Genomic DNA, 115,931 nt, shown 5'->3' on the forward strand with positions numbered 1-115,931 from the left:
AAGGTTGAGGTTGCGGGTGGACAACCATACACGGTCTCCGACCTGGTAGGAAGGAGCAGGCGCTCGTCTGCGATCAGCCTGGAATCTCTGGCGCTGCGCAGAGACCTCAAGGGACTTCTGGATCTGTACCCAAGAAGCACGTAGGACGGAAAGGTGATCCTCCACAGCCGGAATATCCTGGGGAGAGAATACCTCCGGTAACACGGCAGGTTGGAACCCATAATTGGCCATGAAGGGAGACGTCCCAGAGGAAGAGTTCACCGCCGTGTTCCTGGCAAACTCAGCCCAAGGCAGGAGGTCAACCCAATTGTCTTGGTGATCGGAGACATAGCAACGAAGGAATTGCTCCAAGGCCTGATTGGATCGTTCTGCGGCCCCATTGGACTGAGGGTGGTAGGCCGAGGAGAAGGAGAGATGAATCCCCAATTGGGAGCAAAAGGCGCGCCAGAACCTGGACACAAACTGACTCCCCCGATCCGACACAATCTCCTTAGGCAAACCGTGCAACCGGAAGACCTCCCTGGCAAAAATCGTGGCCAACTCTTGTGCAGAGGGTAACTTCTTGAGAGGAACACAGTGGCACATTTTGGAAAACCGATCCACAATCATGAGAATGACCGTATGGCCTCGGGATGCAGGGAGGTCCACAATGAAATCCATCCCCAGGTGTGACCATGGGCGCTCCCCGGTGGCTATGGGTTGCAGAAGGCCCAACGGAAGGTGCCGAGGGGACTTACTCTGGGCACAAACGGAGCATGCCGCTACATATGCGGCGATGTCGGAACGTAGGGAAGGCCACCAGAACAGACGTGAAACAGCCCAGGACAGCTGATTCTTTCCAGGATGCCCCGCGGTCTTGGAGTTATGGTAGGTTCGCAACAACCGAGTGCGCAACTCCTCAGGCACAAAACATCTGCCGTTGGGTCTCCCAGAGGGAGCACCAGATTGAGCCGCCAAAATCTGCTCACCCAGGGGAGAGGTCAGGCTGGTGCGAATGGCGGCCAGGATCTGATTCGGAGGTATGACCGAAGTCGGAATCGACTCCTCCCTGGACAGCTCGGAGTACTGCCGTGATAAGGCATCCGCCCTGATGTTCTTGGAACCGGGTAGGTAGGAGACCACGTAATTAAAACGTGACAAGAACAGAGCCCATCTGGCCTGACGTGGTGTCAATCTCTTGGCCTCAGAAAGGTAGGTCAGATTCTTGTGGTCCGTCAGGATGAGAACCGGAACCACCGAACCCTCGAGCAAGTGCCTCCATTCTTTAAGGGCCTGCACGATGGCCAATAACTCCCTGTCACCAATCTGATAGTTGCACTCCGCGGAAGACAGTTTCCGGGAGTAAAACCCACAAGGAAGCAGAGGACCCTCTGGTGTTCTACGCTGAGACAGAAGGGCGCCTACTCCCGTCTCAGACGCGTCCACCTCGAGGACAAAGGGCAACCCAGGGTTGGGATGCGACAGAATCGGAGCCGACACAAAGGCGGACTTTAGGGCCTCAAAAGCTCGGATGGCCTCGAGCGGCCAGACCTGGGAATTACTGCCCTTCCTGGTCAGATCCGTGAGAGGCTTGGCCAGCATGGAAAAGTCCCTGATGAACTTCCGATAATAATTGGCGAAGCCCAAAAAGCGCTGCAGGGAACGAAGACCACTGGGCTGGGGCCACTGTAAGACAGCCGAAACCTTCTCAGGATCCATGGAGAACCCCTCAGCGGAAATGATGTAACCTAAGAAGGTTACCTGGGATCGGTGAAATTCGCATTTCTCAAGCTTACCGAACAGCTTGTTCTCTCGTAACCGTTGCAACACTCGTCTGACATCCAGAATGTGGGCCTCCATGGATTCAGAATATACCAAGATGTCATCCAAATAGACTACCACACACTGCTGCAACAGGTCACGGAAAACATCGTTGATGAATTCCTGAAAGACTGCGGGCGCATTGCACAACCCAAAGGGCATAACCAAGGATTCGTAATGACCGGTCCTGGTGTTAAACGCGGTCTTCCACTCATCGCCCGCCTTGATCCTTACCAGGTTATATGCCGCCCTCAGGTCGAGTTTGGTAAAGACCGTGGCCCCTTTAAGGCGATCGAACAGCTCGGAAATCAAGGGTATCGGGTAAGCGTTCTTGATCGTGATGCGATTGAGACCCCTGTAATCGATGCAAGGCCTCAACTCACCGCCCTTCTTTTTCACAAAGAAAAATCCAGCCCCTGCCGGGGACGAAGATTTGCGAATGTGTCCGCGTGAAAGCGCCTCCCTCACGTACTCCTCCATGGCCTCATTCTCCGCTACCGACAGTGGATAGACTTTGCCACGAGGAGGAACGGCACCAGATTGTAACTCTATGGCACAATCGTATGGGCGGTGCGGAGGTAGGGCAACCGCGCGCACCTTATCGAATACATCCCGGTACTCCTCGTATTCAGGAGGCAACAGAGAGTCCGAGGAAGTACACAGCAACTTGACAGACCCATGGATGCAACTAGCCCCACACTGCGGTGACCACGAGAGGATCTCGACCGATCTCCAATCGAAAGTCGGATTATGCTTCTGGAGCCAGGGGTACCCCAAGACCACCGAGTAGTGTGGAGACGAAATAACCTGGAGGCAGACCGACTCTCTGTGAACGGCACCAATGGCTATCCCCACTGGAAGGGTCTCATGAGTCACGTGTGGCGGCAGAAGGGGTCTGCCGTCTATCGCCTCAAGAGCCAGTGGGGAACCTCGAGCCTGCAGAGGAATGGAATTGGCGGCAGCGAACACACTATCAATGAACAAACCACCAGCACCAGAGTCCACCAACGCCTGGGTCGTCACCGAGCCCCCGACCCAGGAGAGGACAACAGTGATCAGTGGTTTGTCAACACGGGAAACCGGGGACGAGGAGACTCCACCCAAGATCTGCCCCCGACAGGATCTCAGGGTACGAGCGTTTCCCGGACGGTTCGGACATGCCAACCGAAAATGCCCACCGAGACCACAGTACATGCATCGGCCCTCGCGTCTCCGGAGTGCCCTCTCCCCCTCGGACAGGCGAGCAAACCCCAGCTGCATGGGTTCACCCCCAGACAAGTCATCCCCAGGAGGCGTGGGAGGAGAGGGAGGCACGGGTGGGACAGCAAACGTAGGCACCAATCTGTTAGAAGACCTCCGCAGGTTCTCCTTAAAGGAAGGTCTCTCCCTGAGTCTGGTGTCAATCAAAATCAGGAAAGAAATAAGAGACTCGAGCTCAACTGGTAGGTCCTTAGCTGCAACCTCATCCTTCAAGGCATCCGAGAGACCATGAGAGAAAGCAGCGACCAGAGCCTCATTATTCCAGCCCACCTCTGCTGCCAGGGTACGAAACTCAATGGCGTATTCAGCTACGGATCGTGAACCCTGTCTGATGGACATAAGGAGCTTCGCAGCAGAGGCAGCACGAGCCGGCACATCGAATACCTTCCGAAGAGAAGCAACAAAACCGGAAAACTCGGCAACCACCGGATTGTTGTTCTCCCATAAAGGGCTGGCCCAGGCCAAGGCCTTGTCCGAGAGCAGCGAGATCAAGAAGCCCACCTTTGATCTCTCAGTAGGAAAGGCATGTGGCAGCAACTCGAAATAAATGCCCACCTGGTTAAGGAAACCTCGGCACTGAGTTGGCTCTCCCCCAAAGCGCTGTGGAAGAGGGGCAGAACCGGTCATACCCCGAAACACCGCAGGCGCAACAACAGGTGTCGGGGTAGACTCTGGCGCAACAAACGGAGCGGCAGTAGGAGCGAGCCCAGGAGCGACAACCGACCCATCGGCAACGGGAGCGAAATGAGCCGTGCGTTCAAGCAGGGTTTGCAACGCCACAGCGAACCGACCCAACAGGTGATCCTGCTGATCAAGTCTGGCAACCAGCGTGGGTAGCGAGGATGGCCCTGTACCGTCAGAATTCATGGCTTGGTCCTAATGTCACGGAACCATGAACCAGACGTACAACAAGAGATAAGTGAAAATAAGAAGGCTTTATTGAAAATAAAGCTGTAAAGCAAAAGTCCAAACGGATGGTGAAACCGAGCAGAGTCTTTGCGAAGCCAGAGGTCAGGAACCAGAAGGGTAGTCAGACGAAGCCAGGATCAGGAACCAGCAGGGTAGTCAGACGAAGCCAGGATCAGGAACCAGCAGGGTAGTCAGACGAAGCCAGGATCAGGAACCAGCAGGGTAGTCAGACGAAGCCAGGATCAGGAACCAGAAGCAGCAGCAGTCTTAGAAGCATGTGAACACAAGAGGACCAAGCAAGGAACTGAAGCCACAGACCTCCTATATATATGAGCTAGGCATCCAGCTCCTCCCAGGGGAAGGAGGAGCCGCAGGGTGGAAGGCTACAAGAAACCCAGGACCCAAGATGGCCGCCAGCACATGTCAAACGAAGGAGAGCAGCAAGCAGGTAAGACCATGACAGATCCAGACATCAGGTCATTGATACCAGATCGCCCCTCCATAACTTGTCGCCGTAGTTCCAACTTACGCGATCAGGTTACCACGGACCACTCTCGGTCGCGAAGCACGGCCGTGTGCATTCGGCCTAAGGGAACTTTTCCTTGTGGCTCCTGTATAATATGCAGTAACATCATGAAAGGGGCCTCTTTCACTAGCTACACTACTAGAGAGAGATATAAAATTTGTTCCTTTATCAGGTGCACATCAATGGGCGTTGTGTACCTTATTACCTGCCAGTGCGGCCTACAATACGTAGGTAAAACCAAACGTGAGTTGAGGAGGAGAATTGCATCTTTCGGATATTCGAAATCAACATGACACGTCCGTAGCACGCCACGTGTGTGATGTTCATGAAGGCAATCCTGATGTACTGAAGGTGCAGAGGATTGAACATATTAGAAGATCCATCCGAGGCAGGGACGTTGATATACCGCTGCTCCGGAAGAAAGCAATGTGGATCTTTAAGTTGCAGACTGTTCACCCGAAAGGGTTAAATGAGGCAATCTGATATGCCTGTTTCATATAGTGACACAATAGGATGGTTGATATTGTGGTCCAACAGATATATGATGGGTGTACTTATTTGTGACATGACCATGTATTTATCATGTCAGTACAATGTTCCATCCGTCACCTTCCTCCATATGCCCCCATATAAGCAGCAATGCCATCTTGTTCTGTAAGGGAGTGTTTATTACATCTTGGAACATCACTTGAGGATATTGCTCACTTATTGTCATTTCACCACATTGTATATACACACATTCATCTGGTTTATCATACAATGCAATTCCCCCTTGTGGTTGCTCTTTGATTCACAGGGGGTTTGAATTGGCAATGCACTCACCAATTGAATGGTAGGATCGGTTGACTGCATATTTTATTTGATTGAATATAATAAGTATGCAGATATCTGTCCGCCATCATAGGCGTGCGCAGCCTATTGCATTAGGGTGTGCACCCTAAAGCACACACACAGACGCAGCGAGCGCACGTGTGTATGTATGTGTGTGTGTGTATATATATATATATATATATATATATATATATACACACACAAATACACTCTGTATACAGACCTGCACTATCAATATAATGAAGTGAGAAGAAATCATTTTTAAACTTACCGTATTTTTGCCCTATAAGACGCTCTGGCCCATAAGACGCACCTAGGTTTTAGAGAGGGACAATAAGATTTTTTTTTTTTATTACACCTCAGGTCAGACCACCAATCAGATCCCCAATGTCAATAAAACTCCAATAAGACCTCAGATCAGACCCCAATGTGATCAGACCCCAATGTGAATGACCCCCAATGACGCCCAATCAGACCTCAGATAAGAGCCCCAGTGCCTCATATCAGCCCCCAGTGCCTCATATCAACCCCCCGTGCTTCATATCAACCCCCCGTGCCCCCATATAAAATAAAAAAAACACTTACCTTTCCTGCTCCGGACGCTGCCGCTCCTCAACACCCACGCTCGGTAATCCTCTTGTACAGTCTGTGTGTGGGCACGCACAGTGTGAGGTCACAGCGCGGCCTCACACTGTGCGCAGCCTTCACAATGGAGCGCTTGAGGACCAGGAAGAGGTGAGTATAGCGCTTGCAGCGCTTCCTGGCCCTCTGGAACTAATCAGCGCTTCCATAATGGAAGCGTTTGATTAGTATTCGCCCCATAAGACGCAGAGGCATTTCCCCCCCACTTTTGGGGGAAAAAATGCATCTTAAGTGGCGAAAAAGTGCAGCACGGGGTTGACAGAACCAGTGTTCCCTCTAAGCCTTGGCAGCTGCTGAGCGGGATCGGCTCAGAGCTGGGCACAGCACCATCAAAGGTGGGGGATAGGAAAACCTAAGATAATTGTCACATCAAAGAGCATACAAACCTCTGCGCCATCCCATGCAATACAGTATAACCCCTGCACCATCCCATACAATATACAGTATAGTCCTCTCTGTTATCACTGGACATTGCTCTCCATATATAAACCATATGGGGAAAAAATCTCATTGATCCAGAGAACTTACATAGAAAAACTAATAATCAAGAGGCTAAACAAAACCCTGTTTCTGACCCTTATGTTAAAACATAACTTTCATTTGATTGCTCTAATACCTAAACCTAAAGGAAAAAAATAATTTTAAAAAGCTGCTGTTTCTCTAGATGACCTTATGTTGATAGTAGTGGTAATAGAGTCTCCAGGGTCTATAAAAGCAGCTACACTATTTTTACAAACCTTTGAGACTCTATTAACACTATCAACATAAGGTCATCTAGAGAAACAGTAGGTTTAAAAAAAATATTTTCCTTTAGGTGTTAAAACATAGCTTTCATTAAATTGCTCTAACACCTAAACACCTAAACGAAAAAAATGAATTTTAAAAACCTGCTTTTTCTCTTGATGACCTTATGTTAATAGTAGTGTTAATAGAGTCTCAAAGGTCTGTAAAAATAGTGTAGCTGCTTTTATAGACCCTTGAGACTCTATTACCACTACTATAAGGTCATCTAGAGAAACAGCAGTTTTTTTTTATTATTTTTTTCCTTTTGATGTTAACCACTTAAGGACCACAGGTTTATACCCCCCTAAAGACCAGGCCCTTTTTTACAAATCGGCACTACACTACTTTCACCGTTTATTGCTCGGTCATGCAACTTACCACCCAAATGAATTTTACCTCCTTTTCTTCTCACTAATAGAGCTTTCATTTGGTGGTATTTCATTGCTGCTGACATTTTTACTTTTTTTGTTATTAATCGAAATTTAACGATTTTTTTGCAAAAAAATGACATTTTTCACTTTCAGTTGTAAAATTTTGCAAAAAAAACGAGATCCATATAGAAATTTTGCTCTAAATTTATAGTTCTACATGTCTTTGATAAAAAAAAAATGTTTGGGTAAAAAAAAAATGGTTTGGGTAAAAGTTATAGCGTTTACAAACTATGGTACAAAAATGTGAATTTCCGCTTTTTGAAGCAGCTCTGACTTTCTGAGCACCTGTCATGTTTCCTGAGGTTCTACAATGCCCAGACAGTACAAACACCCCACAAATGACCCCATTTCGGAAAGTACACACCCTAAGGTATTCGCTGATGGGCATAGTGAGTTCATAGAACTTTTTATTTTTTGTCACAAGTTAGCGGAAAATGATGATTTTTTTTTATTTTATTTTTTTTCCTACAAAGTCTCATATTCCACTAACTTGTGACAAAAAATAAAAACTTCTATGAACTCACTATGCCCATCACGAAATACCTTGGGGTCTCTTCTTTCCAAAATGGGGTCACTTGTGGGGTAGTTATACTGCCCTGGCATTCTAGGGGCCCAAATGTGTGGTAAGGAGTTTGAAATCAAATTCTGTAAAAAATGACCAGTGAAATCCGAAAGGTGCTCTTTGGAATATGGGCCCCTTTGCCCACCTAGGCTGCAAAAAAGTGTCACACATCTGGTATCTCTGTATTCAGGAGAAGTTGAGGAATGTGTTTTGGGGTGTCTTTTTACATATACCCATGCTGGGTGAGATAAATATCTTGGTCAAATGCCAACTTTGTATAAAAAAATGGGAAAAGTTGTCTTTTGCCAAGATATTTCTCTCACCCAGCAGGGGTATATGTAAAATGACACCCCAAAACACATTCCCCACCTTCTCCTGAGTACGGGGATACCAGATGTGTGACACTTTTTTGCAGCCTAGGTGGGCAAAGGGGCCCATATTCCAAAGAGCACCTTTCGGATTTCACAGGTCATTTTTTACAGAATTTGATTTCAAACTCCTTACCACACATTTGGGCCCCTAGAATGCCAGGGCAGTATAACTACCCCACAAGTGACCCCATTTTGGAAAGAAGAGACCCCAAGGTATTCGCTGATGGGCATAGTGAGTTCATGGAAGTTTTTATTTTTTGTCACAAGTTAGTGGAATATGAGACTTTGTATGAAAAAAAAAAAAAAAAAAAAAAAATCAGCATTTTCCACTAACTTGTGACAAAAAATAAAAAATTCTAGGAACTTGCCATGCCCCTCACGGAATACCTTGGGGTGTCTTCTTTCCAAAATGGGGTCACTTGTGGGGTAGTTATACTGCCCTGGCATTTTCCAGGGGCCCTAATGTGTGGTAAGTAGGTAAATGACCTGTGAAATCCTAAAGGTGCTCTTTGGAATATGGGCCCCTTTGCCCACCTAGGCTGCAAAAAAGTGTCACACATGTGGTATCGCCGTATTCAGGAGAAGTTGGGGAATGTGTTTTGGGGTGTCATTTTACATATACCCTTGCTGGGTGAGAGAAATATCTTGGCAAAAGACAACTTTTACCATTTTTTTATACAAAGTTGGCATTTGACCAAGATATTTCTCTCACCCAGCATGGGTATATGTAAAATGACACCCCAAAACACATTCCCCAACTTCTCCTGAGTACGGCGATACCAGATGTGTGACACTTTATTGCAGCCTAGATGCGCAAAGGTGCCCAAATTCCTTTTAGGAGGGCATTTTTAGACATTTGGATACCAGACTTCTTCTCACGCTTTGGGGCCCCTAGAATGCCAGGGCAGTATAAATACCCCACATGTGACCCCATTTTGGAAAGAAGACACCCCAAGGTATTCAATGAGGGGCATGGCGAGTTCATAGAAATTTTTTTTTTTTGGCACAAGTTAGCGGAAATTGATATTTTTAATTTTTTTCTCACAAAGTCTCCCGTTCCGCTAACTTGGGACAAAAATTTCAATCTTTCATGGACTCAATATGCCCCTCACGGAATACCTGGGGGTGTCTTCTTTCCGAAATGGGGTCACATGTGGGGTATTTATACTGCCCTGGCATTCTAGGGGCCCTAAAGCGTGAGAAGAAGTCTGGAATATAAATGTCTAAAAAAATTTACGCATTTGGTTTCCGTGAGGGGTATGGTGAGTTCATGTGAGATTTTATTTTTTGACACAAGTTAGTGGAATATGAGACTTTGTAAGAAAAAAAAAATAATAATTCCGCTAACTTGGGCCAAAAAAATGTCTGAATGGAGCCTTACAGAGGGGTGATCAATGACAGGGGGGGTGATCAATGACAGGGGGGGTGATCAATGACAGGGGGGTGATCAGGGAGTCTATATGGGGTGATAACCACAGTCATTGATCACGCCCGTGTAAGGCTTCATTCAGACGTCCGTATGCGTTTTGCGGATCCGATCCATCTATCAGTGCATCCGTAAAAATCATGCGGACATCTGAATGGAGCTTTACAGGGGGGTAATCAATGACAGGGGGGTGATCAGGGAGTCTATATGGGGTGATCACCACAGTCATTGATCATGCCCCTGTAAGGCTTCATTCAGACGTCCGGATGCGTTTTGCGGATCCGATCCATCTATCAGTGGATCCGTAAAAATCATGCGGACGTCTGAATGGAGCTTTACAGGGGGGTAATCAATGACAGGGGGGTAATCAATGACAGGGGGGTGATCAGGGAGTCTATATGGGGTGATCACCACAGTCATTGATCACGCCCCTGTAAGGCTTCATTCAGACGTCCGGATGCGTTTTGCGGATCCGATCCATCTATCAGTGCATCCGTAAAAATCATGCGGACATCTGAATGGAGCTTTACAGGGGGGTAATCAATGACAGGGGGGTGATCACCACAGTCATTGATCATGCCCCTGTAAGGCTTCATTCAGACGTCCGGATGCGTTTTGCGGATCCGATCCATCTATCAGTGCATCCGTAAAAATCATGCGGACATCTGAATGGAGCTTTACAGGGGGGTAATCAATGACAGGGGGGTGATCACCACAGTCATTGATCATGCCCCTGTAAGGCTTCATTCAGACGTCCGGATGCGTTTTGCGGATCCGATCCATCTATCAGTGCATCCGTAAAAATCATGCGGACATCTGAATGGAGCTTTACAGGGGGGTAATCAATGACAGGGGGGTGATCACCACAGTCATTGATCATGCCCCTGTAAGGCTTCATTCAGACGTCCGTATGCGTTTTGCGGATCCGATCCATCTATCAGTGCATCCGTAAAAATCATGCGGACATCTGAATGGAGCTTTACAGGGGGGTGATCAATGACAGGGGGGTGATCAGGGAGTCTATATGGGGTGATCACCACAATCATTGATCATGCCCCTGTAAGGCTTCATTCAGACGTCCGGATGCGTTTTGCGGATCCGATCCATCTATCAGTGCATCCGTAAAAATCATGCGGACATCTGAATGGAGCTTTACAGGGGGGTGATCAGGGAGTCTATATGGGGTGATCACCACAGTCATTGATCACGCCCCTGTAAGGCTTCATTCAGACGTCCGGATGCGTTTTGCGGATCCGATCCATCTATCAGTGGATCCGTAAAAATCATGCGGACGTCTGAATGGAGCTTTACAGGGGGGTGATCAATGACAGGGGGGTGATCAATGACAGGGGGGTGATCAGGGAGTCTATATGGGGTGATCAGGGGTGATCAGGGGCTAATAAGGGGTTAATAAGTGACGGGGGGGGGTGTAGTGTAGTGTAGTGGTGCTTGGTGCTACTTTACTGAGCTACCTGTGTCCTCTGGTGGTCGATCCAAACAAAGGGGACCACCAGAGGACCAGGTAGCAGGTATATTAGACGCTGTTATCAAAACAGCGTCTAATATACCTGTTAGGGGTTAAAAAAAACACATCTCCAGCCTGCCAGCGAACGATCGCCGCTGGCAGGCTGGAGATCAACTCTCTTACCTTCCGTTCCTGTGAGCGCGCGCGCCTGTGTGCGCGCGTTCACAGGAAATCTCGGCTCACGCGAGATGACGCCTATTGGCGTTAGCGTAGCCTGGGGGAGCCGCCGCAATGACGCCTTTCGGCGTTACAGTTGCGGGAAGTGGTTAAAGCAATCAAATAAAAGTTATGTTTTAACATAAGGGTCAGAAGCAGGTTTTTTTTTAGCCTCTGTCTTGGCTATTACTTTTTCCATTCAAAAAGCTCCACATGGAGCTCCCACCCAGCAGTAGATAGAAGCCTGCAGGACACTTCACCTTGTCACATCACCTGGGCACATGGTGATGGCTCCATTCCTATGCTGTCCCTGGCACTTCCTCAGCAGCAGGGGTGGCGCGCTTCCTGTTTTCATAATAACTGATAAGGAAGGCTTTTGAATATCGCCGCGGTTAGGGTTCCCCCCTACATAAGTGCGCATGCGCTGCCTCCCGGGAGTGTTACTGCTAATCTGTGCGCTCGCCGAGTCAGAGGGCGTGAGCCTCCGACTTGTCCTTAATTCTGATTGGGTGCTTGCACTGGCACACACCCCCGGGGCGGAGCTTTTGTGATATCTACCCGGCGTGTGTTTGGCCTCGTGCGGCCATCACAGCGCCGGAGCCTGTGCACACAACAGTACAGGGCATTTTTCCTCACAGGCTATTATAATTGTAACAAGCTCCTGATGACACGTGGCGAATTGTGTCATGTAGAAACGCGCTGAGCCAGTGTTTAATCCTGTAGGACATGGTTCTTTAGGCAGGGTGTGAGAGTGAATGGGCCGCTTACCTCAAAAAATATATCTTCCTGGCAAATAGTGTAGATGTGGTCTGAGCCATACAGTCCCACAGCGCTAATGCAGGAGTGTGAATGGTGATAAGATGCTCGTTATTGTCAGGTTACAGTGACAGACAGAGGATCGCTGCTGTCATACCCTAGCCAACTAAAAAGTCAGGACCGTATCCTCATCCCTGATCTTGCACATAAATAGCAGCACATTGCTACCAAGCACAGGGTTTTTTCCAGGTCTCATCAGGTGTAGCTGGCTATAGGGTTATCCCTCTCTACACTGGATGAGTCTGGTTGCCTGATATTCATAGTAAATTATATACAATACCCCCTCCATGTATTTCTACCCACAGTGACTCCACATGTTCATGTCCCTCATATCTTACCAGAGTGAGGGCTTTAGACAGGACTTTACATAAAGGCAGACCCCTCCCCCTCTCCGGTTTTGGTGATCCTTTATAAACAGACTGTAACCTTGTACATTAACTGCCCAGTCATAGCCATCATCCAGCCATGTCTCAGTTATTCCCACTATGTCATAGTCCTTCTCACACATCACTAATTCCAGTTCCCCAGTTTTATTAGTCAGGCTTCTGGCATTAGTATACATACAATTAAGAGGTTTTGTATATTTTTTACCCTACACCTTTCCTTCTGAACTGTTCTGGTCCCTCCTTCCATTCCTCCCTTAGTTCCATTACCTTACCCCCGGTCTCTATCTGCACTATCTTCCCCTTCTATAGTGTAATTACCCTTCCCAGTCCCTAGTTTAAACACTCCTCCAACCTTCTAGCCATCTTCTCCCCCAACACAGCTGCCCCTTCCCCATTGAGGTGCAGCCCGTCCCTACGATAGAGCCTGTAGCTGACAGAGAAGTTGGCCCAGTTCTCCGGGAACCCAAACCCCTCCTTCCTACACCAGTTCTTGAGCCACTTGTTTACCTCCCTAATCTCCCGCTGCCTTTCTTGTGTTGCTTGTGGTATAGGTAGTACATCATCGCTAAGCTAATCGCTGTCCTTAGCGTTAGACTGTTGAGGGCAGCGATTGCCTGCAGCAGTCACATGCTATATGCTGGCATGTCACCACTGCTACTTGAAAACAAGCAATGGCAGGAGGACCAACTCTGCCAAGAACAGCACTGCATATATTTTATTGTATGCTATTGCAAGACTTGTAATTAGCCTCTCTTTGTTCCTAAAGTCTTCTTCACCCTTGGGTGCTGCCACAAAATTTTCATTCGCAGGTATTTGTGCAGCCAACATTTTGCATTTGAATCATGTCACAACCCACTGGAGGAAATTACTTCTTTATGTGAAACTTTGCCAATTCTGAGCAGTGTTTTTTCCCTACATTTACCTGCTAGATCTTCATGCCCTCTGTGACCATATAACATATAATTACTTGAGCTTTACAATGTTTTGTCTGCTATGAGCTACAAACTGTGTCTGCAGTTCAGTACTTCCTTTGCTGATATCAGCATAAAACTACACATCCCATCATGCCCTAGGAGCTGGAGCATGCCCAGTTTCTTTCCTGTTGGTTTCTACACAGGTCAGCTGATAGGAGCGTGACTACAACTCTGCTGAAACAAGACTTTAGTGCATTTCATCTGTTACAGGCAAAGCACCATGGCTTCTAGTGGACCAGAACCAAGCCTACGCTATCACAACAAAGTTGTCATTGTCACTGGAGGTACAAAAGGCATTGGAGAGGCAACTGTCAGGGTGTTTGGTAAGAATTTACTGGTTGTTTATGCAAAAAAGCTAAAACTGGGGCAGATTTACTGATCCTGTCTAATTTTTAGAAGGTTTTATCACACTGGCTGATGCTGGATGATATACGCTCCTTTAGACTGTCTAGTTTAAGTTTATACTATTAGGCCCCTTTCACATGGGCGAGTTTTCCGCGCGGGTGCAATGCGTGAGTTGAACGCATTGCACCCGCACTGAATCAGGACCCATTCATTTCTATGGGGCTGTTCACATGAGCGGTGATTTTCACGCATCACCTATGCGTTGCGTGAAAATCGCAGTAAGCTCGATTTTGTGCGTTTTTCATGCAACGCAGGTCCCATAAAAGTGAATGGGGCTGCGTGAAAATCGCAAGCATGTGCGGATGCGGTGCGATTTTCACGTGCGGTTGCTAGGAGACGATCGGGATGGAGACCCGATCATTATTATTTTCCCTTATAACATGGTTATAAGGGAAAATAATAGCATTCTGAATACAGAATGATTAGTAAAATAGCGCTGGAGGGGTTAAAAAAATTAAATAAAAATGTAACTCACCTTAATCCACTTGATCGCGCAGCCTGGCTTCTCTTCTGACTTTTCTTATCAGGAGTAGTGAGAATATGAAGTTTCCAGATTCTGCTCTTGCACGTGTCTGATTAGTATAGCTCCATAAAAGGTATGCCTGTTTATGCAGTTCATGCAGTTTAACACGGTCAAAGGTTCTGACAGAATCCCTTTAAAGTATGTATTTTTTCTGACATATTTCAAGCCCTATAGGGAAACCTTCCGAATTCATAATAATAAGCGGCCACCAAACTAGTACTGCTTATCTCAGGGAAACAGGATAGAAGTGTTGAAATTGTACTTTTCCTCACACACCAATTGAAGCTGTGACAGATTATTATCTGATGTACAGGTGAAACTCTAAAAATTTTAATATCGTGCAAAAGTTCATTTATTTCAGTAATACAAATTAAAAGGAATTGCATTAATGCAGCTTAAAATTAGTATATTGTGAAAAGGTTCAATATTCTGGACTCAAAGTGTCACACTCTAGTCAGCTAATTAATCCATACCCCCTGAGCAAAGGGTATCTCAAAATTGTGACTTTGGGGTTTCATAAGCTATAAGACATAATCATCCAAATTATAACTAAGGCTACTTTCACACTAGCGTTCGGAGCGGATCCGTCTGATGTTTCATCAGACGGATCCGCTCCGATAATGCAGACGTTCGCATCCGTTCAGAACGGATGCGTCTGCATTAAAACTTAGAAAATTTTCTAAGTGTGAAAGTTGTCTGAGCGGATCCGTTCAGACTTTACATTGAAAGTCAATGGGGAACGGATCCGCTTGAAGATTGAGCCATATGGTGTCATCTTCAAGCGGATCCGTCCCCATTGACTTACATTGTAAGTGTGGACGGATCCGCTCGCCTCCGCACGGCCAGGCGGACACCCGAACGCTGCAAGCAGCGTTCAGGTGTCCGCTCACTGAGCGGAGCGGAGGCTGAACGCTGGCAGGCGGATGCATTCTCAGTGGATCCGCCTCCATTGAGAATGCATCAGGGCCAGACGGATGCGTTCGGGGCCGCTCGTGAGCCCCTTCAAACGGAGAGCACGAGCGGAGCCCCGAACGCTAGTGTGAAAGTAGCCTAATAAAGGCTTGAAATATCTCATATGTTTCACCTTTTAACCACCTCTGGACCGCCTAACGCAGGATCGCGTTCCGGAGGTGGCAGCGCTGCGCACAGTCACGCATATACGCGTCATCTCGCGAGACGCGAGATTTCCTGTGAACGCGCGCACACAGGCGCGCGCGCTCACAGGAACGGAAGGTAAGAGAGTTGATCTCCAGCCTGCCAGCGGCGATCGTTCGCTGGCAGGCTGGAGATGTGTTTTTTTTAACCCCTAACAGGTATATTAGACGCTGTTTTGATAACAGCGTCTAATATACCTGCTACCTGGTCCTCTGGTGGTCCCCTTTGTTTGGATCGACCACCAGAGGACACAGGTAGCTCAGTAAAGTAGCACCAAGCACCACTACACTACACTACACCCCCCCCCCCATCACTTATTAACCCCTTATTAGCCCCTGATCACCCCTAATCACCCCTGATCACCCCATATAGACTCCCTGATCACCCCCCTGTCATTGATTACCCCCCTGTCATTGATCAACCCCCTGTAAAGCTCCATTCAGACGTCCGCATGATTTTTACGGATCCACTGATAGATGGATCGGATCCGCAAAACGCATCCGGACGTCTGAATGAAGCCTTACAGGGGCATGATCAATGACTGTGGTGATCACCCCATATAGACTCCCTGATCACCCCCCTGTCATTGATTACCCCCCTGTCATTGATTACCCCCCTGTAAAGCTCCATTCAGATGTCCGCATGATTTTTACGGATGCACTGATACATGGATCGGATCCGCAAAACGCATCCGGTCGTCTGAATGAAGCCTTACAGGGGCATGATCAATGACTGTGGTGATCACCCCCCTGTCATTGATTACCCCCCTGTAAAGCTCCATTCAGATGTCCGCATGATTTTTACGGATGCACTGATAGATGGATCGGATCCGCAAAACGCATCCGGACGTCTGAATGAAGCCTTACAGGGGCATGATCAATGACTGTGGTGATCACCCCATATAGACTCCCTGATCACCCCCCTGTCATTGATTACCCCCCTGTCATTGATTACCCCCCTGTAAAGCTCCATTCAGATGTCCGCATGATTTTTACGGATGCACTGATAGATGGATCGGATCCGCAAAACGCATCCGGACGTCTGAATGAAGCCTTACAGGGGCATGATCAATGACTGTGGTTATCACCCCATATAGACTCCCTGATCACCCCCCTGTAAAGCTCCATTCAGATGTCCGCATGATTTTTACGGATGCACTGATACATGGATCGGATCCGCAAAACGCATCCGGTCGTCTGAATGAAGCCTTACAGGGGCATGATCAATGACTGTGGTGATCACCCCCCTGTCATTGATTACCCCCCTGTAAAGCTCCATTCAGATGTCCGCATGATTTTTACGGATGCACTGATAGATGGATCCGATCCGCAAAACGCATCCGGACGTCTGAATGAAGCCTTACAGGGGCATGATCAATGACTGTGGTGATCACCCCATATAGACTCCCTGATCACCCCCCTGTCATTGATCACCCCCCTGTCATTGATTACCCCCCTGTAAAGCTCCATTCAGATGTCCGCATGATTTTTACGGATGCACTGATAGATGGATCCGATCCGCAAAACGCATCCGGACGTCTGAATGAAGCCTTACAGGGGCATGATCAATGACTGTGGTGATCACCCCATATAGACTCCCTGATCACCCCCCTGTCATTGATTACCCCCCTGTAAAGCTCCATTCAGATGTCCGCATGATTTTTACGGATGCACTGATAGATGGATCGGATCCGCAAAACGCATCCGGACGTCTGAATGAAGCCTTACACGGGCGTGATCAATGACTGTGGTTATCACCCCATATAGACTCCCTGATCACCCCCCTGTCATTGATCACCCCCCTGTCATTGATCACCCCCCTGTCATTGATCACCCCCCTGTCATTGATCACCCCCCTGTCATTGATCACCCCCCTGTCATTTATCACCCCCCTGTCATTTAGCACCCCTCTGTAAGGCTCCATTCAGATATTTTTTTGGCCCAAGTTAGCAGAATTTTATTTTTTTTTTCTTACAAAGTCTCATATTCCACTAACTTGTGTCAAAAAATAAAATCTCACATGAACTCACCATACCCCTCACGGAATCCAAATGCGTAAAATTTTTTAGACATTTATATTCCAGACTTCTTCTCACGCTTTAGGGCCCCTAGAATGCCAGGGCAGTATAAATACCCCACATGTGACCCCATTTCGGAAAGAAGACACCCCCAGGTATTCCGTGAGGGGCATATTGAGTCCATGAAAGATTGAAATTTTTGTCCCAAGTTAGCGGAACGGGAGACTTTGTGAGAAAAAAATTAAAAATATCAATTTCCGCTAACTTGTGCCAAAAAAAAAAAATTTCTATGAACTCGCCATGCCCCTCATTGAATACCTTGGGGTGTCTTCTTTCCAAAATGGGGTCACATGTGGGGTATTTATACTGCCCTGGCATTCTAGGGGCCCCAAAGCGTGAGAAGAAGTCTGGTATCCAAATGTCTAAAAATGCCCTCCTAAAAGGAATTTGGGCACCTTTGCGCATCTAGGCTGCAAAAAAGTGTCACACATCTGGTATCGCCGTACTCAGGAGAAGTTGGGGAATGTGTTTTGGGGTGTCATTTTACATATACCCATGCTGGGTGAGAGAAATATCTTGGTCAAATGCCAACTTTGTATAAAAAAATGGGAAAAGTTGTCTTTTGCCAAGATATTTCTCTCACCCAGCATGGGTATATGTAAAATGACACCCCAAAACACATTCCCCAACTTCTCCTGAATACGGCGATACCACATGTGTGACACTTTTTTGCAGCCTAGGTGGGCAAAGGGGCCCATATTCCAAAGAGCACCTTTAGGATTTCACAGGTCATTTACCTACTTACCACACATTAGGGCCCCTGGAAAATGCCAGGGCAGTATAACTACCCCACAAGTGACCCCATTTTGGAAAGAAGACACCCCAAGGTATTCTGTGAGGGGCATGGCGAGTTCCTAGAATTTTTTATTTTTTGTCACAAGTTAGTGGAAAATGCTTATTTTTTTTTTTTTTTTTCATACAAAGTCTCATATTCCACTAACTTGTGACAAAAAATAAAAACTTCCATGAACTCACTTTGCCCATCAGCGAATACCTTGGGGTCTCTTCTTTCCAAAATGGGGTCACTTGTGGGGTAGTTATACTGCCCTGGCATTCTAGGGGCCCAAATGTGTGGTAAGGAGTTTGAAATCAAATTCTGTAAAAAATGACCTGTGAAATCCGAAAGGTGCTCTTTTGAATATGGGCCCCTTTGCCCACCTCGGCTGCAAAAAAGTGTCACACATCTGGTATCTCCGTAATCGGGAGAAGTTGGGGAATGTGTTTTGGGGTGTCATTTTACATATACCCATGCTGGGTGAGAGAAATATCTTGGCAAAAGACAACTTTTCCCATTTTTTTATACAAAGTTGGCATTTGACCAAGATATTTATCTCACCCAGCATGGGTATATGTAAAAAGACACCCCAAAACACATTCCTCAACTTCTCCTGAATACGGGGATACCAGATGTGTGACACTTTTTTGCAGCCTAGGTGGGCAAAGGGGCCCACATTCCAAAGAGCACCTTTCGGATTTCACAGGTCATTTACCTACTTACCACACATTTGGGCCCCTAGAATGCCAGGGCAGTATAACTACCACACAAGTGACCCCATTTTGGAAAGAAGAGACCCCAAGGTATTCGCTGATGGGCATAGTGAGTTCATGGAAGTTTTTATTTTTTGTCACAAGTTTGTGGAATATGAGACTTTGTATGAAAAAAAAAAAAAAAAAAAAAAATCATCATTTTCCACTAACTTGTGACAAAAAATAAAAAATTCTAGGAACTCGCCATGCCCCTCACGGAATACCTTGGGGTGTCTTCTTTCCAAAATGGGGTCACTTGTGGGGTAGTTATACTGCCCTGGTATTCTAGGGGCCCAAATGTGTGGTAAGGAGTTTGAAATCAAATTCAGGAAAAAATGACCAGTGAAATCCGAAAGGTGCTCTTTGGAATGTGGGCCCCTTTGCCCACCTAGGCTGCAAAAAAGTGTCACACATCTGGTATCCCCGTATTCAGGAGAAGTTGAGGAATGTGTTTTGGGGTGTCTTTTTACATATACCCATGCTGGGTGAGATAAATATCTTGGTCAAATGCCAACTTTGTATAAAAAAATGGGAAAAGTTGTCTTTTGCCAAGATATTTCTCTCACCCAGCATGGGTATATATAAAATGACACCCCAAAACACATTCCCCACCTTCTCCTGAGTACGGAGATACCAGATGTGTGACACTTTTTTGCAGCCTAGGTGGGCAAAGGGGCCCATATTCCAAAGAGCACCTTTCGGATTTCACAGGTCATTTTTTACAGAATTTGATTTCAAACTCCTTACCACACATTTGGGCCCCTAGAATGCCAGGGCAGTATAACTACCCCACAAGTGACCCCATTTTGGAAAGAAGAGACCCCAAGGTATTCGCTGATGGGCATAGTGAGTTCATAGAAGTTTTTATTTTTTGTCACAAGTTAGTGGAATATGAGACTTTGTAAGGAAAAAAAAAAAAAAAAAAAAAAATCATCATTTTCCGCTAACTTGTGACAAAAAATAAAAAGTTCTATGAACTCACTATGCCCATCAGCGAATACCTTAGGGTGTGTACTTTCAGAAATGGGGTCATTTGTGGGGTGTTTGTACTGTCTGGGCATTGTAGAACCTCAGGAAACATGACAGGTGCTCAGAAAGTCAGAGCTGCTTCAAAAAGCGGAAATTCACATTTTTGTACCATAGTTTGTAAACGCTATAACTTTTACCCAAACCATTTTTTTTTTACCCAAACATTTTTTTTTTATCAAAGACATGTAGAACTATAAATTTAGAGCAAAATTTCTATATGGATGTCGTTTTTTTTTGCAAAATTTTACAACTGAAAGTGAAAAATGTCATTTTTTTGCAAAAAAATCGTTAAATTTCGATTAATAACAAAAAAAGTAAAAATGTCAGCAGCAATGAAATACCACCAAATGAAAGCTCTATTAGTGAGAAGAAAAGGAGGTAAAATTCATTTGGGTGGTAAGTTGCATGACCGAGCAATAAACGGTGAAAGTAGTGTAGGTCAGAAGTGTAAAAAGTGGCCTGGTCTTTCAGGGTGTTTAAGCACTGGGGGCTGAGGTGGTTAAGTTGGATTATTGAAATAAATGAACTTTTCACGATATTCTAATTTTTCAAGTTTCACCTGTAGAAGGAAGCATTCTGCATTGTCTTTCATTTTATTTTATACCACACCCACCAAACTACTACTACAAAAAAAATTAAAAAAATTTGCTCTATTAAAGGGAACCTGTCACCATAAAAAAGCTGTGTAATCTGCAGTCAGCATAGAACAGGATGAGCTGAGCAGACCGGTATACACTTTTATCGGAAAATACTCAGAATAAGTTTTATTTCATTCCTTTAAATTCCTGCTCATTCTGGGCTTTGAAGTCCGAGAGATCATCCTATCAGTGATTGACAGCTATATGTGTATACACAGTCATACAGGGAAGGCTGTCACTCACTGATAGGACCGCCGCCTTGACCTCAAAGCAGCTCAGACAACATGTTCAATGTGACAGGTTCACTTTAAGAGTCCAAAACACTATAGTTATGTCCATTCTTCCGTTTGGCAATAAGGACCTACGGGTGAATAATGCTGTCAGTAAGGTACCATGTAATATTCTAACCCAATAGTCTCATTGGTACAACGTGCGCTAAACTAATCCTAAACTCAGGATTATAGTAAATTCTCAGTTATAGTAAATCCATAGTCAAGTTCATATTTTTACTAGTTAATTCAATTAATATTATTTAAGTTCATGTCAACTAGCAATCAATTCCCATCAGACACATATGATCATGGAGATATGTAATTCTTTATTTGGAGGAAGTGAAAGTTTTGTACAGTTCCATTTTTAGTAGACCTCAATAGGTTATGATAAGCTGTACTACTGCCTCCTATTGTGCAGAGGCCAGACTGTAAGAATATATTCACACACAGCAGATTTGTTGCAGAAATGTTTGCGTCTGTCTCATTCATGTAAATGGGGTGGTTGCTGCCTAATAGTATTGATTTTCACACACAGAATAAAAATACAAGTGTAATTGATAGTGTATATACACAGGATTATTGTGACATACTGTAAAAAACTCAGCTATAATAAAATTGTGCAGTTATGTAGCATAAAACATGGTAAATATGTACAAATTATCAAATTAGGGGACGGAGAAATGCAGGTGATCCATTCACCATCTAACAGAAATCTGTCATGGTCTTACCTTCTTGCTGTTCTCCTTCGTTTGACATGTGCTGGCGGCCATCTTGGTTTCTGGGTTTCTTGTAGCCTTCCACCCTGCGGCTCCTCCTTCCCACTGGGAGGAGCTGGATGCCTAGCTCATATATATAGGAGGTCTGTGGCTTCAGTTCCTTGCTTGGTCCTCTTGTGTTCACATGCTTCTAAGACTGCTGCTGCTTCTGGTTCCTGATCCTGGCTTCGTCTGACTACCCTGCTGGTTCCTGATCCTGGCTTCGTCTGACTACCCTGCTGGTTCCTGATCCTGGCTTCGTCTGACTACCCTGCTGGTTCCTGATCCTGGCTTCGTCTGACTACCCTTCTGGTTCCTGACCTCTGGCTTTGCAAAGACTCTGCTCGGTTTCACCATCCGTTTGGACTTTTGCTTTTCAGCTTTATTTTCAATAAAGCCTTCTTATTTTCTCTTATCTCTTGTTGTACGTCTGCTTCATGGTTCCGTGACATTAGGACCAAGCCATGAATTCTGACGGTACAGGGCCATCCTCGCTACCCACGCTGGTTGCCAGACTTGATCAGCAGGATCACCTGTTGGGTCGGTTCGCTGTGGCGTTGCAAACCCTGCTTGAACGCACGGCTCATTTCGCTCCCGTTGCCGATGGGTCGGTTGTCGCTCCTGGGCTCGCTCCTACTGCCGCTCCGGTTGTTGCGCCAGAGTCTACCCCGACACCTGTTGTTGCGTCTGCGGTGTTTCGGGGTATGACCGGTTCTGCCCCTCTTCCACAGCGCTTTGGGGGAGAGCCAACTCAGTGCCGAGGTTTCCTTAACCAGGTGGGCATTTATTTCGAGTTGCTGCCACATGCCTTTCCTACTGAGAGATCAAAGGTGGGCTTCTTGATCTCGCTGCTCTCGGACAAGGCCTTGGCCTGGGCCAGCCCTTTATGGGAGAACAACAATCCGGTGGTTGCCGAGTTTTCCGGTTTTGTTGCTTCTCTTCGGAAGGTATTCGATGTGCCGGCTCGTGCTGCCTCTGCTGCGAAGCTCCTTATGTCCATCAGACAGGGTTCACGATCCGTAGCTGAATACGCCATTGAGTTTCGTACCCTGGCAGCAGAGGTGGGCTGGAATAATGAGGCTCTGGTCGCTGCTTTCTCTCATGGTCTCTCGGATGCCTTGAAGGATGAGGTTGCAGCTAAGGACCTACCAGTTGAGCTCGAGTCTCTTATTTCTTTCCTGATTTTGATTGACACCAGACTCAGGGAGAGACCTTCCTTTAAGGAGAACCTGCGGAGGTCTTCTAACAGATTGGTGCCTACGTTTGCTGTCCCACCCGTGCCTCCCTCGCCTCCTGGGGATGACTTGTCTGGGGGTGAACCCATGCAGCTGGGGTTTGCTCGCCTGTCCGAGGGGGAGAGGGCACTCCGGAGACGCGAGGGCCGATGCATGTACTGTGGTCTCGGTGGGCATTTTCGGTTGGCATGTCCGAACCGTCCAGGGAAACGCTCGTACCTGAGATCCTGTCGGGGGCAGATCTTGGGTGGAGTCTCCTCGTCCCCGGTTTCCCGTGTTGACAAACCACTGATCACTGTTGTCCTCTCCTGGGTCGGGGGCTCGGTGACGACCCAGGCGTTGGTGGACTCTGGTGCTGGTGGTTTGTTCATTGATAGTGTGTTCGCTGCCGCCAATTCCATTCCTCTGCAGGCTCGAGGTTCCCCACTGGCTCTTGAGGCGATAGACGGCAGACCCCTTCTGCCGCCACACGTGACTCATGAGACCCTTCCAGTGGGGATAGCCATTGGTGCCGTTCACAGAGAGTCGGTCTGCCTCCAGGTTATTTCGTCTCCACACTACTCGGTGGTCTTGGGGTACCCCTGGCTCCAGAAGCATAATCCGACTTTCGATTGGAGATCGGTCGAGATCCTCTCGTGGTCACCGCAGTGTGGGGCTAGTTGCATCCATGGGTCTGTCAAGTTGCTGTGTACTTCCTCGGACTCTCTGTTGCCTCCTGAATACGAGGAATACCGGGATGTATTCGATAAGATGCGCGCGGTTGCCCTACCTCCGCACCGCCCATACGATTGTGCCATAGAGTTACAATCTGGTGCCGTTCCTCCTCGTGGCAAAGTCTATCCACTGTCGGTAGCGGAGAATGAGGCCATGGAGGAGTACGTGAGGGAGGCGCTTTCACGCGGACACATTCGCAAATCTTCGTCCCCGGCAGGGGCTGGATTTTTCTTTGTGAAAAAGAAGGGCGGTGAGTTGAGGCCTTGCATCGATTACAGGGGTCTCAATCGCATCACGATCAAGAACGCTTACCCGATACCCTTGATTTCCGAGCTGTTCGATCGCCTTAAAGGGGCCACGGTCTTTACCAAACTCGACCTGAGGGCGGCATATAACCTGGTAAGGATCAAGGCGGGCGATGAGTGGAAGACCGCGTTTAACACCAGGACCGGTCATTATGAATCCTTGGTTATGCCCTTTGGGTTGTGCAATGCGCCCGCAGTCTTTCAGGAATTCATCAACGATGTTTTCCGTGACCTGTTGCAGCAGTGTGTGGTGGTCTATTTGGATGACATCTTGGTATATTCTGAATCCATGGAGGCCCACATTCTGGATGTCAGACGAGTGTTGCAACGGTTACGAGAGAACAAGCTGTTCGGTAAGCTTGAGAAATGCGAATTTCACCGATCCCAGGTAACCTTCTTAGGTTACATCATTTCCGCTGAGGGGTTCTCCATGGATCCTGAGAAGGTTTCGGCTGTCTTACAGTGGCCCCAGCCCAGTGGTCTTCGTTCCCTGCAGCGCTTTTTGGGCTTCGCCAATTATTATCGGAAGTTCATCAGGGACTTTTCCATGCTGGCCAAGCCTCCCACGGATCTGACCAGGAAGGGCAGTAATTCCCAGGTCTGGCCGCTCGAGGCCATCCGAGCTTTTGAGGCCCTAAAGTCCGCCTTTGTGTCGGCTCCGATTCTGTCGCATCCCAACCCTGGGTTGCCCTTTGTCCTCGAGGTGGACGCGTCTGAGACGGGAGTAGGCGCCCTTCTGTCTCAGCGTAGAACACCAGAGGGTCCTCTGCTTCCTTGTGGGTTTTACTCCCGGAAACTGTCTTCCGCGGAGTGCAACTATCAGATTGGTGACAGGGAGTTATTGGCCATCGTGCAGGCCCTTAAAGAATGGAGGCACTTGCTCGAGGGTTCGGTGGTTCCAGTTCTCATCCTGACGGACCACAAGAATCTGACCTACCTTTCTGAGGCCAAGAGATTGACACCACGTCAGGCCAGATGGGCTCTGTTCTTGTCACGTTTTAATTACGTGGTCTCCTACCTACCCGGTTCCAAGAACATCAGGGCGGATGCCTTATCACGGCAGTACTCCGAGCTGTCCAGGGAGGAGTCGATTCCGACTTCGGTCATACCTCCGAATCAGATCTTGGCCGCCATTCGCACCAGCCTGACCTCTCCCCTGGGTGAGCAGATTTTGGCAGCTCAATCTGGTGCTCCCTCTGGGAGACCCAACGGCAGATGTTTTGTGCCTGAGGAGTTGCGCACTCGGTTGTTGCGAACCTACCATAACTCCAAGACCGCGGGGCATCCTGGAAAGAATCAGCTGTCCTGGGCTGTTTCACGTCTGTTCTGGTGGCCTTCCCTACGTTCCGACATCGCCGCATATGTAGCGGCATGCTCCGTTTGTGCCCAGAGTAAGTCCCCTCGGCACCTTCCGTTGGGCCTTCTGCAACCCATAGCCACCGGGGAGCGCCCATGGTCACACCTGGGGATGGATTTCATTGTGGACCTCCCTGCATCCCGAGGCCATACGGTCATTCTCATGATTGTGGATCGGTTTTCCAAAATGTGCCACTGTGTTCCTCTCAAGAAGTTACCCTCTGCACAAGAGTTGGCCACGATTTTTGCCAGGGAGGTCTTCCGGTTGCACGGTTTGCCCAAGGAGATTGTGTCGGATCGGGGGAGTCAGTTTGTGTCCAGGTTCTGGCGCGCCTTTTGCTCCCAGTTGGGGATTCATCTCTCCTTCTCCTCGGCCTACCACCCTCAGTCCAATGGGGCCGCTGAACGATCCAATCAGGCCTTGGAGCAATTCCTTCGTTGCTATGTCTCCGATCACCAAGACAATTGGGTTGACCTCCTGCCTTGGGCTGAGTTTGCCAGGAACACGGCGGTGAACTCTTCCTCTGGGACGTCTCCCTTCATGGCCAATTATGGGTTCCAACCTGCCGTGTTACCGGAGGTATTCTCTCCCCAGGTTATTCCGGCTGTGGAGGATCACCTTTCCGTCCTACGTGCTTCTTGGGTACAGATCCAGAAGTCCCTTGGGGTCTCTGCGCAGCGCCAGAGACTCCAGGCTGATCGCAGACGAGCGCCTGCTCCTTCCTACCAGGTCGGAGACCGTGTATGGTTGTCCACCCGCAACCTCAACCTTCGAGTGCCCACTCCCAAGCTGGCGCCTCGCTTTGTTGGTCCCTTCCGAGTGCTTCGCAGGGTAAACCCGGTAGCCTATGCCCTTGCGCTTCCTCCTGGCATGCGGATCTCCAACGTGTTTCATGTCTCCCTGTTGAAGCCACTGGTGTGTAATCGTTTCACTTCCTCGGTTCCTCGGCCTCGTCCGGTCCAAGTGGGCAATCGTGAGGAATATGAGGTGAGCAATATCCTGGACCCGGTTGCAGTTTTTGGTCCATTGGCGTGGTTATGGTCCAGAGGAGCGTTCCTGGGTTCCCTCCGCAGATGTCCATGCTCCTGCCTTGCTCCGAGCCTTCCACGCACGCTTCCCTCAGAAACCGTTTTGTGCTCCGCGGAGGAGGGGCCCTTGAGGGGGAGGTACTGTCATGGTCTTACCTTCTTGCTGTTCTCCTTCGTTTGACATGTGCTGGCGGCCATCTTGGTTTCTGGGTTTCTTGTAGCCTTCCACCCTGCGGCTCCTCCTTCCCACTGGGAGGAGCTGGATGCCTAGCTCATATATATAGGAGGTCTGTGGCTTCAGTTCCTTGCTTGGTCCTCTTGTGTTCACATGCTTCTAAGACTGCTGCTGCTTCTGGTTCCTGATCCTGGCTTCGTCTGACTACCCTGCTGGTTCCTGATCCTGGCTTCGTCTGACTACCCTGCTGGTTCCTGATCCTGGCTTCGTCTGACTACCCTTCTGGTTCCTGACCTCTGGCTTTGCAAAGACTCTGCTCGGTTTCACCATCCGTTTGGACTTTTGCTTTTCAGCTTTATATTCAATAAAGCCTTCTTATTTTCTCTTATCTCTTGTTGTACGTCTGCTTCATGGTTCCGTGACAAAATCATAAAATGGACAACATGGATTTCAACATGGAAACACTATGTGAAATCCGTGTTTGGAAGGCGCATGTCCCACAGTTGAGTAGGTGTAATAGAGGAGACAAAAGGAGTGCGGAGCAGGGCCCACATGAATCACAGGCGTATGCACACGTACACTGACACCACCATATTTGGCAAGGGTAAAACCATATATCCTACATAGCGGCATCCATGTTAATTATGTTCGCATACACTCTAGTGCTAATATAGCCATGATGAAAAAGGGCAAGGCAACATACTAAGTATATAGTAGATATAAGTGCCAAGGCCTCATTCTAACCCGTATAAAACCAATCCCAAACTGGGATCTAGAGCAGTCCGGTCTGGATGAATGACTTACCATCCAGGAGTGTGAACAAGCAGGCAAACGTCCTGTGGGAAATGAAGAGGCAGTAAGGGCATATTTATTAGTAGATAGATAGATAAAAAGCAATATTTATGTGGTCTCAAGCCCCTTCAATACAAAAACAGTCTTTTAACATTACCAAACCATGGGTATACATTTGAAAAAATTAATAAGCAATAAAATAAAAAGATAATTACATAGAAAAAAATGATATTTTATTAAACAAAAATAATGCAATCAATTCATTTTGGCCAGATGTGTTTAACCGCTGTCCAAAAAGAAGAAAAAAGAGAGAAATTAGAGGGGAAAAAAAAAAATTGTCAACATTACACAAATGACATGAATAAGGACAGAAAAAGGATAGGGCAAATCAATTTCTGAAAATCCCTTGGAGAATCTTGAATTCTACATACAAACATGTGGGGCGTAGAGTATTAAGTTTGCGGATCCAGAGAAGTCTGCGTTTTTTTTTTTAAAGGGGTTGCCTGTAAAACGGCTAGGGCAGCGCTAAGCCCGCCCATCAGTGCCGTTGACGTCACCGGGCTCACTGCTGGGTGGAAGCCTCCGTCTGGCAGCCCTAAGGAGAGCCCGATACGTCACCGGATCTCCTGAATATGCCTTTGCCCTGCGCGATTCAGTGCAGGCCAAAGGAGACCATCGGAGCATGAAATGCTCCTATGCTCTTGTCAAGGGGCTGCCTGGGTGAAAATATGGGTATGTCCGGGTTCAGCTCTGAACCCGGACAACCCCTTTAAGGTGCTGACAAAGGGAATCTTACATGCCTCATTATTTTTATTTCTAGGAGAGAGATCAACCCCTTACATATTAGATAAAGAGTCTTTGGGGGTCATTTATTAAGACCGCCGTTTTAGACTGGGTGAAAAAGTGGATATGTCTGAGTTCACCTCTGAACCCGGAAGACCCCTTTAAGCTGACAATACATCTCAGTAAAGTTGTCTAGATTCTTCTGCAATATAGTCAACTGTGTGCATAACCATGACAGCCCCACCAATGTCAGGGGGCTTGATGGTAACGTCGTGGTTATGGACCAGCTGATCCATAGCTCGGACCTCATCATTAGTTAAATTAGGATTAATTAGCTGGTAACGCTGTAAGCTACTCAATATCCCTCTTAATTAATTTGAGTAATATTATAGAGAGCAAAATCAGTCAGTCGAAATACTCTTTTATCAACTCTATGCATATCTTTAGCAGACTTTGTGAATTAAGTCAGACTTTTAATGTTAAATTACAAAAAAACTGAAAAAGGTCTAGTTCTAACTGGAACCAATCATTGTGTTGGCTAGGGCAAAATGATACTCCTTTACTCAGCAAATAATCTGCTCATTGGTGAGTGAACAAGATGAAATATTTACCAGTCTGTTCAGCTATTTTTTCTTCTGTGGTTTCTGCACTAGAGTCTTGTGAGACTTCTGGTTTCTGGTTCTTGCTGATTCTTTTGTCTCCTGCGGCCTTCTCTTCTGGTGGATTTCCATCTATCTGTGAAAGAGGATCTAAAAAAGTAGTGGGTAAATCACGAGTTGTTTTAACATTATCCTTAGTTTTCCTATGACGTCTATGAGGCATAGAAGTAAGAGTTTGATTCCAAGCATACACTTGGCCAGAAGAATAGTCTTGAGCATCCCCGAGCCCTTTATGGCGCTTAGGAGGTCATTTATTAAGACCGGCATTTTAGACGCCGGTCTTAATATCCCCTATAGCTGGCAGTGGATCCTCGAGAGTTATGAAGAGGAGCCGGCCTCTACATAACTTCGGAGGATCCACCGCCGCTTCTAAATGTAAGGCAGCTTCATAGCTGTCTTACATTTAGACAATTTTCTACGCCTAAACCAGGAAGAGAAAATGGTAAATGAAACGGGCCTGCCAGTTCGTCCCCTTCCCCGCCCATGCCACGCCCACTTTTTTAGTGTTGTTTTGATGTGAGCAGTGAAAAGTTGTAGATTGGAACTTTGTGCCACAATCTGCGGCAGAAATACGCCTATTATAGGCATATTTCTGGTTAGTAAATGACCCACTTACTTTCCTCGGTCAATACCCTCTAGAATCCTTTCTATATCTCATTTACAGCACCATTATAGCTTTTTACCATGCTGCATATGTGTTACATTTAATAGTAAACTTAAAGGGAGTCTGTTTTTATTTTCATGCAAATAAGGTTTTTAGTGCACCACGGGCGGGGCGGCTCCGTTCAATGCACCTGGTTTCACTGCATGATCGCTACTGGTTCATGAAGGGGGTGTACTAGGGTGCAATACTGGAGAAGTGATGGTGCCCCAAACGGAACAACCCCACCCATGGGGTGCTGAAAACCTTATGAGCAAACAAATATACACTGATTGACAGCTTTCTCCCTATTACTGTGCATAAGAAAGCTGTCAATCAAAGGCTGGGGTTGGGGAAGCCAGCATATCCTGAATATTTTAGGCTCCTGCCTCACAGCACTACAGAATATAGCCACTTAAAGGCCGCCTTAAAAAAGGATAGAGGGTCATTAAGGGGTTAATATATACATAGCTAATAAGGTAAAACAAAGTGAGAAAATCTGGTAGTTGCTGATCCTCCAGTATGGCACAAGCTTACAGAGTGATGTAGTACATGGATACTACTACAGCTACTGATTATCTAATATATCCCTGAAGGCACTGACACAGAACACACAACCTTTTAGACACAGATTTTTACCTTTTACCTACTTCTACCGTAGACTTCAAAGTGCAAATTCTTTTCCGTTTGTCAATGTTTGACAGATTACTTGCTGCTTATCATTAAAAGGCGCACTTACTACCTGTTTTTTTTATTAAAAAAGACACCCTAATCACTCAAACATGGGAGAGATGACGTGATCTGGGAAGTTTACTAGTTTTTACTACCTGTCTCCCGGTCCCTTATGTTTTAGAGCGTCACCGATCCCAACATCCTTCTCTTTCCTTTCAGGTCTGTTTTTCCCTCTCTCTCATTGCGGTATGCCATCCAGCTTCCTTCACCTTCATGGCCACTGATGTGCCGAAATATGCCCCCACAGGTTCCTCCTCCTTTGGGTGATCAGAGCATCAATAAAGCCACATGTCATTATACACAATACAATACCACATTGCAAGTCTACTTTTACTGTTGCCATTGTGTACAGTCGTGGCCAAAGTTTTTGAGAATGACACAAATATTAGTTTTCACAAAGTTGGCTGCTAAACTGCTTTTAGATCTTTGTTTCAGTTGTTTCTGTGATGTAGTGAAATATAATTACACGCACTTCATACGTTTCAAAGGCTTTTATCGACAATTACATGACATTTATGCAAAGAGTCAGTATTTGCAGTGTTGGCCCTTCTTTTTCAGGACCTCTGCAATTCGACTGGGAATGCTCTCAATCAACTTCTGGGCCAATTCCTGACTGATAGCAACCCATTCTTTCATAATCACTTCTTGGAGTTTGTCAGAATTAGTGGGTTTTTGTTTGTCCACCCGCCTCTTGAGGATTGACCACAAGTTCTCAATGGGATTAAGATCTGGGGAGTTTCCAGGCCATGGACCCAAAATGTCAAAGTTTTGGTCCCCGAGCCACTTGGTTATCACTTTTGCCTTATGGCACGGTGCTCCATCGTGCTGGAAAATGCATTGTTCTTCACCAAACTGTTGTTGGATTGTTGGAAGAAGTTGCTGTTGGAGGGTGTTTTGGTACCATTCTTTATTCATGGCTGTGTTTTTGGGCAAAATTGTGAGTGAGCCCACTCCCTTGGATGAGAACCCCACACATGAATGGTCTCAGGATGCTTTACTGTTGGCATGACACAGGACTGATGGTAGCGCTCACCTTTTCTTCTCCGGACAAGCCTTTTTCCAGATGCCCCAAACAATCGGAAAGAGGCTTCATCTGAGAATATGACTTTGCCCCAGTCCTCAGCAGTCCATTCACCATACTTTCTGCAGAAGATCAATCTGTCCCTGATTTTGTTTTGGAGAGAAGTGGCTTCTTTGCTGCCCTTCTTGACACCAGGCCATCTTCCAAAAGTCTTCGCCTCACTGTGCGTGCAGATGCTGCCATTCCTGAGCAAGCTCTGCACTGGTGGCACTCCGATCCCGCAGCTGAATCCTCTTTAGGAGACGATCCTGGCGCTTGCTGGACTTTCTTGGACGCCCTGAAGCCTTCTTAACAAGAATTGAACCTCTTTCCTTGAAGTTCTTGATGATCCTATAAATTGTTGATTGAGGTGCAATCTTAGTAGCCACAATATCCTTGCCTGTGAAGCCATTTTTATGCAACGCAATGATGGCTGCACGCGTTTCTTTGCAGGTCACCATGGTTAACAATGGAAGAACAATGATTTCAAGCATCACCCTCCTTTTAACATGTCAAGTCTGCCATTTTAACCCAATCAGCCTGACATAATGATCTCCAGCCTTGTGCTCGTCAACATTCTCACCTGAGTTAACAAGATGATTACTGAAATGATCTCAGCAGGTCCTTTAATGACAGCAATGAAATGCAGTGGAAAGTTTTTTTGGGGACTAAGTTAATTTTCATGGCAAAGAAGGACTATACAATTCATCTGATCACTCTTCATAACATTCTGGAGTATATGCAAATTGCTATTATAAAAACTTAAGCAGCAACTTTTCCAATTTCCAATATCTATGTAATTCTCAAAACTTTTGGCCACGACTGTACATGCTTTTAGAGTGTAACCGTCATGTTTTCATAAAAAAATCTATTTTAGCATATGTTACTGCTGCAGCAGCATTATGCAAAAAGAAATCTTTAGTTTCTTCACATACCACTGTTTTCCTTGAGTTTTTCCCTTAGTTACGGCTGTTTAAACATTTACAATATGAGGACCTTCTCAAGATGGCTCCTCTGCCAGTTTTCTGAGGCCAAATCTGCTTTCCATACACACTTGCTGTGGCCAGCAGCCTAATGCAGGCATGCAGTGTGAAGGACCGCCCCTCCGTCTTCCTGTCTTCTTAGCCGGAGACAGACAAGCCATAGCGAATGTCTTTTAAGGGAGCAGTGGAAAGGGACAGAGGACATTAATGAAAGCTGTTATTATAAGGTAATCACAGATCTTTTGACAATCACTGACAGACTAACTCAGGTATACATGCCTAGCTCTAATAAACTAGCAAATAAAAAAAAATATGACAGTTACACTTTAAAGTACTTTAAGTGATTAGGACAATTTTTCTATTTACAGCTAGTCCATAGCAGCCGTTATCTGCGCTGACAACTTAGAACATCACACATTATACTGATAAGTACAATGCTCTTCTGTGGCCATCTTTTTTTTTTAGGTCTATCAGGAGAAGAAAAGAACTGTCATATTGTTATCCCAATTCTACTAATCTACTATTATACTAGTAGATATAATCTTTTTTTTGCAGCAGTAAACTGACAATGGGATCCCTATTTATATTGGAGTTGTATCTCTCTGTGTTGACTGCTACAGAAGGACTCTATTTTGTATTTAGTTTTGAATGTCATAGTACTGCTGAAATCTAAAAGAAAAAGAGCCAAAAATTCTAAAATTTTTGATATACAGTACAGACCAAAAGTTTGGACACACCTTCTCATTCAAAGAGTTTTCTTTATTTTCACTACTATGAAGGCATCAAAACTATGATTTAACACATGTGGAATTATATACATAACAAACAAATGTGAAACAACTGAAAATATGTCATATTCTAGGTTCTTCAAAGTAGCCACCTTTTGCTTTGATTACTGCTTTGCACACTCTTGGCATTCTCTTGATGAGCTTCAAGAGGTAGTCACCTGAAATGGTCTTCCAACAGTCTTGAAGGAGTTCCCAGAGATGCTTAGCACTTGTTGGCCCTTTTGCCTTCACTCTGCGGTCCAGCTCACCCCAAACCATCTCGATTGGGTTCAGGTCCGGTGACTGGGGAGGCCAGGTCATCTGGCGCAGCACCCCATCACTCTCCTTCATGGTCAAATAGCCCTTACTTTCAAAGTATTCCCAATTTTTCGGCTGACTGACTGACCTTCATTTTTTAAAGTAATGATGGCCACTCGTTTTTCTTTACTTAGCTGCTTTTTTCTTGCCATAATACAATTTCTAACAGTCTATTCAGTAGGACTATCAGCTGTGTATCCACCTGACTTCTCCTCAACGCAACTGATGGTCCCAACCCCATTTATAAGGCAAGAAATCCCACTTATTAAACCTGACAGGGCACACCTGTGAAGTGAAAACCATTTCAGGGGACTACCTCTTGAAGCTCATCAAGAGAATGCCAAGAGTGTGCAAAGCAGTAATCAAAGCAAAAGGTGGCTACTTTGAAGAACCTAGAATATGACATATTTTCAGTTGTTTCACACTTGTTTGTTATGTATATAATTCCACATGTGTTAATTCATAGTTTTGATGCCTTCAGTGTGAATCTGCAATTTTCATAGTCGTGAAAATAAAGAAAACTCTTTGAATGAGAAGATGTGTCCAAACCTTTGGTCTGTACTGTATATTTATTTTTCCTTTAAATATTGTGTTTAAAAAATAACTTGTTCTGACTGATGTCACTTTAAATCTTGAACAGCACTTTTAAATTGTAATCAGACGTTCATTAAATCAAACACTGCTTTACTAATGTGTACAAGTCTATTAGGATATAGGATACGCTCACCATCTCTGTCCCTATTATTACTAGCTCATTTGAATGGAAATGAGAAACATGTATTTATAGATTTCGCTAACATCTCAAAAGTAATGACCCTGCAAACAGCAGAATATAAGAATTTGGGATGAGGGAATACATTTTTGGCGTAATTAGTGTTAATATTTTTCAGTTGTATTTATTAATCAAAAGTAATGTGTTTTTACTAACATTTCTTTTTTTTCCTTTTTTATATGGACCCACAGTGAACAATGGAGCTTCTGTTGTGTTCTGTTCAAAAGGTACAGTACATTGTGACAGATTTACTAGTCCTGTCTAATATTTTGACGTATGTCTACAGGGCCCTTTACATGGGCCGAGAATCCAAAAGATAATTGCTAACGAATGTTCATAGGAATACTTGTTAACTATTATCTGGCGGTTTAAATGTGCCACCGATTACCAGATGAATGAGCGTTTGTGCGGTCACGAAAAGGATCATTTACTGACAGCAGATCGTGCTGTGTAAACACGATCTGCTGACGGCAAACAACGAGTCAGTATGGGGAAGAGTGATGGCATTAGAGATCACTGCTCCCCATACTCTGGAGGAGATCGCTGAATGTAAATGCATCGGTCTCCTTCACCAGCGATCAGCAGATTGTCAGGAAGGAACCTTTTGTTCGCGACATTCTTCTGTAATATTGTCCCATGTAAAGGGACCTTAACTTTACACCACCTTTTGCTTAGCTTACTTAGTGTGAACATTTTAACGCACACCCAGGCTCGGACTGGCCCACATGACAACAGATGAGTCCCCTGGTGGGCCCCTGAGGAAGGTGGGCTCCAAGCCCCCAACCCCCTGCACATGTAGCATATGGCATGGTAGAATGACTGCATCACATATATAGCATCTCAAACAGCCTACAGTTGTTTTCAAAATTAATGAACCCCCACTGAAATTGAGTGTTTTGGCCAGTTTGACATTACATAACATTTATAATGAAATAACCACAATGTCTTCCTGGAACATTCTCCTGACTTCACCATGTTTGTAAACACATCAGTAAATGTCTAGAAGGAGCTGAGTATCACAGTCCTTTTAAATCTGCCTAATTGGTGCTTATTATGCTTGATTGCTGCTCCTTGACATCCACAGGTGTTTTCAATACCTGATTGAAAACACTTGAATGAACATCTGTTCTTAAGAGTGGTAGTCTTTAAGGGGTTGAATGCTTGTGTCAATGAAGAAATCACAAAAAAACATTTAATACTGTATTATAAAATCAATTGATGTCATTTTAGTTGCATTTGGTTCTTTAAAAAGTCATTGTAAGATTTCATTCTGAACACAATTACAAATATACACTAAATTCCTTAAAACCCTTTACAGCATTGGGGGTTGAATAATTTGGAACACAACTGTATGTTCTTATAAAATCTGGCTAGATTATTTAACTACCCAGTTTCTTATGCATTAGGTGTCTAAGATGACCTGTGGGTACAGAGGCAGGCCAGGCAGTACCATCTATCATTAGGGACCTGCCTTCTTGAATTCCCTGCAGGGGACCTCATAAGCAATAATCTTGTTGTGCCTTGCTGCTGCCTGCCACTGTGATGAATCTCAGCATAGCATTGACAGTAAAATACATTGCACTACATAAATAGTACAATGTATTTTTGAAGCAATCCCTTATAAGAGTCCCCTTGTGGGACTATTAAATAGTTAAATAAAAAATAAAAAATTCCAAGTAAAAAAATATGCTTTTTTCTATAGAAAAAATGCTTTTCAATTGAAAAAATAGCAAAAATAAAATCTCCACACATTTTGTATCGCTGCATCTGTAACAACCCACACTACATAATTAGCATGTAATTTATCCCAACCCAAAAAATGACAGAATTGCTGTTTTTTTGCTTATTTGCCACCATAAAACAGAATAAAAAAGAATTTAAAAGTGCTATATACTCCAAAAAGATCCCAATGAAAACTACAGATTCTGCTCATTGGCATGTCTTTCCCATAAGCCCATGTTTATGCAAATTAGTTTTTACATGACAAAACTGTATAGAAAGGTTAGTTAATATTATGTTAGGACAATCAGAAAACTTTTTGTCGCCCTAATGATATTGATCTAGGTGTGCAGGTCCACCCAAGCCATCCAACAGATGCAAAATAACTTTGAGGTTTACTGGTTCTCAGTCAGATGAGAGCTGGTTTGAAATATCTCATAGTGCACAAGTCTGCCATTGTAAGGTATGCTGGCTGTTATCTGTCTCATGTATGGATTGATGGATTGCACATACCTGGCTTTTGGCATATAGCTTTTGTGTGGTTGTCTATTGTATGCTGTACATATTTGGAGTCTAAAATGCATCCTGCTATCTTCTTAATGCTGTTTTCAAACCATTTTGATGGGGTTTCCATCAATTTCTAACTTTTTTTGTGAACCAGACACCCTCTTCTCTTCGAGCAGGGGGTGCCTGGGGTTCTCCCATTGACTTCCATTATGCCCGGGTGCTCGGTAGAACAAACGAGCATACCGATGTGTTTAGCCAGAGCACACAAGCACTTTGGTGCTCGTTCAACACTAAACACAATCCCTTTTTTCCAAACACAATCCACACAGTGAGTTATAGTGCTCCTGACAAACGATCTATTACACGATCACACTCACAAATTCTTCCACCATACTCTGCGCATCTAAAGGGTTGTCATTCAAACATGAACGACTCAAATAATGCTCAATCAAATCAGGGCCGATGCAAGAATTTTTGCCAACACAAGCAAAGCTAAATTTTGGCACCCCCCCTCGAAGCTCACCAGGCCCTAGTCCGGTCTGCAGCAGCTGGCTTCTCCTCTGTGTGGTTTGGTATCTTCTCTCTGCTTCAGACAATCGCTGGTTTGAGGACCGTATTTTTCGCCCTCTAAGACACACCTAGGTTTTAGAGGAGGTCAGACCAGCAACCAGATCCCCAATGTTAATCAGATCTCAGCTCACAGCCCCAATCAAACCCCCAATGTTAATCAGACCTCAGATCAGACCCCCATGTTAGACATCAGCCCCCATCCATCAGCCCCCCATGTCAGCCGCTTGGTCTGCCTTATGGTAGCACCGGCCCTGAGTCAAATCAATTATCTATTGATGCAAAGAGGTCTTAACTTGTTCTTGCTGCAAGACTATCCTGTTTAACCATTTTCATATATTCTTTATATTTCTCATTTGAGGGCACTTTTGGCTTTGACTTTATCAGAGACTAAGCCTAAGGCCTCCTGCACACGACCGTTGTGTGCATCCGTGGCCGTTGTGCCGTTTTCCGTTTTTTTTCGCGGACCCATTGACTTTCAATGGGTCCGTGGAAAAATCGGAAAATGCACCGTTTTGCAGCCGAGACCGTGATCCGTGTATCCTGTCCGTCAAAAAAATATGACCTGTCCTATTTTTTTGACGGACAACGGTTCACGGACCCATTCAAGTCAATGGGTCCGTGAAAGAACACGGATGCACACAAGATTGGCATCCGTGTCAGTGATCCGTGGCCGTAGGTTAGTTTTTATACAGACGGATCCGAAGATCCGTCTGCATAAAAGCTTTTTCATAGCTGAGTTTTCAGAACCTCAGAACCGACAGTATATTCTAACACAGAGGCGTTCCCATGGTGATAGGGACGCTTCAGGTTAGAATATACTAAAAGAACTGTGTACATGACTGCCCCCTGCTGCCTGGCAGGTGCTGCCTGGCAGTAGGGGGCAGCCCCCTCCCCTGTAGTTAACACATTGGTGGCCAGTGTGGCCGCCCCCCCCCCTCCCTCCCCTGTAGTTAACTCATTGGTGGCCAGTGCGGCCGCCCCCCCTCCCCTGTAGTTAACTCATTGGTGGCCAGTGGGCCCCCCCTCCCCTGTAGTTAACTCATTGGTGGCCAGTGCGGCCGGCCCCCCTCCCTCCCCTGTAGTTAACTCGTTGGTGGCCAGTGGGCCCCCCCCTCCCTCCCCTGTAGTTAACTCGTTGGTGGTCAGTGGGCCTTCTCCCCTCCCTCCCCCTCCTAATTAAAATCTCCCCCCTATCATTGGTGGCAGCGGAGTGTACCGATCGGAGTCCCAGTTTAATCGCTGGGGCTCCGATCGGTAACCATGGCAACCAGGACGCTACTGCAATCCCGGTTGCCATGGTTACTTAGCAATTTGTAGAACCATTATACTTAGCTGCGATGTCTGCGTCCGGCCGGGAGCTCCTCCTACTGGTAAGTGACTTTTTTGCGGTGCGGAGGCACGGCCAGAAACACCACGGAAGCACTCCGTAGTGCTTCTGTGGGGTTCCGATCCGTGCTTCCTCACCACATCTCCAGATTTGTGGACCCATTCAAGTGAATGGGTTCGCATCTTAGATGCGGAATGCACACGGCTGGTGACCCGTGTATTGCGGAACCGCCATATTCGGTCCGCAGCACGAAGCCCTTACGTTCATGTGCATGAGTCCTTACACTGGCCGAGGTTCAGCCAGATCATCGCTAACAAGCATTCATAAGAACGCTCATAAGAGCTGATCTGCCTGTGTGTATGCACTCGTTCATTGAGCAATCGCATCATATATGCAGGCACAAAAATCATTGTTTGCCGTTAGCAGATCGTGCCGTCTAATCACACCCTGCTGCCAGTAAACAATGATTATGTATGTGAACGAGTGATGGCATTAGCGATAGCTTCTTCCCATACTGTAGAGGAGATCACTGCATGTAAATACAGAGGTCTCCTTTACTGACAAGCAGGTGATTGTTGAAAATGAACGCTTCCTTCCCGACAATTGTAAGGTTCATCTGCTGGTCTAATACAGTTCATGACTGGGGTTTGTATCAATGGGACACCTGTGATATGTAAATTTATGACATCGGTGTTTCCTTTAGAAACTCCCTATATGTCACCATATGGCAGTGGTATGAAATAAGATTGTCTTAAATCAGAGATGCCCAACCTGCGGCGCACCAGCTGTTGTAAAACTACAACTCCCATCATGCCCTACTATAGGCTGATAGCTGTAGGCTGTCCGGGCATGCTGGGAGTTGTAGTTTGTCAACAGCTGGAGGGCCGGAGGTTGAGCATCACTGTCTTAAATAGTATAACAATTGTATGTTAATTAATGTTGTGTTGAGCGAATCGAAGTCAAACTAACTGACTTCGATCCGAATTTCAGGGAAAAATCAATTCGCCACAAAGCCAAATATCCTTGTGCTTTCCAAATTTTCCCTGAAATGACAGTAAAAACAAACAAAAAAAACATACTCACCTCATCCATTTGTGCGTGAAGAAGCCGTCGCAGCTATCTTGATTGAAGATACTGCGCAAAATCTCGTGCGGCGCGACGTCACCACGTTTTTCCAGTGTGGTGATGTTATGACGTGTGCGAGATTTCGTGCCATGTCTTTAATCAAGATGGCCGCGACGACCTCTACGCGAGCAAATGGCTAAGGTGAGTATATATTTTTTAATTACCATGATTAACCCCTGAACTGCCTTAATGGTAGCCTGATCATCACTGATCATGGCATCTGAGGGGTTCAATGGTGGGGCAGCGCAACCCTGTCCTAGCGCCCACTACATACAAAGAAATGCGCTTCGTGGCAAAGTAATTTGCCACCAATTGAATTTCTTTGTGAAATTCGGTGAAGCAGCCGAACGGAATTTTTCTGAATTTAGCTCATCGCTGGTGTTAATATTTGCAGAGGAGATGGCCACTGACCTTGAAGCCGAACTGAAATCCTCAAAGAGAGGAACTGCTATCTATGTCTCCTGTGACGTAACAAGAGAGGAAGAGATCAAGGTAACGGTTTTCCTAATTACAGCCTTTGTTAATTAACCACTTGCATACCACCACACGACTTTATCTGTCACGGCAGTAAGCAGTTAACTGTAAGCCATCGCATTAAAGCGGTGGGTTACATTACAATCTGCTGGCGCTGCAGATTGCTGTGATAGCGCTGTCATTAGACAGCTGTGATCCTGGAGACCAGTCAAAGTGGTCTCTGAACATGATATCACGGCGACAACTGTGAAGAAAAGCAGGGGCCCACTCAGCTAAGATCCTTGATGATGACTCTGGATAGGTCATCAGTATCTGATCGGCGGGAGTCTGACACCCGGAAGCGCCACTGATCAGCTGATTGGGAAGGCATCGACACTCCTGTGAGGGCTGCGGCCTTCTCCATGCTCGCCAAACACAGCGCCGTAGATTGCATACCCGCTGTGCATTCACTTCTATGGGGCTGAGCTGATCCTAGGCCACGTGACACATGAACGTGTCATCACTTGGACTAGGGAAAGCTGGGAGAAGGCTGCAGTGCAATTGCGTCACTGCTGCCTTCTCAAACAGCTGATTGACAGGGGTCTTCGGTGTTGGACCCCCACTGATCAGATACTGATGACCTATCCAGAGGACAAGTCATCAGTATTTAAAGGGGTATTTCTGTTCACTGGATTGGGTCTGCTTTGAAAGCATTGTGCAGGTTTTACAAATGTCTAATACACTTTAACCCTTTCAAGACCAAGCTATTTTTCACCTTTGTGACCATGCTTAATTTTGCAAATCTGACATGTCTCTCTTTATCTGCTAATATCTTTGGAATGCTTTTATATATCTAAGCCATTCTGAGATTGTTTTCTCATGACATCCCGTACTTGATGTTAGGGGTAAATTTGGGATGATAACGTTGACCTTTATTTTATAAAAAATCCAAAATTTACAGAAAATTTGGAAAAAAATGTCATTTTCTAAATTTGAATTTCTACGCATTTAAGGCAGCTAGTGATACCTCATTAGAGAGTTTTTACTTAAGATTCCCTATATGTTTACTTTATGTTGGCATCATTTTAAAATTTACATTTTATTTTTTTAGGACGTTAGAAGCCGGTTCCGTTCTGAAGTCACTTTGAATTCCTTACATAATAGTAACCACCCATAAATTACCTTTATAGAAACTATGCCCTTCGAATTACTCAAAACTGATTTCACAAACTATGTTAACCCTTTAGGTGTTCCACAAGAATTAGAGAAAATTGGTGGTAAAATGTACAATTTTCAGTTTTTGTGCAGATTTTAAATTTTAATCCAATTTTTCCTATAACACAGCAAGGGTTAACAGAAAAACAAACCTCAATATTTTTTACCCTAATTCTTCAGTTTAGAAAAACACCCCTTTTATGTTCGTAAACAGCTGTATGGGCACATGGCAGGGTTTAGAAGGAAAGGAGCAACATATGGTTTTTGGAGAGCAGATTTTTGCAGGAATGGCTTTTGGGCATTATGTCATATTTGAAGGCACACTAAGAGACCCCAACAGAAGAAACCCCCCAAAAGTGACTCCCTTTTGGAAACTACACACCTCAAAGAATTTATTGAGGGGTTTACTGACCACTTTTACCTCAGAGGTGTTTCATAATATTTAGAAATGCTTGGCTGTGAAAATGTTAATTTATATTTTTTACAAGAAAAAGCTCAAATTTTTAATTTTAGGAAGGGATAACTGGAGAAAAAGCACCCCATAATTTGTTACCCATTTTTTCCTGAATACGGCAACACCTCATATGTGGTTGTAAACTGCTGTATGAGCAGACGGCAGAATTCAAAAGGAAAGGAGTGACATTGCATTTTCTAACGTGAAATTTTAAGGCCATAACTTTTTTTATTTTGTTGTTGATTGAGCTGTGTAGGGGCTCATTTCTTACAGGATGGGCTGTAGTTTTTAATGGTACAATTTTGGGGTATATATCACTTTTTGATCGCTTTTTATTAAATTTTTTCTGAGGTGAAGTCAGCTAATATTGTAATTCTGCCAGTGTTTTTTTTATTTTTTATGGGGTTCTCCATGTGGTATATTTGATAAGATAATTTTATTCTGTGGGTTGATATGGTTATGACGATACCAAATTTATATTGTTTTATTTATGTTCTACCACTTTTATATCACAAAATATCTTTTTATTAAACTTTTTTTTTTTTTGCACCACCAAATCGAAGACCCTTAACTTTTAGATTTTTCCATCAATGTAGCTGTGTGAGAGCTTGATTTTTTTTTGCAGGATGGGCTATAATTTTTACTGGTACAATTTTGGGGTCAATATGACTTTTTGAGCGCTTTTTATTTCATTTTTTAGGAGGTGAAGCAGGCAAAAATTGAATTTTTGTCAGCGTTTTTAATTTATATTTTTTAAGGGGTTCTCCATGTGGTATAGTAGATATGATAATTTTATTCTTGTCCTTGATACGGTTATGGCAACACCAAATTTGTATTGGTTGTTTTATGTTCTACAACTTTTATATCATAAAATCACTTTTTACAGCGTTTACCATGTGGGATTAGTACCATAATCATTTTATAGATCGGGTCATTACGGATGCGGCGATACCAATTATGTGTAGTTTATTTTATTTTTTTAATTTTAATCTCTTATAAATGAGCGGATATGTGAAAAGGCTGTTTATTTTCTTTTTAATTTACATTTTAAATTTTTAAATTTTTTTTTAAACTTTTTTATTTTCACACTTTTCTTTTTATTAAGTCCCACTTGGACTTTGAAGATCCAATGGGGCTGATGGCTGTACTATACTTTGCAATGCTCTTGCACTGCAAAGTATAGTACTATCAGGTTTCCTGATGGCAACACTGGATGCCTTTGGAAGGCGTCTGGTTGCCATGGCAACCATTGGGCCGCTGCCAGCGCAGCAGCTTGATGGTTGGGAGAGGGAGCTCCCTCCCTCTATTAACCCCATGGATGCCGCTGCCGCAGCATCTAAAGGGATTATAGCAGAGTGTCAGCATACAGCTGACACTTGCTGCTGATGGCGGCGGGTCAGGAACTGAGCCACCGCCATCAAATTCAGCAGGACTGCAACGGAGGGCAAAGATGGGGGCAGGGGCTCAGATGGGGCAGTGAACAGTTAAAGCCAGGGGCCAGCACGTGCACAGCACGGCCTGCAGAGTTAAAATCAGGGGGCACAGATTGGCAGCTGTCGCTGATTGGGCAGAGGGCACGGAAGGGGCTGGCAGGACACATTACAGAGCACAGATGGGGGCTCAGATCGGGGCAGGGGGCACAGATGAGGGGCACGATTGGGGGAAAAGATCAGCTAATGCCTGAAACCGGCATTTTTACACTGCTGCGCTCCAATTGGTTAGTTTGCATAGACTAACTAATTGCAGCGATCGCTGACAAGGGACCACTCTGATTGGTCCCTTGCCGGCATTACTGGACTTTGCATGCACTGTCCCTGACAGCGGTAGGGCAGGGGCAGAAGATTTAATCCAAGCACTTTGCAGCGCTTGGATTAAAGAGCTGCCAGAACGGATATGTGCAGATAGGACATATATAGCCGTATGGAAGTCGTGAAGGGGTTAATAAACTTTTTTGCACTGTTCTCTAGTAATATCTACTTACTTTTTAGTCTCCCTCTTTACACTCCTGCATCCCTTGGTTACGACCTGTCTCCTCTCTCCTGCTGCTGGTCGATCATGCTCAGTTTCTCTGCTCTGTGTCTAGTCCCAGCTCTGTGAAGTGCATTCTCTTGCACCTGGGACTAACTCTGGTCGGCTTTTCTGCTCTGAACCTCCAGTCTGCTGATTCCACGGGGCATGTAAGGGAGCTGTGCTCTACATCACCTGAAGCTGGCTTGCTGAATACACCTAACATGTAGCAGTAAGCTGAGGTTTTGTTGTATCTTTTTCTGTTTCTATTTCAGCTTGACTGTGTAGATCTTGCTCAGTGTCACTTGGTGTTTCCCTGTCTGCTCGATCTGTTACTTGCTGTTTCAAACTGCTTTCTGTGTCTGTGTCTTGATACTGGTGTGTTAGCTGTCTGTCTGTATTTGTCTGTTTCTGTATTTCTGTCTGAGTCTGTCTGCAAATCCGCATATTTTAATATTAAAGAGGATTTATTATGTACTTCTGGATCTGTCTGCTGATTACAGTATCTTACTGTATGTTTTTCACTTTTTTTCCATATCTCTCTGTATGTATGTATGTATTGTTCTGTCTTTCTCACAAACATCATATGACAGAGGATGCATTCTCCACTGTGTGTTTCAAGAAAGAAGCAGACCTGGAAGACATGGGGTGCATAATTAAAAAAACAGCCACTTCCAAATCTGATATGTATCAGGTTAGTTTAAGTGCACCACATACACACTGTGGTGATGTATACAGTATAGGTGCTGGGAGGTGTGTATATCACACCCAGATACCTCAGCTGGGTGAGATAATTGAAATCCAGAAAGCTGCAGTGGTTTCAGCAAAGTGTAGTTTGCTGAGGCAGTTTTGTCTAGATGTTGTTCTGGGCTGGATTTTATGTGGACTGGGGCATAGGTTTGGTAGTGGGATCTGCCAGTCCACACTCATGCATTGTCTTTTGCCTGAGGTGATCGCAGGTGAGGCCTGCTGCTGTAATCAAGGAGGGATAAAACAACCCTCTGTGTATGACTTGGAGAGAGAAAGGATGAGGGGCTCTGTGTGGTCTTAGCCAGGAGGGCTGAGGGGCCACGAGGCTTTGCAAAGCCTGAAGTTTTGGGGGCCCAGCGACGCCTATGGAAAGAGGGTCGCACGGTCAGAGTCGGGAGGACTTCTGGACTTTCTCCCCTAAGGGTGCTGGTGTGGTCATAGCTTGGAGGCTGCTGGACTGTATATGGCTGAGGAAGCCGGATCTAATCCCGTGTGTGAACGGCTCTCTATAGGTGAGGTAGAGACAACACATGTATTAGGTAGATCCCAGACGGGCAGGTGTTTATTTTCGATGTTTATGTGTTTGATGGTGCTGAAGTGCAGAAATAAAGCACCTTTTGGACCTAAACCCCGTTGTCAAAAGAGAAGTCTGTGTTTGCGATTTCTTACAACACCAACACTACAGGAGTTATGAAACTTTTTTTTTTAACTCAAATACCCATTTATGGGTACTTTCACACTTGCGTTTTTCTTTTCCGGCACTGAGTTCCATCAAAAGGGCTCAATACCGGAAAATAACTGATCAGTTATATCCCCATGCATTCTGAATGGAGAGCATTCCGTTTAGGATGCATCAGGAGGTCTTTCAGTTCTGTCTTTTTGACTGATCAGGCAAAAGATAAAACCGCAGCATGCTACGGTTTTATCTCCGGCCAAAAAAACGGAAGACTTGCCTGAATGCCGGATCCGCCATTTTTTCCCATAGGAATGTATTAGTGCCGGATCTGGCATTCAAAATACCGGAATGACACCGGAAAGACGGATCCGGCATTTCAATGCATTTTTCTGACTGATCAAGCATTTTTAAGACTGATCAGGATCCTGATCCATCAGTTGGCATACGTTTTGCGACGGAACTGCTTGCCGGATCACTCTGCCACAAGTGTGAAAGTAGCCTAAGTCTCTGAAAACTCCTTTAATTCTATAATCTGTTTAATTGACAGGTTGTGAAAGTGGAGCAACCAGTTGAAAATAGCACAGAACTAGTGTTGAGTGAACTTCTGTTTTCTGCGTACGTGGTAACGGAATCCATAACGGAATTCTTAGATAACCCGATCCTTGTACGCCAAACTTGAAAACTGGAGTTCGCTCAACACTACACAGAACCTAATTTTATTTATTTTCTCTCGGAAGTGGAAACCTAAAACATTTTTTGCACTCTACTGTACTTGATTAATAGGACCGACCACCATTGATCAAAAGAAGTTGCTGCGGTGCTCTTTTATGCACTATGGGAGTGATTTGCTATCAGAAATACGCCTTGATGTGTAACAGAAGAATCACAAAATGCCAAAGACCCAGTTTTTTTTTATCTGCTTATATAATACAATTTCATATGGAGGACATTATAAAACATTAACTACTTAGTTTCATTTAAAACAGAGGCTGATTGACGTGACTGTGAAAACCTACGGAAAAATAGACTGTCTGATCAACAACGCTGGGTGGCGTAAGTACCTCATGTGATGTTTTATAGCGGTCACCAGAAGATGGAGGTGCAATACTTATACTGTAGGAGAACAGTGCACTAAAGCTATGTGCAGATCACATTTCTTCATAGATACCAATGTATTATATCATGGGTGCTCCTTAGGCCTCTTTCACACGAGTGTTAAGGATTCTCTCAGGGTCTGTTCAAGAAAAAACTGATGGTTTTGCAAGCAAGTTCAGTCCGTTTTGTATGTGATCGCGTTCAGTGTTTCCGTTTTTTGTACGCTGGTGCAATCAGTTTTTGATGCGTTTTTCACTGAAGAATAACAATTTACATCTCCTCGCAACCATCAGTTAAAAACGCATTGCATCCGGATGCAATCCGTTTTTCACTAAAGCCCCATTCACTTCTATGGAACCAGAGCTGCATGAAAAAACACAGAATATAGAATTTGCTGCAATTTTTCCTGAACATAGAAATTATGTGTGAAATGGGTCAGGATTTAGTCTTTGCTTCACGCATTGCACCCAGACAGGAAACTTGCTTGTGTGAAAGAGGCCTTAAAGTCGTTGTCTAATTAAAGGGGTTGTCCGGGCTTTTAATATTGATATCCTCAGGATAGGTCATCAATATCAAATCGGTGGGAGGTCCGACACTCGGCACCCCCGCTGATTAGCTGTTTGAGGAGACCACGCGCACAGTGTGCACGTACCGTCTCTCTTCCTGTCCGCTGCTGCTGTCACATAGGCACGTGTGCACCATCCCCTCATACAGCTGATCGGCAGGGTATCCTGAGGACACGTCATCAATATTAAAAGCCTGGACAACCTCTTTAAAGGGAACCTTTCACCAGGATTTTGTGTATAGAGCTGAGGACATGGGTTGCTAGATCGCCACTAGCACATCCGCAATACCCAGTCCCCATAGTCCCCATAGCTCTGTGTGCTTTTATTGTGTAAAAAAAACGATTTGATACATATGCAAATTAACCTGAGATGAGTCCTGTCCCTGAGATAGATTGCAGGGTGGTCGTAACCATGGAAACGAGCAGTGTATAATGTGATGGAAAAATGATTCAAGCCAGCAAAGGAGGCAATATGGGTAATAACAATACATTAGTAAGTGCCTTGTATTAACTTTCTCTGCATGATAAATGCCACTTGCTGAATTGAGACAACCCCTTTAAAAGTCACATTGAAGTTGATGAATTAGACTAGGCGCATCGTTATTAGTCTGACCTCTGGTGGTTGTTTTTCAGTTAATCAGGTTCATTTTCAGCTCATGCACACAAACGTGAATGGCCTGTGCCCATGCTGCGGACTGCAAATTGTGGTCCAGCAGGTGAACAGTCTGCCGGATCCGTGCTGCCGCTAGTGCATGCGTGCCGCCGTAGGTCCGCTCAGGCCCCATTGACTATAATGGGGGCGGGCCGGACTTCCGGCGGCAGCACGGCAAACATGTCGAGAGGCGGCCGGAATAAAACTACATGTTTGCCTTGCTGCCGCTGGAACTCCGGCATGCCCCCATTATAGTCAATGGGGCCGGAGCAGACCTCTAACGGCAGGCGTGCACTAGCGGCAGCATGGATCCGGCAGGCTGTTCACCCGCCGGAACAGCCTGCTGGGGAAGGCTGCCGCTAGTGTGAAACTAGCCTAAGCCAATACTTTGGTCAGCTGTCTGCAGAAGATTCTTTCCGTCTTCTTATAGATATGTTAGACTAGTCTATAGGAGGACCACTATGAATGACTGCACTAAACTGTACTCTTCTCTAATACTGATGTTCTTGACCCTATGCAATCCTAGATCCTCCAGAACAAATCATAGATGACACAAGTGCCCAGGAGTTCCAGGACCTTTTAAAACTGAATCTCATTGGCTACTTTCTGACTGCAAAGGTAATAACTAAATGCATAATGAATGCACGGTGTGAACTAGATGTTTTGAATCTCATTGCTTTGCATTTTTCGTTATTTACTGTGGTTGTCAGGATGAGATGCACAATACACGGGAAAGGGTCCTTGATCCGTCCGCACCGCAAAAAAAATAAAACCTGTTCTATTTTTTTGCAGTGTGGAGGCACAGAGAGAAACTCCATGGAAGGGTTTCGTGCCTCCGTTCTGCACCAGACTTTCCAGATTTTGGAACCATTCTTGCGGGCCTCAATATGGGCACGGCCGGGCAACGGACGTGTCCATTGGCCCTAAAGCCAATGGACATAGCTATTTTAGAAGGCAGCGCTTGTTTTTTCCTAGGATTTTCATCACTGCAGACTACATTTTTTTTATTTTATTTCCATCGATGTAGCCTTATATTTTTTTTTATGGAATGAGTTGCATTTTTTCATGAAACTATTTGGGTATATGTGTTGTATAGCCGTTACTAATTTTGTAGGTGGGAAAAAAACAGCAATTCCAACAGTTTTGAGTTTTATTTTTACAGCATTCACCATGCAGCATAAAGGCTTGTTCACACGGCAATTGTGGTTCCGTGGCTGTATTGCGGCCCGCATACGGCGGGTCGGCAATACTTGGGTACCGCCACGTATGCACTCCGCATCACGGATGCGGACCCATTCACTTGATTCATTACGGAGTGCTTCCGTGGTGTTTCTGTCCGTGCCTCCGCACCGCAAAAAATAGAACTTGCTCTATTTTTTTTGCGGTGCGGACGAATCATGGACCCATTCAAGTTAAATGGGTCTCGATCCGTCCCGGCCGCCGCACAGACGTTACCCATGCATTCGGGGCCGCAAATTGCAGTCCCCAATGCACGGAACGGAACCACAACGGCCATGTGAACAAGCCCTAAATGGCATTTTACCTTTATGTTTTACTTCTTTTGCATAATAAAAAACACTTACGCATGTCTCTGCATTCCAGGACCCAAAACATTTTTATTAATTTGTTGATGAAGCTTTATGCTTGTTTTTTGCGGGACAAGTTGTAGTTTTTATTGGTACAATGCTACCATTTGGGGTACCTATGACTTTTTATTCCATTTGTGGGAGGTGGGATGACCAAGGAAAAACCCTGCAATAATGGCATTCCAGTTTCTTTTCTTTTTCATCACGTGGTTCACCACGTGGGATGAATAACGCATTAGTTTTCTAGTACAGGTTGTTACGGTTGTATGTAACAGAGCACACCTAGGAACAGGTACTGGAAATGACCTGTGTAGTGGACGGAGCTTCTTACTGCAGCACTGTTCCCACCAGCTTTCTCCTTCACATCATTGATAGAGCAGTGCTGTTCCGCTGCTGACTTCTGGCACCAGAGCTACTGCAGAACAGCTGATTGGTGGGATTCTCGCCACCCAGATATTGATGGCCTATGTTGAAGATAGACCACCAATAGTAAAATCCTGGAATAACACTTTAAAGGGAGTCGGTCAGCAGTTTTGATGATTTAATGGGAGAGTGGTGCAGAGTGCAGACGTACCTACAGTGAAAATAATGCAGCAAGAAATCAATATTTGCACCCCCACTATCTTGATGCTGTAATTACAAGTGCTCAAGAGGTGATTCCATTCATGTTCAATCTTCCAGCCCCTCCCCTCTGAATGACAGCTCAGGCATCCAATCAGGAGACCACTAGAGCTGTTACTACTGATCTGATCCTGTCTTTGGCACTAAATACATACAGAGCTGCAAAATGGATGTGTGCATGAGCCTGAAGTCCTGGCAAATGGTTACAAGTCATATAAAATGTCTTATAATCTTTGCATCCCTTGTCATCATATGCTCCCCAAAAGAGGGACAGTTGTGACATTTCTACCTTAGTCTACATATAGCAATAGATCCTGATGTAAACTAACCGATTGTCTAAAGAACACGTTTTGTCTAGGTGCACTCACATTACATTGTCAGAAATTATGCCAAAATTTGGTGCATATCATTTTATAAAAATCCACTGCATCTAGCTCACCAATGGGAGGGAGGTGATGTCATTTGAAAGTGACTTGGCTTAGTGGAAAAGGGGACATGACCTAAGATGCAACGTTTTGCACCAAAATTGCACCACAATCCTAGGTAAATTCTGTCACAAACTAAGCCAAACAATAGCTAGTATAAAGTCAGGCAAAACCGTCTAGCCATGCACCAAATGTATCATCCTACCTGAACCACTGTGATAAACACGGTATACACTGTCTACAGTAAAAAATCTGCCCCAGTGTGAGTGTCTGAGGCTGAATGGGAGGACGATAAGGTTGAAAAATGACTACCCTTTTTGCCATTTATGTGTTATCAATCATTATAAATTTTTATTTTTGTGTTATTTTTCCTTTATATGTCAGTATGCTTTACCTCATCTCCGGAAAACTCAAGGGAACATTATCAACGTATCAAGTCTTGTTGGAATTATTGGTCAAAAACATGCAATACCTTATGTGGCCACAAAGGTACAATGTCTTGAATACACAATCACAATGAACACTTTTACCGTTTTATATCTATATAAGGGTGCATTCACAGGACCGTAAGTGTTTTGCTGTCCGCAAATTGCGGATCCGAAAAACACGGATACCGGCCGCGTGCGTTTTGCATTTTGCGGACCGCACATGGCCGGCGCTATATAGAGAATGCCTATTCTTGTCCGCAACTGCGGACAAGAATAGGACATGCTCCATATTTTTGGCGAGGCCACGGAACGACGGATGAGGACAGCACACGGTGTGCTGTCCGCATCTTTTGCGGCCCCATTGAAATGCAGATCCATTTATATGGTCGTGTGAATGCACCCTTATCCTTAGTATGGTAATTTTTTTAATACAGCAAGAAACGATCTACAGCGTTCTAGAATGTAGGTATTCCCAGGAACGGTCCCTGCCTTCTCTCTGTCACTGACAGCGGGCGCCCCGCTTGGCATCTGCGCGATTAGCGTGCACCTGCCATCTCTGAAAGGACGTTCCAGAACGTCCATTCAGAGATAAACCCGACCGCCCAGGACAGTTATGGTCAATAGGCGGTCGAGAAGTGGTTAATTCCAGCGGCTCCATCCCATTCAAGTGACAGAGCCGCTGTAATTACACTGATCTGTCCAATTCACTTACAGGTATACAATAAATAGAATGCAGCGCTCACACAAGTGCCGCAGTCTCCTCAAAAAGCTGACTGGCACAAAGCTGGGTGTCAGGCCCCCAGCAGACCATTTAACTTTTTTATTTACATTTTGTTATGTTGCATCCTTGTGCTAAAATAATAATAAAAAAAATAATAATAAATCCCCATCATTCTGTACTTAATACCCCATAATGAGAAAGTGATAACATAATCTGTGCTAATTTATTAAAGGGTTTCTATCACTTTGTTTCACCTATTTAGCTTTCAGACACTAGCGATCCGCTAGTGTCTGCTTTATCTAACCATCCTAATATAAGAGCTTATTGTCCTGCCGTTTAGCTAAAAAAATAACTTATATAGATATGCAAATGAGCCTCTAGGTGCTATGGGGGCGTGATTAGCACCTAGAGGCTCCGTCTACCTTAACAAACTGCCGCCGCCCAGCGCGTCCCTCCAGCCCGCCCATCTCCAGCTGAAGCGATCCTCTCCGTGCGCGTCTCTGTTCTGCGCATGCGCAGTGAATGTCTGATCGCTTCCCTGCTCAGACATCTCCACTGCGCCTGTTCCTCGGAGCACTATGACGTCATCGGCGCAGGCGCAGTGGAGATGTCTGAGCAGGGAAGCGATCAGACATTCACTGCGCATGCGCCGAATACGAGGAGCATCGCATTCCGGAGGAGATGGGCGGGCTGGAGGGACGCGCTGGGCGGCGGCAGTTTGTTAAGGTAGACGGAGCCTCTAGGTGCTAATCACGCCCCCATAGCACCTAGAGGCTCATTTGCATATCTATATAAGTTATTTTTTTAGCTAAACGGCAGGACAATAAGCTCTTATATTAGGATGGTTAGATAAAGCAGACACTAGCGGATCGCTAGTGTCTGAAAGCTAAATAGGTGAAACGAAGTGATAGAAACCCTTTAAAAAGGAAAAACTAAAATCTTGCATTCCATTAACAAGTAATTAGACCCTTTACTCAAAACTTAGTTGGAGCACCTTTGGCAGCCTCCAGTCTTTTTGGGTATGATGCCACAAGGTTTACACGCCTGAATTTGGGGATTTTCTGCTATTCTCTGCAGATTCTCTCAAGCTCGGGCAGGTTGGATGGGAACCGTTGGTGGTCAGCCATTTTCAGGTCTCTCCAGAGATGTTCAAGTCAGGGCTTTGGCTGGGCCACTCAAGGACATTCACAAAGGTGTCCCCTAAGCCACTCCTGTGTTGTCGTGGGTGTGTGCTTAGGGTCATTGTCTTGTTTGATGGTAAACCTTCAACCCAGTCTGAGGTCCAGAGCACTTTGGCTCAGGTTTGCATTAAAGAGGACCTGTCACCTCTCCTGACATGCCTGTTTTAATAGCTTCATGCTTTCCCCATGTAACACTTCTGGAGCATCTATTCTTATGGCTCTATGTTGTGTTATTCCTTTATTATTTCTACTAGAAATTATGAATGAATTGCTAGCAGTCTGCAGTAAGGGTACAGAGGGGTATTAACCAGTTGGGGGGTGTACCTGCACAGTCTCACTCTATCCAATCAGTGCTGCTCCAGAATTGTTACAACATGGGGAATGCATGAAGCGATTAAAACCGGCATGTCAGGAGCGGTGACAGGTCCTCTTTAAGAATATCTCTGTACTTTGCTCCATTCAGCTTTACCTCAACTCTGACCAGTCTCCCTGTCCCAGAAGGAAATGAGACTCAGATTTCTACACGTTTTCATAATCATTAATGTTGTTTGCTTTTAAGAATTCATCTAAACCCTTTTTAAAACTGTCCACTGTTCCTGCTGTGACCACGTCCTGAGGAAGTCTATTCCACAGATTCACAGTTCTTACAGGAAGCAGAAGGTGGGCCAGTCCTTTAGCCTGTCGGTGTCTGCCAAAGTGCACGGCAGCGCCGATGTGTGGAGTTGTAACTACGGTCAAGGACAATATATGTCCTTTACCGCCCACTGGGTAAATGTGGTTTCTGCCCAGCCATACCAGCAACTTGGCCTGGTGACGCCGCTTCCACCTCCACGTTCTCACGCCGTTGGTCCTGCGATAATGTCTGCCTCTGCCTCCTCATCCTCCACCGTGTCCTCAGCCTCCACTTCAGGGACAATTCACAGTGCCCCTGCAGCGTACCACATGTGCAGGGCACGGCGGTGTAACGCTGTTCTGCACCTGGTTTGCCTGGGTGAACAAAGTCACACAGGGGAGGAACTACTTTGCGTCCTTCATCAAGAAATCGAATCCTGGCTTTCTCCTCGACAACTCAAAATCGGAGCCATGGTGACCGACAATGGGAAGAACATGGTATCGGCACTGCGGAGGAGGAGGAGGACTGAGCCATGCGCCCCCTGCATGACACATGTGTTCAGTCTGGTTGTAAAGCGGTTCCTGAAGTCTTCCGCCCTTCTGCAAGACATCCTGAAAATGGGCAGGAAACTTTGCATGCACTTCAGCCACTCGTACACCACAAAGCACACCCTCCATGAGCTGCAGAACGGCATCCCCCAACATAGGCTGATATGTGACGTTTCCACCCGTTGGAATTCCACCCTCCATATGTTGGACCGATTATATGAACAGAGAAAGGCCATAAACGATTTCTTGATGATACAGGCAGACAGAGGTACACCCCTGTGGGCGATGGCGCACATCAGCCAGTGGCAGCTAATGCGTGACACCTGCCAATTGCTCGGGCCCTTTGAGGAGGCCACTTTATTTGTCAGTCGCCAGGACTACGGGATAAACAAAGTTATTCCACTGATTCATGTCCTGAAACAGATGCTACTGAATCTGACTGGCCAGGGGACAGAAGACATGGCGACTACATCTCATGGTCACATTAGCCCTGTGGGGGCTGAACTAGAGGAGGAGGAGGAGGACATTTGAGCACAAGCAATGTGTAGAAAAATGGGTGGTTTTTCTACACAGGTGACAGGAGAGGAGGAGCAGGATCAGCCAGAGGAGCTACAGGGTGATGAGGAAGAGGAGGCAGAAGACCCAGACACACCGTGGCAGTATGCAGTGGAGATGGAGGCAGGGAGTCCCTCTGAGTCACTTGCGCAAATGGCCTGATGCATGCTCACTTGCTTGCGTAGTGACAGCCGAATTGTCACCATTCGGCAGAGGGATGACTACTGGCTCACCACCATGTTAGACCCTCGCTACTGGTCCAAAATGGGGGCCTTTTTTTTTACACCCGCTGAGAGGGAGGACAAACTGAACTACTATAGAGACATCCTATGTAGTCAGTTGACCACTGCCCATATGCACCTTCGCCCATCCTCACGCAGGTCTGCCCGGGGGGAGGGGGGGGCCCTCTGTGATCACATTCCACTGCCATGGCTGCTGGGGATGGGGGAAGGGGTTACAGTACAGCTCCATCAGCAGAAACTTAAGTCTAGAGTTGCTGATGAGCAGTTTTCTTCACCCGCCTACTGAACAAAACTACTCACCAGCAGCTAGACATTGAGCAGAACTTGAACCAGCAGGTTGTGGCATACTTGGAGTGCTCCCTGCCACCCCACATCGAAGATCCCCTGGACAACTGGGCAGCCAAACTCTATTTGTGGCCGCAACTGGCCGAGTTTGCCCTGGACAAGCTTTCCTGCCCGGCCAGCAGTGTGGCATCAGAGCAGGTGTTTAGTGCGGCGTGGGTCATAGTTACCCCAAGGAGAACTTGCCTGTCCACCCAAAATATGGAGAAACTGACCTTTGTCAAGATGAATCTTAGAAACATAAAATGTGTCGGCAGATAAGAACCATTTGGCCCATCTAGTCTGCCCAATATACTAAATACTATGAATAGCCCCTGGCCCTATCTTATATGAAGGATGGCCTTATGCCTATCCCATGCATGCTTAAACTCCTTCACTGTATTTGCAGCTACCACTTCTGCAGGAAGGCTATTCCATGCATCCACTACTCTCTCAGTAAAGTAATACTTCCTGATATTACTTTTAAAACTTTGCCCCTCTAATTTAAAATTATGTCCTCTTGTAGCAGTTTTTCTTCTTTTAAATATTCTCTCCTCTTTTACCTTGTTGATTCCCTTTATGTATTTAAAAGTTTCTATCATATCCCCTCTGTCTCGTCTTTCTTCCTAGCTATAATCAGGCGTGGATCAGCCAGGATTTTCAAACACCATTGCCTGATGCATCAGACTAGATCATCGATGGTGCCACACCAACACTTTGACAAAAGAGACCTGTTTCTTCTGGCTACCTGCTTTAGCTACTATTCTGATGCTGCCAGCCGCCTGATGCCACACCTGCTGCAAGGTGCTCCTATCTTCACCTGGTACTGGAATTTCCCCCCACCTCCCCACTCTGTCACTGGGCCACTCTGGTCTCCTCATGCTGCTGCTGCTACCTCAACACTATGTCACTGGGCCACTCTATGGTCTCCTCATGCTGCTGCCACTTCACCACTCTGTGGTGTCCTCATGCTGATGCCACTTCACCACTCTGTGGTCTTCTCATGCTGCTTCCACCCTCCCCACTCCATAACTGGGACACTAATTTGCCTTTTTGGCCTGGTTGACATCATCATTTATTTAACCCTTCTGATCTGTCAGAAGGAAGGAAAAATGAGACGCATAACAGATCCTGTCTATGTAGCAGCTGTAAGGCCTGTATGACATGGTCTCTATTTTGCATCAGAATTGGTTTATGATTTGGTAGCCAAAAACAGGAGTAAGTATAAAACACAGAAGAATATTCCATTCACTTGTCATTGTTTTGGATCCACTCCTGCGTTTTTGGCTTTAGCAATATTGATGGATTAATGACCAAATGCTGACCGAGTGAAGGCAAATGCTCAACAGACAGGATCCATTTTTTGGGGGGTTATTGTTCTGACAGATCAGAGGAAGGGCAAAATAATCAGTGACGTCAACACAAACTTACTGCTGACACTCTCTCCACTCTTTCGAGGGGCTCTACTTGTATACTTTAATAGAACAAGTTCTGTAGACATCTATATGGAATCATCTGACGACGGTGTAAAAGGAGTGCGCTTCTTCTTGACGCTAACATCGACCTGTAAGGTTCAGTTCACACTTGAGTTATTTGGTCAGTTTTGGCCCCATAAATGCGCAAATAAGTGTGCATTGATTCTAAGAGCGACTCCTGTCATCTGCGTGTCATACTGACTCACAGTATTGTTTCACTACCACAGCAGACTTCCTATGCGTGTTACTGCAAGGCACAGTGTTCTACACCACTATACAGGCTCTCCGCAGCCAGGAAATAGCTGTTTTTTTAACGTGATTCGCCACAAATAAATTCGGATCAAATCAAATTTGTTCGGAAAATTTGGCGAACTGGCCAAATCAAATTTTTGAGAAATTCGCTCATCTCTAGTGATGAGTAGTGCCGAGTTTCCTCCAAACCAGGTCACGTTTAGAATTGAGTCTGGGAGTCCTTTTTTTTTGCAAATGTTTATGTGTCTTTTACTGAGGAGAGGTTTCTTTCTGGCCAATCTGCCATAAAACAGATGCTGCAGTGATGGATTACCTTCTGGAGGTTTTTTTTTCCCAATCTGCACATAGAATCTTTAGTGCTCAGCCAGTGACCATTGAGTTCTTGGTCACCTCTCCTACCAAGGCCCTTTTTCCCCAAGTTACTTAGTTTGGTGGGACAGCCAGCTCAAGGAAGAATCCTAGTTGGTACAAACTTCTTCCATTTAAGAAATATGGAGGCAACTGTGCTCTTGTGAACTGTGCAGCAGAAAGTGTCAAAATAAAGGGTCTGAATACTTCTGTCCATGCAAAACTTTTTCTTTTTTTCTTTTTAATAAATTAGCAGAAATTTGTAAAATTAAGTTTTCACTTTCTGATTGATTTATGAGGGAAAACATATATATATATATATATATATATTTTTTTTTAGCACCAGGGCGCAACATAAAACGTTTAAAAAAAGGGAAAGGGTCTGAAGATTTTTCCGAATTGTATTCTACGGATAGGTCATGAATTCAACCCTTTTATGGTAATTTTACCAGCATATTTTTTGTCTGTAATGAATGATAATTGACAATACAGCCTCTTGTTGGCGCTCAGAGGATTCTGTGATGTAAAAAAAAGAGACAAAGATAAATAATTTCAGAACTTTTTCCACCTTTAATGTGACCTATAAACTGTACAACTCAATTGGAAAACAAACTGAAATCTTTTAGGTAGAAGGAAGAAAAAATATAAAAATAAAATTAATATGGTTGCATATGTGTGCACACCATTAAACTAATACTTTGTTTTTATTACAGCACTCAGTCTTTTTGGGTATTAGTCTATCAGCATGGCACATTTTGACTTGGCAAGATTTGCCCACTCTTTGCAAAAACACTCCAAATCTGTCAGATTGCGAGGGCATCTCCTGTGCACAGTCCTCTTCAGATCACCCCACAGATTTTTAATCGGATTCAGGTCTGGGCTCTGGCTGGGCCATTCCAAAACTTGAATCTTCTTCTGGTGAAGCCATTCCTTTGTTGATTTGGATGTATGCTTTGGGTCGTTGTCATGCTGAAAGATGAAGTTCCTCTTCATGTTCAGCTTTCTAGCAGAAGCCTGAAGGTTTTGTGCCAATATTGACTGGTATTTGGAACTGTTCATAATTCCCTCTAGCTTAACTAAGGCCCCAGTTCCAGCTGAAGAAAAACAGCCCCAAAGCATGATGCTGCCACCACCATGCTTCACTGTTTGATGTGCAGTGTTGTTTTTGGGCCAAACATATTTTTGGGAATTATGGCCAAAAAGTTCAACCTTGGTTTCATCAGACCATAACACCTTTTCCCACATGCTTTTGGGAGACTTCAGATGTGTTTTTGCAAAATGTAGCCTGGCTTGGATGTTTTTCTTCGTAAGAAAAGGCTTTCGTCTTGCCACTCTACCCCATAGCCCACACATATTAAGAATACGGGAGATTGTTGTCACATGTACCACACAGCCAGTACTTGCCAGATATTCCTACAGCTCCTTTAATGTTGCTGTAGGCCTCTTGGTAGCCTCCCAGACCAGTTTTCTTCTTGTCTTTTCATCAATTTTGGAGGGATGTCCAGTTCTTGGTAATGTCACTGTTGTGCCACTGTCTTCACTGTGTTCCATGGTATATCTAATGCTTTGGGAATTATTTTGTACCCTTCTCCTGACTGATACCTTTTAACAATGAGATCCCTCTGATGCTTTGGAAGCTCTCTGTGGACCATGGCTTTTGCTGTGGAATGCGACTATAAGAAAATTTCAGGAAAGACCAACTAGAGCAGCTGAACTTTATTTGGGGTTAATCAGAGGCACTTTAAATGATGGCAGGTGTATGCTGATATTTACCATGATTTTAAATGTGATTGCTTAATTCTGAACACAGCTACATCCCCAGTTATAAGAGGGTGTGCACACTTATGCAACCACATTATTTTAGTTTTTTTTGTTCCCTCCACCTAAAATATTTCAGTTTGTTTTTCAATTGAGCTGTACAGTTTATAGGTCACATTAAAGGTGGAAAAGGTTCTGAAATGATTTCTCTTTGTCTCATTTTTTTACATCACAGAAACCTGACATTTTAACAGGGGTGTGTAGACTTTTTATATCCACTGTACATGCATAAAAGATATGATTAGCCAACAAGGGAGTGTTTTCTTGTTTACTGGCTGATTGGTGGGATGCTTACAAGGGGAAATGATCGTCAATGAATATTTGTAGGAACATTTGTTTGCTCGATCATAGCAAAGGGGGTTTTCTAGGGTTTAAAAAAACAAAAATGGTAATTTACTTCTGCCCAAACGGCTAAAATAGTGCATTTTTCTGTTTAATTCTTCACCATTCTTTCTAAGCCTCTGTAAGGGTCCCCCACTGTATCTCTGTTCCCACAAGTGAGGATGTCATTTTGGCTTGCATATCACCACAGTGGCCTGCTGGTTTGCTCACATGGTGGTCATCACATTGGCTTGTAAACAGATGTGGAGGGGAGCCCAAACAAGATCAGAGAAGAAATTGTGAAAAATATTGATTACTATATTGAGAATTTTATAATTTTATCATTTCGTTCAGTTTTAATTTTCTAACTCATGGAAAACCCCTTTTAGGCTCCTTTTACATCCTCCATTTAATGCATGCGCCAGGATGTATTTGTTAAAAAGATGCCCTGACAGGTTTCATACTGTACCCTTAACATATACTTTATTTTACTGGACACTGTTACATTGAACTGTGTAGTTTACTGTACTATTCTTTACAGGGAGTGCAGAATTATTAGGCAAGTTGTATTTTTGAGGATTAATTTTATTATTGAACAACAACCATGTTCTCAATGAACCCAAAAAACTCATTAATGTCAAAGCTGAATATTTTTGGAAGTAGTTTTTAGTTTGTTTTTAGTTTTAGCTATTTTAGGGGGATATCTGTGTGTGCATAATTATTAGGCAACTTAACAAAAAACAAATATATACCCATTTCAATTATTTATTTTTACCAGTGAAACCAATATAACATCTCAACATTCACAAATATACATTTCTGACATTCAAAAACAAAACAAAAACAAATCAGTGACCAATATAGCCACCTTTCTTCGCAAGGACACTCAAAAGCCTGCCATCCATGGATTCTGTCAGTGTTTTGATCTGTTCACCATCAACATTGCGTGCAGCAGCAACCACAGCCTCCCAGACACTGTTCAGAGAGGTGTACTGTTTTCCCTCCTTGTAAATCTCACATTTGATGATGGACCACAGGTTCTCAATGGGGTTCAGATCAGGTGAACAAGGAGGCCATGTCATTAGATTTTCTTCTTTTATACCCTTTCTTGCCAGCCACGCTGTGGAGTACTTGGACGCGTGTGATGGAGCATTGTCCTGCATGAAAATCATGTTTTTCTTGAAGGATGCAGACTTCTTCCTGTACCACTGCTTGAAGAAGGTGTCTTCCAGAAACTGGCAGTAGGACTGGGAGTTGAGCTTGACTCCATCCTCAACCCGAAAAGGCCCCACAAGCTCATCTTTGATGATACCAGCCCAAACCAGTACTCCACCTCCACCTTGCTGGCGTCTGAGTCGGACTGGAGCTCTCTGCCCTTTACCAATCCAAGACAAAAACACAGAAATATAGTGGCAATACTGGAGGAGCGGCTCAACCCCTAACACTGTAGCGTGTTTTACATTGGGGGAGCAGCCCCACCGCATGTGGACCGCAGCAAACGACTATCCCCAGCAAAAAATGCATACGGTGGAGGATGTCGGCGCGGTCCACATGCACCACAAGGGCATCCTACACAAAACGGAGCATTGTGCAGATGTAAATACAATCATATAAATCACAGAAAAAATGCACCAAACGGATATGCCACTGACTATACTGGCTAGTCATAAATGCAGATATTAAAAGCTGAGACTTTCGCCAATATATTCCTGTCAGGAAAATATCGGAGCCCATCATTGCACCACGTCACGGTCACTCAGCATGGCAAAGGGTCCTACCACTACGCTACCTATCGCCTTCAGACCGCGTTCACACCATAGGTAGCGTAGTGTTTGGACCCTTTGCCATGCTGAGTGACCGTGACGTGGTGCAATGATGGGCTCCGATATTTTCCTGACAGGAATATATTGGCGAAAGTCTCAGCTTTTAATATCTGCATTTATGACTAGCCAGTATAGTCAGTGGCATATCCGTTTGGTGCATTTTTTCTGTGGTTTTTCCTTTACCAATCCAGCCACGGGCCCATCCATCTGGCCCATCAAGACTCACTCTCATTTCATCAGTCCATAAAACCTTAGAAAAATCAGTCTTGAGATATTTCTTGGCCCAGTCTTGACGTTTCAGCTTGTGTGTCTTGTTCAGTGGTGGTCGTCTTTCAGCCTTTCTTACCTTGGCCATGTCTCTGAGTATTGCACACCTTGTGCTTTTGGGCACTCCAGTGATGTTGCAGCTCTGAAATATGGCCAAACTGGTGGCAAGTGGCATCTTGGCAGCTGCACGCTTGACTTTTCTCAGTTCATGGGCAGTTATTTTGCGCCTTGGTTTTTCCACACGCTTCTTGCGACCCTGTTGACTATTTTGAATGAAATGCTTGATTGTTCGATGATCACGCTTCAGAAGCTTTGCAATTTTAAGAGTGCTGCATCCCTCTGCAAGATATCTCACTATTTTTGACTTTTCTGAGCCTGTCAAGTCCTTCTTTTGACCCATTTTGCCAAAGGAAAGGAAGTTGCCTAATAATTATGCACACCCTATATAGGGTGTTGATGTCATTAGACCACACCCCTTCTCATTACAGAGATGCACATCACCTAATATGCTTAATTGGTAGTAGGCTTTCGAGCCTATACAGCTTGGAGTAAGACAACATGCATAAAGAGGATGATGTGGTCAAAATACTCATTTGCCTAATAATTCTGCACGCAGTGTAGTAAGGTTTTTCTGTTTGTTATACTCAGTGGCGTAGCGTGGGTTGCCAGCACCCAGGGCAAGCCAAGTATTGCGCGCGCACCCCCCCCCCCACCTGTGACCACGCCCCTTTTTACAAATAATGCAGTAAATGTCATCTGCAGTCCTATGTAACACCACAGATAACACAGGGATAACTCTCTGAGTACAGATAATGTAGTAGATGGGTGTGAGGCCCCAGAATTCAGAGCACACAGTGTGACCTGAAGTCTGGGGCCAGGCTTCGGCAGTGTGGCCCAAATTCTATATCCACCTTCCCCAAACAGATATTTGGATGGACATAACATACATTGCTATGAAATACACAGGAGAATACCGCACTATACCTGTTACATCCAGTGACCTCTCCTGTGATGTAGACTTTCCTCAGCATCTTCATTCGTAGATAGGACCGTCATGATAACAACTTTCAGCTGCGTCTCATCTCTGTAGAGTTTCACCGAATTCTTTTTGGATTTCTCACTTTACTATTATCCTCAGATAACAGACCTCCCCTCCCCCATAGTGCCCATAACTATAATGCCCTCTGTATAACTATAATATACTATATACTGGCCCCTCTATATTATTATTATTATTTCCTCCTCTGCATTATTATTAATAATATTATAATGGCCCCCTCTGCAGTATTATATTAATAATTATGACCCCCCTTCAGCCCCTCCAGCATACAGTCCCATGTAAGGTACATTACTCTCCTGCCTTCAGCCCCTCCAGCATACAGTCTCATGTAAAATACATCACTCCCCGCCTTCAGCCCCTCCAACATACAGTCCTATGTAAATAATATCACACTCCCTCTCTTTGCTGTCTACCTTCAGCCCCTCCAGCATACAGTCCCATGTAAGATACATCACATCCCTGCCTTCCAGCCCTTCTTGCACAGTCCCATGAAAATGCATCACTCGTCCTGCCTTCAGCCCCTCCAGCATACAGTCCTATGTAAAATACATCTCTCCCCCTGCCTTCATCCCCTCCAGCATACCATCCCATGTAAGATACAACCCCCCCTGCCTTCAGCCCCTCCAGCATACAGTCCCATGTAAGACACATCACTTCCCTGCCTTAGCCCCTCCAGCATACAGTTCCATGTAAAATAATATAACCCCCCTGCCTTCAGCCTCTCCAGCATACAGTCCCATGTAAATAATATCACCCCCACTACCCTCTCTTCAGACCCCTCTAACATACAGTCTCCAATACAAAGATGATTCCATTCCTTCTCCCTTCAGCCCCTGCAAAAAGCCCCCCAAGTAAAAATAACAGTCACTATTCTCCTCCACATATTTACCTGTAGACTCTGCTCCTGCTCTGTAGAATCTCCCACACATCTTTAGGCCCTGCCCCCTGGATGACGAGACTCCGCCCTTTTTCCCTGACATCATACCGCCCAGGATCAACTACATTCTAGACACTACGCTCGCTCTACTGTCTCATATGACCCTCATTGAAGTGTTTGCTGCCTGGCGCCCCCTGCAATTTTGCGCCAGGGGCAACGCCCCCCCTGGCCCCCCCCACGCTACGCCCCTGGTTATACTACTGTTTACTGGCGTCCATTAGGCTAATGTACATTGGGAACGTGTAAATCAGGAGTTTTTCTGGCCTACACACTAAAGAGACACCACAAATGTAATATAAACATAGTCTCACTCAGTTGTTTTGTTGTTGACTTTGAAAAAATGACTTATCTGTTCACACATTTACCATATTTTTTGCTGTATAAGACGCACCCAATGATAAGACGCACCCCAGGTTTAAGAGGAGGAAAATAAGAAAAAATATTTTTCATCAGACCTCATATCAGATCCTCAGATCAGACTCCCATAAATATTAGATCCTCAGATCAGACCCCCATAAATATCAGATCCTAAGATCAGGCCCCCATAAATATCAGGACATCAGATCAGTCCCCCATAAATATCAGGACATCAGATCAGGCCCCCATAGATATCAGGACATCAGATCAGGCCCCCATAAATATCAGGACATCAGATCAGGCCCCCATAAATATCAGGACATCAGATCAGGCCCCCATAAATATCAGGACATCAGATCAGGCCCCCATAAATATCAGGACATCAGATCAGGCCCCCATAAATATCAGGACATCAGATCAGGCCCCCATAAATATCAGGACATCAGATCAGGCCCCCATAAATATCAGGACATCAGATCAGGCCCCCATATCAGGACATCACATCAGCCCTTCATGTCAGACCCCCATCAGACCTCAGATCAGCCCACATAGTGAGACCCCATCAGACCTCAGATCAGCCCACATAGTGAGATTCCCATCAGACCTTGTATCAGCCAATAGTGAGACCCCCATCAGACCTCAGATCAGCCCACATAGTTAGACCCCCATCAGACCTTATATCAGCCCATAGTGAGACCCCCATCAGACCTCAGATCAGATTAAAATAAAAACCATCTCTTACCTGTCCTGCGCCGCGGCTCCTCTCCAGCTCTCATGTCTTCCCGGCCTGCGCTGCTCTGTCACCTGACTGCGTCAGGTTATAGTGCGCGCACTACGTCCTGGCGCTGTACGCGGTCAAAACAGTGCAGCGCTGGCCCCAGGAATGAAGACGGGAGGGTGAGTACAAGCGCTTGCAGTGCTTCACTCCCTACTCCCGGCACCTAAAGCATACTAGTGAGCGCTTCCATAATGGAAGCGCTCACTAGTATTCGCTTTATAAGACGCACTGCCACTTTTGGGGGAGAAAAAGTGCATCTTATAAAGCGAAAAATACGGTATTCGACTTTTTTATGTCACAATAATTGTGTACATTTCCCTCTTGTGTTAATTATCCAGGGAGCAGTGACTGCAATGACCAAGGCAATGGCTGTGGATGAAAGCCAGTACAATGTGCGAATAAACAGGTAAGGTCTCAACAAGTCTGCATATTTTCTTCATCACAACCTGATACAGCTATTCTTTTGAAACTTTGGTGTGAGTCTAAGGGTAGGTTCACACTGAGTTTTTTTGGAAGTTTTGAGGCAGATGTTCCTGCAGATTTTTCATCCAAAGCCATGAGTGGATTCCAAAGGAAATTGAAATATAAAGGAAGGACTTCGACTTCTCCTTCCTGCTAGAACCACAAATCTGCCTCGAATCCTCCTTCAAAAAACTTCATGTGAACCCTCAGGATGTATTTACACATGCCGGTAGTTTGGTGCGCAGTAAAAAAAAAAAAGATAGATCACTACAAATTCTCATGAATTTGCAGTGTTGCTTCTGACCACATTTTTAAACAGGTGAAACTATTACAGTATGTTTTAGACGTGTAAAAACCAAGACTTCAGAATACAGCGCAATACATAGTATAACTTGCGGTGAAATGCTTAAACGACATTCCATTACAATAAAAGAAAGAAAGAAAGAGAAGCATAACATTACATGAAAAACAGTAGGCAGGCAGGCTTTATGACAGCTACTTATTTATTGCATGCAATGTAGTGGGATCCACGAAGAAAAGGCCAAATGGGGTGACATTTTGAAAAAAATATGCAATTCTGCCTTTCATTCTTCACGATTACAATACCCCATTTATATGGTTTTTCTTTTTTTTTATGCTGAAAAAAAACTTTAAATATTTCTTTCTTTTCATCGCTATATGCTTACGCCCATAAATGTATTATAGTTACTGTATGTCTATAGAGCTGTGTGGGAGCTCATATTTTTAAGACTATCTGTAATTTTTATTGATACCATTTTGGAGTTTTATCACATTTAAAAAAAATATATTTTGTAAGTGAAGTAGTAAAAAAATTGTGAATTGTTCATTTAAAATTTTTTCTTTTCTGTTACACCAATTGCCGTAAGAGAGAATTTTTATTATTATTATTTTTTATAGTTTTGCAGTTTTGGAACATGGTGATGCTCATGATCTTTGTTTTTTTTTATTGTTTTATTAATTTTTATTCTGGGGAAAGGGGAGTGATTTTAAATTGTTAGATTTTATCCTATTGTGCCCCCCCCCCCCCCCCCCACCTACAGGCCTCCAATGGAACTACAGCTCTGAAACACTCGGTCTCTTCAGAGAGAACCAGCACATCAGAGCTAATGAACAGCTCCCCTGATCACCGCATGATCTGTTCCCCCTGATCTGTTCCTAACTCAGAAGCATGCACTTCTGGTTTTTCAGAATTTCGATACCTTTGGTCACTGTCACTAGTGGAGTACCTCAGGGGTCAGTATTGGGCCCTATTCTCTTCAATATATTTATTAATGATCTTGTAGAAGGCTTGCATAGTAAAATATCAATTTTCGCAGATGACACTAAACTGTGTAAAGTAATTAACACTGAAGAGGACAGTATACTACTACAGAGGGATCTGGATAGATTGGAGGCTTGGGCAGATAAGTGGCAGATGAGGTTTAACACTGAGAAATGTAAAGTTATGCACATGGGAAGGAATAATGCAAGTCACCCGTACATACTAAATGGTAAAACACTCGGTAACACTGACATGGAAAAGGATCTAGGAATTTTAATAAACAGCAAACTAAGCTGCAAAAAACAGTGTCAGGCAGCGGCTGCCAAGGCCAATAAGATAATGGGTTGCATCAAAAGGGGCATAGATGCCCGTGATGAGAACATATTCCTACTACTTTACAAATCACTGGTCAGACCACACATGGAGTACTGTGTACAGTTCTGGGCTCCTGTAAACAAGGCAGACATAGCAGAGCTGGAGAGGGTCCAGAGGAGGGCAACTAAAGTAATAACTGGAATGGGGCAACTACAGTACCCTGAAAGATTATCAAAATTAGGGTTATTCACGTTAGAAAAAAGACGACTGAGGGGAGATCTAATTACTATGTATAAATATATCAGGGGGCAGTACAGAGATCTATCCCATCATCTATTTATCCCCAGGACTGTGACTGTGACGAGGGGACATCCTCTGCGTTTGGAGGAAAGAAGGTTTGTACACAAACATAGAAAAGGGTTCTTTACGGTAAGAGCAGTGAGACTATGGAACTCTCTGCCTGAGGAGGTGGTGATGGTGAGTACAATAAAGGAATTCAAGAGGGGCCTGGATGTATTTCTGGAGTGTAATAATATTACAGGCTATAGCTACTAGAGAGGGGTCGTTGATCCAGGGAGTTATTCTGATTGCCTGATTGGAGTCGGGAAGGAATTTTTTATTCCCCTAAAGTGAGGAGAATTGGCTTCTACCTCACAGGGTTTTTTTTGCCTTCCTCTGGATCAACTTGTAGGATGACAGGCCGAACTGGATGGACAAATGTCTTTTTTCGGCCTTATGTACTATGTTACTATGTTACTATGTTACTATGTTACTATGTTACTATGTTACATTTGACCACAGCATCTAAAGGGTTGAATGTCTGTGATTGGCATGATCACAGTCTCAAACATTAGTCCCGGGCTTCTGCTGTTTGAAACAGCAGAGACCTGGTGGCTGTGGCGCCCACTGCGGTCGTAAGCGGGCAACACATTTAAAATCCTTCCTTATACCGTACATGTACAGCGTTGGGATAGAAGGGGTTAAAGTGATCTAGATAGCTGATGGCTGAACATCTATTTGGCCAACCAATGTCAACCGCACTTACATAACAGAAGTGAAATATTTCAGTAGAAAGAGGCCGTCCCTGATGGTAATAGGGATGAGCGAATTTTATATTTTGAAATTCGTTTTCGGTTCGTGTTGTGGTATTTACTGAATTGCGTTATGGATTCTGTTACCACGGACCATAACGCAATTCCATGATGGAATGCATAACAGAATGCCTTTAGAGGCAGTCCGTTATTTATTCCGTTATAATAGAAGTCTATGGCCTGCATAACGGATCCGTCCAGTTTCCGTTATGCAGGAGAGGACTCCAGCATATTGGAAACCGGACGGATCCGTTATGCAGGCCATAGACTTCTATTATGACGGAATGCCTCTAAAGGCATTCCATTAAGCATTCCGTCATGGAATTGCGTTATGGTCCGTGGTAACGGAATCCATAACGCAATTCAGTAAATACCACAACACGAACCGAAAACAAATTTCAAAATATGAATTTCGCTCATCCCTAATAATATTATGATCAGACAGGTTAAAGTCCAAACTGTGACATTTATATTTAAAGAGATGGTCCAAGATTAGGGTAGCTTCACACAGTAGCCGTGATTTATCACACCTTCATTCCAGAATGCTGGCTTCAAAAAGTCGCAAACTAGGCTTTTGCGACTTTTTGCATTCTTACACCACTCACTCTAGAAATATGGGTTAGAAAGTGCGTGTGGTTAGCAATGTTATGACTGAGACTCTGTCTGACATTTCTGTAACGGAATCATGCAAGGCATTATCATGATAAAGCTGTCAGTGTTTCCATAGTCCAGACCGCACAATCCCTCTCTCACACGGAGCGTGATTCCTGCAAGGGACATGCTCATGCGAAAAAGCCCTAAGTATTTTTTTAATAATCAGTGTTCTTAATTGTGTATTTTTGCAGTGAAAAACGCTGCGTCCAGATGTTACACATTGAGCAATAGTAAAATATATAACACGCACAAAGAATATTTTTGTGTGGTGGTTTTATGATAGTTTTCTGGCGTTCTTTTTGTCCCTTGCCCCCTTTTTTTTTTTTTTTTTTTTTTTTTTTTTTTTAAATCACAGCATGCTCTGGGTGTGGCATTTTTTTAAGATGTTTTAGCATTCGGGTACGGCCACACGGTCGGGTTTCTGCATGCTGTTTTGGAAGCCAAAACCAACAGTGACTTCAAAAAAGGGGAGAAGTCATATGTTATACTTTCTCTTCGTTTATGATCCACTCCTGATTTTGGCTTCCAGAACTGCAGGCAGTAACCTGACTGTTGCCATACCCTTAGGCAGCCCTCAATAGGCAGGATGTATGGTGATTCTTGCCTCACTATGACGCAGTGCCTCCACCCAAATCTTGCTTGGAGCTCTTTAGGATAGCAGGAGGGTCTTTTTCTTCTGCCAGGGTCTGAAACCCCCTGCCCAGGTCAGTACACACTCTCCCCAGGAAAGAGTTAACTGATCAACAGATTTATTTGGGAAAGGGTGAACAATGGTGAAGAACATAAAAGGAACAAAGCAGAAACTGCAATTTTGTCTCAGAAAAACCCCTGGTGAAGGGGGCAGCTATCTATAACGGTAAACGGTGATGGTAGTCACACACACTCTCCTTTGGAAGGTAAACACAGTATGCCGTTCCCAGCTATCTACTCCTATCACTCAGCTTACTATACCCTACTGTCTAGCAACTAACAGAGTCAGAATGTTCTGACTCTGTTGCAGAAAACATTGATGCACTTATGTTGGTGCACTTACGATTGTCCTGCCCAGGAAACAGCTGCGGGCTACAGCATTCAAAAGCTTACATGGCAATGGAGTTGGGGGGCAAGATCCTCCTGGGATGCAGGTTTGGCTTTAGGGGTAATGTGTAACGCCCCAGAGTGGCATTACCCCCTTTTGTGCCCCTCTACTATCTCCTATGGTTGATTCTAAGTCATCATGTGTATTTATTACCAGATCCTACATATTGTATATTTCTATTTCTGATGTTGTGACTGTTAAAATGTAATGTGCCTGGTCCACCAGCAGATGGCGTCAGTAATCGCAGAGTTAGCTTGACTAGAATGGAACCTTCTATCCATTCTAGCCCTCTCCAGAGAGGAAGGAGTTCAGTTAGCTAGAGTTACTTGAGTCTACCCCGTTAGGGGAACGGTGTGCAGCAGGACCTCTTCCCTGCTGGACGGGCCCTGCCAAGGCCAGCAGAGCACCATCAGCTCTGCTGGAACAAGAGAGAAAAGCTGAAGGCCTCAGAAGCCAGGAGGAAAGATTCCCTGGATAAAGTTAAAGATACAGATCAAGATAAAGGCAGAGTCAGATTTAAGAAAGCTAAGTTCAACAGAAAGGAAAAGTTTCTATTTAATCCTGATAGCACAGCAGAGTTAAAGAGTGACAGATGTAGCAGAGCAAAAGTGTTTGCCTGCTAGAATTTATTCCAAAGCCTGCTGGTGACCAAGATAAATTTGGAAGATTGTTTCCTTGATGAAAGTTTATTCAAGTAAAGCTGCTGTTCAATGTTATACAAAGTCTGGACTCAATTCATTTCTTCATCCCCTTCAACTACCTCCCTTGCTCTGTAGCGGGCGACCACGCCTGGGGTTCCAGGATATCCAGGTAGGAGCACCGTGACATGTGCAAAGCCACACCTAAAGGGACATTACAGACAACCATTAAACAACTCTGGCATTCCTACACCTGGGTACCACCAATACCATCTACTTAGGGGGACTCCATCCCTCGTTGCTGAAATGCAACTGGCATCACGACAAAAACTCTTATAACGCCTGCAAATGCAGCCGCTGAGCTTTCCCTTCTTAGACTGGAAACACAGAAGCTGTCTGGGATGTGCTGTAGGGTTAATACAGCAGCTGAGCTTTCTCTTCTCTCACTGGAAACACAGGGGCTGTCTGGGCTGTGCTGAAGGGTTAATGCAGCAGCTGAGCTTTCCCTTCTTAGACTGGAAACACAGAAGCTGTCTGGGATGTGCTGTAGGGTTAATACAGCAGCTGAGCTTTCTCTTCTCTCACTGGAAACACAGGGGCTGTCTGTGCTGTGCTGTAGGGTTAATACAGCAGCTGAGCTTTCTCTTCTCTCACTGGAAACACAGGGGCTGTCTGGGCTGTGCTGTATGGGGTAATGCAGCAGCTGAGCTTTCCCTTCTTTTACCACTACAGCACAGCCCAGACAGCTCTTGTGTTTCCAGTATTACAGCAGCTGAGCTTTCTATTCTCACACTAAAAAAACAAAGGAGCTGTCTGGGATGTTCTGTAGGGATAATGCAGCAGCTGAGCTTTCCCTTCTTTTACCACTACAGCACAGCCCAGACAGCTCTTGTGTTTCCAGTATTACAGCAGCTGAGCTTTCTATTCTCACACTGGAAACACAGGAGCTGTCTGGGCTGTGCTGTAGGGTTAATGCAGCAACTGAGCTTTCTAATCTCACACTTGAAACAGAGGAGCTGTAGGGTTAATGCTGTAGCTAAACCTTCTCTAATACAGGGCACACTTCTGTCTCAGTTTCACCATCTCCTGCTAATGCTGCTGTCTCTAAGATGGCTGCTGTTGCTCTTCCTTATCCTTTTCCCCTGGTACCCTTGCTATTGGCTGCAGGGAGGAGCCAGTGCCTATGGGATTTGTAGTCTACTTCACCTCAGAAGAATCAGCACTTATGCCTGCTACTGTGAGGCCCTGCTTGTAGCTGGGAGCAGCAGCTTCCACTAGAATTTCATGGCATTCTTACAGGCCAAAAAAATGCCAGGAGAAAAACATAGGGGGAAATTTATCAAAAGTGGTGTAAAGGAAAACTGGCTTGGTTGCCCATAGCAACTAATCAGATTCCAACTTTCATTTTTCAGAGCTCCTTTGTTAAAGAGGACCTGTCACCAAAAAATGCAATGCAATCTGACAGCACCATATTATGGAGCAGGAGAAGCCAAGCAGATATCTTTATTATTTTTTTTTTTTTTGGAAATAATTCAGTAAAACCTGTAATTTATGTACAGTCCTGATCAAAAGTTTAAGACCACTTGAAAAATGGCAAAAAATCATATTTAGCATGGCTGGATCTTAACAAGGTTCCAAGTAGAGCTTCAACATGCAACAAGAAGAAATGGGAGTGAGACAAAACATTTTTTGAGCATTCAATTTATTGAAAACAACGAATAAACTGAAACGGGCTGTTTTTCAGCTGATCAAAAGTTTAGGACCACACCTCCAAAAAAAACACTAAACCCCCCCAAAACAGAAATCCAACTTCCAAACATGAACTCAGTAATGAGTAGCTCCGCCATTTTTGTTTATTACTTAAAAAATTTGTTTCGGCATGCTTGATGCAAGCGTTTCCATGAGGTGAGTGGGAACATTTCTCCAAGTGGTGAAGACGGCCGCACGAAGGCCATCTACTGTCTGGAACTGTTGTCCATTTTTGTAAACTTCCCTTGCCATCCATCCCCAAAGGTTCTCAATTGGATTTATATCAGGGGAACACGCAGGATGGGCCAAAAGAGTGATGATATTCTCCTGGAAGAAGTCCCTTGTCCTGCGGGCATTGTGTACTGTAGCGCTGTCCTGTTGAAAAACCCAGTCGTTACCACACAGACGAGGGCCCTCAGTCATGAGGAATGCTCTCTGCAACATCTGGACATAGCCAGCGGCCGTTTGACGCCCCTGCACTTCCTGAAGCTCCATTGTTCCACTGAAGGAAAAAGCACCCCAGTCCACTGTGGCGCGTAGAAAACATCTCAGGTGGGATCTGCTTGTCATGCCAGTAACGTTGGAAACCATCAGGACCATCAAGGTAAAAAATTTTCTCATCAGAGAATAAAACTTTCTTCCACCTTTGAATGTCTCATGTTTGGTGCTCTCTTGCAAAGTCCAAACGAGGAGTTCTGTGGCGTTCAAGGAGACGAGGTCTTTGAAGACGTTTTTTGTTTTTGAAGCCCTTCAGTCTCAGATGCCGTCTGATGGTTATGGGGCTGCAGTCAGCACCATTAAGAGCCTTAATTTGGGTCGAGGATCGTCCAGTGTCTTGACGGACAGCCAATTGGGTCCTCCGGCTCAGTGCTGATGAAATTTTTTGGGTCTTCCACTTGACTTTTTTGTTCCATAACCCTCAGGATCATTTAAGAAATTCCAAATGACTGTCTTACTGCGTCCCACCTCAGCAGCGATGGCGCGCTGTGAGACATCCTGCTTATGCAGTTCAACAACCCGACCACGTTCAAAAAGGGAGATTTTTTTTGCCTTTGCCATCACAACGTGTGAATACCTGACAGAAAATGACAATAAATCCACATCTTTGCACAGATTTGGCCTTTTAAAGGCATGTGGTCCTAAACTTTTGATCAGCTGAAAAACAGCCTGTTTCAGTTTATTCGTTGTTTTCATTAAATTGAATGCTCAAAAAATGTTTTGTCTCACTCCCATTTCTTCTTGTTGCATGTTGAAGCTCTACTTGGAACCTTGTTAAGATCCAGCCATGCTAAATATGATTTTTTGCCATTTTTCAAGTGGTCTTAAACTTTTGATCAGGACTGTATTTATATCTTTATATCTCTACCTTCGGTGAACAGCTATCAGTACAGGAGGGAGGGGTTATCAATGATTGATAGCATTGTGTGTATAAGGGTACATAGAGACATAGCTGTCAGTCACTGGTCACTCCTCCCTCCTGTACCGATGGCACTTCACAGGGCTGCAGATATAAATGCAAAAAGTACATGTTTTACTGAATCTTTTCCCACAAAAAATATACTGTATATCAATCTTCTCAGCTTCTTCTGCTCTATGGTGCTTTGGTGCTTTCAGATTAAAATGCTTTTTTTTTTTTTGTGACAGGTCCTCTTTAAATGAAAGGTGGAATCTGATTGGATGCTACGGGCAGCTTTCCTTTAACAGATCTCATGTATACTTTGCTTCTTCATTCCATGTGGAAAGTGACCTGTAGGCTACCTGCCCACATTGTGGATTACACCGCAGCGTAATACAGTACCAGCAAAGTGTATGGGATTAGACAAATCTCACGTACACTTTGCTTTTTCATTCTGTGTGGAAATTGACCTGTCATGCAGATTTTGAAATCTTTGACATGTCAATTATTTGTCCAGTTCTTTTGTGCGGATTTCACCCTTTTCAAAGCAAGGGTGAGACCTGCAGCAAAACCACACCAAAATGGCACCCAAAATAATGCAAGTAACACATGCGACTTTTGGTGCACAAAGTGGACAGAAATCCGCATTGAAATCTGTCCAGATTTTCCATTTGTAAACGTAGCCTAAGGCTGCCTTCACATGTTGTAGAATTTTCCCCAACAAATACATAAAGACACCCTATGGGGATGAAAAGTGTCAATATCTGTGTTCTGTTCCACTGCATTATTACACAACGTAAATAAAGTTTTGTTGCAGATATCCTGTAGTTTAAAGCGTTTGTGCCTGCAGTTGCAGCACACCACGGGTGCGACGTCGGCCAGGGGGTCCCTTTTCAGTTGAAATTAAGAGGTTAACAGTTTGTCGTGACGCCAGTAGCATTTCAGCAATGAGGGACTGGGTCCCCCTAAGTAGATGGTGTTGGTGGTACCCAGGTGTAGGAATGCCAGAGTGGTGTAAGGGGTACCTAAAATGTCCCTTGAGGTGTGGCTGTACACTTGTTACAGTGCTCCTACCTGGATATCCTGGAACCCCAAGCGTAGTCATCCGAAGCAGTGCAATTAAGATGGATAGGTGATAAAAGTGAGGATGAAATAAACGGAGTCCAAACTTTGTATTAACGATGAAAACAGCTTTACTTGGATAAAGTTGCATCAAATTACAATCTTCCAAACTTTATCTTAGTCACCAGCAAGCTTTGGCATAAGTTTTGGCAGGCAAACACATTCAGCTCTATAACATCTGTCACTTTCTCTAGCTCTGCTGTGCTATCAGATTAAATAGAAACTTTTCCTTTCTGCTGAACTTAGCTTTCTGTAGTCTGACTCTGTCTTTCTCTTGATCTGTATCTTTCCCTTTATTTATCTTTATCCAAGGAACCTTTCTTCCTGGCTGCTAAAGCTCTTTACTTCCTTTCTCTTGTTCCAGCATCCTAAATGGGTCCGCATCCTATCCGCTAAAAAAACGGAACGGACACGGAAACCAACAACGTTTGTGTGTATGTAGCCTAATCCGCACAAAAAACACAACTTTGAAAAATCATCAATTGCGGATTTTGTTGTGGAAAATTCCGCAACATGTGAAGGCACCCTTAGGCCACCTGCACACAAGTGCAGGTAAACGCACAAAGATCCGCACAAATTTTATGTGTTTCTGCACCAAAATCCGCAGTTTTTAACAGCGTTTTTTTGGTGCGGATTTGATGCAGTTTTCACTGATCTTACCCTTCATTGGCAAAAGGTGAAATTCGCAGCTAAAACTGCAAACGTAATTCACATGCTGCAGAACTGGAAATCCACGCAGCAGGTCAATTTCTGCGCTGAAAAAATCTGCAAAGTGTACATGAGATTTGTGTAATCTCATACACTTTGGTGTTACAGTACTACGCTGCAGTTTTTCTGCATGAGAACCCACTCAGAAAAACAGCACGTATTCCGCAATGTGTGCAGGCACCCTTAGGCCTCTTTCACACGAGCGTGTCCAGATAAGGTCTGGATGTGTTGCGGCAAACCCGCGCAAGTAGGTACCCAATTGCAGTCAGTTTTGACTGCGATTGCGTTCCGTTGTTCAGTTTTTATTGTGCGGGTGCAATGTGTTTTTGCACGCGCGTGATAAAAAACTGAATGTGGTACCCAGACCCGAACTTCTTCACAGAAGTTCAGGTTTGGGTTCAAGGTTGTGTAGATTGTATTATTTCCCTTATAACATGGTTATAAGGGAAAATAAATAGCATTCTGAATACAGAATGCATAGTACAATAGGGCTGGAGGGGTTAAAAAATTATTATACACTTGTTCGCGCAGCCGACATCTCTTCTGTCTTCTTGCACGGCACTGCACTACACCATTCACCTGATTTCGATGTAAATACCCTCAAATTAAAGCTGACAGTCTGCAGGTAAAGCACATCTAGTTTGTTTCATTTCAAATCCATTGTGGTGGTGTATAGAGCCAAAAATGTTAGAATTGTGTCGATGTCCCAATATTTATGGACCTGACTGTATGTGACAACATATACATAAAATGCAGTTGCACTGTATTAAACAATATAAATCAGTGCAAGTTAACCCTTTAAGGTGAAAGAAAGTGAGGAGTTTATGACTTTGCATAGGGGAAACAGGGGCAAATGTCCAGACCTCAAAGTATCCCTGCTCCAGGGCACTACACTATCTGAAAGTACAATATTCTGATCAGCGAGATAGGCAGAAAGTACAGGGTGGGCCATGAACAGCAGACCCCTTTTTCTATGTGAGGTTTGTACAGGATAATGCTTTCGAGCCTCATTCATCAATACCATTTCACAGTAAAACTGTTTTTGTTGCCTATAGCAACCAATCAGAGCTCAGCTTTCATACCACAGCAGTTGTAAGAAATGTATGAGTCCACTGTATCCTTCTCTATCAGTGAAGTGATACACTTAGTGGAGGGGCCACAGTGTTGCGTATGGCCAACGTAGCGTATTCAAGAAAGAATTAATGATAGCGGAGGTCTATGTACACAGGCTCATCACAGACATCCAGGAGATGATTGAGAGCTTTTTTTTTGCAAGATAATAATATTTTTTAAATGCCACCATTTAATTTACCATATCTTTCATTGGAATATGGGAAAGTTCTTTGTGGGGTGAAACTGAAAGAAACTGAATTCCGATGTGGTTCCTTGGGTTTTGAATTGATGATTTTCACTATGCTCTAAAAAAGTCACGACGGCAATACTACGTTTTTATTATGTTTTACTACTTTTAAAAAATTGTTTTGCATCACCATATTCTGACACCCAAAACTTTTTTTATATTTCGATTTATAGAGCTGTGTGAGGGCTATTTTTTTGTGAGAAGATATGTCCTTTTTATTGATACCATTTAGGGGTACATACAAATTTTTGTTTAAATTTTTTATATGTAAAATTGCAAAAGTGTTTGCGTTTTTTTATTATTTTTTTTTTAAACATTTTATTTTATTTATTTTTTACTGTAATTTTGCAGTCTGGGATTTTTACAGGCTGCCCGTCAAGCCGTGCTGCAAACTTGGCTTAACAGGCAGCTTAGGCTTCGTCATCTCCGGCATGACTGATCCGGCGGGCTGTTCTGACATAAATGCCGGCTGTCAGCAGGGCAAAAAACACTGCATAGAGCTCCGGTAGCCTGATCCTCTGGTGGATCAGGGTAACTGGATTCCCAATGCTACTATCAACATAGCCTTACTTTGACAGATCTCTCAGCCTTCACAAGGCCCCAGACTGTCATACAACTGAATCAATTCCGTGAATATGGCACAGGGGCTCCCATCGGAGGACAGAGGGAGCCCCTCCTTCTGTTTAATTGCTCAGATGCTTCGGTCGCTATTGAAAAGTCAAATGACTGGATCAGAGTTATTTCTGATCTTGGTCATTATGGTCGGGTGTCAGTCTGTTACATAGCTGGCACCTGACGCCTATTATCACTTGAACCTGCTCTGTACTATATCCTTTACGCAAATTACGTACATGTACAACATTTTTTGTTAAGGGGGTTTAAGTAGGGGGAATCAACAGTAGCATGTGGTGGATTGAAATTGGCTACTGGGTACATGATTTAAGACAACACATTTTGACCTGTGCAATGCGTCATGTCCCGAAGAAGCTGGTTCTACTGAGGCCGGATGTGTTAATGCACAGAACACTAGGTATTCTGACACACAGAAAATTCAACCAACAGCCAATTTTATGATCCAAATATCGGCATTTGGTGTACTGTTGGTATGTGATCCAATATTCTTTGATGGACGTGTGAACACAGCTTTTACATGGACATCTTGCAGCACAGTTTCACTGATCACAAGTCTGGGTATGGTTCTTCCAGCAAGACAGGGTGACTTGCCATAAGTCAACATGCATTCCTTGTGGCATCCACAGTGGAATGTACAGTGGGGGCAAAAGGGCTGTGGCCTCCATGGTCACTAGACCTAATTGTGTACAACTTTTTTCTGTGAAGTTACCTTAAGGGTAGGATTTCTGAAGTCAATTACCCAGCAAATTGAACTTCAGGTCTGGAATGTGGAACTTGTGGTATTGTGGGTGTTTCTGAAAATGTTAAAATGAGCAGAACTTTGCATAGCCACTGGCAGAAACCACTTTTGAGCATCTTCTGTAATATGTAATAATCCTGTACAAACCACAGGAGGAACATTCTGTTTTCGTGGCCCACCCCATATAATGCATGGTTATTGAGGCAAGATAATGAAGCTGTACATTCCATAAAATCCCATTATCTCCCTTCAGCATATCTCCTGGAAACATATGGACACCACTGTGGGAGGAGCTATCCAGTCATTCTACTGACCCAGATGCCATGATCCTGGGCGGGAAGGATGCACAGGTAAGAATGCTACAGACAGAACATGGTGGGGAGAGAGAGATAATATATCCATCAATTTTGTAGTTTCATAGAAACCATTTAAGTGTAAAAGGGGCACACATTGCAGACTGTCATAAAATAGTCTGCTGACTGGCTTAGAATTAAAATCACCTTGCAGAATTTAAAGAGAACCTGTCACCATGAAAATCGAGTGCAATCTGCAGGCAGCATGATATAGAGCAGGAGGAGCTGAGCAGATTGATATATAGTTTTATGGACAAATTTAAGCAGTGTAATTTGTATTTTATTCATTTATATCTCTGCTCTTTTTGTGCTTGAGGTGTTAAGTGGGTGGTCCTATCAGTGATATACAGCTAACGCTGCATGACAAGTGCAGCTGAGCTGCAGGGGGAGGTGGAGAGAATGGTTTGTACTCACGGTGGCAGTCCTTGCTATGTTGCTCCCTGGGCCATGTGCAGCGGCCCACTGCCAGCGTCTGGGGTATCCCTTGCCCCTTAGGAGGTTTCTACAAAATATTCCCTCTTACAGAGAAGTAATCGTGATTCCAGTTGCGGTTAAGAAACAAGGACATGGAGTCCCCTTTGTAGATGGTAGTGTTGTTACCCAGGGTAGGATTGCTAGAGTGGTGTAGAGTGGCCTATGCTCTCTGAAGGTGTTGTATGCACGTGTCATGGTGCTCCTACCTGGATATCCTTGGATCTCAGACGTGGTGCAGTCCGAAGCAAGTGCAAAAGAGATGAATAACTTGGATGAAGAAGAAATAATTGAGTCCAGACTTGTAGTAACGTTGAACACAGCTTACTTGGCATAAACGGTAACCACACAGTTTCCAAACGGTATCTTGGACATCAGCAGGTATTGGCTTAACTCTGGCAGGCAAACACTTCTGCAACCATCTCAGCTCTTGCGGTAGCTCTCTCCACTCGGCTATGCTAGCTGGAAAAATAGGAACTTTTCCTCTTCTGCTGGAACTTAGGTTAGTGGTCTGTAGTCTGTCTCTTACTTTATCTTTATCTGCAATCCTAGGACCTTCTTGTCCTGGCTTTGGGTACCTCAAGCTCTAGCCTCAGCTTGGATGAAGGCAATGCAAGCCCAGGAAAGGACAAGCACCATGTAGGACTTCACAGGCAGGGCCTGTGGGCCTAGCAGAACAGACAGAGCTCTGTTGGCCGACACACAAACTCTCCTGAAGAGGGTAGGCTAGACTGTTTCACTAACTAAAATCCTCCCTCTCTAGAGAGGGCTGGAATGGAACTAGAAGTTCCTCTCCAGAGAAACTATCTCTGCACAGATTTGCTGCCACCTGCTGGTGAACCAGGCGCATTGCATGCTAACATTACATCTGCATAGGAATAAATATACACAGTGAGAATGACATGATACAGTTATATTGGATGACACACTCTCAGCTCATAGGAGTAACAACAAGGTGCAAAAGAGTGGTAATGGCACTCTGGGTCATTACACATGCAATGATAGGAAGGGTGCACCTTTTCTTTCCCTTCGAGGAACATCCTAGTTTTGGGACTCCTGCCTGATGTTAGGTGGGGTGGCCTTGGTGCAGATGAGTTTTTGAGGTGCAAGGCAGGGTCCCTGAATGATGTGACAGAAATGCGGGTGTTGGTGCACACAATGATGAAGAGGGGTTTTATGTCACAAGACCACTGTACTTTACTAAGGCAGTCAATAGCTGGTTCACATAGGTACTGATCACATTAATTTGCAGTCTTTATGGTTGGCATATACAATTCCCAGAGCTGTATATGGGAGGCTAGTCTCTCTTTTCAATCAGGCTGTACAATCCCACTTTTATCTATCTATCTATCTATCTATCTATCATCTTCAGTAGAATACAGTCTCTAAACAGAGGGCCCTTCTGTCCTTATAATAGGATGGGTGATGCTCTGCAATCCTCCTTGCATGGCCGCTGAACTTCTGCTGCATTCAGTAACTCTTTTCCTGAAGGGCTGTCACATATCTGTCAGTCTCCTGCTTGTAATCCACAGGGAAAGGAAGCTTCCCTGTCAGGCCTCATGCACACGACTGTTGTGGTGTTTTGGCGGTCCGTAAATTGCAGATACGCAAAACACGATGGCATCCGTGTGCGTTCCGCAATTTGCGGAACGGCACGGACAGCCATTAATATAACTGCCTATTCTTGTCTGCAAAACTGACAAGAATAGGACAGTGTGTGTCACACTGCCTGAAGAACATATTTAAAAGAAAATAATAAAGTGTTTATTAATATCTCATTAAAACGAGAAATAACTGTACATCACTTTCGTGACTTTCAGGGCACCAGACTCAAGTAGTGTAGTTCAGGAAATAAATACACACCACTACATAACATATAGTCTGGACTAAATCCTTATCCTGCTGACACGTTGGTGCCAATATATGCTGGAGAAGGAATCAGGACACGGTTTCTTATATTTGACCCGGCACAGGTGCGTTCATAAGCAGTCCTACCTAGCGTAAATTGCAGAGCAGCTGATAGTGAATCAAAAGCTGGAGGCCCTGTTACGAGTGGAATCAATATAATATTCCAATCTCATAATCTAATAGTATGTGAAACACGTCACACACCGTATCAGGGCGTTCCAGTAAAAAGCATCCACGCAGTATTAATTAATTCTATCGACGCTGACTCAGCTAACTACATCTGCCTACCCATTCATGCAAGACAGCACTGGGTCTTCCGTATCAGACCGCATTCAAACAACCAGGTCAGCTGTTGCGCTGCCTGACACTAGATCTGCACCCTGCCTATAGAACCGTGTCCTAGGAGGAGATCACTGGCTCAACGCGTTTCAACATGACATGGTCTGCCACGTATTATCAGGAGCAAAAGTCTCTCAGTAGAAGTAAGCCTGTAGAGGAAAGGATGCCTCACACTTTTGCGTGTCAAGGCTCCAGCGCTATGATGGCCGTAAGCGGCCGCACGAACGCCGAAAGGATATCAGACAAGCCACGCCTGTAGGGGAGGTGTGTGCTAGTACTCGCGAATCATGGAAAGGCACGTCATCTGACGTTCGCCCCCTGAACCGCCCAGCACTCTGGTCACTACACACGCCGCCTCATAATTGCGCAACATGCGCTGCTGTATTGGGGGAACCGAAGATTGCGGCTTAACATATATCATATAAACGCCTCGTTCCAATGTGAGTATAGTAGAGGACCTTTACAGGTGCCAGAAAAGTATCCATCTGCATCAACTCTAGAACCATTACATAACGAATACATAAACCAGACCTACAACACTGTCACCTATCCTCCCTGCATGTCAATCACCATAGCTGTTCTCTGCACCTATACGCCAATCACAGTGAAGAGGATGGAGACTTAAAAGCAAGACAAGCAGGAGAGAACATCAACACACTTCTGTATATAGTCTGTACTTAGTAAACAGCAGTGGAAGAAACCACACTTGGAGTGAGATTGTTCGTCCCAAAAAGTAGGACCAATATTGATTCCACCCCTCGTATTTTAGCTACTTTTGATAAGGCCCACCGCCGGGGTCCGTGAATTCTGCAGAATCATTGGTCTATCCTCCAGTCTGATCCAGACATAGGATCATCTATATCTGATCGTCCATCTGTTACGTATTGACGTGGCTCCAACTTGCGCGATTGATTGTGCACAGCCTCTATACACGTCCTACACCTGGGACATGGCTTAAAAAACTTCCCCCTGTGGTTCCTGTATTATATGCAAACACATCATGAAAGGAGACTCCTTCACCATTTTTCGACTGGGGAGAGATATGTAGTGGAAATTTATTATGCGGGACATTTTACTTTAGGATGTGTGTGTGTTTTTATAGATTGTCATCTGTCTCCCTGTGTCGGATTTAGCCAAGGAGCGCTCTAGCAGAGGGTACTTTGGCTGAATCGGGACCAGTGGTAAAACCGTCAGTATGAAAACCTTCTCATGGGCTTGGAGACATATCTGCTTTTTAAGACATGCATATCTGCCTTGTCGGTATACTAGTACCGTATACTGACAATAGCCGTAGCAATGTCTCTCGCAGATAATTTTCAAGCCTATTGGGAACCAATAGAATGATCTTTATTTAGATACTGATCACCTTTGAGCAGTATTGAATGAGGTCCATGCTGACAGTGATTGGGGGTGGGCGGGCCACCTGGCTGATCAGACAATGGACATGACTCATCCTTCCTTATACAGGGATGGGGGTGTGTGCATTGTCTGCCCAGCCACATTGATTGCCCCGCCCTGTCCTTTGACATCACTCCTGCATGTTAATCACTTCCTGTATCCTTGTCTTGGGCCAGCCCCTTTACACATTTTGTTAGTAAATAAAAGACACAGGTTGAGCAGGGAGGAGAGGGAGTTGCTCAGAATTTTCAATCAAGATGGTAACACGTGTGTCTGTCTCTGACTGGGGCTGAGGGAAGGGGGACTCACCTTTTTTCCTTGCACAAACTTTGAAGTCGAGCGGATTACAACTATTAATATTTTCTACAACAGATATAATATTTGGTCCTTCATTAGATGTACCTTAGTGGGTCTAGTGTACCTGATTACCTGTACAGTATGTAGGCAAGACCAAGCACGATCTTTAGGAGGAGAATAGGTGAACACCTATCAGATATCCGCAATTCACGGGACACAACTGTGTCACGTAATGTAGGTGAAGCACATGACTGTAATCCAGATGTTTTGCGGGTTCAAGGATTGTTCTGATCAATAGATCCATACGTGGCGGAGACATTGACACATTGCAACTTCGGAAAGAAGCAATGTGGATCTTCAAGCTACAAACTATCCATCCTGTGAGGTCTAAATGAAGCTATTTCATTGCTTGCTTCATTTAATCCAACTGTATGTACACAAGTGTGGTTTCTTCCACTGCAGTTTACTAAGTACAGACATATACAGAAGTGTGTTGATGTTCTGCTCCTGCTTGTCTTCCTTTAAGTCTCCATCCTCTTCACTGTGATTGGCGTATAGGTGCAGAGAACAGCTATGGTGATTGACATGCAGGGAGGATAGGTGACAGGTTGTAGGTCTGGTTTATGATATTCGTTATGTAATGGTTCTAGAGTTGATGCAGATGGATACTTTCTGGCACCTGTAAAGTTCCTCTACTATACTCACATTGGAACGAGGCGTTTATATGATATATGTTTAAGCCGCAATCTTCGGTTCCCCCAATACAGCAGCGCATGTTGCGCAATTATGAGGAGGCGTGTGTAGTGACCAGAGTGCTGGGCGGTTCAGGGGGCGAACTCAGATGACGCGCCTTTCCATGATTCGCGGAGTACTAGCACACACCTCCCCTACAGGCGTGGCTTGTCTAATATCCTTTCGGCGTTCGTGCGGCCGCGTACGGCCATCATAGCGCCGGAGCCTTGACACGCAAAAGTGTGAGGCATCCTTTCCTCTACAGCTTACTTCTACTGAGAGACTTTTGCTCCTGATGATACGTGGCAGACCATGTCATTGTTGAAACGCGTTGAGCCGGTTGATCTCCACCTAGGACAACGGCTCTATAGGCAGGGTGCAGATCTAGTGTCAGGCAGCGCAACAGCTGACCTGGTAGTTTGATTGCGGTCTGATACCGAGACCCAGATCTGTCTTGCATGAATGGGGAGGCAGATGTAGCAGCTTGAGTCAGCGTCTATAGAAATAATTAATACTGCGTGGGATGCTTTTGCTGGAACGCCCTGATGCGTGTGTGACGTGTTTCATATACTATATTAGATTATGAATTGGAATATTATATTGATTCCACTCGTAACAGGGCCTCCACTTTTGACTCACTATCAGCTGCTCTGCAATTTACGCTAGGTAGACTGCTTATGAACGCACCTGTGCCGGGTTACAAATATAAGAACCGTGTCCTGATTCCTTCTCCAGCATATATTGGCACCAACGTGTCAGCAGGATAAGGATTTAGTCCAGACTATATGTTATGTAGTGGGTGTATTTATTTCCTGAACTACACTGGAGCCTGAAAGTCACGAAAGTGATGTACAGTTATTTCCCGTTTAAATGAGATATTAATAAACACTTTATTATTTTCTTTTAAATACGTTCTTCAGCAGTGTGACACAAATATAGATAGTGAACGTACCAAGTAGTTATCTTATCGTGTGAGATAAAGAATGGGACAGTTGTTTTTTTTTTGCTGACCACGGAACGGAGCAACGGATGCGGACAGCACACGGAGTGCTGTCTGGATCTTTTGCGGCCCCATTGAAGTGAATGGTCCGCATCCAAGCCGCAAAAACTGCGGCTCGGATGCGGACCAAAACAAAGTTCGTGTGCATCAGGCCTCAAGGGGGTTTCAGACTTTTTTTTTATACTGATGACCTATCCTCTGCTGTTTGAGGAGGCTGTGGAATTCTCACAGCTTAGGCTACTTTCACGCGAACGTTTTGGCTTTCCCGTTTGTGAAATCCGTTCAGGGCTCTCAAAAGCGATCCAAAACTAATCAGTTTTGCCCTAATGCATTCTGAATGGAAAAGGAATCCGCTCAGAATGCATCATTATGCCTCCGTTCCGTCTCTATTCCGCTCTGGAAGCGGACAACCAAAATGCTGCCTGCAGCGTTTTTCTGTCCGCGACATGGTGCGGAGCAATGCATCCGACATGAATAGATCCGGTTGTTTTATGTCTTCTATAGCCATGACGGATCTGTCATGAACACCATTGAAAGTCATGGGGGACGGATCCGTTTTCTAGTTGTCTTTATTTCTATTGTCTCTATTTCCCATTGACTTACATTGTGTGCCAGCACGGATCCGATTTCTCTGACACAATAGAAAACGGATCCGTCCCCGTTTGACTTTCAATGGTGTTCATGACGGATCCGTCATGGCTATAGAAGACATAATACAACCGGATACATTCATGACGGATGCATGCGGTTGTATTATTGTAACGGAAGCATTTTTGCAGATCTATGACGGATAAAAAAAAAACGCTAATGTAAAAGTAGCCTCACCAAGCACAGTGCAGTACATTGTATAGTGGCTGTGCTTGGTTTTGCAGCTCCTTTGGATTTTCTTGATTGGCCCTGAGCTCTGCCTCAGTGACAAATGAACGTGACTTCACTGGCCTAGGGTAAGCCTCAAACAGCTGGTTGGCAGGACTCTAGGGTGTTGGACCCCCCCGTTCAGTATAGAAAAAAAAAGTTGGAAAACTGCTTTAAAGGGCTTCTCTACCTTTTTCTTACTGATGATCTATCCTTTGGATAGGTCATCAGCATCTGATCGGTAGGAGTCAAACACTCAGGACCCTCGTGGATCAGCTGTTTGAGAAGGCGGCGATGCTCACAGTAGTGCCATGGCATTCCTGCAGGCCAGTGTTGTCACAACTTTGTCACGTGGCCTGGGTGCAGCTCAGCCCCATTCACTTTACTACTACTACTGTGAGCGCCGCTACCTTCTCAAACAGTTGATTGGACTGCGTCCCAGGTGTCGGACCCCCACCGATCAGATGCTGATGACATATCCAAAGGATAGATCATCAGTAAGAAAAAGGTAGAGAACGCCTTTAAGCTGTGGTCTTTGCTGCACACACATCCACAGCTCACACCAGACTGACTCACTTCCTCCTAGAGAGCAAGGGGTTCTGCCAGCAGCCGGGACACTGCATAACGAAACAGAGAGGGTGGTCAATCACTGATAGGACCACCCAAACTACTGCTAAGCTCAGAAATGCAGGGATTTCATGAATACATTAAGTCATACTCAATCTTTTATCACAAAACTATATATCCATCTGCTCAGCTCCTCCTGCTCTATACCATGCTGCCTGCAGATTGTGCTGCACTTCGTGGAGATAGATTCCCTTGAAACCCGTTTTCCCAGTAAACCGTTTTTGTGAAAAAAACTAAAGAAAAACTTTGTAATCTTACCTGATGTCCTCTAAGTGAAGATGCTGGAGTCACTGAGGCATGTAGCTGGAGTAGCTTTCACTGACTTCCTCCTAGGTGACTGATGTCAATGCCAGGATGTCCCAAATTTCCCGCGGCACAGAAGACAGTTTCCCCACGCTGATCCTGACATGTCCATTGAGTGGAGGTGTATACACAGAGAGTAGGCAAAATATCCTCAGTGGGGATAGAATGCTGCTGCGTCTGCCCAATGGGGTACGAATGGGGTACGAATGGAGTGGGGAGGGCGGGGGGAGGTCCGCCCCAGGTTCCGGCTCTCACGGGGGTGCCAGCAGGCCCAGAAGCAATGAGCGCTTCCATCAATACAGATGGAAGCGCTCATTGCTGAAGCACTGATACCCACATACTGCGGCGGGGCAGGGAGCGGAGCGCATAATTCCCTGCCCCACCGCCGATTACCGCCAAAGGCTTCAGGCCGTAGGCCTGAACCCTATGCGGTAGTAAAATCCCGGCACAGGCGCGCGTGATGACGTCATCGCGCGTGCCGGTGCTGGGACTCAGCAGCACAGTGTCGGGACTCTGCGAGCAAGCGCAGGTGAGTATTCCGATTTTAGGGTTTTTTTTCTTTTATGTGCCAACTTTGGGGGACATGAGGGGGCTGGGGTGCACACAGGAGGACATGAGGGGGTAAAATATGGTGGGATACTGTGTGGGGGAAATTTTTTTGGGGGGACATGAGGGGGGTGCACACAGGAGGACGTGTGGGGGGGGAATATGGTGGGATACTGTGTGGGGGCAAATTATTATGGGAGGGATTACTATGTGGGGGACACTACTGTGTGGGGGCAGTGTGGGGGACACTACTGTGTGGGGGCAGTGTGGGGGACACTACTGTGTGGGGGCAGCGTGGGGGCCACTACTGTGTGGGGGCAGCGTGGGGGGCACTACTGTGTGGGGGGGCAGGGTGGGGGACACTACTGTGTGGGGGGGCAGTGTGGGGGACACTACTGTGTGGGGGGGCAGTGTGGGGGACACTACTGTGTGGGGGGCAGTGTTGGGGACACTACTGTGTGGGGGCAGTGTGGGGGACACTACTGTGTGGGGGCAGTGTGGGGGACACTACTGTATGGGGCAGTGTGGGGGGTACTACTGTGTGGGGGCAGTGTGGGGGACACTACTGTGTGGGGGCAGTGTGGGGGACACTACTGTGTGGGGGCAGCGTGGGGGACACTACTGTGTGGGGGGGCAGTGTGGGGGACACTACTGTGTGGGGGCATTGTGGGGGACACTACTGTGTGGGGTCAGTGTGGGGGCCAGTGTGGGGGACACTACTGTGTGGGGTACTTTGCTATTGGGAAGGCACTGTAGGGGCCATTCTATTATTTCTGGGGACACTATAGGGTGTTATTATTACTGGGGGCACTCTAAGGGACATTATAGCTGCTGTAGACACTATAGGGACATTTGGGGTAATTTATCAAACTCGTGTAAATTAGAACTGGCTTAGTTGCTCACAGCAACCAATCAGATTCCACCTTTCATATTTGACAGCTCTTTTGGAAATCCAGTTCTACTTTACACCAGTTTGATAAATGACTGCAATTATGTCTATTAGGGTCACTATTTTTTCAGCTGTATAGTACCTGGGACATTAGGAAGCACAGTGGGCACAGTATTGGGGGGGCAGCAGGATGACACTGTGGGGACACCAGGATGGGGAGGTTGATGGAAAAATTGAGAAATCGAACGTGTCTGTGTTACAAACTCTGTAGAGATGAGATGCAGCTGAAAGAATTTGTCATGGCGTTCTGGGTCAAATGGAGGAGAAGAGGAAAGAGAAGGTCTACATTACAGGAGATGTCCCTGGATGTAAGAGGTATGTGGTCAAGTATTGGGGGGGGGGGGGGGCCGAGAAATGACCCGCCCCGGGGGCCAAACACCCTGGGCACGCCACTGCCCCAGTTTAACATTGTCAGCTAATTTTCATCCAGTTCTCAAATACATTGTGGTGTATACTCGTCCTTGTATTTAATCTTTACCACTCCCTTTTCTCATGTGTTCCTTCTAGCTCCTGGGTCGAATGGGGACAGCTGAGGAGTGTGCCAAGGCTGCGCTGTTCCTGGCAGCTGAAGGTACATTCTGCACAGGTATAGACATTCTCCTAACAGGAGGCGCTGAGCTGAATTATGCCAATAAGAATCAGCAGAAGACACGAAGCAGCATTTACCACTGACTGATCAGAGACTGCAATGTAAATTGGAACTCACTGAATAAAGCTTCTTGTAAATAATCCATATAAGTTCCCTACGAGATGTGCTGGAGATGTATGTCCATGTGATGTTGGAGCAATACCTGCAATATGTTTGCTAGAGGAAAATGAATGCAATCCCCCCAAAATGATTATGATACTAGGTCCTGTGACCCTCCAGCTGTGAAACTATAACTCTCAGCATGCTAGGATACAATGACGATAGCTAAGGAGGCTCCAGATAAGCTGACTGTTTGCCGTGTTCCTAGTGGGTGATGTGCACACAAAGTCTACTGAGAAATATTTTTTAGGCAATGGGAAAATGATTACAATGTAAACCATGAGTAGGGTGTCCAGACATATGTCAGGCTACTACTTGTAGCATCACCATTGAAAAGCTGAGATTACTCCAGAATATAGAAGACTGTATGTATGTTTGGGGCACCTGTCAAGGTGCATTTACTTTTCAAAATATAACATGAGCATGCCACACCCCCTTCATCAGCCTGAAATGCCTCAATCTGACATGTGGTGGGAGGCGTACATGCCACCTAGGTTACCCCATGCAGCTTGGTCCTGTGCCCTTCCCTATAGCCTGTATGAATCTGTACATGGTTCCCCATGGATCCAACCCATCAGTACTGGAGAGTGTTCGAGGGTTATGCTACCCTTCTCTTATACAAGGAATGGGAGGAAGATGTGGGTAGGCAACAATCACCTGAGGAACCTGTCCCAGGATGGTACAGCTTACATTACATTAGGGGTGATCCAATAGGGACCCTTCAGGAGTACCGGTATCCAATTTTTCTTAAAGTGGTTCTCTGGGAATTATTTAAAATAGTCGCCAGCAACCTGTCCTAGAATGTGAGCAGGACTGTTTGCCTCCATTTGCAGGGCTGCCTAGGGGTGTGAGGAGCTGTGGTCTCACTACACACTACAGTATGCTCTGGCACTTTTACATATTACCCATTGTTGAGTGTTCCTGTCAGGAGCTGCTCAGCTATGATGGCATATCGTAGGCAGGATCACATCATTACAGTGTAGTGAGGTCCTTCCTCATCATCCCCTAGGCAGCTCTACAAGTGGAGACAACCACTCCTGCTCACATCCTGGGACAGGTTGCTGGTGACCATTTTAAATAATTCCTGGAGAACCCATTTAAGATGCACCAGCATAATACGGCCACTGCTTGTGGAAACCTGACGTTCTGTCATGCACACTGCCTAGCTGTTGTGTTGCACTGACAGGCCTGTCTTATAAATAAGCAGAATTCAGGTTGCTGATGGAGTTATTCAGGATTATTTCTTATGTAGCAAGTCTATCTGTGCAGCTGCCGTTTCATCTGTGGCTTTAATATCTAAGCTTTGAAGGGGTTCTTGGGGCCCTTGACAAAATGCAAGCTTTCAGATAATTAGTGGAAGGAATATCATAATGTACATGGCAAGCTGGACAGGAAGACACATGCGCCCATCTGGTCGAGACATCAGTGGAAGCGCTCACAGCGCAGATTGCGGAATCCGCAGAGCAGGGGATGGTAAGTGCGGAAATGATCTTCCTTCCACAGGTTGTCTGAAAGCTAGAACGTAGTCAAAGCTTGGAGTACCCTTTAAATGAAATCCTGAAATAATAGTATGAGTCATGATAGATGTTCTTTCCTGTTATAAGCAGAGCTGACATCAGACAACTTTGCTGATGTGGGCGCCACAGATGGTTCTGACACCCAAAGCTTCTTACCACCACAAATCTTTTTAAACAGTTTTTATTCAACGTGTCCACGCCCATTTATGGAGCAACTATGGTATTATTTGGTCACTGTATGGAAGCGTAGTGTGGTACTGCTACTTAGGTGCTGTAACAGTACATTATTTTTACAGTGTACAATGGTTGTGATTCCCACAGTTTAAATAGATGTAACTGGTGCTCCGAAATCTTTTTTTTTTTTTTTAGGGAATTGGGAATTTTTTAAAAGGTTGTGTCATAAATGGCATTTATCATGTAGAGAACGTTAATACGAGGCAGTGACTAATGTATGTTATTATCCATATTGCCTCCTTTGCTGGCTGGATTAATTTTTCCATCACATTATACAGTGCACTGCTTCTGATCGAGGGGTTACGATCAACCACTGCAGAGCAGATATGAGGTGGCTGAGGACATAAGCTGCTGCGCCATCCGTGCCTGCACACTCTCCCATAGTCCCAGCCATCAGTGGTGCTGGCGCTTCGTCCTATACTGTGCACACACGGCCACCACTGCTGGATTGTGGGGTGGTCATAATCCCTGGATACGAGCAGTGAATAATCTGATGGAAAAATGAATCCAACCAGCAAAATGGGCAATATAGAGAATCGCAATACATTAGTAAGTGCCTTGTATTAACTTTCTCTACATGATAAATGCCATTTGCTGAAGTGAGACAACCCCTTTAAGAATCTGGATAAAGTGTATCAAAGTGTCACATATGTGGTAAGAGCTCTGTGGATCCGGCTTTGCTGGATGGTACTGGAATGCCTGCTACCTGGCAAATATGCTGATTCTTGTCTGGACAAAAAAAATGCTGGGTGCAGCAGTTTTTGTCTGGCTGATTCTCTACATATTTATAATTAATGGGACCAGTGGGCATTCTGGTGCCGTCTGGCAATGGTGGATCCAGAGAGCACTGGCAGGCTGTTATCTGCCAGAACAGCCTGCTGGATCTTTTACTGCATATGTGAAACTAGCCTAACGCCACTATGAAAGCCCTAATACTGGTGCTAAAGCAATAACGCATAGGGAGAGATTAATTAGAACCGGTGTGGGTTATGATGGCCTTGATATCCTCTGCACTGGATGCACTTATTTACGACGAAGCGCATCCTCCGGCAGTCCGTGAGCCTAAACTAAAATCCACTGCAGCTCTGAGATTTCAGTCTTCACTTTCACCAGAAATCTGTCGTAAAGATAGATGGGCTTGGGCCTAGTCCCGCCATCTCCATACTACCTCCTCATAAAGTGGCTGGGATGCTGTAGAAAAACGCCACTTGTGATTACATTTAGTCACAGTGGCTTTTTAAAATGTCATAAAACACAGGGTTTGCAACCTTTTTTCACCTATAAACTGTAAGATGAATGATAAATCCCCCTCCCCCTTTTAAGCACTAGCACTAGACCCTCTCCTTTTATCTTTATTCATTCTCCACTACAGAGGAGATCAGCCATCACAAGGAAGTCAAGTACTTGCAGCATAAGATGTTGACACAAATTCTCCTTAATTGCCAGGTCCCGGTTGCTCAGCTCCCTGAGACCAGGTAAAACAAAGAGATCAGTTGGCACAGAGAATACTCTTTTTGGGGTTATTCTTTAGTACCACAGTGTTTTTTTTTTTTTTATCCAGATTCTATAAGTAAAGGTTACGTTTAAAAAATCTAGAAATCCTAAATATCCAGTGATTTTGTGTATGGTGGTGGCATTGTGTATGACCTTGTCATTTGGCCCACCTTGCTTCATGGCCCTAATTAGACAATTTATGATAGCGTTACACTGTAGGACTACAGAATTTGAAGGAGGTGCCAACAAAAGCTTTGGCACAAGCACCATCCAGTGGAAGGCCTATAAGATGGGGCGCAGCATGGCCCATGCATGGATGCAAGGATTAGGCCCCTTTCACACGAGCGCGTTTCCGCGCAGGTGCAATGTGGGACGTGAACGCAAAGCACCAGCACTGAATCCTGACCCATTCATTTCATGGGTCTGTGTCGAGGAGCGTTTTTTTTTTTTTTCACGCATCACTTCTGCGTTGCGTGAAAAACGCAGCATGTTCTATATTCTGCGTTTTTCATGCAGCCCTGGCCCATAGAAGTGAATGGGGCTGCGTGAAAAACGCATCGCATCCGCAAGCAAGTGCGGATGCAATGCGTTTTTCACGGATGGTTGCTAAGAGATGTTGTTTGTAAACCTTCCGTTTTTTAACACGAGCATGAAAAACGCATCAAAACGCATTGCACCCGCGCGGAAAAAACTGAACACGATCGCAGACTATACTGACTGAACTTGCTTGCAAAATGGTGAGAGTTTCACTAAACGCACCGGGACCTAATCCGTGATGCTTGTGTGAAAGAGGCCTTAGTCTTTATTGAACGGCTACAAAGAAATTTACGTGTACAATTACCTCAGCGTGACTTGAACACTGCACACCAGTTATCATACAAATCCACAATAGGCAGTGGTGGTCCTCACAGTAGAGTGCACAAATGTATTACTCCCTGCATCAGGGTATCTCGGTATAGCTCATAGAATAGCTCAGTCAAGTCCAGCAGCAGTTCCAGCAGTAGCCCTGTGATGGAGCATGGTGACATATGAGCAATAACCTTAACACTTAAATTAAACCATAATTAAATAAACACACAACAACTTTTCCAGTGGTGAAATAATGGCCGCAGTCCTTTATTAAGGGTTAATCTCCAAACCAATAAATATTCAATGAAATAATTAAAAATTCACTCAATAAATAACCATTAAAACATTACTGCCCCCCCAGAAAAGCTGGGTGACTAACCCCCCTCTAACTCAGGACCGCGACTTAACAATATTAAGGGCGGGTGGGTGGGATGACGTCTTCTCTTCTTCAGGTGTTCCAGGGCAGACAAACTCCGGACCTCCGGACACCTGCTTAAATAGACCAGATTCCCGCCTCCTGGCCTTGCTTGACCAATCAGCGCTGGGCAGAACTCAGGTACCCAGCAACAGGTAAGTAACCAGGAACCAATCAGCGGAGTTCTTCACTTCACCTCAGGTAATTATCGATCCTGTGTTACAGGGAAAAAAGGCGGGAAAAACAGGGAGAAAGCAGCAAAACAGGAGAAAAACACCATATACAAAGAAAATCCTCTTATGCTCAATGTCACCATGGTGGTGACTTCGGCATACGCCTACCTGCCCACTTCCATTATGTTCGGTTAATTTCATCTATGTCTTGTAATGATACCAGGTTTCCACATTGCTGTTGGTTCTTTCTGGGTGCCGTCGTTTTACACTTTCATGTGTACAGCCGACTAGAGAATAACCCAGTAGGCAGGGACATATTTATAACAAGGCACATGGGGAAAACAAAAGATTTATGTTGTTTCTTTGACTTTAGTGCTGTTTCTCATGCCTCCTCATAACTTTAGTTTATTGTAGCTACAAGCCAGCTTGCTTCACAGCAGACCATTCCACAATCCACACACTGACATCAAAGCAGTACAGCTCCTCAGTATATCTTAAAAAAACAAAAACAAAAAAAAAAAACACACCACAGTGGTCACAGTGTAGGGCCTCATGCACACAAACGTGTTTTTGGTCCGCATCTTTTATGGGTCGGATGAGGAACCATTCACTTCAATGGGACCGCAAAAGATGCGGACAGCACACCCATGTGCTGGCAGCAGGGGGGTAGCTAAAGGTTCATGGACCCTGGTGCAAGAGTTCAGCTTGTGCCCCCCTTCCCTTAGTGCTTTGTGGCCAGTGGCAGGGAAGCACATAGCCATTGTGCTGCCTGAGGAAAACTTGAAAACGGCACTCACCCAAGCCATGCCAAATTCTTGATTCTAACCCCTTCCCTCCAGCCCGAGGTGTAACGTGTCAGCATGCACTTTCTATAATACCTGTGTTTTTCTTATGCAGCACAAGGGTCTTTGGGACCCCTCAGGCTCCTGGGCCCGGTAGCGAGTGCTACCTGTGTTACCCCTACAGCTACGCCCCTGGCTACCTGAATCCGTATATTGCGTTTCGCAGTCCCACAAAAAAATAGAACATGTTCGATTCCTGTCCAGTTTTTACGAACAAGAATAGGGCAGTTCTATAGATAGCAGGACGCTCCGTTCTGCTAAACAACCAAACACACATGGCCGGTATCTGTGTTTTGTGGAACCTCAATTTGCAGACCGCAAAAATGGCAAGAGTTACAGCTCATTTGGATAAGTGATGTTACACTCGTTTGTTGGAACGGCCTGTGAATACGGATACATTTTTTACACGGACAATCACACTGCGCCTGTTTTTCTTGTAGACCCAATCACTTGAGTGAATGAATCTTGAAGGAAAATCAGAGCTGGATGGAGCATGCTGTGATTTTTCCAGGAATAGCATGCACCATCTAATGACTGAGATGGGCATTAGGGTTTTTGGGCAAAGGGTATATTTACATGGTGTTTTTAACCACAAAGTTGAAATTGCATTAATAAAGGCTTTTAAACCGCAGTCAGCTTTACTGGGTTTGCTACAGTTTTGTGATGTGGTTATTTCCCATGTATTTTTTCCAGGGTAAAAATGTAACATAAATGTATATCACTTGTATAAACTACCCAAGATGCTCCCCATTCGGGTATTTCAGGACTTGAGATGTGAGATCTTCAGAGAGACCTGGAGGTATACCCTAGTGGAGCTGATGCTGGGCCAGTACCCAGAGGGATACGGAAGGAAATACACTGCTTTGAGTGACCTGGATGTGGACCCTAGTGGAGCTGATGCTGGGGCCAGTGCCCAGAGGGATACGGAAGGAAATACACTGCTTTGAGTGACCTGGAGGTATACCCTAGTGGAGCTGATGCTGGGGCCAGTACCCAGAGGGATACGGAAGGAAATACACTGCTTTGAGTGACCTGGAGGTATACCCTAGTGGAGCTGATGCTGGGGCCAGTGCCCAGAGTGATACGGAAGGAAATACACTTCTTTGAGTGACCTGGATGTGGACCCTAGTGGAGCTGATGCTGGGGCCAGTGCCCAGAGGGATACGGAAGGAAATACACTGCTTTGAGTGACCTGGAGGTATTACCCTAGTGGAGCTGATGCTGGGGCTAGTGCCCAGAGGGATACGGAAGGAAATACACTGCTTTGAGTGACCTGGATGTGGACCCTAGTGGAGCTGATGCTGGGGCCAGTGCCCAGAGGGATACGGAAGGAAATACACTGCTTTGAGTGACCTGGAGGTATACCCTAGTGGAGCTGATGCTGGGGCCAGCTCTCCAGGAGAGACTGGAAGAAGACACACTGGGCAACACCATTCCCTAATAAATAATTAATAACGACACAAACACAATCACTTTAGATAAATATTGGTTGCAATGTTTATTTAGAGTAACAAATAAAACAATACATACAATAAAAAATTAATAAATAATTAAAATGACAAAATTAACTATACCTGAATCAAGTCCATCTAGCAACAAACACCCCTACAATAAACATTGCAACTATACCAAGGAGGGAAGGGGGTACTACTCTGTTATTGTAGCTCTTTTATTCTGAAGTGACCATGTAGTTCTCAGGAATAAATTTAAAAAGGGTTAACTTTCCCGCCACAGTCATCATAAACCCAATTACAGTTATACTTACTTCCTGTCGCTGAGCACAGCAACCAATCATATCCCACAGCTACAGCAGGCAGAACTCAGAAAACCGGCTTGTACTGCGTGTACAGCCGAACCAGCCGACGACCTCTTAATAGGTAATTTTCATATACCGTATTTTTCCGCTTTATAAGACACACTTCTTCCCACCAAGGTGAGGAGAAAAAGTCAGGTGCGTCTTATAAAGCAAACGTGCTGACGGCACATCACAGGCTGATATCCAGGAGCACGCAGCCAGCGTTTAGAAGTGAGGCGGCTCTCTCTAGAAAGAAGTATGAAGCAGGCGGCAGCCATTGAATTTTTCTAATTTTTTTTTTTTTACTGTTTCTTTAATAACTCTTGCCTCCCTTAGGGGCTAGAACCTGGTATTTTTTCATCCCTGTCCTATTTACCCTGATAGAGCTCTATTAGGGTGAATAGGATCTCACACTCTCCTGCTGCCCTGTGCATAGTGCACACAGCAGCAGGGAGGTTACCGGGCTTCAGTAGAGTCCTGGCTGCCATGGTAACCGATCGGAGCCCCAGGATTACACTGCTGGGGCTCCGATCAGAAGCTGCCACTGCCACCAATGAGGAGGGGACCCTGTGGCCACTGCCACGATGATTTTAATACTGAGGGATTGGGGCGCACTGCACCACGAATGATAATTAACCTTTAATACAGGTGCCGGCAGCAGAATCACACAGCTAGGAGCTGCAATCAGGCAGTTAACCCCTTAAGTGCCACACCTGAGGGGTTAAATGACGCTGATTGCGACTATGTGATTCTGCTGCCGACACCTGTATTTGTATTAAACGAGGGAACCTGTCACCTTCAGCAGGCACCCAGTTCCGATCACCGCCCGCCGCACCTCCAGCCAGATGCACCAAAATCTTGAAAAACGAACTGTAATCCCCTGCACGCGCTATGTAACAGCAGAGTTTGAAGTCAAGGGGGCAGCAGCCTCCTCGCTTCAAGTCAGGATAACCACGCCCCCTTTCCCTGCCTTTTCACCTCTGATTGACAGCCGCGCACGTGAACGTTCTGATGCGCACTCCCACCCGGGAGCCTGCAAATGGAGCCGCTGAAAACTACCTAACAGCGGTATACAGCAATGTGCAGGCACGATAATAGACACGTCAGGGCTCATGTATGAGACTTCGGCCTCATGTGTAAGACTTCGGCCGGCTTTGATGTACAGCCGAAAACTATCGGCTGGCTGTCAATTAAAAGCAAAGGGGGGGAAAGGGGGCGTGGTTATCTTGACTTGAAGCGAGGAGGTCGCTGCCCCCTTGACTTAGAACTCTACTGTTACACAGCGTGTGCAGGGGATTAAAGTTCGTAAAGATTTTGGTGCATCTGGCCGGAGGAAGAAAAGGATCTTTAGAAACATACTGCTGGCTACTTTAAGGTAATGCTGATGGTTTGGGAGGCGTTTTTTAGGTGACAGGTTCCCTTTAACTTTCATTGGTGGCGCAGTGCGCCCGCCCCTCTCCTTCTTATTGGCAGCAAAGGCACAGGGGGGAGGGACAGAGTGGCTCCTTCTCCGCTGACAGCAGCGCACTCATGTTCTGTGATGCTAGGCTGCGCAGTAGCACAGTCTAGTATCGATAAAAGGCAAATCCCGGTATCGTATCGTTACCGGGACAAAAGTATCGATTGGGTATCGATATTTCGATACCTGCAACAACCAGGGCTTTTTTTTCTCAGAGAAAAGGTGGTGGAACTCAGCCCCCCTCCCCTGGCCACGCCCCTACCCACCCCTAGGACCGCCCCCTAAAGCCGCCCCTTTAGAGAACAGGGATGCAAGTTGGGGGGGGGGGGGGGGTATAAAAGTCCAGCCCAGCAAAGAAACCCCCCAGATGGGGATGGCACTGTTAATGGGGGATCTGGGGATGGCATCCACAGATCCCCCATCCTATAACAGTGCCATCCACAGGACCCCCCCCCATCATACAACAGTAGCAATCCACAGACCCCCCCCCCCCCCATAACAGTGCCATCCATAGACCCCCCCCATCCTATAACAGTGCAATCCACAGAGCCCCCCACCCCATAACAGTGCCATCCACAGACCCCCCACCCCATAACTGTGCCATCCACAGACCCCCCACCCCATAACGTGCCATCCACAGAAACCCCCACCCCATAAGACCATCCACAGACCCCCCCACCCCATAACAGTGCCATCCACGGACCCCCCTTAACAGTGCCATCACAGACCCCCCCACCACATAACAGTGCAATCCACAGACCCCCCCACCCATAAACAGTGCCAATCCACAGACCCCCCCTTAACAGTGCCATCCACAGACCCCCCCCACCCCATAATCAGTGCCATCCACAGCCCCCCTACCCCATAACAGTGCCATCCACAGACCCCCCTTAACAGTGCCATCCACAGCCCCCCCACCCCATAACAGTGCCATCCACAGCCCCCCCACCCCATAACAGTGCCATCCACAGACCCCCCCACCCATAACAGTGCCATCCACAGGACCCCCCTTAACAGTGCCATCCACAGCCCCCCCACCCCATAACAGTGCCATCACAGCCCCCCCACCCCATAACAGTGCCATCCACAGGACCCCCCCACCCAATACAGTGCCATCCACAGACCCCCCCTTAACAATGCCATCCACCAGGACCCCCCCATACACTGCCATCCACAGACCCCCTCCCATTGCCGCTCCAGGACAGTTATAAAATGTGTAAAATTAATAATGATTCTATTCATGAGTAGGGATGAGCGAACCCGAACTGTATAGTTCGGGTTCGGGTCGTACCGAATTTTGGGGTGTCCGTACACGGACACGAACATTTTCGTAAAAGTCCGGGTTCGGTGTTCGGCGCTTTTTGAAAGGCTGCAAAGCTGCCAATCAACAAGCGTCTAACTACTTGGCCCAAAAGGGCCTTCACAGCCATGCCTACTATTGGCATGGCTGTGATTGGCCAGTGCAACCATTTGACCCAGGCCTCTATTTAAGCTGGAGTCAACGTCGCGCCCGCACGTCACTCTGCTATGATCAGTATAGGGAGAGGTTGCAGCTGCGACTTGGGGCGAGATTAGGCAGATTAACTCCTCCAAAGACTTCCTTCTGTGATCGATCTGCAGCTGTGGATCATTGAAGTGCTATTATTGACTTGCTCACTTTTTTGAGGCTGCCCAGAGCGTTTTTAGATCACTTTTTTTCTGGGGTGATCGGCGGCCATTTGTGACTTGTGGTGCGCCAGCACGAGCTATCACCAAGTGTAATTTAACCAATCGATAGTGTGGTTATTTTGTGTTATATCCTACATCAGCTGCAGGCTGAGCCTGTGTCACCGAAGTGCATTAACCATCAACAGTCTGGTTATTTTTTGGCCATATACTACATCTGGTGCAGGCTGAGCCTGTGTCACTCTAGTGCATTTAACCATCAACAGTGTGGTTATTTTTTGGCCATATATTACATCAGGCGGCAAGTTGAGCTGTCACCCAGCGCCTAAAAATAGACCTGACATTTCTATTCAACCAAATCTGTACTGTTTTGCTGGTCAAGTTATTTGTAGAGACCGTAAATGCACACTTTTTTTTCTGGGTTGAAAAACCATTCCCAAATTTGCCATTCTCAAAATAAACTAGTTTCTGGTATTGAGGCCTACTTGAAATCTATCCCAAAAAGAAAATCTTACATTGAAGGTATTGATAGTGTCATTCAGAAAAACCTAAGACACACGCTAGCGTGCTGATAGAAGTGTGATTCTGTGATTAAACCTATACCTGTCACACAGCGCAAAAAAAGAACAGGCCTCACATCTCTATTTAACCAAATCTGCACTGTTTTAGCTGGTCAAGTTATTTGTAGTGACCGTAAAAGCAGACTTTTTGTTCTGGGTTGAAAAAGCATTCCCAAATTTGCCATTCTCAAAATAAACTAGTTTCTGGTATTTGAGGCCTACTTGAAAATCTATCCCAAAAAGAAAATCTTACATTGAAGGTATTGATAGTGTCATTCAGAAAAACCTAAGGACACACGCTAGCGTGCTGATAGAAGTGTGATTCTGTGATTAAACCTATACCTGCTCACACAGCGCAAAAAAAAACAGGTCTCACATCTCTATTCAACCAAATCTGCAGTGTTTTATCTGGTCAAGTTATTAGTAGTGACCGTAAAAGCAGACTTTTTGTTCTGGGTTGATAAGGCATTCCCAAATTTGCCATTCTCTAAATAACTAGATTCTGGTATTTGAGGCCTACTTGAAATCTATCCCAAAAAGAAATCTTACATTGAAGGTATTGTTAGTGTCATTCAGAAAAACCTAAGACACACGCTAGCGTGCGGATAAAAGTGTGAATCTGTGATTAAACCTATACCTGTCACACAGCGCAAAAAAAAACAGGTCTCACATCTTATTCAACCAAATCTGCACTGTTTTAGCTGGTCAAGTTATTTGTAGTGACCGTAAAAGCAGACTTTTTGTTCTGGGTTGAAAAAGCATTCCCCAAATTTGCCATTCTCAAAATTGTGGTGAACGGGATCACATGAGGAAAACATCTATAAGGGACGCGGACATGGTCGTGGTGGTGTTAGTGGACCCTCTGGTGCTGGGAGAGGACGTGGCCGTTCTGCCACAGCCACACGTCCTAGTGAACCAACTACTCAGGTCCCAGTAGCCAGCAGAAATTTACAGCGATATTTGGTGGGGCCCAATGCCCGATCTAAGGATGGTAAGGCCTGAGCAGGTACAGGCATTAGTCAATTGGGTGGCCGACAGTGGATCCAGCACGTTCACATTATCTCCCACCCAGTCTTCTGCAGAAAGCGCACAGATGGCGCATGCAAACCAAGCCCATCGGTCTGTCACATCACCCCCATGCATATCAGGGAAACTGTCTGAGCTCAAGTTATGCCGCAGTCTCTTATGCTGTTTGAAAGACTCTGCTGCCAGGGTTTCCCAAGGCATCCACACTAGCCCTTCCCCAGGGGTGGAAGAGATAGAATGCACTAACGCACAAACCACTTATGTTTCCTGATGATGAGGACATGGGAATACCACCTCAGCACGTCTCTGATGATGACGAAACCACAGGTGCCAACCTGCTCGCGTCTTTCTGCAGTGTGCAGACTGAACAGGAGGTCAGGGATCAAGACTGGGTGGAAGACGATGCAGGGGACGATGAGGTCCTAGACCCCACATGGAATGAAGGTCGTGCCACTGACTTTCACAGTTCGGAGGAAGAGGCAGTGGTGAGACCGAGCCAACAGCGTAGCAAAAGAGGGAGCAGTGGGCAAAATCAGAACACCCGCCGCCAAGAAGACTCCGCCTGCTACTGACCGCCGCCATCTGGGACCGAGCACCCCAAAGGCAGCTTCAAGGAGTTCCCTGGCATGGCACTTCTTCAAACAATGTGCTGACGACAAGACCCGATGGTTTGCACGCTGTGCCATCAGAGCCTGAAGCGAGGCATTAACGTTCTGACCAGGCACCTGCATGCAAAGCATGAACTGCAGTGGAGTACACACCTTAAAAACAAGGAAGTCACTCGGCTCCCCTGACTAACCCTCTTCTGCTGCTGCCGCCTCGGCCTCATTCCTCCGCCTCTGGAGGGAACGTTGGCACCTGCCGCCCAGCAAACATGGGATGTTCCACCAACACCACCACCTGCGTCACCAAGCATCTCAACCATGTCACAAGGCAGCGTTCAGATCTCCATCTCACAAACATTTGAGAGAAAGCGTAAATTCCCACCTAGCCACCCTCGATCCCTGGCCTGAATGCCAGCATTTCTAAACTACTGGCCTATGAAATGCTGTCCATTTTAGGCTGGTGGACACACACAGCTTCAAACAGCTCATGTCACTTGCTGTCCCACAGTATGTTGTTCCCAGCCGCCACTACTTCTCCAAGAGAGCCGTGCCTTCCTGCACAACCAAGTGTCCGATAAAATCAAGTGTGCACTGCGCAACGCCATCTGTGGCAAGGTCCACCTAACCACAGATACGTGGACCAGTAAGCACGGCCAGGGACGCAATATCTCCCTAACTGCACACTGGGTAAATGTAGTGGCGGCTGGGCCCCAGGCGGAGAGCCGTTTGGCGCACGTCCTTCCGCCGCCAAGGATCGCAGGGCAACATTCTTTGCCTCCTGTCTCCTCCTCCTCTTACTCAGCTTCCTCCTCCTCTTCTTCCACCTGCTCATCCAGTCAGCCACACACCTTCACCACCAACTTCAGCACAGCCCGGGGTAAACGTCAGCAGGCCATTCTGAAACTCATATGTTTGGGGGACAGGCCCCACACCGCACAGGAGTTGTGGCGGGGTATAGAACAACAGACCGACGAGTGGTTGATGCCGGTGAGCCTCAAGCCCGGCCTGGTGGTGTGCGATAATGGGCGAAATCTCGTTGCAGCTCTGGGACTAGCCAGTTTGACGCACATCCCTTGCCTGGCGCATGTGCTGAATTTGGTGGTGCAGAAGTTCATTCGCAACTACCCCCGACATGTCAGAGCTGCTGCATAAAGGTGCGGGCCGTCTGTTCGCGCTTCCGGCGTTCACACCCCTGCCGCTGCTCGCCTGTCTGCGCTACAAGCGATAACTTCGGGCCTTCCCGCTCACCGCCTCATATGCGACGTACCCACCAGGAGGAAACTCCACCGTGCATATGCTGGGACAGGACTGTGCGAGCAGCAGCAGGCCATAGTGGAGTTTCAGCTGCAGCACGCACGGGTCAGTCGCACATAGGATCAGACACACTTCACCACCAATGACTGGGCCTCCATGCGAGACCTGTGTGCCCTGTTGCGTTGTTTCGAGTACTCCACCAACATGGCCAGTGGCGATGAACGCCGTTATCAGCGTTACAATACCAATTCTATGTCTCCTTGAGATAACCTTAGGGCGATGATGGAAGAGAGGTGGCCCAGGAGGAAGAGGGGGTCATTTTTAGCACTTTCAGGCCAGTCTCTTCGAAGTGACTCAGAGGGAGGTTTTTTGCAACACCAGAGGCCAGGTACAAATGTGGCCAGACAGGGGCCCACTACTGGAGGACGAGGATGAGGAGGAGGTGGAGGAGGATGAGGAGGAAGCTGTTCACAGCGGGGTGGCACCCAAAGCAGCTCGGGCCCATCACTGGTGCGTGGCTGGGGGGAAACACAGGACGATGACGATATCGCCTCCCACAGAGGACAGCTTGTCCTTACCTCCTGGGCAGCCTGGCACACATGAGCGACTACATGCTGCAGTGCCTGCGCAACGACAGCAGAGTTGCCCACATTTTATCGTGTGCGGAGTACTGGGTTGCCACCCTGCTGGATCCCCGGTTACAAAGACAATGTGCCCACCTTACTTCCTACACTGGAGCGTGATAGGAAGATGCCGCGAGTACAAGCGCACGTTGGTAGACGCGCTACTGAGAGCATTCCCAAATGTCACAGGGGAACCTGTGGGAAGCCCAAGGCGAAGGCAGAGGAGGAGCAAGAGGTCGCCAACAGCAGCTGTGTCACGGCCGCTCCTCTGAGGGCAGGGTTAGCATGGCAGAGATGTGGAAAAGTTTTGTCACCACGCCACAACTAACTGCACACCACCTGATACGGAACGTGTTAGCAGGAGGCAAAATTTCACTAACATGGTGGAACAGTACCTGTGCACACACCCTCCACGTACTGACTGATGGTTCGGCCCCATTCAACTTCTGGGTCTCCAAATTGTCACGTGGCCAGAGCTAGCCTTTTATGCCTGCGGCCAGCGTTTTGTCTGAACGTGTATTCAAGCGCGGCAGGGGGCGTCATTACAGACAAACGCAGCCGCCTGTCCTACAGCAATGTGGACAGCTGACGTTCATAAAAATGAACCAGGCATGGATCCCACAGGACCTGTCCATCCCTTGTGCAGATAGACATTAACTACCTCCCCTTAACAATATATTATTGTACTCCAGGGCACTTCCTCATTCAATCCTTTTTTTAATTTCATTTTACCATTATATTGCGGGCCAACCCAAAGTTGAATGAACCTCTCACTCTGTCTGGGTGCCGGGGCCTAAATGTGTGACAGTGGCTGTTCCAGTGGTGGGTGACGTGAAGCCTGATTCTCTGCTATGACATGAAGACAGATTCTGCGCTGACATAAGGCCAGATTCTCTGTTACGGGACCTCTCTCCTCTGCCTGGGTGCCTGGGCCTAAATGTGTGACAGCTGGCCTGTTCCAGTGGTGGGTGACGTGAAGCTGATTCTCTGCTATGACATGAAGACCGATTCCCTGCGCTGACATAAGGCCAGATTCTCTGTTACGGGACCTCTCTTCCGATCTGCTGGGCCTAAATGTGTGACAGTGGCCTGTTCCAGTGGTGGGTGACGTGAAGCCTGATTCTCTGCTATGACATGAAGACAGATTCTGCGCTGACATAAGGCCAGATTCTCTGTTACGGGACCTCTCTCATCTGCTTGGTGCCTGGGCCTAAATATGTGACAGTGGCCTGTTCCAGTGGTGGGTGACGTGAAGCCTGATTCTCTGCTATGGACATGAAGACAGATTCTGTGCTGACATAAGGCCAGATTCTCTGTTACGGGACCTCTCTCCTCTGCCTGGTGCCTTGGCCTAAATATGTGACAGTGGCCTGTTCCAGTGGTGGGTGACGTGAAGCCTGATTCTATGCTATGACATGAAGACAGATTCTGTGCTGACATAAGGCCAGATTCTCTGTTACGGGACCTCTCTCCTCTGCCTGGGTGCCTGGGCCTAAATATGTGACAGTGGCCTGTTCCAGTGGTGGGTGACGTGAAGCCTGATTCTCTGCTATGACATGAAGACAGATTCTGCGCTGACATAAGGCCAGATTCTCTGTTACGGGACCTCTCTCCTCTGCCTGGGTGCCTGGGCCTAAATATGTGACAGTGGCCTGTTCCAGTGGTGGGTGACGTGAAGCCTGATTCTCTGCTATGACATGAAGACAGATTCTGCGCTGACATAAGGCCAGATTCTCTGTTACGGGACCTCTCTCCTCTGCTGGGTGCCTGGGCCTAAATGTGTGACAGTGGCCTGTTCCAGTGGTGGGTGACGTGAAGCCTGATTCTCTGCTATGACATGAAGACAGATTCTGTGCTGACATAAGGCCAGATTCTCTGTTACGGGACCTCTCTCCTCTGCCTGGGTGCCTGGGCCTAAATGTGTGACAGTGGCCTGTTCACAGTGGTGGGTGACGTGAAGCCTGATTCTCTGCTATGACTTGAAGACAGATTCTGTGCTGACTTAAGGCCGATTCTCTGTTACCGGAGACCCTCTCTCCTCTGCCTGGGTCTAATGGGTGACAGTGGACTGTTCCAGTGGTGGGTGACGTGAAGCCTGATTCTCTGCTATGACATGAAGACAGATTCTGCGCTGACATAAGGCCAGATTCTCTGTTACGGGCCCGCTCTCCTCTGTCTGGGTGCCGCGGGGCCTAAATATGTGACAGTGGCCTGTTTCAGTGGTGGGTGACGTGAGCCTGATTCTCTGCTATGACTATGAAGACTAGATTCTGCGCTGATCATAAGAGCCAGATCTCTCTGTTACGGGACCAGACTCCCTCCCTCTGATCTGGGTGCCGGGGCCTAAATATGTGACAGTGGCCTCTTCCAGTGGTGGGTGACATGAAGCAGATTCTCTGCTATGGCATGAAGATGACTGATTCCTCTGCTGACGTGAAGCCCAGATTCTCTTGCTATGGGACCTCTGTCCCCATTGATATTGGGTCATTTTTATTTTTTTTATTTTTATTTTAGTTTATTTCCCTATCCACATTTGTTTGCAGGGGATTTACCTACCTGTTGCTGCCTTTTTTGCAGCCCTCTAGCTCTTTCCTGGGGCTGTTTTACAGCCTTTTTAGTGCCCAAAAAGTTCGGGTCCCCATTGACTTCAATGGGGTTCGGGTTCGGGACGAAGTTCGGTTCGGGTTCGGATCCCGAACACCGAACATTTTCGGAAGTTCGGCCGAACTTCTCGAACTCGAACATCCAGGTGTTCGCTCAACTCTATTCATGAGGACCCCTCTGTAGTAGAACATTCAATATATCCATCCTACTCACAGGGCTGTTATCGTAATCCAGGCCGGCCGGGCAGACGAGCGGCAGCGTCACTGACGTCACGTGCCTGCGCCGCCTGCTTCATTCATAAAGTAGGCCGGGCTCCTCCTCCCATGGAGCACGGCAGGCTGCGATGTCAAAAGGTGGCGGAACGCCGTTCCGGGGCGTTCCGCCAGAAAAAAAGCCCTGGCAACAACCCTACTTGTGGCCGCCCCAATACAGTATAACGTCTTCTTGTGGCTGCCCCTATACAGTATAAGTTCTCCTTGTGACTGCCCCATACAGTATAACCTCTCCTTGTGGCCCCAAGTGTTTTTTTCTTCTAAATGGGTATTTATTACGATATATATCGTTATAGCGATAAATTTCTTAATATCGTTATCGTGGGAATATTTTTGATATCGCCCAACCCTAGTATGTCCCCTATAATAGTACCGATCAAACAGTCACCTCACCCTGCAAAAAATGAGCCCCTACCTAAGACAATCGCCCAAAAAACAGCTACGGCTCTCAGACTATGGAGGCACAAAAACAGGGGTGGCCTAACTACAGACACAAAGAGCCAAAAAAAATAATTATGACTACCAGGAGCCATACATACAAGTCATTGTATTATTTGCCCTACAAGATGCACCGAGATTTTAACAAAAAAAAATAAGAGAAATATTTTTTTTATCTGATCTGAGGTCTGATAAAAAAAAAAGTCTTGTTTTTCATTAGCAGAAAAAAAAGGAAAAATATATTTTTCATCAGACCTCAGATCAGACCCCTAAATCAGATCACCAATCCTCATCTGACCTAAAATAAGATCCCCAAACCTCATCAGACCTCCAAACCAGACCCTCAATGCTCGGATCAGAGAACACAAATCAGACTCCCAGTGTCAAACCCTCAGTGCTCAGATCTCCCTCCCCCCCCCCCAATGCTCTGATCTCCCCCTCTATGCTCCAGATCTCCCCCCCCAAGCTCAGACCTGACCAAACCCAAGACTCAAAAACAAGACCCCCCCATGCTCAATATGCCCCCCCTGCCTCCCAAATCTGAACCCCATGCTCAGATCCCCCCCCCCCCCCCAGACCGCCATTGCCTCAGATCAGGACCCCTCCATGCTCAGATCAGCAACCCCATGCCAAGATCAGAACCCCCCCCATGCTCCAGATCAGAACCTCCCATGCACTAATCAGACCCCCCATGCTCAGTTCTATCATTAAAAAAATCTCTTCCCTCTCCTGATGGGCACTTGTGCTCCATGTTTGGGACACCTGCTACTCTGCAGCTCTGACACACTCTCCACTGTGACATTGATGAGCACAACGTCATGGCTCATAGTGCGTGTCATCCACGTACTACGGTTCTCACACTGTGTGCATCAGGATGTAGTGGACGATGAGCTGGAGCTGCAACAGTAGCAACAGTGCCTGATCAAGAAAAGAGATCTGAGCATGGGGTGGAGAAATGAGCCGGCCTGACTGCTTCCCAGCTCCACAGTTAGAGCCGCACTTGAAGAAGAAAAGAGCCACATGCTGCTCAAGAGCCAGGTTGGCCACCCTTGCTCTAAACATTATTTTTTTTGTTTCAAAAATGCTTTTATTGTGTTAAATGTAAAAAAAACATAACCTGCTCTATAAAAATACCACATGACCTAACCCCTCAGTTGGGCACCTTACATCACAAATAGTATAATACCAAGCGATCAAAAAGTCATAAGCACCCCAAAATCATACCAAAAACCGTCATCTCATCCGCAAAAATTAGATCCTACCTAAGACATTGCCAAAAATGAAAAACAATGGCGCTCAGAATATGGAGACTCTAAGGGTACTTTCACACTAGAGTTTTCCGGTATTGAGTTCCGTCACAGGAGCTCAATACCGAAAAAAAAACTGATCCTTTTTATCCTAATGCATTCTGATGTAGAGCAATCCGTTCAGGATGCATCAGTTCAGACCTTTAAAAATGCAAAAAATAAAAATTCATACCGGATCCGTTTTTCCGGATAACACGGAGAGACGGATCCGGTATTTCAATGCATTTGTTAGACAGGATCCCTTTGACAAATGCTAACCGTTTGAGTCCAGATTGCCGGATCCGGCAGGCAGTCCTCTACCACAAGTGTGAAAGTAACCTAAAACATGATTTTTTTTTGTTTAAAAAATGCTGTTATTGTGTAAAACTTAAATAAATAATAAGTATACATATTCGGTATTGCCGCATCTGTAACAACCTGCTGCATAAAAATATCACACGAACTAACCCCTCAGGTGAACACCGTAAAAAAAAACGGCAAAATAGCAATTTTTTGTCACCTTACATCACAAAAAGTGTAATACCAAGCAATCAAAAAGTCATATGCACCCTAAAATAGTACCAATCAAACCGTCATCTCATCTCGAAAAAAATTAGCCCCCTACATAAAAAATAATATGGCTTTCAGAATATGAATACTAAAAAAGAATTTTGTTCAAAAATGATTTATTATGTGAAACTTAAACAACAACCCAAAAAGTAGTAATATTTGGTATTGTCTCGTCCGTAACACCTGCTCTATAAAAATAACACATGATCTAACCTGTCAGATGAACATTGTAAATAAAAAATTAAAACGTGCCAAAACAGCTATTTTTTTTTTTACCTTGCCTCACAAAATGTGTAATATAGAGCAACAAAAAATCATATGTTCGCTAAAATAGTACCAACAAAACTGCCACCTTATCCCGTAGTTTACAATATGGGGTAGTTTTTTGGGAGTTTCTACTCTAGGGGTGCATCAGGGGGTCTTCAAATGTGACATGGCAACTTAAATTATCCAGTGAAATCTGTCTTCCAAAAAACATATGGCGTTCCTTTCCTTCTGCGCCCGGCCGTGTGCCGCACAGCAGTTTACGACCACATATGGGGTGTTTCTGTAAACTACAGAATCAGGGGTAATAAATATGAGTTTAGTTTGGCTGTTAATCCTTGCTTTGTTACTGGAAAAAAGGATTAAAATCTGCCAAAAAAGTGAAATTCAGAAAATTTAATCTCCATTTTCCTTTAAAGGGAAAACTGTCACCTCAAAATTGCATCTACACCCGCCGGCAGTACTCATAGTAGCGCGCAGCTGTTAATTATCATATATTTCATCCTGTTGTCGATGCTTGCGTACTAGGGCTGCACGATATGGGAATTTTGTGCGATTGCGATTAGGGCCCAAAAAATTGCGATAACGATATGCGATGCGATATTTTAAGGCAGTGGTGCCCAACCATTTTTCGTCTGAGGCGCCGCACTAGACATGGTATAAATTTTGCGGGCCCCGAACCAGGTAGCTTTGACAGAAGGAAATGCAAACACTGTTAGGGGGGACGGTGTGTGCATTCTACTGTGAAGGGGCAAATATTGGATATTTTTTCTGTGTAGGGGGTGCTCTGGGCATTTTTTAACCATGAAGGCGGCACGTGTGAGCATTACTACTGTGAAGGGGGAACATGTGAGCTTTATTACTGTGAAGGGGGCACATGTGAGCATTACTACTGTGAAGGGGACATATCTGTGCATTTTTACCATGAAGGCGGCACAATGTGAGCATTACTACTGTGAAGGGGGAACATGTGAGCTTTATTACTGTGAAGGGGGCACATGTGAGCTTTATTACTGTGAAGGGGGCACATGTGAGCATTACTACTGTAAAGGGGGCATATGTGAGCTTTATTACTGTGAAGGGGGGCACATGTGAGCTTTATTACTGTGAAGGGGGCACATGTGAGCATTACTACTGTGAAGGGGGCACATGTGAGCTTTATTACTGTGAAGGGGGCACATGTGAGCATTATTACTGTGAAGGGGGCACATGTGAGCATTATTACTGTGAAGGGGGCACATGTGAGCATTACTACTGTGAAGGGGACATATCTGTGCATTTTTACATGAAGGCGGCACATGTGAGCATTACTACTGTGAAGGGGGCACATGTGAGCTTTATTACTGTGAAGGGGGCACATGTGAGCTTTATTACTGTGAAGGGGGCACATGTGAGCATTACTACTGTGAAGGGGGCACATGTGAGCTTTATTACTGTGAAGGGGGCACATGTGAGCATTATTACTGTGAAGGGGGGCACATGTGAGCATTATTACTGTGAAGGGGGCACATGTGAGCATTACTACTGTGAAGGGGACATATCTGTGCATTTTTTACCATGAAGGCGGCACATGTGAGCATTACTACTGTGAAGGGGGAACATGTGAGCTTTATTACTGTGAAGAGGGCACATGTGAAGCTTTATTACTGTGAAGGGGCACATGTGAGCATTACTACTGTGAAAGGTGGCACTCTCTCTACTGCCAGCCACAGCGCAGACCACCGCTACCGGACACTAATTCCAACCAAGACCAATGAACACCACTCATGTCCTGACCTTCCCAAACAACAAGGAGGGGTTCCCTTCTCACCCCTCAAAGTCATGTACTGCCGGACCCCTGCCACACGGACTCCACATGGCACTTCAGGATATCCGAACTGTCCTCACTAAGGAACCAGCCACACTTTCAGGGGCAGCCCTCCTGAAACCACACTGCCCGTCTGTGCCCGCCATTAAGAGTACAGCCCCTTCCTTCCTCCGGTACAGTCCGGTCACAAGGTACAGCCCTCGCACAGTAGGAGCCCAGCACTGCAAGCAACTACCCACCGGGAACGAAGCGCTGAGTCCACACACACAACGCACCCTACAGTCACAGAAATGATTTACTAATCACATTGTTCCCTGATTTGCCTCAGGCTTTCTGTAACTGCGCCACTGCAGCCGCCCCGGAGTGTACTTCTTCTGCTTCTCTAGCTGGGTGCAAGCTCGCCTCCCGTCACTGCGCGGGCCGGATCACACAGCTTCGCGGGCCGGTTGTGGCCCGTGGGCCGTAGGTTGGGCACCACTGTTTTAAGGGAATTGTGCTAGAGGTCTATTTGCACTGTTATGGAGGGGATCTGTTGATTGACTTTCGAGTCCTCCTCAGTGTCCCGTAAATCCAGCGCCTGCGCCGTCTCGTTTAGTATTCGGCGCAGTGAGGAAGCCGGCAGCACGAGCGCGCCCCTTCACTCACTGCGCTGAATACTAAAAGGGACGGCGCAGGCGCGGGATTTACGGGACACTGAGGAGAACTCGAAAGTCAATCAACTGGACCTGGGCGTGCCAAAGGGTGCGTAGATCGAGCCTCTAGGTGTGAAGCAACGCCTAATAGCACCTAGAGGCCTCATTAGCATATTTTAAGAGAACGGCGGCAGGCAGGAGTTATAAAGAACACTGTTATGTACTGCTGACATTAGCACATCGCTACATAACGTTATTTCTCATGACAGAAACCCTTTAAGGGGTTTGTAATGGAACGGACACTCAGAGGCGTGATCACTGGCGCACAGAAACTCAATTTCTCCCTGGACATGATGAGGAGAAGGAGTGGGGACTGCAGCAAGTCCTATTTGTCCTGAGGATATGGTTGGACATTGGCAGGGTTGGAGCCACGGCCATTAGATTACAGGCAGCTACTTTCCACCCTCCTGAGAGCTGAGATGTCATGCATCTTGTGCAGATGTGGGCCACCAATAAAAGGAGACCTTGAGGCTATCAGTGTGTGGTGTAAAAGATGCCTGGCCAATACACTCTGAAAAGGAGCATCATGGAAGGTCTGGGCCAGAAGGAGGTAAAATCCAGCCTCTACAATCAGAAGCAGTCACCTAGGAGGGCACTGGACTGAAGGTTCCAGCATGGTCATCTCCCCGTACAAGTGCAGATCAAGACAGACTGGTGAAGCTGGGTGACAACCTCTGTGGCATCTGGAAGGCAGCTTTAGTCGTCGCCCTTCTGACAGACATGTATACACGTGACAGTATACGGAAACTCCGGGCAGGATTGTCACTAGCCGCTGAACGTCACGCCGCCCTCTGTTTACAGGGAGGGGTTGAGTTTCACCTTCAGCTGACACCTGCCGGAGGAGGGGCCGAGAAGGCGGCCTGTGATTAGTCAGTCTGGGCGTCCTTGTTTTTCTATGGCCAAGGGAAGGAGGTGTGTTGCGGAGAAGCTTTCTGATTGGAGGAGAGAATGACTGTGGGGATTGGAGAACGCAAGCACGTGCCTCCGATCTATCTGTTGTCTGTTTCCCGGTGTGTCAGGGAAGGAACCGTGCCATACTCACTGCCGCCTCCAGGTGTCGCGCTTATAAACAGGGCCGATAAGATGCTGGAGTGGATGGCTTTAGGCGGAGAAAGTGTTGTTGATCCACGTGTACTTGACCAGCAGCACAGAGGAATCAGCAGCTTACAGATATGAGGACTGGATGCCGCCAATGAGGGGGGAATCGTGGTGCCACACCAGTGATCAGACATATGGGGAGGGGTATTTGGTGCAGTACTGTATAGATGACAGATAAGCGGTGTCTGGTGCAGCAGTCTATACATGACAGATAAGCGGTGTCTAGTGCAAGCAGTCTATACATGACAGATAAGCGGTGTCTGGTGCAGCACTGTATAGATGACAGATAAGCGGTGTCTGTGCAGCAGTCTATACATGACAGATAAGCGGTGTCTAGTGCAGCAGTCTATACATGACAGATAAGCGGTGTCTGGTGCAGCACTGTATAGATGAAGATAAGCGGTGTCTGGTGCAGCACTGTATAGATGACAGATAAGCGGTGTCTGGTGCAGCACTGTATAGATGACAGATAAGCGGTGTCTGGTGCATCTAAGCGGTCAGTTGGTGCAGCACTGTATAGATGACAGATAGCGGTGTCTGGTTGGGCAGCACTGTATAGATGACAGATAAGCGGTGGTCTGGTCTTGCAGCACTGTATAGATGGACAGATAAGCGGTGTCTGGTGCCGAGCACCTGTATAGATGACAGATAAGCGGTTGTCTGGTTGCAGCACTGTATAGATGACAGATAAGCGGTGTCTGGTGCAGCACTGTATAGATGACAGATAAGCGGTTGTCTGGTGCATCTAAGCGGTGTCTGGTGCAGCACTGTAGTAGATGACAGATAAGCGGTGTCTGGTGCAGCACTGTATAGATTGACAGATAAGCGGTTGTCTAGTGCAGCAGTCTATACATGACAGATAAGCGGTGATCTGGTGCAAGCACTGTATAGATGACAGATAAGCGGTGTCTGGTGCAGCACTGTATAGATGACAGATAAGCGGTGTCTGGTGCAGCACTGTATAGATGACAGATAAGCGGTGTCTGGTGCAGCACTGTATAGATGACAGATAAGCGGTGTCTGGTGCAGCACTGTATAGATGACAGATAAGCGGTGTCTGGTGCATCTAAGCGGTGTCTGGTGCAGCACTGTATAGATGACAGATAAGCGGTGTCTGGTGCAGCCAGTCTATACATGACAGATAAGCGGTGTCTGGTGCAGCACTGTATAGATGACAGATAAGCGGTGTCTGGTGCAGCACTGTATAGATGACAAGATAAGCGGTCTGTCTGGTGCAGCACTGTATAGATGACAGATAAGCGGTTGTCTGGTGCAGCACCTGTATAGATGACAGATAAGCGGGTGTCTGGTGCAGCACTGTATAGATGACAGATAAGCGGTTGTCTGGTGCAGCACTGTTTAGATGACAGATAAGCGGTGTCTGGTGCAGCACTGTATAGATGACAGATAAGCGGTGTCTGGTGCAGCACTGTATAGATGACAGATAAGCGGTGTCTGGTGCATCTAAGCGGTGTCTGGTGCAGCACTGTATAGATGACAGATAAGCGGTGTCTGGTGCAGCACTGTATAGATGACAGATAAGCGGTGTCTAGTGCAGCAGTCTATACATGACAGATAAGCGGTGTCTGGTGCCAGCACTGTATAGATGACAGATAAGCGGTGTCTGGTGCATCTAAGCGGTGTCTGTGCAGCACTGATAGATGACAGATAAGCGGTGTCTGGTGCAGCACTGTATAGATGACAGATAATCGGTGTCTGGTGCAGCACTGTATAGATGATAGTTAAGCGGTGTCTGGTGCAGCACTGTATAGATGCATATAAGCGGTGTCTGGTGCAGCACTGTTTAGATGACAGATATGCGGTTGTGTCTGTGCAGCACTGTATAGATGACAGATACAGCGGTGTCTGGTGCAGCACTGTTTAGATGACAGATAAGCGGTGTCTGGTGCATCTAAGCGGTGTCTGGTGCAGCACTGTATAGATGACAGATAAGCAGTGTCTGGTGCAGCCACTGTATAGATGACAGATAAGCGGATGTCTGGGTGCATCTAAGCGGTGTCTGGTGCAGCACTGTATAGATGACAGATAAGCGGTGTCTGGTGCAGCACTGTATAGATGACAGATAAGCGGTGTCTAGTGCAGCAGTCTATACATGAACAGATAAGCGGTGTCTGGTGCAGCACTGTATAGATGACAGATAAGCGGTGTCTGGTGCATCTAAGCGGTGTCTGGTGCAGCACTGTATAGATGTCAGATAAGCAGTGTCTGGTGCAGCACTGTATAGATGACAGATAAGCGGTGTCTAGTGCAGCAGTCTATACATGACAGATAAGCGGTGTCTGGTGCAGCACTGTATAGATGACAGATAAGCGGTGTCTGGTGCAGCACTGTATAGATGACAGATAAGCGGTGTCTGGTGCAGCAGTCTATACATGACAGATAAGCGGTGTCTGGTGCAGCAGTCTATAGATGACAGATAAGCGGTGTCTGGTGCAGCAGTCTAAAGATGACAGATAAGCGGTGTCTGGTGCAGCACTCTAAACATGACAGATAAGCAGGGGTTATATTACAGCACAGGGTGAGTGGGGTGTAGTGCAGCACAGGGGTTATATTACAGCACAGGGGGAGTGGGGTGTAGTGCAGCACAGGGGTAATATTACAGCACAGGGGGAGTGGGGTGTCGTGCAGCACAGGGTTATATTACAGCACAGGGGGAGTGGGTCTAGTGCAGTACAGGGGGAGTGGTGTGTAGTGCAGCACAGGGGGAGTGGTGTGTAGTGCAGCACAGGGGGGTTATATTACAGCACAGGGGGAGTGGGGTTGTAGTGCAGCACAGGGGGGTTATATTACAGCACAGGGGGAGTGGGGTGTAGTGCAGCACAGGGGGTTATATTACAGCACAGGGGGAGTGGGGGGTAGTGCAGCACGGGGGGGGGGGGGGGGGGGTTATATTACAGCACAGGGGGAGTGGGGTGTAGTGCAGCACAGGGGGAGTGGGGTGTAGTGCAGCACATGGGTTATATTACAGCACAGGGGGAGTGGGGTGTAGTGCAGCACAGGATGGTTATATTACAGCACAGGGGGAGTGGGGTGTAGTGCAGCACAGGGGGGGTTATATTACAGCACAGGGGGAGTGGGGTGTAGTGCAGCACAGGGGGGTTTATATTACAGCACAGGGGGAGTGGGGTGTAGTGCAGCACAGGGGGGGTTATATTACAGCACAGGGGGAGTGGGGTGTAGTGCAGCACAGGGGGGGTTATATTACAGCACAGGGGGAGTGGGGTGTAGTGCAGCACAGGGGGGATTATATTACAGCACAGGGGTTATATTACAGCACAGGGGGAGTGGGGTGTAGTGCAGCACAGGGGGGATTATATTACAGCACAGGGGTTATATTACAGCACAGGATGGTTATATTACAGCACAGGGGGAGTGGGGTGTAGTGCAGCACAGGGGGTTATATTACAGCACAGGATGGTTATATTACAGCACAGGATGGTTATATTACAGCACAGGGGGAGTGGGGTGTAGTGCAGCACAGGGGGAGTGGGGTGTAGTGCAGCACAGGGGGTTATATTACAGCACAGGATGGTTATATTACAGCACAGGGGGAGTGGGGTGTAGTGCAGCACAGGGGGTTATATTACAGCACAGGGTGCGTGGAGTGTAGTGCAGCACGGGGGGGGGGGGTTTATATTACAGCACAGGGGGAGTGGGGTGTAGTGCAGCACAGGGGGGATTATATTACAGCACAGGGGGGGGGGGGGTTATATTACAGCACAGGGGGAGTGGGTGTAGTGCAGCACGGGGGGGTTATATTACAGCACAGGGGGAGTGGGGTGTAGTGCAGCACAGGGGTTATATTACAGCACAGGGGGAGTGGGGTGTAGTGCAGCACAGGGGGAGTGGGGTGTAGTGCAGCACAGGGGGTTATATTACAGCAACAGGATGGTTATATTACAGCACAGGGGGAGTGGGGTGTAGTGCAGCACAGGATTATATTACAGCACAGGAGGAGTGGGGTGTAGGCAGCACAGGGGTTATATTACAGGAGGAGTGGGGTGTAGTGCAGCACAGGGGGGGTTATATTACAGCACAGGATGGTTATATTACAGCACAGGGGGAGTGGGGTGTAGTGCAGCACAGGGTTATATTACAGCACGGGGGAGTGGGGTGTAGTGCAGCACATGGGTTATATACAGCACAGGGGGAGTGGGGTGTAGTGCAGCACAGGGGTTATATTACAGCACAGGGGGAGTGGGGTGTAGTGCAGCACGGGAGGGGGGGGGGGGGTTATATTACAGCACAGGGGGAGTGGGGTGTAGTGCAGGACAGGGGTAATATTACAGCACAGGGGGTTATATTACAGCACAGGAGGAGTGGGTGTGTAGTGCAGCACAGGGGTTATATTACAGCACAGGAGGAGTGGGGTTGTGTAGTGCAGTACAGGGGAGTGGGGAGTGTAGTGCAGCACAGGGTGAGTGGGGTGTAGTGCAGACAGGGGTTATATTACAGCACAGGGGGAGTGGGGTGTAGTGCAGCACAGGGGGAGTGGGGTGTATGTGCAGCACAGGGGGTTATATTACAGCACAGGATGGTTATATTACAGCACAGGGGGAGTGGGGTGTAGTGCAGCCAGGATTATATTACAGCACAGGAGGAGTGGGGTGTAGTGCAGCACAGGGGTTATATTACAGGAGGAGTGGGGTGTAGTGCAGCACAGGGGGGGTTATATTACAGCACAGGATGGTTATATTACAGCACAGGGGAGTGGGGTGTAGTGC

General features: G+C 45.9%; 1 protein-coding gene across 2 annotated transcripts; it reads left to right on the top strand.

Annotated features, from left to right (window-relative positions):
• The first annotated feature begins 13,542 nt into the window (after positions 1–13,542).
• Positions 13,543–89,016, top strand: HSD17B14 (hydroxysteroid 17-beta dehydrogenase 14). 2 transcript variants are annotated; one of them, XM_040435034.1, is made up of 9 exons: positions 13,543–13,721; positions 34,291–34,326; positions 39,742–39,839; positions 45,889–45,955; positions 47,741–47,832; positions 50,231–50,335; positions 64,230–64,297; positions 77,372–77,468; positions 87,404–89,016. In XM_040435034.1, exons 1-9 carry the CDS (start codon positions 13,619–13,621, stop codon positions 87,566–87,568), a joined length of 831 nt encoding a protein of 276 aa, XP_040290968.1. In that variant the 5' UTR covers positions 13,543–13,618; the 3' UTR covers positions 87,569–89,016. The 2 variants fall into 2 exon arrangements, with proteins under 2 accessions (XP_040290968.1, XP_040290976.1); XM_040435042.1 differs by lacking the exon at positions 50,231–50,335.
• The last annotated feature ends 26,915 nt before the right edge of the window (positions 89,017–115,931 follow it).

Source organism: Bufo bufo, chromosome 1 (assembly GCF_905171765.1).
Source record: "Bufo bufo chromosome 1, aBufBuf1.1, whole genome shotgun sequence".
Classification (NCBI taxonomy): Eukaryota; Metazoa; Chordata; class Amphibia; order Anura; family Bufonidae; genus Bufo; species Bufo bufo.

Coding starts and splice junctions, on each gene's coding strand:
- HSD17B14 (XM_040435034.1), top strand. CDS start 13,619: ATGGCTTCTAGTGGACCAGAACCAAGCCTACGCTATCACAACAAAGTT. Junction 64,298..77,371: donor TACAATGTGCGAATAAACAG/GTAAGGTCTCAA, acceptor ATCTCCCTTCAG/CATATCTCCTGGAAACATAT. Junction 77,469..87,403: donor TGGGCGGGAAGGATGCACAG/GTAAGAATGCTA, acceptor TGTTCCTTCTAG/CTCCTGGGTCGAATGGGGAC.